The sequence below is a fragment of the Jaculus jaculus genome, chromosome 9 (assembly GCF_020740685.1).
Source record: "Jaculus jaculus isolate mJacJac1 chromosome 9, mJacJac1.mat.Y.cur, whole genome shotgun sequence".
NCBI classification, from domain to species: domain Eukaryota; kingdom Metazoa; phylum Chordata; class Mammalia; order Rodentia; family Dipodidae; genus Jaculus; species Jaculus jaculus.
This window is the reverse complement of record NC_059110.1, coordinates 33,704,230-33,848,408: the sequence shown is the minus strand read 5'-3', so window position 1 is coordinate 33,848,408 and position 144,179 is coordinate 33,704,230. Positions and strand designations below refer to the sequence as shown.

The 144,179-nt window shown below is 41.4% G+C and overlaps 1 protein-coding gene across 1 annotated transcript; it reads left to right on the top strand.

Moving 5' to 3' along the window:
• Positions 1 to 27,987: 27,987 nt before the first annotated feature.
• Positions 27,988 to 105,866, top strand: Enpp1 (ectonucleotide pyrophosphatase/phosphodiesterase 1). The gene is made up of 25 exons (XM_012951436.2): positions 27,988 to 28,185; positions 62,441 to 62,513; positions 65,054 to 65,170; positions 67,706 to 67,831; positions 69,289 to 69,349; positions 71,340 to 71,437; positions 73,846 to 73,925; positions 74,083 to 74,202; positions 76,113 to 76,222; positions 78,158 to 78,223; positions 78,506 to 78,578; positions 82,214 to 82,322; positions 83,972 to 84,103; positions 87,290 to 87,321; positions 88,763 to 88,890; positions 91,635 to 91,704; positions 92,381 to 92,468; positions 93,709 to 93,878; positions 94,670 to 94,721; positions 96,610 to 96,764; positions 98,263 to 98,392; positions 100,347 to 100,427; positions 101,168 to 101,300; positions 102,552 to 102,714; positions 105,332 to 105,866. The coding sequence occupies exons 1-25, from the start codon at positions 27,988 to 27,990 to the stop codon at positions 105,500 to 105,502; spliced, it is 2,736 nt and encodes a 911-aa protein (XP_012806890.2). The 3' UTR covers positions 105,503 to 105,866.
• The last annotated feature ends 38,313 nt before the right edge of the window (positions 105,867 to 144,179 follow it).

Genomic DNA, 144,179 nt, shown 5'->3' with positions numbered 1-144,179 from the left:
GACCACCTAAGACCTGGGGTTTAGGGTTGGGGGATGAGGTCTAGTGGATTCAGTTTGGTGCTCTGTGTTGGACTCACCTTTATTTAACACTCCTGGCATTTTGTTTCTATGAGGAGTGAGTGGAATGCCAGCCAAGAAAATGGATTTGGCAGTTACACCAGTGATTGGATTAAGAAAAACAACCAGCTGGAATAATTCAATTAGATGTGCATATTACCTTTCTTTCCTTCCAGTTTGGCTGCTGTTTGGAGCATGCAGCAGATGACTCTCACTCCTCAAACATGCACATAGAGTTTTAACAGTGGGTGAAGATGCAGAAGAGAAGGATGCTTTGACAGCATTGTGTTTATTTCTGTTTCATTATTTTACAATGCAAGCTTCTTATATGGCCAGGAGAATCATCTCACAGAGCTGTTTCCTTAGTGGGATGGTAATTTTCAAGGACTTTTTTCTACTATTAGCTAAAAAAAGCAGTTTAAAAATTACAAAATCTTTAGTTAGTCATAATAATAATGATAGTAATAATGTTGTATGTAGGCCTGGAGGTCACTGGAGGACAGACACCTTCCACTTCCTGTCTTCTTGGCAATGTTGATCATCACAGTCTTCCCTCCGCATGATTTAAAAGGCCACATGAGAGGAAGGTGGAAGTATCAGAGCTGCGATCCCTTCTCTTAAAAGTTAGTCCAGCAAGAGCCTGTCAGTCGCTCACTTGGTTAGGTGATTTCCCCTCGCTGAAAAACAAGAGGTGGGGGGACTGGCTAGTTACTCCCTTAATGAGAGCAAGTATTTCTACCCCTAGAAGTCCCTCCCTCAGTACAGTTGCTTAAAGGCCCTCGCTGTGAGCTTTAATTCAGAGAATGCAGTATTTCCTTTTATCCTCCCTTCTTTCCTTTTCTGAAGCACATTTTTCCTGACACTTTGAGGCTTTTTCACTTTTTCTCAATACATCTTGGCTTTACTCACTCCTCATTGCCAATGTACCTTTGTGTGTGTGTGTGTGTGTGTGTGTGTGTGTGTGTGTGTTTGTGTGTTCATGAGACAAAGGACTCAATATTAAGAAAATCAGCAAGAATAATAAATCTTTCCATCATATGTTTAGTCTACAATATATGTTACATAATAATATACTCTTTGGAATGAAAGAAACAGGAGTAGCAAAAGAGAGTCAAGGAACATCAGAACCTTCCTTAAGAAGGCTCCACCTCTCAAATTGCCACCGGCTGGTGACTAAGTATTCACAACACTTGGCTATGGAGGGGAATTTCACATTCAAACCCCACAGCTTCCAAGGCTTGGGGAATATTGAGGAAGACTGAGTTTTAAGAATGTAAGAGCTAGAGAATGGTCTCTGTGTGTGGGGGGGGGAGCGCTTAGGAATGCTATCTTCCATTGCACTTATGACCTCCAAGCAATTAATACTTATACTAGACCATCGACATTCCTTCATAGATGGCAGAGGAAAGCAAAAAACAAGATAAAATAAAATGAAATAAAAGACATGAAAGTAAAAGAAGAATTACTTGGAAAGAAAGGGGGGTCTGGAGCATTGGCTCAGCACCTAAGTACCATAGTTTGGTTCCCCAGATACACAAGGCAGCACATGCATCTGGAGTTTGTTTGCAGTAGCTAAGGGCCCTAGTGTGTCCATTCTCTCTCTCCCTCTCAAACAAATAAATCAAATTTAAAAAAGAAGAAGGGATTCAGTGGAAGGATGATGGTGGAAGAGGCAAGAGAAGGTAATGGTAAAAGATTATGATCAAAATACTTTATATACATATATGAAAGCTGTTGTCAATAAAAATGTTGAATAAAACACAAGGCAATTCAATGCAAAACAAACTAATTATGTCATTTTGGAACAACAGACCCAAATGAAGTGAGAATAAGCCAGGTTGGGGATCATTCCAAATAGTCAAGCAGCAAGTCAGCTTTATATGATTTCTTTAGGAATGAAGATAATTATAGGGGAAAGAATGCAGAAATTTCAGAAGAAAACACACTTATTTTTTATTTTTAAACAACATTTTTATTAAAATAAAGGATCATTTTCTTGCCTACAGTTCTGTATATTTAGAAATTTACTTTGGTTCCTCAGACATGTCAAATTTATTCAACTATCACCTCAGGGTAAAATGTGGTTTGGAGGAGTTTAGAAAAACCAGTTTGCTTCCTCTGTAGAGAAAGTGTAGACCTTATTACCCAGGCATGCATACCTGTAAGCCAAGCACTCAGAAAGGAGACAGAAATTCAGAAATCCAAAGTCACCCTCGGCTACATAGCAAGTTCAGTGTCTGAGTGGGCTACATGCGACCCTTCTCAAACAATACAAAGGAATGTGTAGTTATATTCACTGTGAGTGTGTGTGGGGGGTGTGGTGGTTTCAATCAGATGTCCCCCATAAACTTGTGTGTTCTGAATGCTAGGTACTCAGCTAATGGCAACTTGGGAGACGGAGCCTTGCTTGCGGAGGTGTGTTGTTGGGGCAGGTTTAGGAGTGTTTCAGCCAGCTTCCCCTTGCTGGGACTGGGCTCACTCTCCTGCTGCTGTTCACCTGCGGTGGTAGGGGTGATGCCCAGCCTCTGCTCTTGCACGCTTTCCTCTGCCATCATGGAGCTTCCCCTGGGGACCTAAAGACAAAATAAAAACTTTTCTCCCACTAGTTTCTTTTGGTTAGGTGTTATCTCAGCAGCCTGAAGGTAATGCTAACATGTAGTATATGTGGTGTGGTGTACACACATGTTGTGCACATGCATGTTCCATGCATGTGCAGGCCAAAGGACAACACTGGGTGCCTTCCCCTATTGCTCATCGGCATAATTCCTTGAGACTGAGTCTCTGTCTGAACCTGAAGATCCAGCAGTTCTTCCATCTCAGCCCCCTCCCAACCAGGGTCACGGGCGTGGTGGCCACTCCCAGATGCTTTGGTGGACACTGAGAACCCAGCAGAGATCGACTAGAGCTCTTTCAGCTCCTCATACTTGTGTAGCAAATACTTAAAAAAATTTTTTTGTTTATTTTTATTTATTTATTTATTTTAAATATTTTTTTTGTTCATTATTTATTTATTTATTTGAGAGCGACAGACACAGAGAGAAAGACAGATAGAGGGAGAGAGAGAGAATGGGCACGCCAGGGCTTCCAGCCTCTGCAAACGAACTCCAGACGCGTGCGCCCCCTTGTGCATCTGGCTAACGTGGGACCTGGGAACTGAGCCTTGAACCGGGGTCCTTAGGCTTCACAGGCAAGCGCTTAACTGCTAAGCCATCTCTCCAGCCCTATTTTTATTTATTTATTTGAGAGTGACAGACACACAGAGAGAAAGACACAGAGAGAGAAAGAGAGAGATTGGGCGCGTCAGGGCCTCCAGCCACTGCAAACGAACTCCAGACGTGTGCAACCCCTGTGCATCTGGCTAACGTGGGTCCTGGGGAATTGAGCCTTGAACAGGGGTTCTTAGGCTTCACAGGCAAGCACTTAACCACTAAGCCATCTCTCCAGCCCCTGTAGCAAGTACTTTTAACTGCTGAGCGATTTCCTCAGAATATGTAGATTTTTGTTGAGTACCAAATGTGGTTTTTTTTTTTTCATTTTCATGGTATGAAATGACTTAAAAGATACAATGTTTCTGTGTTACATTTGCCAATACTTATTTAGTTTGAAATATGAAAAAACAAAATCCTAGGACTTTTAGAGGAAATTAATTACTACTCCAGATGGCCAATTCTTCCTTTAGGAATTCTTTGCCTTTACTTTGAACTATTAATGAGGAATTGCAATAGAAATGCTATCTCTACCCAAAATGGCTCCTCAAGCTTTACAAAGAGTATTTGTGCTCAGAACCTTTGTTACTCCCTTGTAGTCCTGGAGCTCAAACTCAGGGCCTTGAACAGGCTGGGCAAGAGCTCTCTCAGTAGCTATGGCTCACCCTCAGAATCTTAAGTTAACATCTCAAAGAGATCTTTTTGAGTATGGTAGGGCAGGCTGTATCATTTTTAAAATGTGGGAACCAACCAGAACAGAAGGAAATAAGATTGTGTTAGGGTCATCCATCTGGCTGTGAAGTAGAGTGAGCAGGACTTAGACACAGTTACCCTGATCCCAAGCCCTTTTCTCATCACATCACTGTATTTTAGCGGGTTTTATTAAAAATTACTGGGAAGTCTCTAGCACCAGTTAGTGTAGGCCAGTGAGGATTTAGGAACATTGGACATAGGCTGACGGTACCTCTGTCCCTTCCTGTTGCCACCTTTGTTCTTCTCCCACTCCTCAAACAAAATCTCCTAACAAAATATCTATAACCAAAGGAAGAAGTTGTGTGAGTTAGTGTGCTTAAGAAGCAAACGTCATAGCCTTTTTCTAGCTTATGGGCCTCTGCTACTAATTTTAAGTCAATAAGGGAGGGAGGAGAGGGAAGGTCTTAAGGGGATGGTATTGTATATATGTAAGTAGAAGAACAGATTACAGGGAAGGGAAAGGTCTAAGTGAGGTCAGGGGAAAAGATTGTATAAAAGAAAGGAGGGGGAAGGGTCAATCAAAATTCAAGATATTCTGAATAAGACATGAAAATCTACTTTATTGAATAATGGCACATCCAGAAGTCAGAGATTGTTACTAAAAAATTTTCTGTGCCAGGGATGGGATACCTTCCAGTGAGTTTTTCGCCAGGGAGGTTCCTGTTGCCTCCAAAACATTATAGGCTATTGCCAAGACCCTTGGCTTCCCTTGAGAAAGAGATGGTAAGACCCTATTGCTGAGTACTTCACATGCCTGAGTGGCAAAGTCACTGAGAAATCAAGATGGTGCTGAGCAGAAAACCTTCTGACTATAGCCCAGCCAACTGAAAGCTGGAAAAAGCTGCACTGTATGCAGCCTTATGGAAGACAGAAGTCATCAGTGGTGAAAACAGTGGACACTGGAAGCCTCAAGTTTGGCCAGACAGGCCAAATGACTGAACGAGTGCAACAGTGGCATGTCTGCTCTGGGGGAAACCAGCTGCTCTTTAATTGGACTGATGGCTGCTCTATGTGAGGAAATACATGCCCAGTACTGAAAACCTAATCAAAAACCTATGGCAGGAGAGGTCATGAACCTTATGGGTATAAAGCCTGCTCTTGTCTGGCTAGATGCATATATTGTTGTCACCAAATTGCCCTGAGGGCACTACACTTAATGTTCATATTCATATACTAATGCTACTCTCACTTCTGGTTAGAGAAGCTTCTCTTTTCAGATGGTGATGACCACTGGGATGACCCAAAAAGCAACATAGTGCTGAGAAGAAGGGACAGAGGAGTGTCCAGCACAGAAACATCTCACACCCTCCAAGGCTCAGGGTTCATTGCAGAACAGGTTGCAGAAAGAATTTTAAGAGCCAAAGGAAGGGTACCACTTCTTACCTACAACTGTCCGGACAGAAATTGGCCTCAATATCCATGACCTCGCAGTGCCTAGCAATACCTATGCAAGATCCTCATAATAGGAGAAAAAGATGATGACATCAAATTAAAAGAGAGACTAATGGAGAGAGGGAAGGGATATGACAGAGAGTAGAGTTATGAAAGGGAAAATGGGGGAGGGGAGGGAAATACCATGTGTTGCAGTCGGGTTCGCATTGCTGGTAGAAATCACCCAACCAAGACCAGCTTCTGGGAAAAAGAGATTTATCTTGGCTTACAGGATTGAGGGGAAGCTCCATGATGGCAGGGGAAAACAATGGCATGAGCAGAGGGTGGACATCACCCCCTGGCCAACATAAGATGGACCATAGCAACAGGAGAGTGTGCCAAACACTGGCAATGGGAAACTGGCTATAACACCCATAAGCCCGCCTCCAGGAGGCATTAATTCCCAAATATCCATCAGCTGGGAACCTAGCATTCAAAACACCTAAGTTTATGGGGGACACCTGAATCAAACCACCACACCATGGTTGTTGTCTGTAAGTATAGAAGTTGTCAATCATATATATTTAAAAAGGAAGAAAACTTTGTATTCAAGTTAAAATATGAAAACAATTACTTTTTAATATTTCTTATGATCACTCAAGGATTCCACATAAACAAAGAATCATATATAAACAAACACTTGGGATACTTTTGGTCCATCATAGAAATAACAGTGAAAGCAATGAAACAGAACTTGATATATTAAAGTAGTAATACATGCAATGAATTTCCCTGTTGTTACTTCAAAAATACAGTTTTGTGCTCTTCCCAGCGATGACCAGAACACTTTTTAAACTAGCTCATCACATACCTGTGCTATGCCCTTGAGTCCATGTCCCATATGTCAGGAGAATTTAATCTCACTACCCTTTAGGAGTTACCTGTTTTTTGGTTTTTTTTTTTGTTTTTTTTTTTTTTTTTGCTGGAAAATAGGACTGCAAAACTCCAGAAAGGCTGTTCTTTCCTTTTCCAAGGCTAATACTCTCAACTTAATAATGACATATAAGCATTCCAAGAAAACATAAGCCCACCTCAGGACCTCAGGATGGAGTCCCTTACCACCTTCCTGTTAGAGCAGTAAAGAGGGTCTGGTCAGAACCTAGCCCAGGTAGGAATGCCAGGAAGGGGAAATGAGATGGCAAATCCAGTTCACATAAGCTGTGGGAGAGGAATCATGGGAGTGGATTCTAACTGGGCTGTACCCTAGGGAGAGAATATAATATTCCACACAATAAAGTAAGAGTTTATCAATATGGGATCCCCCATAAGCACTCCACCTGTAAAATGTACTGAAGATGATATTCTACTATTGCCAAGCTGGCTTTGGAAAACCTGAGGGAAAGGATGGTGCACACTCATTCAGGTAGAATCCCCAAAGTATATGGCAAATGGTTGAGCAATGAATGGAAGTACTCACAAGAGAGGGCATGGTAGAATGGATATACTATGTGATGCCAAACTTCCTGCTGGTAATCTACTTGGAGGATCCCAGAATGCCATTTACCAACCTGCAACAATGTTCTGATGAGGGAACACCTTTCAAGAAGTAGCACCCAATGTTGTCCTGTTCTGGAGGCCCAGGCTGAGGACAGAGGACCCTTTATCAAACTAGGCTCCCAGGAAGCTATAGTGACAATGGAAACCAGTTGGTGGCACTTGGCTTTCAAAGCATGTCTGGCACAATGAGTAGTCTGCAGGAATCACAGCTGGAAGAGCCAAAGCCACCGAGACTACGAAGATGGTAAGTGGAGTGTGGTGTTCCTGAGGCAAAGCAGCCATGAAAACAACAAAGGTATTGTTCCCTCTGAACTCTGGAAGAAGTCAAGGGTGGATCATCAGGAGGGTAAAGACAAACACACAGTACATGTCACAGTTTGATCCTTAGAAATTAAAGACGGACAATGCAGCAAACACAATCCCTGATGCAGGAGACGCAGCATGTGCAGTGGTGCTCATGATAACACTGTGGCCCCCGTATTAGAAATGACCTAATATTCAAGGCCATTCAAAGGGAGCTGGCTTTAAATGTGGTCCATCGTACGATGAGTTATTGTGACGCCACTGAGGACATTATAGTCTCTGCTTGAGTACATAATCTCTGCTTCATGCAGAGGGATGATAGAGGCATGGCTTGTAGCAGAAATAACTATCAGTGAAGTATTACCAAGCAGGGTCTAATGTCACAACTCAGTCCTAGCATATTGCAAATGACCAATAAGCTATAGCTAGGTCTATGTTATTATTTATCATCTTTCAACTCTGAATTCAGGCTGTATGTATAGCATTGCAAGGTGTCTGTTAGGCCAAGGTTTCCAATCCTTCCACATTCCTCTTGAAAATCAGCTCCAAAAGCCCAAAACACAATAGGTGTCTAGCAGCAATCCTACCCCTTGGTACCACTTTACTGTTGCAGTCAATTTTGCATTGCTGGTAGAAATCACCAAACCACAAGAGCAGCTTGTGGTAAAAAGAAGTTTATTTTGGCTTACAGGCTCGAGGGGAAGCTCCACGATGGCAGGGAAAACGATGGCATGAGTAGAGGGTGGACATCACCCCTTGGCCAACATAAGGTGGATAATAGCAACAGGAGAGTGTGCCAAGCACTGGCATGGGTAAACTGGCTATAACACCCATAAGCCCGCCCCCAACAATACACTCCCTCCAGGAAGTGTTAATTCCCAAATGTCCATCAGCTGGGAACCTAGCAACCATAACACCTAAGTTTATGGGGGACATCTGAATCAAACCACCACAGGGGCCAAAGAGGGTCAGGAGCAAAGAGAGGCCAAGAGGGCTCAGGTCTATTTACATGGATCAAGCATCCAGCCAGGGTGAGCCTTAGCATAAGACTCAGGTGTATAAGGGAGGGACCTGATGGGTTGGTGAACCCAAGAGGCTGGCTCAGGTATGCTAAGCTCAGAAAGGTTGAGCAAGAAGCAGGAAGTGCTGCCAAGGAGTATTGCTTGCAGCCATCTTGAATGAGACTGGATCAATTCCAGTCCTGCCAGAGCACGCAAGGTGGCCTCCATGTTTCTGTGGGCCAGTCCTTAACTACCTACCTACCTACCAGAAAAAAGTCTATCTTGCTCCTAACCTATATCAGTAACACTGGGCTAGCATGAGCTGTTTGGTAGGTTAGTGTTTTAAATGTGTTTTTTAACCTATAATATTTCCAGCTTACAATATAATTGTTTAGACATAACCCTCGGATAAGTCAAAGAACATATTTATTTGAAAATACATTCAAATCTACTTCTGTCTGTGTATTTCTTACATAATTCTCTGTTATGCCCTTATTTTCAAAATGCCTGTGGCTAGGTTACTTTTCTTTTTAAAATTATTTTTGTTTACTTTTTTTTGAAAGAAACACACAGAGCGAGGGGGGGGGGGATTGACACGCCAGGGCCTCAACCACACTCCAGACATTTGAGCCACTTAGTAGATTTATGTGACTTTGTGCTTGCTTCACCTTTGCACATCTGGATAATGTGTGATCTGGAGAGTCGAACATGGGTCCTTAGGCTTTGCAGGCAAGTGCCTTAACCACTAAACCATCTCTTCAGTCCTTTATTTACTTCTACTTATTTTCAAGGAGAGAGAGAGAGAAGAGGAATGCAAGGGCCTCTTGCCATTGCCAGAAAACCTCCAGAATCAGGTACCAATTTGTTCATCTGGCTTTACTGGGAATTGAACTGGGGCTGTCAGGCTTTGCAAGCAAGTGTTTTTAACCACTGAGCAATTTCTCTAGCCACTGAGTTACTTTTCAAAGACACATTATCATTACCTGACCTTTGAAACTTGTTTACTTATGAATTCAAACACTTTCCTCCCCTCTGATTTCCAATCCATTTCTGAAGATGCTTGGGAAGGATCCTGAATTTTTCTCATGTGTTAAACAGAATTGTTAAGTGTGGTGCCTCCAGACCTGATGTGTGAGTCGTCTCCATTTCATGGCTGATCTGGTTCTCATAAACGAAGAAATATTCCAAAATAACTGGTGTCTGTGTATTATTTCCACTTCCTGTAATCATTCAAGTTTTGGCCTCAGCATTACTCCCTCTGGCCACATTCCATCCCTGCACAAATCAGCTCAGAGACTCTTGTGTATTCTTTTGACCCATAGTTCTTTTTCACCATAGTGTTAAATACAATTAATTTTTTTTAAAAACAATTATTTGCAAGCAGAGGAAGTGGGGCTAGGAATGCCATGGCCTTGTGCCACTCCAAGTGAACTCCGCTCTGTGCATCTGGATTTTTATGCGTACAGAGAAATAGAACCCAGACCTGTAGGCTTTGCAAGCAAACACTTTTAACTACTGAGCCATCTCTTCAGCCTCCTGACTGTAGTTTTTTTTTTTTAATTTTTATTTATTTAGTTGAAAGTGACAGGGAGAAGGAGGGAGAGAGAGAGAGAGAGAAAGAGAGAGAATGGGTGCGCCAGGGCTTCCGGCCACTGCAAACAAACTCCATTTGCGTGTGCCCCCTTGTGCATCTGGCTAACATGGGTCCTGGGGAATCGATCCTCAAACCGAGGTTCTTAGGCTTCATAGGCAAGCGCTTAACCTAAGCCATCTCTCCAGTCCCTGACTGTAATTTTTAAAGTTATATTTTCTGTATCGAGTTTAATATCCCTCTTGCTTCACTATATTCTAAACTTGTGGAGGCTGATACTCTCTCATTAAACCTTTTCTTATTTTAAAATCTACTCGTTTATTTTTCTGTGTGTGATGTGGTGTGGTGTGCATGGTGGCATGTGTATGCACATATATATAACATATGCACACGTGTGCGGTTGTGTATGCCCTTTGCACACGAGTGCAGAGGCTAGAGTAGAATGTCGGATGTCTCCCTCTGTTGGTGTTGCGTGTTGTTTCCTTGAGATAAGGTCTCCCAATGAACCTAGAGCTACTGCTTTTTATCAGTCTGGCTGACCAGCAAGCCCCAGCAATTCTCCTGCCTCCACCCTCTCAGGACTGAGATTACAGGTGTGCGTGGCCATGTTTGACTTTTTACGTGCATGCTGGGGATTGAACTCAGGTCCTCGTGTTTGCACAGCAAGTGTTCTTACCCACTGAGCCAACTCCTCTGCTTTCTCAGTATTTAAGTCTAGGGCTGAAGAGACAGGTCAGTGGTTAAGAATGTTTGCTTAAAAGATTGCCAGCCCCTGTTCAAGTCACCAACACCCTGGCAAAGCTGGTGGCAAAGTGGTACATGCACCTGTAATTCCAATATACCTATGGCAATGGGGAGGCAAGGTCAGGAGACTTGAAAAGCTTGTGGTCAGCAGAACGAGAGACCCTTTGTCCATTACTTTCTTCTTACTGCATCAAAATACCCAAGCAGAAAAGCTTAGGGAATGAAACTCTTGATTTCCAGTTTACAGTTGTCCTTAGACCTCCACATGCCCTCCATGACACACACATGACCACACACACACACACACACACACACATTTCTTAAGCCTAAAGTATTTCTCAGCTCATTATAATAACTCAATAAATATTTGTGGAATAGATGAGTGCCTTTAATCCCAGCACTTGGGATGCTGAGGTTGAAGGATTGCCATGAGTTTTCAAAGGCATTCTGGGGCTACAGAGTAAGTACCCAGTTCACCAAGAAAACAGCACTCTTGCTTGTTTCACCAGTTGTTCTTAGTTTCAGCCAGGGCTCTTTTGAGGTATGATGGGGTGGCTCTCTCCTTAGGATCTATGTCTATCTGAAAAGGAGAAACAGATTCTTCAAAGGAGAGTAAGTTAGCACCAGACAAATGAGATAACCCTTACTTTTTAATAGAGAATTTAATATGTGTAGGCCCTCTCGTAGTCCACGATTGGTGGTAGCTTGATAATGGAGAGCAAGCTTATGTTTGGATATGGTTCTGGCTTGTTTCCCAGCTCCAGCTATGGGTCCCGTATCACTGAGGGGATCAGTTAGCCAAATATAGAGCAGTTGGTTTCCCATCATGGCTGTGTGCCACTATTGCACTTGTGTGGGCATCACGACAGGTTATTTGCTGCTAAGTAGGTTAGACCATGAGTTGTTTGAACAGATATTGGTCATTTTCCCCCAGTCGCCCATGTAGCACCTTCTGGCATGAGACGTGTTGACTGTCTGGGGACTGACTCTCTTCCAGCTTCCAGCCATGCCATTCCATTTTACGTGTTAACCGCATAAGGTGTCTTCAGCAGTAGGGTCTTACCACTAATCTTTGGTGGGTCATCAAGTACTCTGACAGAGGGCTGGAGAGATGGCTTAGTGGTTAAGCGCTTGCCTGTGAAGCCTAAGGACCCCGGTTCGAGGCTTGGTTCCCCAGGTCCCACATTAGCCAGATGCACAAGGGGGCGCACGTGTCTGGAGTTCGTTTGCAGAGGCTGGAAGCCCTGGCGCGCCCATTCTCTCTCTCTCCATCTGTCTTTCTCTCTGTGTCTGTCGCTCTCAAATAAATAAATAAAAATATTAAAAAAAAGTACTCTGACAGAAATCTGTCTTTCTTTTAGGAAACCTTGTACGTCTCTCTGATCAAAAGCTCATTGTGGATAATAGCCACATGCTGGTACTGGGAGTTACAGGTCAGTGCCCACTAAGAAAAGGGAGAAAAAGATAACTAATATAAAAGAGTTAGAGAGAATGGGGGGGCCGAGAAGCTGTAGAAGATTAAGGTCAGTCTTCATCATACACTCTCCAGTATCTTGTGGCTCAGGTGTTCCCTCTAAGGGTCTGGTGAAGGTTCAGCAATTTGGTCTGCCTTTTAGGAAGTAGAATTTTATGGTACCATTGCCGTTTGGGTCTAGATTTGTGTTTCCCACCCCATCCCTTACCTTCCCCTCCCTCCTCACCCATCATATTGTCTAGTCCACAAGATGCTTGCTGGGTATGTAAGGCATCTTGGGTAGATTCAGGTTAGGTGCTGTAGATGAGTGACACTATGTGGCAATTTTCTTTCTGTGATTGGGTAAATTCACCGAGAATGATCTGTTCCAGGTTCAACCATTTTTCCTCAAATTTCATTGTGTCATTATTTTCTTACTGCTATATAGAATTCAATTGCGTAGCTATACCACATCTTAGTTATCCATTCTTCTAGTGATGGACATCTGGGTTGATTCCAGCTCCTAGCTATTAAGAATTTATCCTTAAAATTTAAATGCAGGGCTGGGGAGATGGCTTAGCGGTTAAGTGCTTGCCTGTGAAGCCTAAGGACCCCGGTTCGAGGCTCAGTTCCCTAGGTCTCACGTTAGCCAGATGCACAAGGGGGCGCATGCGTCTGGAGTTCATTTGCAGAGGCTGGAAGCCCTGGCGCGCCCATTCTTTCTCTCTCCCTCTATCTGTCTTTCTCTCTGTGTCTGTCTCTCTCAAATAAATAAATAAATAAATAAAAATTTAAAAAGAAATTTAAATGCATTTCAGTTAACTTCAAATTGTGCTTCAATGAAGATTTTAAAGGTGTTCAATAATTTTCAAAATAAAATATTTACCCAGGACAACACACCTCTAAATCTTTCTCTTGGAGTTAGAGTATCATAACTCATCCTATCTTTTCATCAGCTGACCAAATTTTAAACCTTATTTGAGTTGCAGAAGGGGAGTGTGTCAGGTTACAGTTGCCTGTGCTGGGTTACCTTGCTTATTCAGTGCCAAGGTCCAGCTGCACTCTGGGCTCTTTCCAGATGCAATGGGCTTCAACAGGACTAGAGCATTGGCTCTACAGTTCCTCTCACACCCATGAGTCCATGCCTGTGGGCCCTTCATCCAGTAATACCATGTTCCCTCTCACTCTTTGCCTCACATCACTGCCTTCAGGAAGTCTTCCACCAAGTCTCAAGTCTCATCATCAAGACATGGTGTGGAATGAAAGAAGTCCACTAGACCATGACAAATTGAAAGGACATTGAAATAATAATAGTAATATGAAGACTAAAGACCTACTGATAGAGCGGGACTTCATAGGACCTGGACTGGAAGACTGAAAACCAAGTCACTTCCTCTTGGCTCCTATTTGTGCTTCTCACCAAGGGCCTGTCCAATGCTTCCTGCCATGTATATGAGACTCCTTTGCTGACTCAGCCTAATATGGTGTCCATCTGCCTTATTTTCTACACCTTAACTTTCCAGCTACTTTTGGGTAAGATTGTCAGGAGACGGGAAACCTCACAGCTCAAGCCAGAGTAAACTGTAGTCATAACTGAGTCAGTGGGTTGGCTTGATCTGTGGGGCATTGCTCACTGCTCAAATCAATCCCAGCTGTAGGCAGAGGACCATGGCCAAGATGTATCACTATCAGGGGAATAGTTTTCTAAAGTTACCAAGATATATAAGCAATGACAGTCATCAGAAGAATGGTGACCCTTATTTTGGGATTAGTAAATTTCTGTGGACTCCCAGCATCACCCTTACTTTCATGGCTCTTAACACAGTGTGTTGATCTTGACTAGTACTGCACATATCTGTTTGGCCCACTTGGCTAGAAAATACCTATGCAAAAGCTACACTGACATCCATTATGAACCTTTCATCCTTCTTACATATTGTTTTGGTAACTACATAATAATCAGTTAAGTATATTAATATGATCATTTCTCATCTCTCTGTTCTGGAGTCTTAGAGGCTGAAGGGTTTTACTCCTATATATTCTCCACAAAATAAATGCTTTGTTTTTGCTTATACAAACTGTGTGGAGTTAGGGGAAGAATTTGGCCTTCTTACCCCTCTTAGATAACTTTTACCAATCCCTCCATATTTCAGTCAGACCTTCTCTGACAGTAGTACTTGCTTCAGCCTGTTTTGCAAATAACTGGTTACATCCTGATTTTCTGTGCTTCTGATTTAAGGTTAAATCTTTCTTCAGTCTGTTAAAGCAATTACCAAGTGACCATCTATTTTTCCATTTGACACTGATTTGCTCAGCCTCTCCTCTCCAATTTTGTTTATCCTTGTGCATTTTATATCTTTGAAAAAAAAATCTTCCTTTTGTTTTAGTACAGAATTATTTATTTATTTATTTTTGAAATTGGGTCTTATGCAGCCTAGGCTGGCCTCTAACTCTTTATGTAGTGAAAGATGACTTTGAACTGCTTCTCCTGTCTGTACCTCCAGAGTGCTGGGATTAAAGGTGTGCGCCACCATGTCTAGTTTGTTTTAATAGAGTTTTGAAAAGCAAAGTAAATGTATATGCTGGATACATTTTTCCCATGGAAGTTCTTTTTTATTTATATCACTTTAACAAATTTAATGTAAACTTTAGTAAGGTATATTTTATACGTAAGTTTTTTTTACTTTAATTGTATTCAATGAATTCTGATATATGTGCAATCAATGTTGCCATTTCTGATAAGAGTCACTTATTTTTTCATTCCACCTTCATTCCTCACACTTCCATCCTTTTACATAATCATGACCCCTGCTCTTTTCTTCTTCAATTTATATTTCATCCATGAAGTCCAAACTTCATGATATATGTGGTAGTTGTGGGTTGAACTGAGTTCTTCAGGAGATACATCATTGTGCCAATTGGACGTATACTTGAAGGTGGCTTTATCTGGAAATTTCATCTCTGCACCAATGGGCAGTTAACGAGGTCATGCTGCATTATAGTAGGTTCTAATCCACTGGTCGCGCTGTCTCCAGGAAAGAAACTTGGCCATGGATACCTAGGCACAGAGCAGTCATACACAGAGGGAAGGCAATGTGAGGACACAGAAGAAGCCACTTGAGGATGGAAGTTGAGATTACATAGTGGCAAGCCAAAGAACAGCAGGGATTGCCTGGACCCATAAGATACAGAGCATTTCCAGCACTCCCATAAGTCCCTTTGTGACCGTTTATAGTTACTCTCTCACTCATCCCCTCCCTCTCATTGCTTCAGTAAACACTGAGATGGTTTAACTTTTCTGGAATTTCACATTAAATTGCTTATAATATTACCCTACCCTTTTAATGTTTGGAGAATGAGTAGTATTTCTGTTCCTTCTTTGCTCACAATATTTGCAATTTACAACTTCTCTCTTTGTCATCCAAGTCTGAGTAGAAGTTTATAATTTTTATTAAATTTCCAAAAATGCTATTTAATGGCATTGATTTTCTCCACATTTCAATTTTATTATGTTCTGTTCTTTTTGTTACTTTCTTCCCTATGCTTGTCTGAAGTTAGTTTATTTATCTCTGTGTAAATGGTTCACTTAAGACTTCTTTCTTTTCTACTGAAGTAGGAATACTGCCAATTTTCTTCTAAGTATTGGTTTAGATGCATATTATAAATTTGAATACTTCTTTTTTACTGTTATTATGTTACGGCATTTTCCATTTCTCCTTCTGATGACTTTTGGTTCAGAAGTTATTTAGAAATATATTGTTTAGTTTAATGCTAAATATCTGTCTTGTTTGTTCATTTTTAGTTTAACTGTTGGCAGAGAATATGTACATTTTCAGTCCTCTTGATGTTATAGATGTTTAGTCTCAGGGTGGCCTTGAAATCTCAGTGATCCTCCTACCTCTCCCTCCCGAGTGCTGGGATTATAGGTGTGCACCACCACTCCCAGCTTATTACTTCTTTTTTATAAACCATTTTATATATTGGAGAGAAAAAGAGAGAAAGAGAGAGAGAGAGAAAAAGAGGCAGACATAGAGAATGGGCATATCAGGGCCTCCAGCCACCACAAATGAACTCCAAAAGCATGCACCACCTTGTGCATCTGGCTTTTGTGGATACTGGGGAATTGAACCTGGGTCCTTGAGCTTTGTAGGCAAGTACCTTAACCACTAAGCAATCTCTCTCTGATATTACTTCTTACTCTCCTGAATTTTCATTTGTTCTATCAATTTCTGAAATTACTACAGTCATGCTTTGAGATTTCCATATTTCAATTTTATAAGGCTTTGCATGTGCTCTGATATTAGATGAATTCACATTTAGAGTTATATCTTATGTCTTCTGTATTTTAATGAAATATGTTTTAGCTTTGGTGACATGTCAGTTCTTAAAACTTTGTCTTGTTAGGCTTGGTGGCACATGCCTTTAATCCTAGCACTTGGGAAGCTGAGGTAGGAAGATCACTATGTGTTCCAGGCCATCCTAGAGCTGTGGAGTGAGTTCCAGGTTAACCTGGGCTAGAGTGATACCCTACCTACAAAACAACAACAACAATAAAAAAATTTTAAAAAATCGTTCTCTGATGTTGTTGTGGTCACAATAGTTTATTTTGATTAGTATATGGTATACCTTTTCCATCTTTGTAAAAATTTATTTTATTATTTATTTACTTGAGAGAGAGAGGGAGAGACAGAGAGAGAAGGAGAGAAAGAGAGGAAGAGAGAGAGAATGGGCATTCCAGGGCCTCCAGCTGCTGCAAACAAACTCCAGATGGGTGTGCCCCTTTGTGCAGCTGGCTTATGTGTGTTCTGGGAATTGAACCTAGGTCCTTTGGCTTTGTAGGCAAGTGCCTTAACCACAAAGCCATTTCTTCAGCCCCTTGTTATTTATTTTCTATCTCCACTTAATTTCTGTTTCTTTTCTCCTCTCTCCTTCATTTGGATCAATTTGGATAGTCTCCATGTATGGCATATTTGCTCCTCTTTGTTTTATTTTATCAACAGTTCACATAATATTTACATTATATTTCTTTGTATTTTTTATTATTTGCAATGATATATATATATATACATATATATATACATATATATATATATATATATATATATATATATATATATATATATGTAGATAGAGAGAGAGAGAGGAAAGAATAAATGAATATGGGCACTCCAGTGCTTCTTGCCACTGCAAACGAACTCCAAATCACATGCACCACTTTGTGCATCTGGCTTTATGTAGGTATTGGGGAATCGAACCTAGGCCATTAGACATTGCAGGCAAGCAAGCACCTTAACCGCTGACCTCTTTTAACATGTTGAAACTGTCTTCCAGTGACTCATAGCACTCACCATAATGAGGTATGAACTTGACAGTGCTATGTGTTTCATTCTCCCAAACTGTGGGTTACTGTCGTGTGTGTCTGTGTGTGTGTGTGTGTGTGTGTGTGTGTGTACGTGCACGTGCACCACAGAGTCTGTATGGATATAGACTTACTCCATATCTTTTCCTCACACAAAACATGCAACCAAAGCATTTTAACTGCCTATGAACTAATGGACGCATAAATGTGGTACACATACATAATGGGATACTATCCAACCCTGAACAGAATGAAGTCCTGTCATTTTGACAACATAGAAGAGGGAAACAGGGACAGGAAAAGTGTGATTAATGGGTACTGAGATAGAGTTAGCAACAAGCAGTTCTTATGTGTTATTGTTCAGTGGGGTCATCATCGATTATAGCAATGAACTATGTATTTCAAAGACATAGAAGGAAGGGTTTAAAAAATTTTCATCAGAAATGTTTGAAGCAATAGGTTTTTCTTATTTATATGTTACTCGATGTATATTTGTGCTAAGTTCATGTAGTACAGCATCACATTAATATGTACAAAGTTCGTGTTTTTATATATCAGCTAAGATAATTTTAGTAAACTTGGAAAAGATAATATTTAGTCTCTTATATTTATTTACTGTTCAAAAATATTTGTTTGGGGTTAGAGAGATGGCTTAGTGGTTAAGGCGCCTGTTAGCAAAGCCAAAGATTCGATTCCCCAGTACTCACATAAAGCTGGATGAACAAGGTGATGCATACATCTGGAGTTCATTTACTGTGGCTAGAGGCCCTGATGCACCCATTCATTCTCTTTCTCAAATAAATAAATACAAACTTTAAAAATATTTATTTGCATGTGTCAGGAACTACTAGGTAACATTTGATGATCACATATGTTTTATTAATATATATTTATAATTTTCTGTATTTATATTTTATATTTTAAAAGTTTATTTTGGAATAAATGTGAGGGATCTATTTTTTTTTACTTTATTTAATTTTATTTTTTAATTATTTATTTAATTTTATTTATTTATTTTGAGGTAGGGTCTCACTGTAGCCCAGGCTGACCTGGAATTCACTCTGTAGTCTCAGGGTAGCCTTGAATTCACAATGATTTTCTTGCCTCTTGCTGGGACTAAAGGGATGTGCCACCATGCCCAGCTGGCTCTATCCTTTGAAAAATTTTGGTTTGCTAGTGTTTGGTCTGATGGCTTAGTGCATAGAGATGTACAAAGCTGTCTGGTCTCTTCCTTTCTTAAGGAATCTGTGTCTCTGGGTCAAATGTCAGTGTTTGGGCTGGAGAGATGGCTTAGCAGTTAAGTGCTTGCCTGTGAAGCCTAAGAACCCCGGTTCAAGGCTTGATTCCCCAGAACCCACGTTAGCCAAATGCACAAAGGGGCGCACGTGTCTGGAATTCGTTTTCAAAATCTATGCTCTTATGTAAGGCTTTGCTCTCTTTGATTGCACTTAACTAGGAAGAAATGGAACTTTCCTGCTGCTAAATTTAAAATGTCAGGCTCCTAATAATATTTTTTGCATATGAACAGAGAACTGGATGACTTTTGAAAACAGTGATGAATTTTATCTTTCTTTTTATCAAGTAGAATTATCTTGCTGTCTGAGGAGGGAGCTGAGGATAGTATAGGGGTAGAGCGGCTTTGTCTGATAGTGAGGTAAAGCCCAGATTTCGAAGTGTTAAGCAAATTGAATACAAAACATGAGGAGAAGGTTGCTCTCATCGTGCTTCCTGACTGAGCCTTGTGGAGGAGTCTCTTGGCCCGTGTTCTTCTCTTCCATATGGAGGGGTCACTTACAAATAAAACAGAGATGCTCAGTGTGGCCTGGCAGTTTGAGGCAAGACCCTGAAGCGCCTGTGGCCTGCTTTGTAGGAAGAAACTAACCCAGACGTGCCCACATGCTTTGAGACACTGGAATAACACTGTGAATCTCAGGGTTCCAGACAAAATGACTCTAACACAGAGTCAAACATAATGAGCTCAGAGCAGGGTGGGATGGAGGATGTGGCTTCATTCCAAAATGTCTGTGGCTCTACCATAAACTGAGGGGGAGTTTAGTTAGCTATAAAGTCTTCATGAGCTTTGGTAGGACTAAGAAAATAAATCCTAAAGTTACCAGAAGCACTTCAGAAGACACAAGCGGTCACTGCTCAGAGACCACATCAGACCCAGGTCATGACTCCATGATCAATCAGCAAGTATCTGAGGAAAACCTCACAGAGCAACACGTCAATGAAAGGCCCACCTCACACCGTCTCACACCCCTCACGCTGCTGCGGGGGCTCTGTACCAAATGCTGCTAGGAAACAGCTGGACATTGTTTTGCACATATTAGAGGCAGGACAGCAAGCAGGAAGTTTGAGCACATTTATCCCCAAAGATGCTGAAAAGAATTGCGATAACATTGATGTAGCTCCCTTAACCTCTTGCCTCAACCCTTGTGATTCAGTAGGATAAAGGCTTTAAAAGGTCACAAGAGGGCAGGAGAGATGGCTTAGTGGTTAAGGTGCTTGCCTGCAAAGCTTGAGGAGCCATGTTCAACTCTCAAGGTGCCACGTAAGCTAGATGCACAAGGTGATGCAAGTGTGCAAGGTCACACTTGTGCACAAGATGGTGCACATGTCTGGAGTTCAATTGCACATGTGCCAATACTCTCTCTTTCTCTCTCATAAAAAATACAAAACATAGTTACAAGAGAAGAAAGCTGGCATATATACACACACACACATACATACCCATCTATGTATAAAATCTGAATAGCAATGAGTAGATGTGTATCTTTTGTTCCTATTCTTTCTAAAGTTTTAATGGATTTCAAAAGAGCAGTCACAATGCCCATCATAAACAGAAAGACTGATTTTTTTCTAGAAGTTTGTATCTCAGGTGAAGTTGCCCAAGAGACTTCCTAATACTTAGGGAATTCCAATAGCAAAAAAGGAGATGAGAGCTTGTAGGAGACATTATTATCTTTGTTATCCAGCAGGAAACCCTTGTTGTTTCCAGACAGCACACCAGTTACATAGTGGTCAGTCATCTCAGACCTTAACCCCACATTCATGCATTAGGCTCTTTATATTGTACCCAATCACCGAGTTACCCTAAAGAGAAGAAGAGGCAATGAAATAATGTGATTTAGTCTCTTTAGAGAAGATCTTGCCATAGACAGGGAATTCCCACCTAGACTTCAAGCAAAACCCAAGGGGACCTTTCATTGTTTTGTAGACATACCTCGTACATTCTAAGAATACTTTGCAAAATAAGAATGAAGATCACTCACATTCACAGGTACACTTTGTTGACCTCCATGATGTTTTTAATCACTAATGTTGCAGCCACTTTCTTGGTGGAACAAAGCATTCAACTGAAAGTAGCTGATGGGAGAAAGGATTTCATTTTGGTTTACAGTCTTGAGGGAAAGTTAGGCATAAGCAGAGGCTGGACAGGTAGAAAACAGTAGCTGGATAATGAGCTGATCTCTGGTACACTCCTAAGGTGACCCCAGCAACACACCTCTTCCAGTAAGCCTTCATCTCCCAGGTTACCATCAGCTGGGGACCAAGCATTCAGAACATATGAGTTTTGGGGGCAATCTGATTCAAACCACTGCAACTAAATTTCCAATATTAAAAAAGTGAAATAAAAATCCACATTATTAGACTGCGAATATTTAAAGATCTGTAGCCAGATGTGGTAGTGCACACCTTTAATCCCAGCACTTGGGAAGCAGATGTAAAAGGATAGCTCTAAGTTCCAGGTCAGCCTGGGTCAACAAAGTGATTTCAGGTGAGCCTGGGCTACAGTGAGACCCTACCTTGAAAAGAAAAAACACCCCCCCACCGAAAGAAACTGGACAATACTCTTAGTAGCAAATATTTGCTTTCTAATTTGTAACATGAAAATTGCATATAGAGACATATGTAACATATACGGATATGATATACATTATGTAATATATGTGGATACAGAAAGCATGCTACATTACACAAAAATTTATAAATGTTTACAGCAATTTATTAAACCAAATCAAATAAAACTATTAGAACTAAATAACTTTAGTAAGGTCAAAATAAATATACAAAAAAATGAATTGTACATTGGTGATAAATCCTTAACTCACTATATCTCACTAAATATGAAATAAGAGATAATTACACTTATAATACTATGAAAATATAAAGTATTTAGGGATAAAATAACAAAAGGAACCAAGACTAGTAGACAATAGTAATTCACTTCTGAGACACACTAAAAATCATCTGAATAAATGGTGAGGTATGCCACATTCATAGATTAGAACACTCAGTAGTAAGATGAAAATTCTCCTCAGTTTGATTGATTGTTAAACATAATCTTACTGAAATATGCCAGCTTCTTAAACATTGACATTAACAATGCACTCTTGTCCTTTGCTGCGGGACTATGCAATGCTACAGGAAGCACTTTGGTGAATAATTTCCAGTATGATGGTTCATCTTTTTTTCCATGTGATACTTATGGTATCTGTTTATGCATGTTCTTATATGTGTGGACACATGCATGTGTGCATGCATGTACATGTGCATCTGGAGGCCATAGGTTGACATCAGGTGTAGACCTCACTAACTTGACTAGTCTAGCTATACGGTTTGTTCCCATAGGTCCCCTATCTCTGCTTCCCAAGCAGGCAGATTAATGACAGACCCCTCTACCAACACATTTATGTGGGTTTTGGGTATCTAAACTCTGGTTCTCAAGCTTGCAAAGTAAGTGTTTATCCTCTGAGCTATCTTCCTAGTCTATGATGGTTGTGGTAGTTTGAATAGATGGCCCACAATATATTCAGTGTTTTATTAGTTTGTAGTTTGCATCTGCAGCCACCTGGCTGGAGGTGGTGTCACTGGGCCGATTTTAAGATATGGTGGTGGGTATGTGATTTCAATCTAAAGATATGCAAACTGTCCTTAGCTGGAGTTCCTGAAGTGTGAAGTGTGCTGTGCTGTGTGGTTTTGGCTTTTAGACTTGTGCCTCTCTCTCTCTCCCTCTCTCTCTCTCTGTATTTGGGCCTGTGAAAGCAGGCCAGCTTCTTTTGCCCTTATGGAACTTTCCCTGGATCTGTAAGCTTCAATAAATCCCTTCCTTCATAACTGTGCCTGGTCTGGAAGTTCATTTCAGTGGACCTGAAGCTGTCTGCTACAATGGTGAATCTGGATTGTCAACTTGATAGGATTTAGAATCACCTAGGAGACACATGTCTGGCTGAGTCTACTGTATTTCCAAAGAGATTTAACTGAAGAAGCAAGATCTCCTTTTTGAGTGTGGGTGGTGCCAACCCATGGTCTTGGGTCCCATACTGAGTAAAAGGAGGAATGTAGGTAGAGCAGCAACATTCATCTCTCTCTGCTTCCTGACTATGGACACAATGAGCCCTGCCGCCTCATGTTCCTACTGCCATGCCTTACCTGCAGCGAAGGACCACATCCCTCATACAGTGAGTCAAAATAAACACTGCCTTCAGAGTACTTTCGTCAGGTATTGTGAAATAGCAATGGGAAAAGTAACTGGTACACCCTGTTTCTCAAAAAGTTAGACATCGACATGTGACTCAGAAATTACAATTCCATTTGCATTTGAAATAAAAATATAGTCACAAAGATATGCTCTGAGTGTTCATTATTCATTATTCGAAATAACTCAAACTAGAAACCATACAAATATATTCATTAACTGGTGAAAACACGAAATATGAAAGAGCCATACAGTGAAATGTTACTCAGTTAAAAAAGAGAGAATTGGGCTGGAGAGATGGCTTAGCGGTTAAGCGCTTGCCTGTGACGCCTAAGGACCCCGGTTCGAGGCTCAATTCCCCAGGACCCATGTTAGCCAGATGCACAAGGGGGCGCACGCATCTGGAGTTCGTTTGCAGAGGCTTGAAAGCCCTGGCGCGCCCATTCTGTCTCTCTCCTGCTATCTGTCTTTCTCTCTGTGTCTATCGCTCTCAAATAAATAAATAAATAAATTTAAAAAAAATTTAAAAAAAAGAGAGAATTACTGTTACAGGGTGACAGTTCACTCTGTGAAGGGCGTGGCTTGTCAGCATGAGAACCTGCCTTGCCTACTAGGTGAGCTCCAGGCAAATGAGATATCTTATCTTAAATAAATAAATAAAGTGGACAGCATTTTTGAAGAATGACACCTGAGGTTGTCCTCTGGCCTCCACATGCACACATGTTCAGCCACACATGCATACACACCACACAATGTATCTTGCCCTCACACATTATAAAGAAAGAACTATAGCTATGTGCATAGGCTAAGTTCATGCTAAGTAAATGAAGCAAGACACAAAAGCCTCTATTGCAGATGAATTACTCAGAAAAGATGAGCCTGGGGCTGGGAGAAGGCTCGGTTTATCTTGCTCGCTGTGCAAGTGTGGGGAGCTGAGTTCTGATCCCCAGCATCCACATAAAAGATGGGTGGGCTTGGTGGCCTGCCTGCAATGCCAGCACTTGGGAGGCCAAGACAAGGGAGCCCCGGAGCATGCTGGCTGGCTAGATTCCGACAGCGCTGCACTCAGCCGAGAGACTCAGCCTCAGGGAATGCACTGGAGAGCACTGGAGAAGACACCCACAGTCAACCTCTGTCCTCCATGGGCATGTGCACATTCACATACGTGTTCACACAACATACCCACATGTGAGCATACTGTACACAAGCAAGTGAGAAAAAGAAGGAAAAGCAAATGTAGAATTTGGAGGAGGAAACTTCTGGAGACAATGGACATATTTCTAAATGGGACTGTGTTAATAGTTGCACAACTGCACCAGAAGTCATTGAACTGTATGTTTAAGTGGGTAATTTTATAATAGGCACACTAGTAAAACTGTCATTGACACTTATTATTAAATCAGTCATATTATAATAAACTTAACAAAGATATTAAATTCAAATTACCGGAAACCCTAGGTTTTGTTGGAAGTAGAGGTATGAGAAAGAATGGGGCGGGGGTGGCAAATGCTGTGTACAACACAAAAGTGAAAAATCAGAACACAGCTCCCTACAGCCAGGATGGGAATTTTCCATTTTCCAGTTTCTATTACTTTTCTTTTGCTAGCTCTTAAAATTCACACTTTTCTCATCTTGTTGGATGCCTTTCTTTTAAGCATCTCTGTTTGACCCAGGGAGCAAGTTGGCTGCTCTCTTCTGAGACGTCATATATAAAACATGCATAATGTGTAAACAAGAAATAGTTTTGCTCTCTCCTAAGGGTAATGATGGGTGATCTAACTATGGGAAGAATAGATTGGGGCTGGAGAGATTGTTCAGTGGTTAAAGGCACTTGTTTGCAAAGCCTGAAGTCCAGGGTGCAATTCCACAGCACCCACATAAACCCCCATGCACCAAGTGGCACATGCACCTGGAGTTCATCTGCAGTGGCAAGAGGCTCTGGTACACCCATTCTCTCTCTCTTTTTGAGTCTCTCTCTTTCTCTGTATGTGTGTCCCTGCTTTCAAATAATAAATAAAATATATTTTTAAAAATTGTAATTTTGATGCAAAGCTGGAGAAATATAAAACATTTTGTTGGCACTTAGAGATAACAGTATGACATTATTTTATTTGTAAGGTGGTTTTATAAATGAAACCAAGGCTTATAGACTTCTTGTAAACTTCTCAATGTCACACAGTTATCCAATCTTCTTGCTACAGAAGACCATGCTTACAAAGAAGAAAAGAAAAATCAGGAATGTTACACAGAATCTTAAAGATAAGTGAAAGCCATGGAATTTTTTTCTCTTTTTTTCTGGATCTCATACAGATCACACTGCTCTGTGGCTTTTCTCTATTTAGATTTGCTTGGAAGTTTTTGGTGTCAGACTAGTGAAGGGGGCGGGGGCAAAGCAGCCACTGCTAAAATAGTCACCGTATATCTCACTTTCGAGAAGCTCAGAGATGTTTCTCAGCTTTGAGAAGCCACAGCAGAAATATAGATAAATTTGTTGTGTTTGGTGTTTTGGTCTTATCGACATCTGTTATTTCAGGGACTACAAGATAAATGTTTAAATACGCATTATGGTAAAATGTAAGGACTCACAGACTTTGGAAATTGTCATCATATATGTCACAGTAAGTGTAAGGACTTGTATAGATGTTGAAGTTGTCATCTTTACTGCTATACTAAATTAGAGCTCTCAGCCTTTGAAGCAGTGTGACTTAGGCTTAAAAAAGAAACATGCATTTTTCACCTTTGCAATACCCAGAGAGTTTTGTGTTGCTGTTTTATGTCCCATGACCTGACTGGACTTTGGAATGAGAAGATTTGGCTCCGACTATTCAGAATAAACAAGACTGAGGCGAGACTTCATCAAAGGCAGTGTGAGGAGGTCTATGGCTAAACAATGATAGCGGCATACTGGGCCTGCTTTCATTCCCCTGATTTTGAATTTTGATTTTTTTTATAATTACCCATAAAAATCTCAACTAGGGCAGGCAGGGCACCATCATAAGGCAGAAGCCACATCCTGGTGGCCTGTCTCCTAGGTCCACCCTGCAGATGTCTTACATTTTGTTTGGCCTTTAGAGTGTTTAAAGAAATTGCCTTTCTGAATTTTTGTAGACAATATTTTGCAACGTGGAGACACCACAAAAACATCCAAATTTCCTGCTTCTTTTGACATCTCTGACCTTCTGCCCTGGGACACAGTCTTGAATACCTGTGGCTCCTTCATTCGCAGACCAGTGTGCTCACCTTCTGTTAGGCCAGGAACTGCCTGTCTAGTCCATTCATGGGCCCTGGAGTTCCCCACATGTTTGAGATATTGCGACCTTGCAGGTCCGGTCAACTTTTCCGGGGGAACAGCTTTCAAGTCACTAGTTGCTTTGTGTTGCAGACATGTCATTTATGCCGCTTGTTTTACAAGGTTCTAGTCTTGATGACACTTACTTGACCACTTGCAGAGGGGCAAGACTTTTGTCTTTCATTCCGTTTTTGGGAAACAGTCAAAGGAAAATTTGGAGCCACGTTTAGTTTTTTTTTTTTTTTTAAAGTATGTGTGACTGTGAAATAATGAAAACCTATTTATGGGTGGTTTGTAAGCTGACTCAAAGGTTGTAATAAAAATAATAAGCTAAAAAGGTCCTTGAGGGGCGACTTTTACTAGCAATTGTCCAATCTATTAATTTCTCCTAATATTCTACCTGTGGCATTACGATGCATAGGTGAGTTACATCTGAATTTCTTGCTTACATACAGATCCTACCACCCCCCTGGGCTTGACTTAGAGCACTTGAAGGAACATGTTTGTATTCATTTTTGAATTACAGAGTCCAAAAGATTGGAGGATTCATTATTGAATGAATATGAAGTCAGTAAAACTGGAAAGACTTCCTCATAGTGTTTTAAAGGGGACAACACCCACCTTATATCTATTAAACATCGACACTCATTTTAAAACACTTGTAAATATTGGTGCAAAGTGAATAGGACCTTGTTTGGGGGTAGCTTGGCTTTCCTTAGTCCTTGAAGTCAATGGGAAGATCACACTACAGACTCTGCATAGCATGGCGGTGCTACCTGACCAGCGAGGAAGCGTAAAAGTTGTAAAATTAAAGGGAGGGCTGGAGAGATGGTTTAGCGGTTAAGCGCTTGCCTGTGAAGCCTAAGGACCCTGGTTCAAGGCTCAATTCCCCATGTCCCACGTTAGCCAGATGCACAAGGGGGCGCACGCGTCTGGAGTTCGTTTGCAGAGGCTGGAAGCCCTGCCGTGCGCATTGTGTCTCTCTCTCTCTCTGCCTCTTTCTCTGTCTGTCACTTTCAAATAAATAAACAAACATAAAACAAAAAAAGTAAAACCAAAGGGAAACAAAACCCTCAAGAGGAATACCCTATTGCTGGCAATATATTTCAAAAAATCAAGCTTATGAGACGCTGTTAGAATTCTTAATGTTGCCAACAAGCAACAGTGTCCGCCTCAGGAAAGCGTACCACTGACGTTCCGAAACCTCCGGTGGGGAAAAGTGTCAAACAACTAAATACATTAACTTCTGCCAAGGAGACCGAGGCAGCGACAGGACCTCGGAAACCACACCTCTGCTGCGCGCACTAGGGGCAAAGCGTGTGTTGGAAGGTGGCGTTTCCTCTCAGCTAAGCAGAGGCTGGAATTCTGGTGTTTCCACGTGGGGGGAAAGCAGCTCCCCGGGGCGCATTTGCACCTCCAGCCCAGGACGCCCGCCTCGGTCCGCAGCAGCGCATCCCGGGGGTCCCGCAGCCCCCGCGACCTCACGCCCCCCGCCGTCTGGACGTCCCGGCCGGGGCAGTCTGGGTGTCCGGGGGCCTGGGAGGGCGGCGAGGCTCGGGGTGGAAGTTAAAGACACGCCCACGTCAGGGACCCAAAATAGCCCACACGCGGAGTGGCCGAAACGGGACAGGAAGCCAAATAATCCGGGGCGTAGAGCGGCGGCGGTGCCCGGGCCCGCGCGCGGCCGGCCGGCGGAGGCCCGAGCCCTGCCCGGGTCTGACCGCGAGGGGCGGCGCCGGGCGGCGGGGCCGGGGCGGGGCGCGCGGCGGCCGAGGCTATTAGAGGCGCGGCGGGGCGGCGGGGCCGGAGCGCGGGGCGGCGATGGAGCGCGACGGCGGCGCGGGGCGCGGGCGCCGGGACGGCCCGGCGGGGAACGGCCGCGAGCCGAGCCGCGGCGCGTCTGCGGAGCCCACGGCCGCCGCGTCCCTGCTGGCGCCCCTGGACCTGCGCGAGGAGCCCGAGAAGGCGGCGCGTGCTCGCGCGGCCAAGGACCCCAACACCTACAAAGTGCTGTCGCTGGTACGTGGCCGGGAGGGAGGAGGGCCCCCCCTACCCCTAGCTGCTGGCCACCCACCGGGCACCCGGAGGAGGCCAGGATCGCGCCCAGCCTCGCCCCCGCTCGCGCCGCTGTCCCTGCGCCGTGCCGCCCTCGCCCGTGCCCGGTCCACTCCGTGGAGGACTCGGGCTTGCAGAGCAGGCGGCGGGAGCTGTCACCTTCCCCCAGCGGAGAGCGCAGGCGTTGGGAAGACAGCTCCACGTGAAGCCGTGGTCTTGGCAAGGTGCAGCGATGTTTAACCTTTGGGTGACCCGGCCTAGGGCGCGGGTACAGATGTCGCTGGGGGAACTGGTTGAAAAGTTTCAGTCGTCTTTTGAGTATTAAGGAACCTGAGCAAACACTTCTTCCTTTGGCTCTGGGGGGGGGGGGGGCGGTCCACTGTGATGGAGCCGATGTTCTGTGCGCCCTTCTAACCACAGGCTGCGCGGCGTGGGGTGCTAGTATAACTGCCCATTATTCAGCTCCCCTAATTCGTGGCTGTAGTTGCAGGATCCCTCAGTCAACCTTTGGAAAGGGGGAAGAGTGTTTTGCAGTCTGCAATTGGTGGGCAGAGAGGCTGGGGTCCCACGCCATTCTAAGTTTTTGGGACATTGCATCGTTCTTCCCAGCCTCAATTTCTTTGTGTTAACAAAGAGACAATTAACTCTCTTGCACGCGTTATAGGATGATTGTGAGGCCCAAGGGGAGCAGTGCATGGGGGGGAGTCACTCCCAAACCAAATGTAATCAATGTGGAAATCACAGATCTTCGTAGAATGTAGTGTACCCGAAAGTGTATTGTCACACATGATGGCCGAGGAAGGCTTTGTTGACAAGTGCCCTTTCTAATGCTTGCAGTCTTACTTTTGTAATAATCACATCTTCACTATATTTTAGGTATCATGGAGACATCATAGTGCTTTCAGGTCAAAAATTCCTAGACTTCGATGGTGTCATATCCTCTCAGTTCTTAAAAATAGGCTTAAGGTTTAAGGAACAAGTGTCCCAAACCACATGCTGTTTGCATCTGAGGATATATTTTTACATCTTATGTCACTCTTACATGGTATTGATGGTAATGTGTTTACTTTGAGTGGAGTGCATCTTTTTGGCTGTTGTTTTTCTTAGTGAGAGGCCTTAGGTTTTACAACATGATTGCTTATATCCATCAGTATCAGAACCAGTAGGTGTGTAGCATACTTTGAGTTTTCAATAATGATCTGTTGAATCTGTATGCAATCACAATTTAAAGATTTACATATCTAGAAGTATTGAAGGATTTCCTGTTGCTAAAATCAGTTTCTTTGGTTTTTCATTAAAAATTTTTATTCGTTTATTAGAGAGAGAGGAACATAGAAAGAGAATGGGTGCACCAGGGCCTCCAGCCACTGCAAACGAATTGGAGAGCATGCGCCCCCTTGTGCATTTGACTTATGTGGGTCCTGGGGAATTGAACTGGGGTCCTTTGGCTTTGCAGGCAAATGCCTTAACCGCTAAGTCATCGCACTTGTTAGCAAAGTCTACCTACAGGACATACATTCTGGTCTTTGACGCTTTTCCTCAGCTGGTATTCCATCAGTAGAAATGGCTCTGATGAAGAGCCTCTGAGCATGGTCATAACAGTGTCCCAGGACTTCCTCAAGTAGATCTATCATGATCTTTTTTCTCCTCCCACCATCCCAGTAGGCTGGCATTTTTCTATAACACATACAGAATGATAAGAATGCCAGAATTCTTAGATCTTTTGATGGGATGTGGAGAACTTCAAAATATAATGAATCGGGCTGGAGAGATGGCTTAGCGGTTAAGCGCTTGCCTGTGAAGCCTAAGGACCCCGGTTCGAGGCTCGGTTCCCCAGGTCCCACGTTAGCCAGATGCACAAGGGGGCGCACGCATCTGGAGTTCGTTTGCAGAGGCTGGAAGCCCTGGCGCGCCCATTCTCTCTCTTTCCCTCTATCTGTCTTTCTCTCTCAAATAAATAAATAAAAAAAATATATAATGAATCACCACACTCCTTGCTTTATTGTTGAAACTCTTAGTTAAGGACTGAGCTGTAAGTGAAGCCTCTTATTTTTCTTCCCTTCTCTTCCCTTAATAACTCTCCTTCCTAAGTGACAGAGTTAAGTCCCCCAAAGGAATTTGACAGCTGTTCTCAAAGAGCTCTGGCCCAAAGCTGCCCCTAAGGCTTCTTTCTCTTCTGTTCCCAGGCTGAGCATTAGTGCCTGTAGTGAAGTGAAAAGTAGGTTGGACTAACTGCATCCTAGAGTTGGGCTTATTGGAATCTCCACCCCCCAGAGGGTTCTACAAGGTACTCTTAGGCGGGAGGTCCAAGCAGTGGTAATACGATTTTCACACTTTTCTAAAGTTTTCTCAGATGAACTATAAGGTCGTAGGAATGAATAAGGAGGTGAAGATCCTGCCTGAGCCTTGCTTTTCCCAGGGCCATGTTTGGTCCCGAGGAAGACCAGCCAGCACTGCTTTCCAGGTTTTGGCGCCAGGGCTTTAGAACTGCTCATGCCTAGGCACTGAGCTAGACTGAGGAGGATCAGCAACAGGGAGAGATGAGTGTTACTCACAGTGAGCTTCGTTAGACGTGTGTGTGTTAGCTTTCTCCTAAGTAATGAAAAGGTAGGCAGTTGAAATTACAAAGAGAAAATGTTGATTGAACTCGGGGTTCTGGAGGTTCTCCACCAAGTGTTCCTACTGTTTTCGGCCTTGGGTTAGAGTATGTGGGGAGCGTGTGATGGAGAAGACCACCCACACCCTTAGCCAGCAAACACAGATGAGACCAGGTATCCCGTAGTCTCCTTTGAGGGCACTTCAGTGACCTGAGAACCTCCTGCAAGGTTCTACCACCTCCAGTAATGCTGCTCTGTTCAACCAAGACAAACTCTTGGAGCTTTGGTGGGTGGGGTTGGTTTGAGGTTGAAACTATAGCAATATGTTAAACACTAAGGGCCTTTCCTTAGCTCCAAATCAAATTTTGAACTAAAGTAATGGAATTCCATTCAGGCGGAGCTTAGGATTTATTTGAAATATCCTTCTTGCTCCCTACTATAGTTTTAAAAGAACAGGTAACTTTCAAGTATATTGTGACACATTTCTCAGTTAGTTCTTCCAACGCATTAGTTTTGTGACCTTCACCTATGCTTGTGGGGATGACAGGGGTTTGGGTGGGGGTAGTGGTCACGGAGGACTTGCTTTTCTTTTTTTTTTTTTCCATCAGAGTTCTTTCTAAAAGGCCTAAATTGACCCTGATCTTCTGAGAATTGAGTGTGAAGGTTAATGCTCTTAGCTTCCTTCCCCTTCCCTGGTAACCAATTAGCTTATCACTAGAAAACAGTGTGAAGAGTACTTAGTTAGATTTGGAAAAGACATTACTATTACTACTACGACCTCGACGACCTCTTTTTTTTTTTTTGAGGTAGGGTCTCGCTCTAGCCCAGGCTGACCTGGAATTCATTATGTAGTCTCAGAGTGGCCTCAAACTCATGGTAATCCTCCTATCTCTGTCTCCCAAGTGCTGGGATTAAAGGCATGCACTACCATGCCCGGCTATTACTTCCTGATTTGCAAATTTAATAACTGCCTAGATAAATGGCCAGAGCATCCCTGAGGTCAGAGCAGTGGGGTATTTGCCCTTTATGGTAATTATTTCAAATGTTCTAATAAAATGTCTGGAGGATTTCTTTCTAGGAACCCAGTTAGATTGTTGTGTTTGCTGGCGAGCCTCCAATAAGGTCTAACACTCTGTTTCAGTATTAAGTTGTTATAATGAATGCTCTAGATATTTAGTTAGATGGAATCACACTTCAAGTTGGGAAAGGATGAAATGGGAAGTCTGTGTACTCAGCCACAGACTCATAGGGCCTGGGATAAGTCAGGAATCCAAATATACATAACACTGGGGTATAATATCAGGGGTAAGATCAAAACTGAGGTAAATTGTGTTTGGCCATAGGGAGATAGAAGAGATAGTGAATAAACATGGTTCCCAGTGAAGGCCAGCATGTCCAAGTAGAGACCACACTGAATCTGTGGTAATCTCGATCTAGAGAATCAGAAATGCTACCCTTGGACATTCTCTCTTCCATAGACAACCCATATAAGAAAGGCCATTAATCAGGTAAAAGAATCTTCCTTCCTTACGGTAAGACCTCTTTTGCTTTGGTGACTATATCTTTCAGGGTTCTCTACCGTGGCAGAAATAAGAGAATAAATGTGCATTATAAAGGAGCTATATTACATTGGCCTATGTTGTATGGGCTGGGCAGTCCACGGATGGCTGTCTACAGGTTGGAGAGTCTGAGAACCTGGCAGCTGCTCAGTCCACAAGGCTGGACGTCTCAGCAGTCCTAATCTGGCACTGAAGACGGGGACAACTTCTGGAGAGCTGCTGGCCTTCAGTCTGCATGGGAAGGCTGAAGAAGCTGGGTTCTCATGTCTGCAGATGCAAAGGATGGCAGCCACAGGGTAGATGCACTCACCAGCAAGTAGCAAGGCAGCCCGCTGGGGGAGGGGGAGGAAAGGGGCTGCTTCTTCCTGGAACCTTGCTATAGCTAGTCTGTCACAGGAAGGGCTGCCCCCTGGGGGGAGGGTCTTGTCTTCTCAGACCTGCCCTGGTGGTATGTAGCTTACTTGATTACTGATCTGATGATTTAGTTGTCACAGTGACTGTGTGCCAGTCTGAATTCAGTCTTGATGACTCTCACAGGTGTTTGCTCCACCATTGTTCTCTATTCTTTTTTCTGTTTTGAGCAATATTGGGTTACTTTTCTTATTTCATTTGTATCTCAGCTCCATGGCTCTTTCTTGGGGACACAGCCACCTTCTCAGTACACCTCTAATTTCTATTTCACTTTGCCAGTTAACTATCAACTTTGTCATCTACTGTTCCCATCACATTTTAATCATGATGATGAACAGAATCCCAGTGGTCATGTTGAGAAATATTAGGCACTCTGGGTAATGGAGAACTGGGGCCCTTGACCATTCTAGAATATTCATAGCTATTTTAATTTGTCAATTCCTCATTTTCTTCCAACTCTTTTTCAGGTTTCTTTATTAAACTTAAAAGGGTTTTATATTCAGTTTTGTTTTTGAGCTTAATGAATACTCTTGTAAAACATTTGTGTGAATTTTTTAAGACTAGCGGCTATATTTCATGTATATTATGGACTTTTTGGACAAGCCAGAGAACTTAGTCATGATTCATAACTATTTTGTTGTTTTGATAGAGGAAGAGGTATTTCAAGTTCCAGACAACTGAGAAACAAATAAGCTTTTAGAAGATAGCTTATAATTAGAGAGCTGCTTTTGGTTCAATTAACCTTGCCTACATGAATGATGAGATACCTAAGCGTTAACAAAGGTAAACATGAAATATTTTAATAAATGAGTTCAAGACAGAACATAGATTTCTCTTCTAAGCACAAGTTTTGTGCAACAAGAATGGGTATACAGATGCTGTTTCTGCAAGAAAATCCTTGGGTATAAAATCAAACTAAATTACATATTTACTATGAAAAGATCAATTATTACACTTAAGGTTTGTAAAATACTTACCATAATGGTCAGCTAAATATTAACAGGAACAATTTAATTTCCTTCGTATGTATTATAGTCATCCAAGACTTCATTACAATGGCTATCATAGTTGTCATTATTTTCTCTTTTAGCGTTTAGAATAAGAGTTATGGGGCTGGAGAGATAGCTTAGCGGTTAAGCATTTGCCTGTGAAGCCTAAGGACCCCAGTTCGAGGCTCGTTTCCCCAGGAACCACGTTAGCCAAATCCACAAGGGGGTGCACGCATCTGGAGTTTGTTTGCAGTGGCTGGAAGCCCTGGTGCGCCCATTCCTTCTCTGTCTCTCTATCTGCCTCTCTCTGTCTCTGTCACTCTCAAATAAATAAAGAAAAATGAACGACAACAAAAAAAATTTTAAAAAAGAATTATGGAAATGTGGGTAGTAAATGTCTTGAAAATTATAACTAATCCAGTAGCATTCTGCAGTTTTAAAAAGGCATTTCCCATATATTTTGTATTGACCCTTGACACATCAACAAGTCTGAACTAGGAAATTATAATAGCTCTGTTTTATAAAGAAACAGGCTCAGAGGGATTCAATCAAGGTTCTTGAACATTAGTATGTCTTGAAACCGTGGGAATGTCTTAAAGGTATAGATTCCTGAGGTCAATATACATCTGGGAGATTTGGAACACATGGAGTAGATTCATAAAATCTGAATCTTTTTTCTTTTCTTTGTTATTTTTTTTTTAAAGGAAAAAGTTTATTTTGGTTTGCAGTTTTTAAAATTTTTATTTTATTTGTTTGAGAGAGGGAGAGAAAGAGGCAGATAGAGAGAATGGGCATACCAGAGCCTTCAGCCACTGCAAATGAACTCCAGACACATGCACCACCTTGTGCATCTGGCTTACATGGATACTGGAAAATCGAACTTTGGCTTCTCAGGCAAGTACCTTAACCACTAAGTCATCTCTCTAGCCCTGGTTTGCAGTTTTGATGGGAAGTTTCATCATGGAGAAAGCTTAGGAGGAGTAGGAAGCAGGGTCACATTGTCACAGATCAGCAACAGGAAGGACACAGCACCAGTGAGCTAGTGAGCTAGCTACCACTGGAAAGCTGGGCTGACCTACAGACTCCCAAGACACCCCTCCCCCCAGTGACACACCTTTTACAGCAGGGCTCCACCTTGCAAAGGCTCCTCCAGCTGGAGACTAAATAGGAAGCTTAATCATGAACATCTGAGACTATGGGGTACGTTATACAAACTCAGAAAAAAAAACCATGAAAAATCTTATGACAAAATTAACATAAAATGGTTCTAGATCCTAAAGCTCAGAACAAGTGGCTTCACTTCTATAGTTTTACTTTAAGAATAAATCCCAAACTCTTTTCTGAATCTTTTATCAAGTGACTCAAATCACTGAGATGTCAGTGGTCCATTTACTCCACTTCTAGGAAATGGCACTCTGTTTCAGGGTAAAAGCCATGCCTCTAGTAGTCCACTGGGAGATTTTCAGCCCTGTATTTTAGTTTGGTGTTAATCTCATCTCATTCATTTGCCTTCTCCATGGCAGCCAGTGTCCCATCTTGATTTGGCACCCTTGGTCTGCCCCTTGATCTTTGTCTCTCCTTTGCTCACCTCAGTGTGAACATTAATTGGGAACAGGCCATCTCTAGTGTGGTGATGTGAAGATTGTTATATAGGGAGGTATGTTCCTTTGGGTCCTTTAGTGACTACGTTTTTCTGGGTGGAAACCAAAAGCAGTGAACTTTTAATTGCCATTTTAAGTCCATAGAGTATCTTTTGAGAACCAGTAATGTACACAAGCTTTGAGAAAATGGCTTTATTCCTAGTTTAAAATGCCTGTTTGATACATTTTTAAGAGTACTAGAAAAGGAAAAAGAGTTATGATAAGAAGAGATAAAGTTTCACAAGTATATCTCATTTGGTCATTTTCTTACCATGTCTTAGGGCTTTGTACTGACTTCCTTTGCAAACATCCTTTCTAGATGTTATTTGGGAGCCTTAAAGATCATTGCAGCTTGGCTTTCAACAGAACATTCTTGGCAAAAATTGCTTGCTTATCATGCTCGTTTCTTTCCCTCAGAAAGCTTTGTTGCCTCAGCACTCACGTGGGGGTCTTATGTTCATGTTAGGTTAGGTTCATCTGGAGTCTGTGGTCTCTTAAGGAGAAAACTGAAGAGATGTCTTTGTGTAACACAATAAATATAGCTGTCATTGTAAGAATTTTTCCAGATAGTGCTACACATTGCTGTAGACTGAATGTGATCTTGGATAAGCACGTTTACATTCAGAAGATAATTGGAGTAGAATTCCAGCCAGAAGAATTTAGATAGCAGTTCTCAAAGTGTGGGCAGTGGATCCATGGGGGTTCCCTGTGGGTCTTTCATGGGGAATTCCAAGTCAAAATTATTTAAAATTATTTACAACATAGTGTTTACCTATTGTCTGTGTTGGTTTTCACTGATAATACCTTAAAGCAGAGGAGTGAATAAACCTCATGATGCCTTGGCAAGACCATGGGACCAACTGTACAAGTTGTCATAGACTTGTAATAAAAAAAAAGTCCAGTTTTATTTAGAAGAATGTAACATTTTGCTGGAATGTAAAAAAAGGATATAAAAGTATTCTTTAGGACACAGATCTTATTAACTCTCAGACTTGGATTTTTCATCTTGGAATTCCATATGACAAAATTGGGAGTGTGCATATAGCTTATCTGCCTCTGGTTGAAGTGCTGTCATTTTCTCAAGAAAAGCACCAGTGCTATTGCAAGACTCTGCTGACAAACTGTTACTTCTACTTGGGTATTTGGCACATATTTTTCTCAAGAAAATAGGTGACATTATCTTGTCACTCTTAATCTGTTTTCACTGAACTTCAAAGATGCCAGTTGCTTGTGACAAAAGATCTCAGCTTTTGAGCAAAAATTTGAATTGAGAAGAACTTGTATGCATTATTGTGAACTTGACAATTCCTCAATTTTTTTAAACCCACTTGATGAAGCCTATTAAGATAATAAAGAACATGATTTTTTTTGTGTGTGTGTGTCTTGTTCAGTGACATGTCAACATTTGAAAGAATAGCATAGCTCAGTTAAAAAAAAAAAGCGGATGGTGTTCCAGAGTTAGGTGTTGAATCGAGTTTCATTAAAAGTGCAAGAAAGATCGATGCATTTTATGAAATCCATTATGAGCCAGTACACAAAGGTCATTAATATTATTTCAAGTTTAACATTGCAATATGCTTTTAAATTTTTTAAAAATTTATTTGGGGCTGGAGAGATGGCTTAGCGGTTAAGCGCTTGCCTGAGAAGCCTAAGGACCCTGGTTCGAGGCTTGGTTCCCCAGGTCCCACGTTAGCCAGATGCACAAGGGGGTGCACGCATCTGGAGTTCGTTTGCAGAGGCTGGAAGCCCTGGCGCGCCCATTCTCTCTCTCTCCCTCTATCTGTCTTTCTCTCTGTCACTCTCAAATAAATAAATAAATTAATTAATTAAAAAAATTATTTGTAAGAGCAAAAGGAGAGAGAGATTATGAGTGTGCCAAGGCCTTTTACAGCTGTAAATGAACTCCAAATACATGTCCCGCTTTATGCATCTGGCTTTATATGGGTACTGAGGAATTGAACCCAGGCCATAGGCTTTGCAAGCAAGTTCCTTGACTGCTGAGCCATCTCCCCCCCTCCATCCCCTGCAATTTACTTTTAAGAATTTACCTCTTGGGGCTGGAGAGGTGGCTTAGTGGTTAAATGCTTGCCTGTGAAGCCTGAGGACCCCAGTTTGAGGCTCGATTCCCCAGAACCCACGTTAGCCAGATGCACAAGGGGATGCACACATCTGGAGTTCATTTGCAGTGGCTGGAAGCCCTGGCACGCCCATTCTCTCTCTATCTGTCTCTTTCTCTCCCTCTCTCTCTCTCACTCTCTAATAAATTAATAAATAAAATGAACAAAAATATTTAAAAAAAAAGAAAAGAATTTACCTCTTGTAGAATTTTGGTGTCATTTGTTTTATTGACAATCTTCACACATGTTTATAATGATGTACTTTGATCATAGTTTCCTCCCATTACCTTTCCTCATCCCTGCCCTCTGAGTCCTGTCCTTCTTCCACTGAATGTCTCTTTTTTTCGTCTAGCTCCTCTTCTCTTTGATACCTTCCCCTCTTTGCTCTCCTCCATCTTCCATGATGCAACGTCTGTGGTCCCAACATTGCATAGGTACAGTTTCCATCTTTTAGGAAACTACTTGTGCTCTTACGCCTCACACTTTAACTGCCTTTTTCTTACTCTGCACTGGCTTGTCCCTTAATTGCTGTTTATTGCTCTGAGCTCAGCCAATTCTCTGTCTTTGCTGTCATTAGACAGCAGATGTTTTTCCGATTCAGCCCTCATCTATCAGAATAGCATGCCAATGTCTCTGACATCATCAATAGACCTCTTCAATTCAAGTTTCCACTGCAGTACCTTCTGGACAATAGTAAACATACTTGACACAAAACCAAAACAAAGGAATCTTTTACCAGTGCATTTCATTTGATGTTAAATCAGGATACATGGCCTTGGCACAGAGTTTTTTTCCATAATATTTCATTGTCCAAATACACTGGTTTCCTATAGAGTGCCACCCAGCATCAAATAGGTTAGAATCTACAGGAGTCTAGCAGAGAGAGGTGAATGAAGTGTACTCAGGTGGGAAGGGTGTGGAGCACTGTAAATAAACGTTAGGTTTCATCTACTTTTACGTTATCCAGGTGTGATGGTTAATGCTGCTTGCTAACTTAACAGAATCTAAAATCACTTAAGAGACAAATTTCTGGACCTATCTGTGAGGGAGTTTCTCGATTAGGTTAATTGAGGTAGGAAGACCCACCCTGACTGGGGGTGGCTGCGCTCCTTGGGCTGGACTCCTGCACTGAATGAAAAGGAGAACGTTCTTGCTCCCCAGCTGCTGCATGCTCCTGCGGCTAACCCTTCCCGACCATGCCAGACTCTGTCCCCTTGGACTGTGAGCTGAAATAAACCCTTCCTCCCTTCAGTTACTCCTTGTTGGGTATTTTATCACAACAAGGAAAGTAACTAATGTACTAGGGAAGTAAATACAAAACTACTTGAATATGATTTATTTAAATACCTTACCCATTCAATTTAAAATAAACTAATATGGACTAGGGAGATGGCTCAGGGGTCAAAGCCTGTGGGCCTTCATTTGATTCCCCAGTATCTGTGTAAAGCCAGATGTACAAAGTGGTGCATGCATCTGGAGTTCATCTCCAGCAGCTAGCATGCCCATACTGACACACACACATACTCTCTCTCTCTCTCTCTCACTCAAATAAACAAGTCTTTAAAAAGTAATGTAAAGTAATAAGAAGAAAATCAAAATATACAAGTATTTATACATGTTTCATTCCCTTAGAAACTGTGAAAGCAAAAGGCAATATTGATTTTTCTGGGCTGATTCTAGGAAAGGTCTTGAGGGATAGGGTTCCCTATAGGATATACACTGGGAGTCATGTGCTGTGTGACCTTTGAACAGTTGTTTTCCTTCCCTGTTGGTTTCAAAGGGCTTGGACTAGGAAGGTGTCTTTGTCAAGAATCTTTGTACTCTTGAGCTCAGCTCCTTGGCAGCAGGTCTTTTTCACCACTTGAGTCATAGGAAACCTGACCATTCAAGGGCCTGTCACGAGCAGTTTTGCCATTTGTAGCAGCAGTCCCGAAGGCCTCTGACCTCCGTGTGTAGCTGTTTACCAGTTAATATTTGCCAAGCACTTGGAACAGGTGTTTGCACACAGTACGTCCCATGTGCTCGTTGAGTACATACGTCCCTTTGTTGGCTTTGCCATTTGTCAGCTCCTGTACTAAAACCCTTCTGCCAGCCAGTGAGTCTGGTCTGGCATCAGCCCATCTCCTCTGAAGGGCTCTTTGTCAGTTTTGAGTCAAACAGGAGCTCAAGATGCATGGCTTTCTCAAACGTTCCAGCTCTGCTGAAACACACCTTCCACTATAGCCAACGAGGTGTTCTTTTCAACATGAAAAACAGCAAACAGGCGGTTTCTTTTTTAAAGTACTATTTTAGTTATTTGTTTGCAAGCAAAAAGAGAGAGAGATGGAAAGAGAGAGGAGACAGGCACACCAGGGCCTCCTGCCACTGCAGATGAACTCCAGGTGCATGTGCCATCCTGTGCATCTGGCTTTATGTGGGCACTTGGGAAATCAAACCTGGGTTTTCAGGCTCTGCAAGCAAGTGCCTTCAACCAGCAGGCCATCTTTTCAGCCCCTGCTCAGCTATTTCTTTTCTCTTCCAGGTTGTAAGCTTTATAGCTTCCTGCCTCATCCAACACTGGGCACCTCTGGGATTCACCTCAGTGAATCCTATCACATGAAGTAACGATTACCTAATCAATCACCCATTTTCCCTGTCTCTAAACCATGCGGGTTGTCTCTTAGTCATGAGGAGGCCGTGGGCACTTAATGGCTAAGGGACAAACTCTGGAAACAGACTTCTGGGGGTAGATCTCACCTTTGTCAATAACTGCTGTGTGTTCCTGATGTATCTCATAATTTTCCTGTCTGAGTTTCTTTATCTCTATAAGAGGGATAGCAGCCGCCTCAATGCCTGATTGATGGCAGGCAGTAACAAGCACTTATTTTGAGGGTTTGTGACTTTCTTGACAAATAGTTAGAGCTCCTATTGTGAGTGGTCCTCTGAAACAGTCCCGCAGTCACTGAAAGACTTCATTTTCAATGCCCACCCCCAGGGAGTCACATAGTTGTCAAAGAATTGCAGAAGTGGGTATCAGGTGGCAGCTCTGTGGTCAGGGCTACCTAAAGGCTGTAGGCAGGGCTATGATGGTGAATAGTAAGAGTGAATTGGCTGCATGTGGTGTCTGAGAAGCTTCCCTCAGGATGTGACAGACATTCAGACACAGATCCTGAGAGGAAGCCACAGAGACCCTGAGAGAGGAATGAACAGTGTCTGTCCCAGCTCTGCAGGGATCTGGCTGGCCTGGCATGCAGAACTCTGTCTGGTTTAAGTGTGTGATGGACAAGAGGCTGGAAATGCCAAGGAACAGCACCAGGCAGGGAGGGGTTTGGGTTTTTAGAGCGACTGGAAAGTCCTGAAGTCTTTTTCTGTTTGGTTATTTGCTTTTGTTTTCCTTTTTGCCCTTAGCAACAAGAAAAGTTCTAATTTATATTTTAGAAAGATCATTTAGTATTAGTAGTAGGAACACATGAAAGGGTGGGAGTAGAAAGAGCATACTGCCTTACTTTCTCTGTGCTTGGCTACTCTGTAAGTAGCTTCTCTTCCCCTGGGCTATTTACAGTAACATTCAATGAATTAATGTTAACTATTAGCCACATGTAAGTGCTCTTCGCTGTCTGTCGCTCACGGTCATATTGAACAACAGATACGTAAGCATTTGTGTCATCTTCAACAGCTCTATTGGATGGCAAGTGTAGATTGCAGTATCGTCGATGCACCCTTCAGTAGCTCAGCTGGTAGAGTGGAGGACTATAGAGTGAACGGATCATTGTATCATAGAGCACCACACTTCTGTTTGTTTTTGTAATGTGGGGATCAATTTGGGGACTTTGGGCATGCCAGGCAAGTGTTCTACCACTTGAGATACATCACCCAAGCAAAAATTTTAAAAATGTTTTGTAGTTCTTCTGTTCATAAAAATGGAGACGTACATAGCTCTGATCATTTTATTAAAAGAAAAATTAAGGGTTGGAGAGATGGTTTAGTGCTTACCTGTGAAGCCTAAAGACTCATGTTTGACTCTCTACGTCCCACATAAGCCAGACACACAGTGAGGCTGTGCATGTGCACCAGGGGGCACACATGTCTTGAGTTTGATTGCAGTGGCCAGAGGGCCTGGAGTGCCAATTCTCTTTCTCTCCCTTCCCCCCTCACATAAAAAAGGCCAGTCTGTTGGGTTGACCTCAAAAAAAATGTGGGTTAAGTGAGGCAGGGAGATAGCTCAGTAGCTAAAGACCAAGTGTGCCAACCCGGGGTCAGTTTCCCAGCCACCCACATAAAGCCGGATGGACATTTGTTTGTAGTGGCAAAAGACCCTGACAAGTGTACACACACAAATAAGTAAAATTGGGGTAAGTGAATGTTCCTATAATTTTAATATTCCATAAGTTGATGTAAGTTAGGATATACACACTAAAAGATATGCTTCAAAAGTGTGCTCTTTCCCTAATTACACCCATGAATCCATTACAAGATGTTACATTGTCTTTAAGATGCTCCTGCAATTGTGATTGAGTGTCCTCTGGGCCTTTACAGGTTAAAGGTTGCTTGTTATATATGTATGTATGTATGTATTTATGTATATGAATATATGTATGGGTGTGTTCGTGCCATGGCTCATGTGTGGAGGTCTGAGGACAACTTTAGGGTATTTGTCCTCTCCTTCCTGCTTTGAGACAGGGTCTCTTGTTGTATTGCTTCTGTGTGCACCAGACTAGCTGGCCTGTGAGCTTCTGGATGTTCCTGGCTCTGTCTTGCATTGTCATAAGTGTGTTGGGATGACAGATGCATGCGGCACTTCGTGTCCAGCTTTGTGTGCATGCTGGGGAATCAAAGCAAGCATCTTTAGCCACTGAGCCCCCTGCAGAATAAGAAAGATTTGCTCTGCTTTTCCCTCCTTCCTATCCTTCAGTCTTCTTGTCACTGTTTTCAGCCTGCGGCCTGACGTCTAAGAAGCCTGAGAAATGCAGGCAATCAAGGACAGGCAGGTCCCTGAGCTCGAGGGTCAGGAAGAAGCCAGTGTCACCATTTTGTGTGTCTTGAGAAAGAGACTTGGAGACAGACTTGGAGATAGACAAGTGTGTTTGTGTTTCATCCAAGTGTGCTCTTGGAAAGCAGGCAGCATAGAGGACTGCGCAGAGGGTGGAGGTGAGCTGTAGGCTTGGTGGACGCTCAGCCAGCGCCATGCTCAGTGGCCTGATCTTAATTTCAGGTGGCCCTTTGGAGTTGTCCAACAAGGAGAAGCCAGGAAATGGGTATGACCTCTGGCAATGTGGCTTTCTTGTAGGGGACCACTCCCAGCAGCTGGAAGAGCAATTCCTTCATGCCTGGAGGTTGTCTGGGCAGCCGACCAGCCCGGAGAGTCAGCATATGAAAGCAGTGTCCACACAATGGTGACTCTGAAAATCATACGTGACTGAGATGTCTGAAGTGAGCTTTCAACCTGCTTTCTTCACACAATATCATAGGTGGCTGGTTAGCTATTAGCACCTGCAGATTTACCTAAATTTAAAGTATATAGATATTTGAAAAGAGTTATTCATAAATAAGAAAATGTGAAGAAGACAGCATTACATGCAAAAAGATGAAACACAATTGCATGTAGAGTCCTTTCTCAATTAGGTACATTCAAGTGTAGATGTATTTAAGAAAATTAAAAGAAAACAGACAAAAAAAAAATTAAACAGACTGGAAATTTTGTGCTGTGATCATAGGAATTCAGGTCTATTTATATTTTCCCTCAGTCAATGTTTCGTTTTAGAACAGTTTTAGGTTGACAGAAGAAGTCCAGAGCTACTAAGTCCAGAGTTCTCAAAGTTCCACACTCCCTTTCTCTGCAGCTAAGAACTCACTAACGTGTGGTAAGGAGTGATAGAAATGTGTCCTTTTATTTATTTGTTTATTGTTATTATTTATTTATTTGAGAGAAAGAAGCAGACAGACCTACTGCCACTGCAGATGAATTTCAGACGCATGTGCCACTTTCTGCATCTGGCTTAACGTGGGTCCTGGGGAATTGAACTAGGGCCATCAGACTTTGCAAGCAGGTCCCTTTAACTTCTGAGCCTTCTCTCTGCTCCCCCCTTTTTTTTCTTGAGGAAGAGTCTCCCTCTAGCTCAGATTGACCTGAAACTCACTCGGTAGCCCAGGGTGGCCCTGAACGCATTGCAGTCTCCTACAACGGCTCCACTAGTGCTGGGATTAAAGGCGTGAGTCACCTTGCCCCATGCTCGAGGATGCATTCTTACTAAACGAAATGCTTGCTTCATTTGGGTTGCCTTGTTTTTTCCATTGGTTCTTCCAGTATTCCACCCAGGAATACCATTTTACCTTTAATCACCATGTCCTTTATAACTCCTCTTAAATTTCTCAGATTTTCCTTGTTTTTGATGACTTTGGCAGTTTTGAGAGTGGGAATTACATTTTGTGGAATGTCCCTCATGTCTGACATTTTACCCATGACTAGACTTGGGTGATGTAGTTTTGGGAGGCAGATCTTTTCTCAGTATGATATGAAGGGTACATGGCTGGGTAGGCATGTTGGCATTAGATGATTGATTTCCTTTTTGTCCAGTCACAATACAGCATAGCTGTGAATGCCTCAATCATGTGAATGATGGGTGGGGAATCTGCTGAAGGCTTGCTGGGCAGTTGAGGTTCATGGTCTCTCTTGCAGCAATCTGATTTTGACTAATGTTGGAATGGCCAGGCATAAGTGTCCAGGCCTTTCTGGACATCTCCTTCTCTCTTTTCATGTAGTGTCAGGGTCTCCCAGTGCATGGTCTCTGTATACCAGGTTGCTTGAGTTCCCTCACTGCATGGTGGGAACAGGACTGCATAACCTTTTACATGGAGGATGAAGGTTTTTACAACAAGTATTCCAGGAGTGGATCTATATAATTGTAAAATAATTGGGTAGGGTCTCATAGCATTTAGATTTACCATAATGTGTCTACATGTTGGGCCAAACCACTTGTCTATCTCTGTTCTCACACCACTACAATCAATGCAGAGGACTTCTGTGACTGCAGAGGTGTGAAGATGTCTCTCTTCCTACAAGTGGTTCAGGAGCTGCAAATACCAGCTGGCCATCCTGTCATTCAGTTCCATTCTGACTGTGTACCTGGAGGAGGCATCAGAATCCACAGGCTGGGGACTCAGTCTCTGTTCAGTTACTTTCTCATTGCTCTGAACCAATACCTGACCAGAAACTGCTGGAGGAAGGAAAAGACTTCAATTCAACTAATAGTTTTGAGGTTTGATGGTGAGATTGGAATGGTGGCAGGAGCAGGAAGCTCCTAATCACATCAGGATGCAGAGGGTGAACAGGAACGAGGATCAGACTACAAAAGCTGAAGGCCTGCTGCAGTGACCTGTTTGTTACAGCAAGGCTCCATCTCCTCAGGTTTCTCAATCTTCCCAAGTAACATCATTAGTTGGGGACCAAACATACAAGCCCCTGAACCTGTGGGGCACTTGTTACATTCAAACACATTACCCTCCAAGATTGTCCTCCCCTCCAATTTAGATTGGAGTTGCAAATCCCAGGTTGCTTTTAACTTGTGTTTTGATGGACTGGCTTTAGCTGGGATTCCACAACCTTCTTAGCTAACTAATTTGCTGATGGAACTTGAGGGAACACATTTGTAGTTGTTGTAAAGGATATTACAAAAGGACATGGATGAAGAGATGCATGGGACAAGTGTGGGAGAAGGGGAGTGGAGCTTTCATACCATCCTCTAGGAACCGCCACATGGTCAGCTGTCTGGAAGCTTTTTGGATAATATCCTCTCAGGCTTTTGTTTTTGTTTGTTTGCATGTGCATGTATGGTGTTTGTGTGGACATGTGTGCATGTGTATGTGTGTGCAGGCATGTGAAGAAGCCAGTGGATGACATCAGGTATCTTCTTTGAGTGCTGTTATTTACTGGGGCAGGGTCTCTCACTTGAACCCAGGGCTTGATGATTCAGCTAGTCTTGCTAGCCAGTTTGTCCCCGAGAACCCTTGTCTCCACCTCCTATATGCTGGGGTAACATGCAGAGCACCACTTCCTCCCAGCATTTGTGAACACTGGGGATCCAAGCTTAAGACCTAATGCTGGGTGACAAGTACTTTACCCATGGGACCATCCCGTCAGCGCCCACGTGGACTTTTTTTTTTTTAATATTTTTTGTTCATTTTTATTTATTTGAGAGTGACAGAGAGAGAGGGGGAGAGAGAGAGAGAGAGAGAGAGAGAGAGAGAGAGAGAGAGAGAGAGAGAGGGAGAGAATGGGCGCGCCTGGGCTTCCAGCCACTGCAAATGAACTCCAGACGCGTGCGCCCCCTTGTGCATCTGGCTAACGTGGGTCCTGGGGAATCAAGCCTCGAACTGGGGTCCTTAGGCTTCACAGGCAAGCGCTTAACTGCTAAGCCATCTCTCCAGCCCCCACGTGGACTTTTTATTGCATAGACATGAGTGAGGCCAGAACAACCATGTTAAACTGTGACTAGGCAAAAGCGAGGCAGCTTGTGCTAAAAGACTAGACTCAGTGTGGAACCCAGCAGGGCCAGTGTGCTCCAGCACTCCTAAGCTCTCCACAGCATGCCTCCCTCCAAGGTATAGCACAGGTCCTCTTTGGAATGAGAGTGCCTTATGATCTACTGTCAGATAAGGGCGGGTCAGAGAAATTCCTTACGGTTAGCTCCAGGGCAGAGAAAGGCATTCTAGAGTTTCTGGATTTGCCTCTGGGAAGAGAAATTCTGGTTTCTATGGACTGCCCTGGGGAGGGATTTATCAGTCAGAAACTATGGAAAAAGAGTGAAATATATATAATATCACATACATTGCATTCCATTGTCTGTTAATGGAAATTTAGGCTATTTGCAGCTTTTTATCATAAACAGTGTTGAAATAAGCATCTTTGTGTGCATAGTTTTGTATATTTATGTGAATGGTTCTCTGAGGTAAGTGAGTAAGATTGGAATCACAAGTGCAAAAGCTTTAGCTTCATGTAAATTCTCTTTTAGAAAGGAACTTCAACATGTATGAAGGCGGGTGCAGGTGCCTGTCCCTCATCGTTGCTGCCTCACCAGTAGTCACTTTTAACTCTGGTCACTTTCCCTCAACAGAAAGGGTCACTCTGATTTCTAACTTTGGATTTTGAATGAATGTGAATGTTTTATCTTCAGGTTGGCTATTTTTTTTTTAATTTCCTTAAATAGCAGGTGTTTTACTCTTGGCATTTAAAATTTTTGGATTATCTTTTTTAAATTTAAATTTAACCTTCACTATCCATCATAGAAATCAGCCTTCTATTGTATGTTGATAATTTCACCATAGTTCTCCTTACCCTAATTTTACTAGCTTTGGGTGTTCTTTAAAAAACAAAAAATCCTACATAGAAGGCATTAGTTATTCTGTATTCAAATCTATGAACGTTTCCAATTTAGTTTCTGGGGTTTGCTTCTATGTTCATAAAGCTATTTATTGCCCTGAAGTTATAAAAAAGATTTGTTGATCTCTTGAGCTAGTGATGTATTTAAGTAATTATTACTGTTTTATGATTTTCTTGTAAGACAGGAGATAGAAATTCCAATTCAGTGGAAATTTTTCTCACAATCTCTCTTTCTCTCTTTGTTTTCAATAGATCCCTTTTCTTAAGAAGGAAGGAAAAATAAGTTAAAAAAATGTAAAGGGATGGAGAGATGGCTTAGCTGTTAAGGTGCTTGCCTGCCAAAGCCTAAGGACCCAGGTTTGATTCTTCAGGACCCATGTAAAGCAGATGCACAAGGTGGTGCATGCATCTGGAGTTTGTTTGCAGTAGCTGGAGGCCCTGGCATGCCCATTCTCATTCTCTCTGTCTATCTCTCTTCTTTCTATCTCTCTGCTTTCAAATAAATAAATAAATAAAATATTTTTAAAAATATGTAAGGAAGGGCCACAATAAGCACAAGATGTTGCATTGAAGACAGAGGCAGATAAGTTATCAGAGTAGGAACAGAGTGCTGGTATTTGTGACCCCTCCAGAGCAGCCACCGCTTGGGGATATAAACTGAGGCTCTCCTGGTGGGAGGCTGTGTCTGAGGAGCTGCTCTGTTGCCTTTTGAAGAGTGAGCCTGCTTTTGCATTTGAGGGGGCTTCTGTCTCTGAACCTACTGCCCAGAATGCTTGTGACTCAAGCTTCAAGGGCGGACAGACCAGGGGGTGAGGCTGACTTCAAAGCTGAGCAAAACCATGACTGCGCTATCAGATGGACATTCTCTTCTTAGGCCTTCAACTTAGAGAGAAGTGTTTATGAGAACATGTGGTGAGATTTTGGAGGAGCTATTTGCTTACTGAGGCAGAAGTTATAGGCACTGTTTATTCTTTGAAAAAGCTTGGTACTTACACTTACTGAAGTACAAATAAATTGGCCAACAGAAGAGAGTAGCTACTCTAGATAAATCCCTTTGTTGGACGGTTCCTGAGAGATACTTCATGTGAAAGCTATGGTGCAGGTAAGTGCCTGACTCCTTTCCAGGAAAGTGCCCCAGGCTGGTGTCACAGGTACCTCTCATGACCCGCTTCATAATTTATTCCATTGGCTCATGTTCAACCAAACCTTATGTACATACAGTTTTGGGGTAGTAGCCCTCAATAGGGCAGGGTAGCTACAGGATATAGGGCTGGGAATGATCGAAATTAAAGTAGGATCAATTATCAGGGAGAAGTAGACTCGTGTGTATTAGTAGACCATAGAAAGCATGTAGTCAACCTCCTCACCCCTTTCATTTTTATTTATTTATTTGAGAGTGACAGAGAGAGAGAGAAAGAGGCAGATAGAGAGAGAAAGAATGGGCGTGCCAGGGCCTCCAGCCACTGCAGACGAACTCCAGACACATGCGCCCCCTTGTGCATCTAGCTAACTTGGGTCCTGAGGAATCCGAGCCTCGAACCAGGGTCCTTAGGCTTCACAGGCAAGCGCTTAACCACTAAGCCATCTCTCCAGTCCTCACCCCTTTTGTTAAACTGCAGAAGATGTGACTTTTGTCTGTATCACAAAACCCTAAATGTAATGCAGTTCTGCATGCAGTGAGGTGAAAAGCATGAGAGTTATAGGTACCTTTGTGATTGTGTTGACAATTTTACATATATTATTAACTGAAAATAGCTAGAATTTTAATAATTTCTCTACAGTGTAATTTGTATTGTGCCTGCTTTCAGAAGCCAGACACAATACAAATTTAAATGGATATTTTGTTTTCACCCTTCTTCCTATTTTTTTTTTTCCCCTGAGATAGGGCCTCACTCTAGGTCAGGCTAACCTGGAATTCACCACGAAATCTCAGGGTGGCCTCGAAATCACAGTGATCCTCCTACCTCTGCCTCTTGAGTGCTGAGATTACAGGCTTGCGCCACCATGCCGGCAAATTATTTTGTAAGTTACAATTTTTAGCTTCTGTGATTTACTGAAAGGGATTTTTTTTTCCATTCTTTAAATTCTTATTTATCATGACAATTCAGCAAAAGGCAGAAGTAAATTGGCTTAAATATCACAGGTGCCAAAAATATTTCTTGGTTTGATAATGTTGGTTTGTAGACTACTCTGATAGTATTACCTAAGAGTTCAGTTCAGCCAACTCCGCACTGTCTAGGCAGTCATTACTTTGCACGGTGTTTCTGTTATCAGTGAGTGCTAGGCGATTTGCATCTCTAGCTGATTTGCATTCTCCTGAGGGCTTTGTCTTCCTCTGGTGTCACCTGGAAGAGCTACAGATTCACCTGCTGCTATTTTTCTTCTTGCTTAGGACAAGGTTCAATAGTTCAGTGAGGAGGAAAGACATTCAAAAGTACCTTTGTTTAATAACAAGGATTTTTCTGTGTTTTAGTTACAAAAATTTTCCGCACATTTTTCTTTTCTTTTCCTTTCTTTCTTGGGTTTTCTTTTTTTGGGTTTTCATGGTAGGGCTTCACTCTAGCTCAAGCCAACCTAGAATTTACTATGTAATCCCAGGGTGGCCTCGAACTCACGGCCATCCTACTACCTCTTTTTAAAAAATTTTTTTGTTCATTATTTATTTATTTATTTGAGTGTGACAGAGACAGAAAGACACATACACACACACACACACACACACACACAGAGAGAGAGAGAGAGAGAGAGAGAGAGAGAGAGAGAATGGGCGCTCCAGGGCTTCCAGCCACTGCTAATGAACTCCAGATGCCCCCTTGTGCATCTGGCTAACGTGGGTCCTGGGGAATCGAGCCTCCAACCGAGGTCCTTAGGTTCACAGGCAAGCGCTTAACCACTACGCCCTCTCTCCAGCCCCGTCCTACTACCTCCTTCTCCCAAGTGCTGGGATTAAAGGGGTGCGCCATCATGCCCAGCAATTCTCCACATTTTAATCCACTGTGGTAAAGTCTGTTGAACTTGGACTGCTATTGATTCTTCCCACTTATAAAATATGTATTTATTATTTTTATTTACTCATTAGAGAGAGAGAGAGAGAGAGAGAGAGAGAGAGAGAGAGAGAGAGAGAGAGAATGGATGCACCAGGTCCTCCAGCTACTGCAAATGAACTCTGCATCTGACTTACATGGGTACTGGGGAATAGAATCTGGGTCCTTAGGCTTTGCTGGCAAGTGCACAAACCACTAAGCCATCTCTTCAGCCTACCCCTTATAAAATTTGAAAAGCATTTGGCATTTTCCAAAATGTACCAGGTCTTCAGCACTATTTATTTGTTTTTTAACTTTTTATCAACAACTTCTGTATATGTAGACAATATACCTTGATCATTATTCCCCTCTACCACCTTCCCTTTTTCCCTTTAAGCATCTCTTCTCCACTGAATCACTTCTTTCCAAGAAGTTTCTCTTCTCTTTTTTTTAAAAAAATCATTTATTTATTTATTTATTTGGAAGGAGAGAGGGAGAGAAAGAGAGAGAGAGAGAGAGAGAGAGAGAGAGAGAGAGAGAGAGAGAGAGAGAGAGGGGGAAATAGAGACAGGGAGAGAGGATGGACACACCGGGGCTTCTTGCCACTATAAATGAACTTCAGATACATGTGCCACATTGTGCATTTGGCTTTATGTGGGAGGCTGGGGAATTAAACCTGGGCTGTCATGATTTGCAAGAACGTTCCTTTAATCAGCTGAGCCATCTCTTTAGCCCTTATATTTTGATAGCATCATTTTTCCCCCTCTGATTATGCAGGTTTTGTATAGGTAGTGTCAGCCACTTCCAGGCCACAAGATAGCATTGTAAGTACTGCTCCCCTTCCTTTAGCTTTTATATTCTTTCTGCTACTTCTTCTGCAATGGTTCCAGGGTCTTGTAGGGTGAGCGAGAGATATTTCACTTAATTGCAGCACTATTTCATATGTAAGTTATAAGCAAGTACATTTGGAATGACATCATGCCTCCAGCAATTGCATTAATTATTATAAAAATAACAAAGTGTTGATTTTTTTTGGGTTTTTTTTTTTTTTGGCAGGGTTGGTTATTGAGACAGAGTTTTGCTGTATGCCCTAGAGGCTGGTCTCAAATTGGAAATCCTCCTACCTCAGTCTCTGAATGTTGGGATTCTAGGCATGTACCACTGTGCCTGACATGCCACAGTCCTCAAAGCATGTATTTATATGCTCTTGTCTTTAAACATGTCTCATTTGAAGCCAGCATTTCTCCTGTTGTATTTGTGGAAATGTGAACTCATGTGCACAGAACAGATTCTTTGTTTTTTTTTTTTTTTGTTTTTTCAAGGTAGGGTCTCACTCTAGCTCAGGCTGACCTGAAATTCACTATGTGGTCTCAGGGTAACCTCGAACTTACGGCAATCCTCCTACCTCTGCCTCTCAAGTGCTGAGATTAAAGGCTTGGCCACCACCCACGGCCTAGAACAGATTCTTTTTTATTCAGAAAGTAGCAGCCTCTGTAAGGAAACGTATTTGTGATCTTAGCTTGTGTGGAAATCACAGGGAGAGGTCCTGGAAGTGGCTTGTTGGCTGGGTTTGATCAGGGTGTGATCTCGTGGAGCTTCACAGAGCCAAAAGGACAGCACCCAGAGTTCCTTTTACCTATGTTGCCTCTGCGTCCTCATTGCTTCTTCTGGTCACTCTTACAAATAGTGGTTTGGTAAGGAATGGTCTTGTCCATTAAGAACAAGAGGGCATTTCTTGGGTTACTGTTATTAATGAAAACTTTATAAAATACCTAGTCCATGTATACTTTTTTTTTTTTTTTTTTGAGGTAAGCTCTTGCTCTAGCTCAGGCTGACCTGGAATTCACTATATATCTCAGGGTGGCCTCAAACTCTTGGCGATCTTCCTACCTCTGCCTCTCAAGTGCTGGAATTAAAGGTGTGCGCCATACGCCCAGCTCCGTGTACACTTTTACATCTAAATATTTGTACCAAATTTGTACCCGTAGGGTAAGCTCTCAGAAGAGTAATTTTTCAGCTAGAAAATCTGGCATTTGTGTTTTGAGTTTTCTGCTGGTTCTTATACTCAAAGTATTTGATTAGTCTAAGGCCATCCCTTTTTTTTTTTTTAAGTGAGCACATATGAATCAGGAAGCTTATACCAGTTATTGTTTCACCTGTTTTCAGTAGCAGTGGTTGACACTGTGCAGATGTAAATGTTCAGTAGCATCATTCCTGCAAAATAAAACCTTGTTTGTCTTTTCACTCTATTGCAACATGTGAGCAGATCTTCTTAACTATCTCATGGTCTTGAGCTACTACTGAAAACACCTTGTTGCAGAATTAAAACAGAAAAAAATCTTCACAAATAACAATAACAAAGGAAAAAATGAGCGAGAGAAGAAAGTGTCAGTGCGCTAGCCTGTGGCACATGAAAGCAGGAAATAGAAGGGGTATCCACTCTTCTTCTTTTTTTCCTTTTTTAAAAAATATATTTTATTTATTTATTTGAGAGAGAGACAGAGAAAGAAAGATGGAGAGAGAGGGAAAGAGAAAAAATGGGCATGCCAGGGCCTCTGGCCATTGCAAACAGACTCCAGATGCATGCACCACCTTGTGCATCTGGCTTACGTGGGTCTTGGGGAATCGAACCAGGGTCCTTAGCCTATGTAGGCAAATGCCTTAACTGCTAAGCCATTTCACCAGCCCTTATTATGTTTTTTTAGACATTGCTTGCACCAATGGTCAAAAGTTTGAGGTCTGATGGACAATGAAGTTAGCGAATTTATCTTCACAAAATATCAGTATTTTCTCATCCATCCTATTTGAATGCCAAATCTAACAGTCTACCTTTTCTAAAAGATATGTGTATGTGTGTCTGTGCGTACTCGTATGATAACCAGACAAAAGAAACACTCAACAAATGGGCTGACCTTGTCAAATCAGATGAGAAGTGGGGTAATTTATGCTTTTCTTTTTGCAAAATGATATTTAATTGAATCACATTTTGTCGATTTTTAGCTCAATGATTATTTGTTGAAGGTCTACTGTGTCTAAGGCACCATGGTAGATGTGGAAAATACAAGAGTGAATAAATACATCCATTGCTCCCTGGGGCTCGTGGTCCAGTTTGAGACAGACAAATAAACAAACGCATGCAGCTGCGATCTGAGCTGCTGCAGCCTGGGCCAGGAAATTGCCGTCTAGAGGCAGAGAGCACTCCTGGGAGGAGAGGGGAGGGGAGGGGAGGGGAGGAGAAGAGCGACAGGCCGGTTAAGCCAAGCCCTTTTTTACCATGTGGACTCATATCGCACCCTTCCATGGTATTGCCAAGAGATCTTTCTGGAACTTGTAAATTTAGCTGTCACTTCTACAGTTAAATGTTTTAATAGATTCTACCTCCCACCAACTAACTGCCCCTGTCAAGTTCAAGTCTCTTCTGTTATCCCGGTGTGCCTCACTCAGTGCTGAGATCCGGTCTTGTTACTTTTGCTTTCAACTCCATGATCTTTGGCAAATCATTAATCGCTCTAGTAACTGCTACGTCATCACAGTCAGTCTTACAGCATTCTTGTAAGGATTAACTGACAACGTAAAAGTCTTAGAAAACTGCCTACCATATAGGAGAGCCATGGAAGTGACAGCCACAGTTGTTACTGTCCATTTTTCAGAGTTGTGTTTACTTTCCACCCTTTCCCAGTGGTGCGCAGGGAGATATTATGGGGGTATATTATCATTACTGCACAGATTATTAGACGTGTCTCACTATTTCATAATTTTACCGTGGCTGTAGGGCAGAGTTGCCGTTGTCATTATTAGATCATAAAGTCTTCCACTGGAGATTTCACTGGTAACTTTGGTTTGCTTTGCTTTGTGCTTCCCACTGAACCTAATTTAGTCAAATATTGCAGACACGCATTTGTTGGTTGATATTTTTCTTCAGATTTTTTTTTGGAAAGCCTTTTGTAACCATTCCCTTTTGGTTCCTCATGCTTTGCTGTCAGCATGCTCGAATATTTTACACATTTCTGCTATAGCTCTTGTCCCATTCCATTCTTTTTTTTACTGTTTTAGTTAGAATATAGAGTTATGTGTTATTATAGAATTTTTCAGCAAAATTTGTCTTAGTTGATTCTCTTCACGAGCCCCAAGCCCCCACACCTTTTCAGTCCTCCCACCCCTACTGTCACGGAGGTCCTTTTGCTCTTCCCTCACACCTCTTCCGTGTCACCCCAACTTACTTCCTGCTCTTGGTCACTTTTCTACATAGCTAGGTTTTACCCATGTTTACTCCTCCTTTATATTCATGTAGGTAAAGATATCATAGCTCAGATACTACAGTTCAGATCTGCATACGAAGTTAGCATGTGGTTTAAAGCTGAGTGTGGGTCACCTCACTCAATATGATTCTTTTCAGATCCATACGTTTTCCTACAGATTTTATAATTTTATTTTTCCTTGCCAGTGAGTAAAATTTCATTGTGTGTATGGACCACATAATCATTAACCACTCATCTATTGATGGACATGCAGGCTGGTTCTAATTCCATGTTCTTGTGAAAACGGCAGCAAAAAAAAAAAAAAAAAAAAAAAAATCATGGATGTGCAAGCATCTCTGTGGTAAGATATGGAGTCCTCACCACTTTTTTGTTTTAAAAAAAAATAAGGCTCAGAGCTGCTTTTATTGTATTTCTGGCCATTAGTACAGGGAATCATGCAATAGGTATTCACATTTCAATGAATACTTGATAAAGAAAAAAATAGGGCTGAAGGGCTAGAGAGATAGCTTAGTGGTTAAGCACTTGCCTGTGAAGCCTAAGGATCCCAGTTTGAGGCTCAATGCCCCAGTACCCACGTAAGCCAGATGCAAAAGATAGCACATGTGTCTGGAGCTCGTTTGTAGTGGCTGGAGGCCCTGGTGCATCCATTCTCTTTCTCTGCCTCTTTCTCTGTTGCTCTCAAATAAATAAAATAAAAATAAACCTTTAAAGAAAATGGCGCTGAAGATAGAGCTTAGTGGTTAAGGCACTTGCCTGTGAAGCCTGAGGACCCAAGTTTGATTCCCTAGTACCCCTGTAAGCCAGATGGCATATGTCTCATGTCTCTCTATCTGCCCCCCCTCAAATAAATAAATAAATGCATAAAATATTAAAATTGAGAAATAAAAAAGAAAAGAAAAGCAATGTGTTAAATTGATGCCACTGTGTTTGAAGGTTTCCATGAGTAAAGTGGGCTTGTCACCGTATCCTCTCTTGGCTCACTGAATGCTGAAGGAAGACCTGCTCGCTAACTAAACAAGCAGCGAACTCCAAATACATATTTTTTTTTTAGCAAAGAGGCAAAACTTTTCCACAAATCTGCTTCTACTTCATGCCTCATCACTCCATGTTTTGTAGGATGAGATGTTTTCTCTATAATTTTAAGGAAAATACTAAGGTACAAAATACCTGAATTGTTACGGAGATGAAAATGCATGGTGGACTTTGATACTGAATTAAACTAATTTGGGAAGAAAATTCAAACTGATTTAAATGTTCACAGCTCAGAAAATTGTTTCAGAGAAATTTTAACTCAAGTTAGTGTGTTGCAGTAGACATTCCTAATTTCATCTTTGATCAGTGTGGCTGGACATGAGGAATGGCCGTTGCTGTTGCTATATTTTGTGTCTGTTCCATACTACACATTATTTTATAAAAGGTAAATACGAGTAATTTCTTTTCAACCATGAAGAGGTGACTGAGGAAATGTAGCCCATGATATCTGCTACTTAACAAGATGCCAGTGAGCTATATACACGCTGCCTAACTTACAGAGTTAGATGTTTGCTTACCATCAACTCTCCACAGCTGTCCTTGCCTTCCCCTCTAAATACCCGTGTCCACCCGGTCAGGTTTAGCCATTCCACCCACACCTTGACTCCCATGACTCCTTTTGACTTTGTTGATCCTGCCTTCCCAGTTCCCAGGCCACACCCTTTTGTTTTTACAACTTCAATTTTGTCTAATCCCATTCCTAGAAATTCATTAGGTTCATTACAATCCATAATTTCAGGTTAAGCAGGGCAGGCCTCCCAGAGCTGAGAGCTGAGAGTCATGTACTTTCCTGTTGACTTCGATTTCATTGTTCCCTTTATTTACTGCCATCATTCCTATGGGATGGCCCATGTCACTTCCATTACATCAGAGCTCCACTTTGACATCCTCACTCTCAGTGGCCAAGGACATAGTACTTGACTAAGAATATTGAGAAGGTTCGCCAGCCACTGCTGCCACCTTCCAATAGCTCAGGGTTTTATATATTTGTGGGGGATTTTGGTTTTGATTTGTATCTTCTCTCAGACTTATAGCAAACCTATTTCCTTTTTTAACTTTTTTCTTTTTTTTAATATTTTTATTTATTTATTTGAGAGTGACAGAGAGAGAAAGAGGCAGATAGAGAGAGAGAGAGAGAGAGAATGGGCGCGCCAGGGCTTCCAGCCACTGCAAATGAACTCCAGACGCGTGCACCCCCTTGTGCATCTGGCTAACGTGGGTCCTGGGGAATTGAGCCTTGAACCGGGGTCCTTAGGCTTCTCAGGCAAGCGCTTAACTGCTAAGCTATCTCTCCAGCCCTCCTTTTTTAACTTTTATTGACACCTCCATATATGTATACAATGTATTCTGATCATAATCCCCTCCCACAACCCTCTATTGTCTCCCTTTTCATATCCCCCTCTACTGAACCCCATTTTCTTTCCAACTACTCCCTGTTCCGTTTTGATGTCATCATTTTTTTTTTTTGCCCTCATGTTTTATAGGTTTTGTGTAGATAGTGTCGGGCACTGTGAGGTTATGGATGCAGTGGCCACTTTGTGTCTAGAAGACAGCTTCCACAGCACTCCTCCTCATCCGTTGACTCTTGTATTCTTTCCACCGCCTCTTCCACAATGGCCCCTGAGCCTTGGAGGGTATGACAGAGGTGTCTTTCAGTGCTGAACATGGTCACTTCTCAATAATTTGATGACTTTTCAATCGCTCCAGTAGTCATAGCCATGTGAAAAGAGAATCTATTCTAACCAAAAGTGAGAGTAGCGTTAATATATTGGCATAATCATAAATATTTAGAGAGTATGGACAAAACACATTCATTTAGCCAAACAATAGCAGTAGCTTGCTCCAGAGCTGATGATCTTGCTAGTCATAGGCTTAAAAAAAAAACAAACAAAAAACAAAACCAACAACAAAACAAAAAAAAATTTATTTATTTTACTTTGAGAGAGAGAGAATGGCATGCCAGGGCCTTCAGCCACTACAAACAAACTCCAGATGCTGCAAACGAACTCCAGACATTGCAAACAAGCTCCAGATGTATGTGCCACCTTATGCATCTGTTTTATGTGGGTCCTGGGGAATTGAACCTGGGTCCTTTGACTTTGCTGGCAAGTGCCTTAACCACTAAGCCAACTCTCCAGCTCAGCTATAGGCTTTTGACTAGGTTTTCAGAGCCAGGCATGAGGTCTATCCCATGGAGTGGGCCTCAGATCCAGTCAGAGAGTAGTTGGTCTCCCCCAAAGCAGACATGTCACCATTGCACCAGTTGGCTATTTTGCTTGTGTGTTAACATGACTATTCCTGAGGCAAATTCTACTGTATAGAAAATAACATGACTTATTATACTGGTTTCCTTAAAATTAGTTAAGTTGCTTCCCCCTTTTTTTTCATGAGTAGAGGCAATTTTGAAGTAAATATGCTTGGATAATGTTGTTTACATGTAAAAGTACAGACAGTGCTAGCTTTCCTACTTCTCTGAGATGTACAATTTCAATTGTCACAGTTTAATTAAATAGCACCATCACCCCAACAATGGGATTCAAATGTCAGTACCTGACATGTTAACTGTAATTGTATAAAGTAGACACTTTGCTACTAACTTAGTGGTCCACAAGTTACAGTGCAAATAACTGTTGCATATGGTAGTCAGTGACCAATGACTTCTTCCAAAGCGTCTCTTTTTGGCCAACATACATGTCTTAGCCTGTTCGTACACAGATAGCAAAGTACTTGGTTACATTGCTGCTTTGCCTCCCAGTGATTGGCCCAGGCAATGTTTTATAAATGCTAGATCATTGAAAAGGGAATTGACTAATAAAGTGTGAAAATGTAGTAAATAACAGCAGCGTGGTAATGCTGGAAGTGAGGTTCAGGTGAAATGTTCATGGAAGGAGCAGCTAACAGTGGGAATGTTTACACTGTCGTGATTCAGAAGACAAAGGTATGAAGCCAGCGACAGTAGGAAGGGCAGTTTTGTGGACATACATGAGGAGGGAGGTGGTGGCAGTCAGGATGGAGATGTCCCAGGGGTAGTGACACTGTTGTAGAACTTCATATTAAAGAAACTTGGAGATATTTTTGTGATACTACAAGTACAGAGGTTAAAATACTGGAAACTGATTTAGACCCAGAAAGGAATGTGATAGGTCCGTAGAGCGCAGGAAAGACCCTCACTCCACGCTGTGAGTTACAGGACAGATGAGAAGGAGGCAAGGAAGCTGTCTGACCTATTCTAGATAAATGTACAAAGTAATAAAACTTTTTTTAATGTTTGAAATTACAGTGCACTAAACGCAGATTAATTTGACTAGCTTTTTTCTCTTTTCCTATATATTGATGATTCACAGTAAAAGAGTTTTTAATGTTTAGATAGATAGTTGATTTTATAATTACCCTGCCATACCATTGTGTTTGTCTACTACCATCACAGTTTCCAGAGAATTCCATTTGTACTATCTTCTGATACCTTTTTATACACAGTTGGACTATTTACTTATAATTTTCTATTTTCATATTATTTGAGAGAGATAGAGGCCGACAGAAAGAGAGAGAGAGAATGAGCATGCTAGAGCCTCCAGCCACTGCGAATGAAGCCCAGATGCATGTGTCACCTTGTGCATCTGGCTTACGTGGGTCCTGGGGAATCAAACCTGGTCCTTTGTCTTTGCAGGGAAGCGCTTTATAAAGTTTTTTTTTTTTTTTGTGTGTGTGTGTGTGTTTTGTTTTAATATGTATTGATTTATTTATGGGGGGGGGGATGGGTGAGCCAGTATCTCCCATCACCGCAAACACAGATCATACTCATGTTCTACCTCGTGCATCTGGCTTTATGTAGATATTGGAGAATCGAGCCTGGGCCTTTAGGCTTTGTAGGCAAGTGCTTTAACCACTGACCCTTCTCTCCAGCCCATAATTTTCTATTTTTATATCGGTAGTTCCCCCTTTTCACAGAGGATATCATCAAAAACGGATGCGTTGAAACTGATGACAGTGCCGACTCATGTACATACTGTGTTTTTTCACATCCATCCATACAATAAGGTCTAATTTAAAAATCATTAGCAAATAATAATGAACCAATTTTAACAATATAATGCAATGAAAGTTATATGAATGTGGTCTTTCTCAAAACATCTAATTGTACTATACTCACCTTTTTACGATGCTGTAACGTGGTACGGTGCTTTCGTGATGAGAAGAAGTGAGGTGAATAGTGTAAGCATTGTGACAGAGCGTTAGACCGCAGCGTGGCCAGGAATACTTGAATGGAAGCACTACAGTATTGTGCCAGGACATCTTATAACCAAGACTGCTCCAGTGCAGTGAATGGACAGGTAGCAGATAGAGCTACAATGCACAAAGAAATAATTGGTGGCCTGGGTGGGACTGAACACAAAGGCACAAAATTTCACTACTCCACACAGAATAACATATAATTTAATACTTATTGGGAGTAATTATTTCTGAAATTTTCCATCTTATATATTCTCACAGTGGTTGACTAAAACTGGAAAGTAAAACCATAGATCAGAGAAGAGTAACCCATGTATACATGGATTTTTTATCCTAGACACCTGTCCAGTCCCCTGCTGCATTTGAGACTGCACCCTTGCCCATTTGCTGCTGGAAGGCAAACCACTGCCTCACTTGACTCACCGCTCATTTCTTCTTTAGTCTTTGCTGTCGGTAGGAGGCACCCTAACAGCAGAGTCCATGCTGCTTTATTGGTGCATGCCCAGGATCAGGTCTAGAGATGGGTACCTGGTCAGTACTCAGAATGTTTTATTTGAAGGAATGAGTTCATAAAAGCCTACACCCAGCACCCACCCTGCCTCACTCACCCATTCCTCCTATTACCTCTTTCTTTCTAGAACCCCCCGCCATTGTCTTTGCATACCTCCACCCTTTGCACTGGTATTTGTTGTGGTCAATTTGGTTCTTGCCAAAAGAAGCTGCATGTAACACATGTACCACTTTTTTTTTTAATTTGAGAAAATAAATTATTTTGAGAACTACAGACAGACAGAGAAAGAGGCAGATAGATAGAGAGAATGGGCATGCCAGAGCCTCCAGCCTCTGGAGACGCATAGTGCCACCTAGATGCATCTGGCTTACGAGAGTCCTGGAGACGTGAGCCTCGAACCAGGGTCCTTAGGCTTCACAAGCAAATAATTAATCACTAAGCCATCTCTCCAGCCCCATGTATGACTTTTCATGGGCTCTTGCTCTCTGGAGGTGTTTCGTAAGCTGGCCTTCCACCTGACATTGTTCATGCTCCTCCTTCAGCACTGCTCAGTGGGATTCCAGCACTTCCCCCACTCACAGCCTTGCCAAAGGCTTTCTCTGTGCAGCTCTTCCTGATCTCCCCCTTGCTGTCCAACTGCCCCAACCCTTCTACCTTTACATAACAATTACAGCACTTTGCATCTGGCTCACAGAACCTACTAAAGATTTGCTCTGCTGTCTTTATCTTCTCCCCATCACCCAAGCTCCCTACTTATTACTATTTCTTCAGTACATAACATAGTGCTTGCACTTGGCCCATGCCCTGTGAGTGTTTTGCTTGAGTTGACCTGGAAGCTAGCGCGCCAGGGGGCTCGTAAGTAACGTCAACCCCTGAAAACGTGTAAGTTGTTGTGTGCGTTGTTTTGTTTCTCTGCCGCCTAACTTGCAGAAGTTCTGTTACTGTTCTTAGATCTTGTAAGGTGAGTCCATTTCCAAATGTGAAAGGTCAGAACTGGGAATGAGGAAGTGGGAAAATGGTAGCATATCAGGGATTTTTAGAGACTGATGTAGTGAAATCCAACCCTTTACTTTTATAGATAAAGTAAGCTGATACCTAGAAAGCTCATGTGAGCACTGCACATGGTGCAAATTGTATGGGGCAGTGTTCGAGCCCAGAAAACAGTCAGCATCTCCTCCGCTCCTGCTCGTGATTGCCGGTGCCTGTGAGGAGGCAATGGCATATTATATTAGGTGTGCAGCTAACCAAAAAGGGCCTTTCTTGGATTAGCAAATAAGAAGTGAAGTTTCTACATAGATTTTCCCTATCTCTTTTTTTTTTTTTTTCTGGCTAATTTACTTATACTGATGACTTTCTTGATGCATTGACTTAAGTTGATCTACAATTGTGTGCTGACATTATAAAAAGATTGTTATTGGGGCTGGAGAAATGGCTTAGCGGTTAAGGCATTTGCCTGCAAAGCCAAAGGACCCAGATTTAATTCCCCAGGACCCACATAAGCCAGATGCACAAGGTGGCACATGCATCTGGAGTTCGTTTGCAGTGGCTGGAGTCCCTGGCATGCCCATTCTCTTTCTCTCCTTCTGCCTCTTTCTCACTCTCAAATAAATAAATAAAATATATATTCTTTAATAAAAGCTTGTTATTGACATTTAGCCTCCCCCTAGAAGAGTACATAAATCACAAGTATACAGTTTGAAATTTTCAACAAGTAAACTTTCCTGACCAGCAGCCCAGCGGGGAAACAGAGCAGCACCAGCATGGTTAAAACCATGGGAAGAAATGGAGCATACGAGCTTGAGAGATGGCTTAGCGGTTAAGGGACCTGCTTGGAAAACCGAAGGAGCTGGATTCGAATCCCCAGGACCCACGTAAACCACATAAGGTGGCATGTTGTGTCCAGTTCTCGGCGCCCCCAGTGACCACCAAGAAGAACCAAACACACATGCAAGGGCAAGGAGCTTTATTTCAGGCTGAAGCTCGGTCTCTTGACTTCATCGATGCAGTGGATCCGTACAAGAGCCCCGAGTAGTGGGAGGGTAGGGATTTTATAGGGATTTGAACCTAGAAGAAGGGGATGGGCACATGACTGGTTGATTTAAACAGTAACTGCACTTGTACTCTTCTGATTGGCTTAGGATACTGGCGGGCAAAGTTGGCGGGCTGGTGCTAGGGGAATTGAACTTATCTATGACTACAGGAATGTATGGCGTAATCAGTTTCCAGTAACTTAAACCCACCCTTACCGGAAAATAAAAACTTAGACCTTGCCGGGAAACAGAAACTTAGGCCTACAGAGGACTCTGAAGCCTGTCATGGCGTCCATCTGGTTCCTGTCACATGTGTCTGAGTTCCTTTGAAGCAGCTGGAGGCCCTGCCACGCCCATTCTCTCCCTCTCAAATAAATAAATAAATAAAAATATTTTAAAAAAGGAAATGGAACATAAGGAAACACAGAAGGATTTTGAAACTAATTTCCTTTTCCTGTCTTTACAGGTTTTGTCAGTATGTGTGTTAACAACAATCCTTGGTTGTATATTTGGGTTGAAACCAAGCTGTGCCAAAGAAGGTAATTAGTACTATGTGAACTAATGTAACATTCTTGTATATGTGCATGCATGTGTGTGTGCCTGTGTGTGTGTGTATGTGCACACATGGGTGTCGGTGTGTCTGCATGTGAATGTATCTTTGTGTATTTCTGCATGTATGTGTGCATGTCTGTGACTATGTCATGTGTTCAAGTGTGTGTCTTTGTGCATATTTAGCTTTAATTGCAATATATTAGAGATAAATGCAATCTCATAATCCTTTGTATGTTATACAAATATTATAAATTTGCTGGTGGTTCGAGCCTTCTTCTTGAAGCTGTTGTTGTGGCCATTCAAAACTTAGTTTACTTTCAAAATTTTATCTGAAGCCATGGAAGGGACTCTGCCAATAAAACAAACTCTGAACCCCAAAACAATACAAACATAACAGAAAAAAAAAAAAACCCACAGAAACACGAAGACATGGCTAGTTCATGTGTGGTATCCCTGGAGCTCCTTTTCCCTGACTTCTCCAGGGAGTTGGGACACTTTTCCCCAAGGCTGCCAGGACGTGGTTGCTAGAGCAGTCCTGGAGGTTACTAGGTGACCAGTTAGCATCCCCAGGTGACCTGAAATAGATGAGTTCCTGCTTTGAGAGTTTCAAACATTGCAGCCATGGATAATTATAAATAATGGTTATGTTGTTATGCCTCTAATTATGCTTTTTTATATCAAGAGCAGAAATGTACAGGGCATTGGCAAGATTACAGTGAATTGTAGAGGTCATGCTTGTGATTCTGTGGTATCTTTGTCTCCATGTGATGACTTTCTTTGGGAATTCAGTTTTGAAAGTTGAGCATTTTTTCTCTTGTTTAGCTATCCTATTGTAATTGACTCAATTAGAAATGTTTAGGGATTATTAAGTTATCACATATTTTAAAATGAGTGCAACATAGTTTTATTTATCTTGTAAGGGTGCTTCAGAAAGAATATATCCAAGTTCAACAAAATTAAAAGGAAGACTTTAGTAGCCTATGTAGATGTCATCCTATGAAGTAATTCACCTTGAGTTCAATTTGGCACCTCATAATAAAGGACTGAAAGTAGCAATTTTAATCTAAGCTCAACAAAGTATCTTTCATGTTTTAAAAATGTTAGATGCATATTAATGAGCTCTGAATAATAGCTGTTATTGTAATGGTCTTTCTCTCTCTCTCTCTCTCTCTCTCTCTCTCTCTCTCTCTCTTTCTCTCCTGAGACAGGAAAGTTAGTATGCCTGACTCCAGATATTATTGCTATTATTTTTTCTGTAAAATAGCCTGGTTTTAAGTAACAAATTAGAAACAAATTACATGGCAATGTCTTGGGTCAGGAGACCATTAAGATCAAGAAGTAAGATGATCACTTTTTTATGATAACTGTATTTTACATGTTTTTTTTTCTTTCTTTTTAAAATATTTTTATTTTTATTTATTTATTTGAGAGAGGCAGAGTCAGACAGAGTGAGAAAGAGGGAGAGAGAGAGAGAATGGGCACATCAGGGTATCTAGCCACTGCAACCAAACTCCAGACACATGTGCCATTTTGTGCATCTGGCTTATGTGGGTCCTGGAGAATCGAACCTAGGTCCTTTGGTTTTGCAGGCTTAACCACTAAGCCATCTCTTCAGCCCTTCTTTCTTTTACTTACTATCCTTATTTATTTATTTCTTGTAGTAATCTGATAAGAAACAAGCTTATTCAGGGGAAGCTAGTAGTGAATATAGTAAAGAGAATGAAGAGTGTTGCCCACAAATTCTGTCATCTATATGTGTAGCAAAGATGTGTTAGTACCAGCTCCACGTACGGCATCTTGCTGGGTTCTGGGGGTCCAGTTTGCTGGGCAAGATACAAATGAGGTAGATTTCTGTTGGCAGTTTGTGGTCTAGTGTGAGACTCAGATACTAACATGGTAAGCCAGTTACCGCTGGAGTTATGTGACTGAGGGAAGGGCAGGATTTTATGAGAAGTTATAAAGGAAGTTGGATTTAGGCTGGGGAGTTTAAAGACAACTTTTTGAAAAGAGCTAGGCTGACCTTGAGACCTTGAAGGTGAAATGGGTGGGAGCAACAGAGCTGGGAACATGATCTGCACGTATTCTATTCCTTACAATAAGATTCACAGTGACATAAATGAAGCATTCTTTCCCATTGTCCTATGTCACTTTTCAAGTTTTTTACATTTTGAAGGTTTAGGAACCCTAGAGCCACTTATTAGCCAACTTTCCATTGCTTAAAAATACTTCTTTTTTTTTTTTTCCTTTTCCTTATGCTACCACAGGTATTTAAGTTTATTTGAAACAGGATCTGCAACAAATATTTTAAGTAGTTTTCTTTTATCTATTCAAGAGATAAAATTGCAAAGGCTCCTACATACGGTTACCTTCTGTTTGTGGCCCTTTCTGTGTGTATCTGTGAGATGAATTGGGTTACTGGACCCCATCTGCATTTTCTAGAGCAGTATCTGAGCCAGTTCTACAATCGCCTCATGTGATCTCTTTGTCATTTTATGGTTGGAAGCATCTAACTTACTCACTTTTACAGTAAAAAGTTGCAAAGGTCGCTGCTTTGAGAGGACATTCGGGAACTGTCGCTGTGACGCTGCGTGCGTGACCCTTGGCAATTGCTGTCTGGACTTCCAGGAGGCCTGCATCGAGCCAGGTAAGCGTGAGCAGGGAGAGCCGGAGCGGGTGTCAGGGTCACTTAGGAAAGTGCTGCGCAGGGAGGGGCCTTGCCTAGCTCATTTCAGCGTTGTTCTTTTAAATTTAGCATGCATATGTTTTGACATTAGCTTTTATATTTTAATAATTCCTTAGAGAAAACTCTTCACATAATTTGCCTTTGTAAAAATATTTTATGGATAACAAAATTGCCTACTTTTAATGTATGCTAAAAGCCTGCATTAGTCTAATTTTCAGTCAAATTAGGTTGTAAGAAGATGCTTAATTATGAGCTTATTAAAGAGAAAGGTTTTAAATATTCTTTTGTAATTCATAATAAAACTATCAGAAGTAGAAAAAAAATCAGTTTAATTTGAATATGACATGAATGATACTGAAATAAGGAACAGGTCAAATTTAGCTTTTTTTCTGCAAATTTTTTTATTAACTTTCATGATTATAAAAATATCCCAGTATTAAAAATCCCAGTTCTTTCATCAAAGCTAAATTATGACAGATGTCCACTGCTATTTGAAACCTGAAAATTTACATCTTCAACATGAAGTTAAAAAAAAAAAAAACTAAACTAAACCCTGTCTAAATAAACACACAAGAATAGGCCAATTAATATATTTTCAACAAAAACTTATTTTATACATAAGTCCATGGAAAGTCATCACGTTGATGAAATATTTATTTTTATGCAAGCTTGTAAAATGAGTATTTGTGATATCTTTTCATATGATAAAACAGAATAGTAGAATTTTGTGAAGTAAATTGTAAAAAAAATCACACAAAATGGCTCACTGCATTACCTTATGCACAATTCTTTTTCCTGTGAAATTGATCTTAAATACCAAATATCCAGGTGTGGTGGCAGATGCCTTTAATCCAAGCACTTGGGAGGCAGAGTTAGGAGGATCGCTGTGAATTTGAGGCCAGTCATAAACTACATAATGAATTCCTGGTCAGGCCAGACTAGCATGAGACCCTACCTCACCAAAAATAAAAAATAAATTCAAGTAATTTAAAATTCAGTAACAATTACCTAAAGGAAAAGCTCAGAAACAGTGTGCAAGGTGATTATGAAGAAAAGTTAATGTATGCCAAGCATCATTGTGGAATCAGTAGCTCACGGGATGTCTGACAGCTAACAAGTGTTTGCTGAACATGTCAAGAGTAATAGATACTGGGCTGGAGAGATGGCTTAGCGCTTAGTTTGCCTGTGAAGCCTAAGGACCCCAATTCGAGGCTCGATTCCCCAGGACCCACGTTAACCAGATGCACAAGGAGGCACATGATTCTGTAGTTTGTTTGCAGTGGCTGGAAGCCCTGGCCTGCACATTCTCATTCTCTCTCTCTTTCTCTCTCTCTCTGCCTCTTTCTCTGTCTGTCTGTCGCTCTCAAATAAATAAATAAAAATAAGCAAAAAAAAATTTTTTTTAAAGAGTAATAGATACGACTTGCAAATAAATAGTATCAAATGACTTTTTTATTATGAGGTATGACTATGAACCAGTTTCCTTAGATTCCCTACCAGGTTATAGGTTTGAATTTTGAGAAAAGAAAACTCATCTGCCAGATATAGAAACAGAATAGAAGCTCTTCACTAGGTCTTATATTCTGAGAGGGAACGTCATCTTTGAAGCAAACTTCGTGAAACATGTTTGAAAACTTAGATTTTTTTTTAAATGTATTTATTTATTTATTTGAAAGAGAGACAGAGAGGAAGAGGCCAACAGAAAGAGAGTGAGCATAGCTGCAACAAGCCCGCCTTCCACTGCAAATGAACTCCAGACTTATGTGCCACTTTGTGCATCCAGCTTTATGTGGGTACTGAGGAATTGAACCCTGGTCATTGGGCTTTGCAAGCAAGCAACCAACTTTGATACCTGAGCCATTGCTCCAGCCCAAAAATTTAGTTATTAAGAAAAAAAATCTTTGGAGGGCTGGGGAGATGGCTTAGCGGTTAAGGCACTTGCCTCAAAGTCAAAGGACCGAGGCTTAATTACCCAGAACCCATGTCGGCCAGATGTATTAGGTAGCACATGCATCTGGGATTTGTTTGCAGTGGCTGGAGGCCCTGGAGCACCCATTCTCTGTCTCTCTGCCTCTCTCTCTCTCTGAAATAAAAAAAATTAAAAATTAAGAAAAATGAACTAATACAAATCTTTGAAGACAAACCCTGCTGTATATCCTAGGCTAGCCTTACAGTATCCTTCTGTATGCTGGGATTACAGTTATTTACTACCATGCCAGTCTTTAGGTTAAAGTTTGAGAATTCTAAAAATGGCTATTAGAGGAATCAAGATTTCCATATGAATTGTATTATAATTATGTCCCTAATGTTTAAAATAACAAAGCACTGCATTTGTAGTGAAATGACAAATGCCCACATATTCCTGTCCAGTCAGAGTGGCCACAGTGGTAGTAGAGTCTATGAGTCACCAAGTTATGAAAGATTCCATTGTTTCTCCTGGCTCCTGTTTGTGTAGATTTTGAACCATTAACATATTTTGTTGACATTTGTTTCTAGGACATATATGGACTTGTAACAAATTCAGGTGTGGTGAGAAAAGGCTGGCCAGGAACCTCTGCTCCTGTTCTGATGACTGCAAGTCCCAGGGCGACTGCTGCATCAACTACAGCTCTGTGTGCCAAGGTCAGGCTTCCCAGCTCCCCGGCTGACCCTGCAAGAGCCTGGAATTTCCAGGGTCTGCCAACATTTTGGCATAAATGTCTTTTATATTAGCCGTTATATGTGTTGCTCAACTATATTTGTTGTGAAAATATTTCTAAAACATTTTATTACAGAGGATTTTAAATATATATATTTATTCATATATAAATATATATTTATTCATATATATATATATATATATATATACATATATATATGGAGAGAGAGAGAGAGAGAGAGAGAGAGAGAGAGAGAGAGAGAGAGTAGATAGAGCAAATAACATAACATTCCTCTCCTAGGTACATGGTTGATTTTATTTTACCTATAACCACTATCTTTCCCTCCACCCTTCCCATGTCATTTTGATATCATTTTACACTTAATGCTCTACTGGCAGAAGGACCATCTTCCAGTTTTAGCTGACATTTATGTCCCAAATTTTCTTATACTAGGTGAGGCCAGGGTCAGCCATGCAGTGCCAGAGACATGTGAAATTGCTTTGAAAGATGATTTTGTCACTTGGCAGTGCTATCATGCCTTGTTCAAGAGTTACAGGGTTCCTGAAATTTCTTGACAGAACATGATTCTAAAATGAGAAAGAATGAAGACATCAAAATGCCAATTTTGTCTGGTGACTGGGAGAGATGGCTATACATTCTTGCTGAAAATGTTAAGATTTTGAAACTCAGAAAAATATTCAAGTTGTCACAAGCACAGTAGTTATCCCCTGTATTCATGGAAGATTAGTTCTAGAATCTCTGCAGATACCTAAATCCAAGTCCTTTATGTAAAACAGTGTCATATTTGCTATAGCCTGTGTTTATCTTGACATATACTCTTACCTATAATAATGATACAATGTAAGTGCTGGGCAAACAGCTTTTGTGCTATATTGTTTAAGAAGTAATGAAAAGAATCATCTGAACATCTTCAGTACAGATGTCATTTGAAAACTTATATACGCATACATGGTTTTTTTTTTATTTTTTAAGGTAGAGTCTCATTCTAGCTCAGGCTGACCTGGAATTCATCATATTGTCTCAGGGTGGCCTCAAATGCACAATGGTCTTCCTGCCTCTGCCTCCCAAATGCTGGGATTAAAGGTGTGCGCCACCATGCCTGGAAAAAAAAAAAAAAAAAAAATTATATTTTTGATCCACAGTTGGTCAGTTGGTTGAATCCATGGGCATAGGGCATTTGGATAGAGGGGGCTGACTGCTGTATATTTTAGCCTTGCAATTCTGCATCAGGTTTTGATCCCTCCTGATGTGATTTATTATTTTGAAACATAATTATTCTTTTATTTATTATATTTCTCAGGTGTCATGCCTCATGTTTTCTGTATATTTTGTTTACTGAGTGTATCTTCATGTACACAAGAATCATGATTACCATTATTAAATGTTCCCGTTTCATTTTATTTCTTGACAATATTTTAGGTGAGAAAAGTTGGGTAGAAGAAACATGTGAGAGCATTGATACCCCACAATGTCCAGAAGGGTAAGATTCTATTGTGAGACATACATGTCTGTTATCTCTTTTCAAAAGGACCATTTATTTTTCTTTCTAAAATATGGTTTAAAATAATAATAAATCTTGGGTTCATTAAATTTTATTTTTAGCCAGATTTTTTTGTTTGGAACTACAATATAGAGAATATGGTACAAACCACTACTCTGGAAGCTACTTTTAAAAGATGCCATGAATATTTAACGTTTATTATTGATGACTGAAAGATGAAAGTGTCAGGATTCTTCTTTAAAAAGGAAGGAAATGCTGGGCATGGTGGCGCACACCTTTAATCCCAGCACACGGGAGGCAGAGGTAGGAGGATCACCGTGAGTTCGAGGCCACCCTGAAACTACATAGTGAATTCCAGGTCAACCTGGGCTAAAGTGAGACCCTACCTTTAAAAACCAATAAATAAATAAATAAAAATAAAAAGGAAGGAAACATCTCTACTTTTAGAGTTTTGAGAGTAGAATTTGTAGCTAATTTATATTATAATTTCCTTTTACTTTTTGGATTTTATGTTTTTCTGGATTAAGTAATATGTTTATGAGGGGATGTTGTATATTTTTATAATGCATACTTATTTGTAAAATATTTTGTACCCCAACACACGCACGCGCGCGCGTGCGCGCACACACACACACACACACACACACACACATTCTTTGGCTTGCCCAGGCAAAGAATGCGTAAGAAGGGGCTCATTTGTAAAGAGATGGCTCACAGGGTAAGCACTTGCAATTCAAGCATAAGGACCTGATTTCAGACCCTCAGAACAGATGTAAAAGCCAGGCCTGGAGTATCATCCCTGTAATCCTTGGGCTGGGGAGGTGGAGCCAGAGGATCCCTGAAGCTCTCTCACAAGCTGGTCTACTGTATTGATGAGTCCCAGGTTCACTGACAGACCCTGTCTCAAAACAATTACGTGATGAGGGAAGACATCTGGCATCAACCTCTGGCTTCTATACATACGAGGACATGTGTCCATGTGCACACACATACCCAGGTGCCCAAATACCTATAAACATGTATACACACACATTCATGAACACCAGAGACATACCTGTATAAAATAAAGTAATAAAAAATAAAAAATTTGTAAGGCAATTGAAAGGTAGATATTTACTTAAAATTTTAGGAAGGCTTATCTTTATTGTATTTGAGATCTATGATTTCATATATATTCAGAAGCACATTTAAAAAATTTATTTATTCATTTGATACAGAGAGAGAGAATTGGCACGCCAGGGCCTCTAGCCACTGTAAATGAACTCCAGATGCTTGTGCCCCCTTGTGCATCTGGCTTACCTGGGTTCTGGAGAATCGAACTGGGATCCTTTGGCTTTGTAGGCAAACGCCTTAACTGCTAAGCCATCTCTCCAGCCCCAAATATTTACACCTTTAAAATATATTAAACTAAATATAAGTTTAGAGATGTATCTTATAGGGAGAACACTTATTTAGCATGTGCAGGGACCTGGGCCTGATCACCCGCATGCTAACAATCCCCACCCTAAATATAATACATAGTTTCTGTTGCATGAGCCACCATCTATTGAAGTAGAGATAGTAGTTGTTCAGAATAAAAGGAGAAACTGTAATTCAGGTAATGCTATTTGTCAACATTTTTTTCCTTACAAATTATAGAAATACTGTTATACATTTAATACCATTTGAATAAACTTGGAATGGCAGAATCTATGAGTGATGTTTTCTTCATGGTGGCTCAAGTCAGTATGGATACTTAGTAAATACTATTTGATTGTAGATAATCTGTGTATCATGTAGTCACATATGTGTATGAATATGAATACATGCAAATTATCTTATGAGTGTACTTGGTGTCTCATCAGTTGACGGCAGATTGCACCCCAATCTCAGTGAGGTTTGGCTGGGGCTAAGGGAGGGAAGGAGAATGTCTGTCTTCATAGGATGTCTTCTTTTTGCCTCCTTATCCATTTTTTTCTCTCATTACCAGGTTTGACTCACCTCCTATGCTCTTATTTTCTCTGGATGGATTCAGGGCAGAATATTTACACACTTGGGGTGGACTTCTTCCTGTTATTAGCAAACTAAGTGAGTAACTTCAGAGTTGACTATGGAGTGTCACGACTTTGGTGATAGAGGAGGAAGGCAGTCCTGTTTGGAAAAGTACTGGCCAAACCCGACTTCTCCTCCAGATTCCTCCATTGCCACATGTTGAGCCTGGAGCCAGGGCTCTAGTGTTAATAGTGTGGCCACTCGGACGCTGCCCTGTAGATACCTCTAAAATAATGCACTTAAGGTTTTAACACTTCACCATTTTTACACATACTTGTTCTTTCTTATAATTTTGCGTTATTGTGTGTAAAACTATCTTATATAATTCTTTCTGATTACTCATGTTAGAAATAGGATTTGAGGTCTGGGGAGATGACTTAGGAGTTAAGTTGCTTGTCTGCAAAGCCCAAAGACTCAGGTTTGAGTCAGGACCCATGTAAGACAGATGCATGTGATGACACATGCGTCTGGAGTCCATTTGCAGTGGCTGAAGGCCCTGGTACACCCATTCTCTCTCTCTCTCTCTCTCTCTCTCTCTCTCTCTCTCTCTCTCTCTCCCCCTCTTTCTCTCTCAAATAAATAAAACTTAAAATATATTTTAATTAAAATGCAATTTGAAAAGCTGAAGGTTTTGAAAGCAATAAACTACTTGCATAGACTACTAGTACTGTTCTTATCATTTAGGTAAAATTGAATTCTTGTTTTAAAATACATTTTTATTTATTTATTTGAGAGAGAGAGGGAGAGGGAGAGAATGGGCACACCAGGGCCTCTAGCTGCTGCAGATAAAGTCTGGACATGTCCACCACCTTGTGCATCTGGCTTAATGTGTCCTGGGGAATCGAACTTGGGACCTTTGGCTTGGCAGGCAAACATTATAACCAATAAGCAATCTCTCCAGCCTGAATTCTTTTTTAATTTCATGGGTTTTTTGTGTGTTGTATTTTTGAGTCAAGGTCTCCGGTAACCCAGGCTGGCCTTGAATTAACCCGTTATTTAGTGGAGGATGTTCTTGAACTCATGACCTTTCTACCTCCATCTCCTCAGCACTAGAATTACAAGCATGTGCCATCATACCTACCTTCAATTTATTTTGCATAATCAGAGATTTCATTGAATGGCTGTTTTTCAATTTACTGATGGAACAGTGGGATAATTTTTATATTGAAGCCAAAATGTTAAATCACATTAATAACCCAGCAGGGTGGATGTCAGTTGGCTCGTTACTATGGAAAGGGAGCAGATCCTGTACTGATGTCAAGACTCTGGACCTCTGCTGTCACTGTTCAATATTGAAGTAGTTACTACTGGACCGGTGGAAATAGTTAAATACAGTTATTTTAATGTTTTCTGGAATTCTAAAGTGTTTCCAAGACTTGAGTATATGAGGTTGTTTTTAACATTAAAATTACTCCCAATAAATGTATGTATGTATGCGTGCATGTATGTATGTGTGTGTGTGTCTTCATTTAAAACTTTGAGTTTTTCATTTCTATCAGGAGGAAAATAGATTTTTGCAAAGTAGTCATTTGGCATAAAAACAGCTTTGCATGGAGAAAGCTCTGCCATTCCTAGCAAGTCGTAGGCTTTGAGGGTTTTACCAGCCCTTTGTTACTGTCCTAAGGAGACTCTCCATGGTACCATACATGGCATCCTGAGTTCAAAGTTAAGGAGCTTCAGGTACGCACATGCAAAGCTTAAGGAAAAAAATCAAAGTAGAGATAGCTTTAGTATATCACTGGATACCTGGAGGACGGTTTCTGGTACCGAGCCTTTAGGAAGGCCGTGAAGAATGGAGACTCATGCGGCACTGTGGAGAATTGAAATCCTGAAAACTTAGCTATACCATCCAGGCCCAGAAGTAGAGGCTGTGGGAGAGGAGAAAGACACCAGGTTGCACCAGAACCTCGTCTGCCAAGCATATTTGACCTCCACACTTGGCCTGACTTGAAACCAAATGATGCGTCCTGGGTTGGCTGGTTCTGGCTGTGTGGCCTGGGACGTGGCCATCCAGCTGCTTCTGGGTGTTAGCTATTGAACACTGACGGCAGAGGTCCACTAACTTCTCTCAGCTGGTTGCAATTTACATATTTACCTGCCATTGCAGACTGTTCCTCTTACTCGCTCTTGTGATTTAGATCTTTAAGCACTAAGATCTTATAAGCGTCAAGTGTTACTACAACTTGTCCATGTAGAGCTTAATGTTTTAGATCAACATAGAAGTACTTGGCTTAATTATTTTAATTTTTCAGTAAGAAAAAGTCACTTTAACACTACATGTGTAGTCATAGTGTTGCTCTATAATTCATTCTGAATTCTTTGGCATTACATCTCCTCTGGAATAATGAGTTTATATTTTTAAGTTAGATTGCTTTAGAACTAAAGCTAAATGAGGAAGATGTGCTTGACAACAATGTTAATCTTTTTTTTTTTTTTCTGTTTAGAAAACTGTGGGACATATACTAAGAACATGAGACCAGTGTATCCTACCAAAACCTTCCCCAACCACTACAGCATCGTGACAGTAAGCACTTCATCTCCACTAGTGTGTGTTCACAAGAGGGTGTGTTAGGAGGAGGGTGTAATCAACATGTGTGTCAAGAGAATAATTCAATTCCAGATCAAAACAAAAGAGCTCATTCTATAATATGAGACAAAAGTCTGCATTTCTTCTGTTTTAGGGGCTTTATCCAGAATCCCATGGCATCATTGACAACAAAATGTATGATCCAAAAATGAATGCTTCTTTTTCACTGAAAAGTAAAGAGAAATTTAATCCTGAATGGTACAAAGGAGTGCCAGTAAGTTCCCTGTTTGTTCTAGCTACTGAAAAAGTTTATTATTCTTATTTTTATCTGAGTGGGAAAAAAAAAACATTTAGTGGAGCTTTTAATAACTTATTTTATACCCTGTGCCTTGGATGTTATTTTGTAAATGTAGGTGAATGTTGACATTAACAATATCGGCTTGTATGACTATAAAATAGCAATTTATTTGGGAGATGGGTTTTGGTTGTGGCATTTTTTCTTCCTTAATCTTCTTTATTGTCATAAAAGCATGTAGTAATATTTTAGGGTGATTGTTTTCATAAAAAATCATTTCTTTTTTTTGTTTGTTTGTTTTGGTTTTCCTAGGTAGGGTCTCACTGTAGCTCAGGGCTGACCCGGAATTCATTATGTTGTCTCAGAGTGGCCTTAAATTCACAGTGATCCCTCTACCTCTGCCTCCTGAGTGTTGGGATTGAAGGCGGGCATCACCATGTCTGACTTAAAATATTTTTATTTATTTATTTATGAGCAGAGAGAAAGAGTAGGGGATTCCAGGTGAACTTCAGATGCATACACCATTTTATGCAGCTGGCTTTAGAAGGGTACTGGACAATTAAACCCAGAATAGCAGGAATTGCAGGGAAGTGCCTTTAACCACTGAACTATCTCCTCAGCTCATGTTTTTATTAAATATTATTTTAATTGTATATATTTATGGGGTACAATGATAATTTGACATATATATCCATGCATATATATATATATATATATATATATATATATATACACATCTAATATTATGATAAAATCCAAGTAGATAATATTTTTAACTCCTTAAATGTTAAAAATTTAAATAACACAAAGTAATGATAGAGAGATAGAAATACTAACTGCCTTGATTTGGTCAGTACATTTCATATACATGTATTGAAATATTACACTGTATCTCATAAATATATGCAGCTCTTATTAGTAAAGAATTTGGGTTTGTACAAACCTACTTTGTTTATGAACCTTGATTTCATTTACATGCATGGGTATTTGTAAGGTGGCTCTAACAAATATGTTATTTATTTATTTATTAGAGCAAGAGAGGCAGCTACAGAGAGAGGATGGGTGTGTCAGGACCTGTAGCCACTGCAAACAAATTCCAGACTCATGTGCCACTTTGTACATCTGGCTTTAGGTGGGCACTGGGGAATCAAACACTGCACCTTAGGCTTTGCAGACAAGCATCTTAACTGCCGAGCCATCTCTCCAGTCCCATAGAATGCTATGTTTTGATTATAATTCAGATGTGTTCTCCTTTTTACTTTTTGGTAAATTTCCAGAATAATTATACAAAGTCTATTTCAATAACCTTGCTATTACTCTTAGAAGGAAAAAGTACATCATGTTTAACTTGTAGGGTATGAATTAAGGTTTTATTGCTGACATTTACAGCTGTGTGACTTTCAAGTCTTTCTTTGTCCGTTTCTTTCAGGTCTGCACTGTAGAGAATATTGTGTCTCTTGGTGTTGTTCTGAAGATTAAGTTGCTACCTAGCTCAGGATGCTTTTAGGAATACTATTTAGAACTGTGATGGGCAGTAAAGACTGCTTATTCAATGTGAATTACATAAGCAAAACTGTGAATAAAGACATAAAGATTTGAAAATTTTTCTTTCAAGAAAAACCTTTTTTTTTTTTTTAAAAGAGCTACAACTCTAGAAGTTTTAGGAATTGACAGCTGGCTCATGTCTATCTCTTTTAGTTTCACTTGGTTTAGTTTATTTAAATGTGTTTCCTCCAGAAACATGATTGTTGTGGTCTAGTTGCTGGAGCATATTGGCCTTTAAAACACTAGCACCTGTGAGGAATGAATTGTGGTTGCTTGAGTGCACACCTTTCCTATGAGGTGAAAGTTGGTATCATTACCTAATGTTTCTTCATTCCCTTCCCTAGATTTGGGTCACAGCTAAATATCAGCAGCTCAGGTCTGCCACCTTTTTCTGGCCTGGATCAGATGTGGAAATTGATGGAATTCTCCCAGACATTTACAAAGTGTATAATGGGTAGGTACAGGTGAACTTTTCCAGTGGTTGTACTGTGAAAGAGCTCATTTTTCTCTTGACTATTTTTTTTTTGTTGTTGGTTTTTCGAGGTAGGGTCTCACTCTAGCCCAGGCTGACCTGGAATTCACTATGGAGTCTCAGGGAGGCCTCGGACTCACGGCAATCCCCCTACCTCTGCCTCCTGAGTTCTGGGATTAAAGGTGTGCGCCACCATGCCCAGCTTTCTTTCTTTCTTTCTTTCTTTCTTTCTTTCTTTCTTTCTTTCTTTCTTTCTTTCTTTCTTTCTTTCTTTCTTTCTTTCTTTCTCTTTTTTTTTGATTGAAATAGGATCTTATTAGCCTAGCCTGGTCTTGACTTACTGTATAACTGAGGATGACTTGAGCTGCTTATCCCCCTGCTGCCAGCTCCTGACTGCTGTCATTACAGATGTGTGCTACCACACTTGGTTTATGAAGTGCAGGGGATTGAACCCAGGGCCTCACACATGCTAGGCAGGTACTGTACCAACTGAGTTACATCTCCAGCCCATAGGAAGAGTTTATTTAGTTGATTTTAGCAAGAGCTCCAAAATAATCTTATACTTTTGAAATCTGTTTTGGAAAATCAGTATAATATATCTGAGGACAACAGACAGAAAATAAAAATCACAAACCCAAGGCAAGAAAAGGGCAGCCGTTTCTTTGACAAGCATACACCGCATGTGTCAAGTATGGTTTTCCCATCCTGCTCCTAGTCATTTGCAGTGGCTTTCATCCCACAGATGGGATTGAGGAGGTCAAGCACTACGTTAGTGTGGGAGACATTCAGTGGCTGGTGAGGAAGGGCTCTGGCTTGTCAAGGTCTAGTAGGAACAACATTACTTGTCCCTGGGGCTGGGCAGCTGTGTAAACAAAATCCATGCCCCAAGGAAGCCAGAACGGGCTCTATTGCAGAAATGTCACCTAGAGAGCTGTCATTTGTGCTTCTGGTGTCCACTTCCCAAGTGCATTGAGTCATCAGCGAGTGTACCTTTGGGAGGTACCCGTCATCAAGGACGTGAACACACCGGCTCTTCATGTGATGGGCAACAACAGTGGCCAGATGCAAGGATGACAGCCTCAAAAATAAGTAAATAAATAAATAAACAAGCACTTTTTAAAACTCAGTCACAACATTTACTTGTTCAAAAGTTTGTTTTATTGCAAGTGAAACTCTTTTTTGGAGGTGAGTTGGGGCAGATTCTTGCTATATAGGCCAGCTTGGACTGAGACTGTAATTCTTCTGCCTCAGCTTTCTAAGTACTAGGATTGCAAGCATTTGCCATCCAGCCCAGGTCAAACAAAACTCTCATAAACATAGAAAACAGCAGATGCATTGACTTTCTTCTGTATCGTTTAATACTATTTCCAATCAGAAACATATACCTATCTTTGAATACAGACAATTAGGGTTGGAGAGATGGCATAGTGGTTCAGGTGCTTGTCTGCAGAGCCTAAGGACCCAGGTTTGATTCCCCAGAACCCATGTAAGCCAGATGCACAAGATGGCACATGTGTCTGGGGTTGGTTTGTAGTGGCTTCAGGCCCTGACGTTCTCTCTCTGTATCTCTTTTTCTTTTTTCTTTTTTTTTAGAAACTTTTATTTTTATCTATTTGAGAGAGAGAGAAAGAAACAGAGAGAGGGAAAGAGAGAATGGGTGCTCCAGGGACTCCTGCCACTGCAAACCAACTCCAGATGCATGAGCTCCCTTATGCATCTGGTTTACGTGGGTTCGGGCAATCAAACCGAGGTCCTTTGGCTTTACAGGCAAACACCTGAACCACTAAGCCATCTCTCCAGCCCCTGTATCTTTCTTTCTAATAAACAAATAAATAAAAATTTAAAAAACAAAAACAAATTATCATTAAAAATACAATGATCACAAATTTGTTTCATTTTTCTTAATTTTAATTATAGTTCGGTACCATTTGAAGAAAGGATTTTAGCTGTTCTTAAGTGGCTGCAGCTCCCTAGTGATGAAAGGTATGTAGTCAATCAGTTTCTCCTTTGTTTTATCAAAATCATATACTTCTTAAACATAGGCTACGATGAAACTTCACTGTCCATTAATGATGTCCTGTATCCAAATAGAGGCAGCTTTGTTTTGAAGAGTACTATACATGTAAATTATTTCTCAGCAAGTTCAATGATGTTACCGTAGTGCTATAGAGTTTTTTTTTTTCACTAGCTACTGTTGAATTATTCTTTCCATTCTGTTTTTCAATGTGTTCGTAAAATATTACATTTTGATACTGTTTGATTTAGACCACACTTTTACACTCTGTATTTAGAAGAACCAGATTCTTCAGGTCATTCATATGGACCCGTCAGCAGTGAAGTAAGTACATTTTCGTCAGTGATTACTTTGTCTTAAACCTGGTAACTAACTGAACCTCGCTTTTAAGGTGGCTTCTAGACCATTCTATAAGACACTATGAGTTCTTGAAAGAGTGAGTAGTAGACACAATTATACTAGAGTTGGGAGTTGTCTTCAGTGCTCCATTGAACTGTTGATTTTAATTCTGTATTTTCTTTTTTATTTTGACCAGGATCTCACATTGTAGCTCAGGCTGGTTTGTCTCACTCTGTAGTATAGGCTGATCTTAATCTCCTGGCAATTCTCCTACCTCAGGCTCCCAAGTGCTGTGATTATATGCATGAGCCACTGTACTTGGCAAAATTCTGTGTTTTCATTGCTAAATTCTTTATCCACTTTAGATACTTGAGTGCTTTATGAGAATAAATGGGAAAGACTTTAATTCTCTATAAAATTATAGGATAATGATCCACATACCAGAACCAGTCCCTCCTAATGCTTCTCTTCAAAAACATGTCTCTAACTCATTACCTGAATTCATACTATCATCTCTTGGACTCTGAAGCATGGGAGACTTTTGTCGTAAGTCAAGAAATAGGCAAATAATCATTCCTTCTTGAGTGAGTGCTAGGAAATTAGAGATAGGAAACTTGCTCACAGATTAAAGATGATAATTTTGATATCTTGTTTGACCTGCCATTCTTTCAGGAACTTAGCCAGGTGCAGACCATAGTTATAGTCCATGTACCGCTTTCAAACAACACAACTGCTTTCAGAGTTCATGCGATCTTGTCATTTATTTAACTTGGCACACAGGAAGCATTTATGCCCCAAATGACTTGAGCTTCTTTCTTTGTACTTCCAAGTTGGCTTTTCTCCTGATATTTGTTTTATCTGTGACCAAAGATATGAATAGAAATGAAAACTCAGGATGTGGGAATGAATACTGTTGGCCATGATAAAAGGGAGAAGAATTATTTCCAGGATGCTTGGTCTCGCTGTCTTTTGCATCCTGTGATTCTAAAGCATACGAGACTAGAAAACAGACTCTTTCATAGCAGCCAGGGCTTTACACACAAATTCATGTCAGTTCCTTGGCTCAGGTGGCCCAGGCTAGATAGTTGGTGAGTATTGAGGACTCTTCATCACAGGGTTCAAATGAAAGCCTTTTCTTATGAGCCCTGCTTTTGAGTAGCTCTGTTTGTGCTGTTTTGTCTAAGCACAGAATATTGCTAAATGCAATGTAAGAAGAAGGAAGGAGGACTGGGAAATGACCCAGTGGTTAAAGACCCTCCTTTGTAAAGCCTGCCACCCTGGGTTCAACTCCCAACCCCCAAGTAAAGCCAGATGTAAAGTGGGTCATTTATCTGCCATCCCAGTGCACTCAAGACAGTGGGAGGCAGAGCCAGGAGAAAGTGAAGCTCATGGGACCCACTCTTTTGCTGCTCCAAGAGACCCAGTCTCAGAGAAGTTGAAGAATACACAGCTCCTCTGGTTTCCAAATGTACTCTGTGACACTTGTGCGTGTATGTGTGCATGCTATATACACACACACATGCACGCATGTGTGTGCATGTGCGCTCACACACACACACACAAAGAAGGAATGGAGAGAGGGAAGAAAAAAATGGAGAATATGGAGAATGTAGGAAAGAATGAAGGGAGAGAAGAGCATACTCCTTTTGTTTTTTCATTCAACTTTAGATTGCCTAAACCACCTTCCCTTGATTTTCTGGACCCTGTATGTACCCTAGACTTGTCCCTCAAAGAAAGTAAATAGTGTTTTGTGTTGCTTTCACGTCAGACACAAGAAGGGAAAGGTCTGAGGAAACAGCTCCATTGGCAAACCTGAGGAACTGAGTTCAATCCTCAAAACCCAAGTGAAAAACAAAAAACTGGACGTGGTGGTGTCCACTTGTAGACTAATGCTGGGGACACGGAAACAGGGATATACCTGGGGTTCACTGGCCAGCCAGCTTAGCCTGTTTGGTAAGTTTCAGGCCAAGTGAAAGACCCTGTCTCAAAAGTGTGGGCAACACCTAGAAAACAATGCCTGAGGTTGACCTTCGGCCTGCATGTGTGTGCACACATAACTGCACTCTTATATAAACTTGCACACGCATGCACAGACACATGCCCACCTGCAAAAGAGAAGGGGAAAGGGAGAGAAACTGGCCCATCATGAATGCTGGTGTGCGATTGCACCCAGCAGGATGCAGAGCTGCAATGAACAATACTCAACACAGACCTCATACTATTGAAAACGATGTGTTCCTCATGATGCCTGTTCTCAGTGCTGAAGTCCCCACTCACTCTCCATTGACATCCTACTGATAATTCTACCTGAAAACCTCATTGTTACACATAATTTTGCACAGAGCAAAAGTTCTTGCTCTTCATATTCTTTTCACCAAAATCCACCTCCAATGGCCCACTGCGGCTGGCAGCCCCACCATGCCCTGCTTTGATTCTTTCCTTCAGTGAAGCCTCCTAGAGATGGCATTGTGAAGATGACTGCCCAACAATGCAGCCACGTCACGCTGGGTCCAACAGCCGTGCTCGTGACGACTGTCATGATTCAAACAGACAGACCGTGGGACTTTTCCTCCTTTCCCTCTGAGCACTGTCCGCTAAGCCACATGACTTTGGGTACAAGAAACATCTCTAATGGTCATTTTGTAATTGTTTGATTACCACATCTCATAAGTAAGTTTTAAGATCCGTGTCAGCTTTTCTGATTCATTAATGATTTTCCATAGTGCCTGCTTTTCTGCCACAAGCCCCAGTGTTTCAGATCACATTCATCAACTTATAAAGTCTTCACATTACTAACACCTCACAACCCACCTTATCTTAATATTTTAAAATGTCAATTCATGATGTCTGGCTGTCTTTCAGTGAATAAAAGACCACACTGAAGGAGCTTGTCTCATGTTAAAGTGAAATATACTGACTGCAAATGAAGATGAAACTGAGTTGATATATTACACGAAGCACTTGCAAAACTGCTCAAGAACTCCCCCCAGGTGGCTTTACAAGGAGAGAGGAAAAGAAATATGCCAAAAAGTAACTTACTCAAATCAGTAGAGTCTATGCCCTTGCAATTACATGCACATATCATATAGTTGGTATGGAAGTAAGTCTTCCATTCCTTAGAGTTCTTAATTAAACAAATATAACCATGAGGAAAATCACTTGAATAACTTCAACACTCTTGACAGTTAGGAAATATCACACACAGCCACCCATCTAAGGGATCAGAAAATTCAAGAAGAAATTGATGGTAAAAAATAAAATGGTAATTAAGAACGCATTGGTCACTGGACAGCCACTATAGCCTTGAGCTAGTATAATTTTGGCTGAAATTGTGTCTAGTCTGAGTATCAGCATTTGAATTTAGGAGAAGAGAAGATCATTGGATAAACTAATATCACCCTTATATGTATGGTGGAACAAATACAGAATTTGGATCCTTCCATTGTTAATAGCAGTGTTGGCCCAGTGTGAACTAGTTTATCATAGTTGCGCACATCAGACCTTTATCTTCCTCTCTCCTTTTCTCCCTTCCTCTTCCCTATGCTTTTAAGTAGAGATAGCTTCATGCAGAAATAGCCTTCCTTATGAATGCATCACACGAGGTTGTTTCCCATCTGCAGGTCATCAGAGCTCTGCAGAGGGTCGACAGCATGGTGGGCATGCTGATGGATGGTCTGAAAGAGCTGAACTTACATAAATGTCTGAACCTCATCCTCATTTCAGATCATGGTAATCTGAATACATCATCTACCCTTGGGCTGAATGGTCTCTTAAAAAGTTTACTTAATGATTTTTGTTTTCTTATATATATTTTATTAAGTAGAAACTTTGTATGGACACATCATGTGTTGGTACCATTCTCTTCCCTGTCTCCATTCCACTGAGGATCATCCTGACTTGATGATTTTTTTAAAAATTTCTTCTGAATGGTATAGGTAATACATTTTTTTAAAAAAAGTTTCTTGTGGAAATATTTTTTACCTTAAATATAAAGTATGAGTAAAACAGAGAATTCAAATAAACGTATGAATCTATCAACCATAATACATCTATCAACCATAATACATGTAACTTGTGATTTGGGAAAATTGTACACAAGGATTTAAATAGCTAATTTTTAAAATATAAAAATAGAGAGAGAGAGGGAGAGAAGAGAGAGAATGGGCACACCAGGGCCTCCAGCCACACAGATGAACTCCAGACGCATGCGCCACCATGTGCATCTGGGTTACATGGGACCTGGAGAATTGAACCTGGGTCCTTAAGCTTCACAGGCATATACCTTAAACACCAGGCCCCTAAATAGTTAAATTTTAAATTTTTATCTTATTTTAATTTGAAAGAGAAAGAGGCAGAGAGAGAAAGAGAGAATGGGCACATCAGGGCCTACAGCACTACAAACTAACTACAGATGTATGTGCCATCTTGTGTAGCTGGCTTACATGGGCCCTGGGGAATTGAACCTGGGTCCTTAGGCTTCACAGGCATGCAACTTAAACACTAGGCAATCTCTCCAGCCCTAAATAGTTAAATTTTTAAATTTTATTTTATTTTTATTTGAGAGAGAGAGAGAGAGAGAGAGAATGGGTACATCAGGGCCTCTAGCCCCTGCAAAAAACTCCAGACGTATGTGCCATCTTCTGTAGCTGGCTTACATGAGCGCTGAGGAATTGAACTTGGGTCCCTTAACTTTGTAGGCAAGTGTCTTAAGCCATTGCTCTAGCCCTAAATAGTTACAAACAATTTTCCAATGTTAAATTTTGTTAATAATTTTATTTTAAATTGAAACAGATTCTTCCACAACTTCTCAGTGCACTTTAGCATGACTTTGGAGTGAGTGAAATATTATTAGTGATAATACTTCATTTTCTCACAATGCCGTTTTAATGACATGTATTTACATTCAGCCTTGAGACTAGAGAAGTGCCAACTAATCAAGGAAGTAGAAAGTAGGCTCTTTCTGTTTGTTTTTGTTCTTATTGCTGGCTTTTGCTTCAGAAATAATTATTAAATCCTGTTTTTAGGAATAGTCCTAAGGTGTTACATGCTAAAAAGGACCCAGTTGTATAGGGACAATGGCACATATGCTACCAGTGCAATTACCCCTTCAACTGTAATAAGGCCTCCCTCTAGACAAGCACATGAGAAGGAACAACATATTAAACACTAAACTTTTGGGTGAGGGAAAGGGGAAAATGTATTGAAAAACATGATGTGGTGGCTATAGGGGAAATTTTATGTCTCCTCTGATATCCAGCTAATATAAGACTGAATTATACATATGTAATTAGTTAAATTTAGAAGTGAAAGAAGTTCTGATTTGTATATTAAATGCTTTAGCAAAGTTGCAATGTGGTCTGCAATTTCTTTTGTCCTAGGCATGGAGCAAGGCAGCTGTAAGAAGTATGTGTATCTGAATAAATACCTGGGGGATGTTAAAAATATTAAAGTTGTCTATGGACCTGCTGCTCGACTGAGACCCTCTGATGTTCCAGATAAATACTATTCATGTGAGTGTATATCTGTAACAACCGAAGATACGATTTTGTTAAGAATACTTTCACTGGGGCTGGGGAGATGGCTTAGTGGTTGTAGCGTAAGCTTGGGAATGTGTGTTCAGATTCCTACCAACCATGTAAGCACCTGGTGGGTATGGTGACCCACCTGTGATCCCAGCATTTGGGAGACGGGGAATTCCCATGGCAAGATGACTAGCTAGTCAGGCCAAAATGAGGAGTTTTGGGTTCAAGTGAGAGACCCTATCTCAAAAATAATAATAATGATAATAATTAGATGGAGAGTGGTAAAGGAAGACGACTATCACCAACCTCCACACACGCACACACACATGCTTGCATACAAACACACACACACACATACCACGTACCCAGGTAGGAAAGGAATGTATCCTTGTAAGTCACTGTATGTCTAAACTAAAGGAAATCAAAGTGCCATGATGGAATTGAGGTATTTTGTACCTCAGGGAATTTTATGGGACTGGATGTGAGGATAATGTCTACTCACTTATCCATTTGATATTTATGAACTAAGCGTGTTATCGGCAGCCTTGATGTCATGTCACAATGTGTGCTTGATTTACATAAGATTTCATAGGAAGTTCGTGGGAAAAATTCAATTGTATTTCTCAAGACTTGATTATTAATGAATTTCCATGAAAGTACCTTATATTATGTTAGAATATTCTGTTTAAATGAATAGTGTTGTTAGAGATTATTAATTCAATAAGCAATTGATTCCTGTACTCAGAATGACTTTCTTAAACCATTTCATAAAACAGTCAGAAGTTATATTTTAATACAGAGGAGAGGAAATTTCACATTTCCTTTTGACCACATTGGAACACAAATTGCCAAGAAATTTAAGCCATTTCTTATTTTATTTTAAGACTTTCATAACTCTTTGCAACCTCTGCTGCCCCTTTTAGATATTTTTGATTTTGTTTATCTTTTTGATATAATTGATTTTGAAATGGAAGATGAAACTTTTCTGAGCTATCAGAATTGGGTTAGGTTTGGGCTCTGCAGTGAAATAGGTTTCAATAGAGGCCGCTGAATGTTAATGAAGAGAAGTAGATTTCACTGCAGAAAAAAAATGGTTATATAAGGATTTACAAAGTAGTATGCACAATGGCAGTTTCTTTGCTTCAATTTGGGAAAGTAGTACAGTCAGTCTACCATATCCAAAGGATCCATGGAAGTCTGTTGATTCAACCAACTGTAGATCACAATATTTGGAAAAAAAGAACCTGTTTCTTCTAAGCATGTGCAGATATTTTTCTTGGCATTCTTCTCTAAACAATGCAGTGTAATTACTTATAATGTATTTTGCTGTATAAGGCACTGTAAGTTACATAGAGATAGCTTAAAATATACTAAAGGTCATCTATATGTTATGTGTAAGTACTGCATCATTTCTCATGGCACTTGGGCATCTGATCATGCTGACTGTTTGTGGGAGGTCACTCTCCTATGGATACTGGATTTGATTATTATAAAGTCTGTTATAGAAGCCATATAGAATATGACATCCTCAAGAGATGTTTGGGATAAGATAGCTAAGCCTTAACCACACCATTCTAGCTAGGCCTCTCAATATCCCAAGTTAAAGCAAGAGTTATATATCCAGTTCTTTCTATACACACAATATATATTCTTTTATCTAGATAATTTTATCAAATTTATATGGAGATAAAATGAAATATAAAGGAATTTTTACAACTAGATAGTTATTGGTATGTAGCACAAAGGACATTAAATCCAATATTTAAATGTACCTTTTAAACTAATCTAGTTGCCTTTTGATTGTTCGCACCTCATTCAAAAATCCTAGAATTACCATTGAATATTAAAATAGACAAAGTAAAATCATAGATCCCCTGCTTTACAACTAAGTTCTCCTTTCTAGAGAAAACCATTACATTTGGAATATGTCTATGTATTTGCAGTATGTATATAAGCATATATTCTAAATGTTTTTATTTATTTATTTATAAGCAGGGGGTGGAGAATGGACACATCAGAGCCTCTTGTCACTGCAAATAAACACAGAATGGATGTGCCACTTTGTGCATCTGGATTTTCGTAGGCACTGGGAAATTGAACCCGTAGAGTCAGGCTTTGCAAGCAAGCACCTTTTAACTGCTGAGCCATCACTCCAGTTCAACACATATATATATATATATATTTATTTATTTATTGTTTTTTTCGAGGTAGGGTCTCGCTCTAGCCCAGGCTGACCTGGAATTCACTATGGAGTCTCTCAGGGTGGCCTCGAACTCACGGCAATCCTCCTACTTCTGCCTCCCGAGTGCTGGGATTAAAGGCGTGCGCCATCACACCCGGCTTATTTATTTTATTTAAAAATTTTTTATTTTATTTTTTGTTGGTATGCAGATATTTTTAGTTGGTACACACAGATTTAGGTATAATTCATTCTGGCAACTTGTTTTTGTTGATTCCTATCCCTTTCTATCCCCAACTGCCCCTCAGCACCTACCAATTTTAGAATCTCCCTCCTCAGATTCTTTATGTTTGATTTTGTTATTAGTTTTACCTTTTATATTTATTTGAGGGAGAGATACAGAAATAGGCAGAGAGAGAGAGAGAGAGAGAGAGACAGAGAGACAGAGAGACAGAGAGACAGAGACAGAGAATGGGCATGCCAGGCCCTCCAGCCACTGCAAACAAACTGCAGATGTGTGTGCCCCCTTGTGCATATGGCTTACAATCAACACATATATTTTTTTAAATTCATTTTTATTTATTTATTTGAGAATGACAGAGAGAGAGAGAGAGAGGCAGATAGAGAGAGAGAGAGAGAATAGGCGCACCAGGGCCTCCAGCCACTGCAAATGAACTCCAGATGCGTGCGCCCCTTGTGCATCTGGCTAATGTGGGTCCTGGTGAATCAAGCCTTGAACCGGGGTCCTTAGGCTTCGCAGGCAAGCACTTAACCGCTAAGCCATCTCTCCAGCCCCAACATATATATTTTTAAACAATAAAATGGTAATGGATCTAGATGGATGTATGGGTAGATATTTAGATGATGAATGAATTTTTTGAAATCTGCTTTGACATTTGATTAAAGGGTTTGAATATAATATACATTTTTGTATTATTTTTGCTATTATTTGTAGCATGTCACCAGCCATTAATTCTTATGTTTGTCTTCTGCAGTTAATTATGAAGGAATTGCCAGAAATCTTTCTGTGAGTATACTTTTTCATTACTTAGTTTTTTTTTTCTCAGTGTATATATGTGGGTGATCAGGCACATTGAGAGTGTTATGGCCATAGATTATAATTTACTAATTAATTTTTGTGTAGTACTGTGCATTGAACTTGGGGTTTTTTGCATGACAAAGGAACACTCTACCACTGAGCTGCATCCCCAGACTTTGTAATACACATTTTGACAAAAGGTTGAGTATCTGTTCTTGGAATTATGTGATCACATCTTCTGAGTATATGGGCCCATATATAAAAGCTTGCAAGTTTTTGAAGATTCTTGGAAGCCATGTTTCAATAATCTAGGTTTTCTAGTTTTTCAGAATTTATTTCTTTGAAATGCAAAATGTAAGTGATAGTACCACAAACAACTGAAATATGAGGAAAACCTATAGTTGTGCCTCCATGAATGCTGTTAGCATTCTGTTTTCTTCCAGCCTGTCCTCCAGTGAGCCCAGAGCATAGAGATGCCAGGCTATGGCAAGCCATTCAGGTGCACTTACAGCCCCATTTTGTTGTTTTGTTTTAAAATACCTATTTTTAAAGTAAGTTTTGTCATCGTGCTGAGGTATACATACCATATTTTATATTTTCTCTATGTTAACTATTGAAGAAAACGTTTACTATTGCATTTAACAAGGTGTTTTGAAAAGGATGTGACACGGTCCAGAGTGTTGGGGTTTTACTGCAGTAAGAATGTACTGTGGGCTGGAGAGATGGCTTAGCGGTTGAGCGCTTGCCTGTAAAGCCTAAGGACCCCAGTTCGAGGCTTGGTTCCCCAGGTCCCACGTTAGCCAGATGCACAAAGGGGCGCACGCGTCTGGAGTTCGTTTGCAGAGGCTGGAAGCCCTGGCGCGCCCATTCTCTCTTTCTCCCTCTATCTGTCTTTCTCTCTGTGTCTGTCGCTCTCAAATAAATAAATAAATAATTTTAAAAAAAAAAGAATGTACTGTTGTGTCTGAAGAGATGGCTTAGCATTTAAGGCGTTTGCCTGCAAAGCCAAAGGATCCCAGTTTGATTCACTAGAACCCACATAAGCCAGGTGCACAAGGTGGCAACTGCATCTGGAGTTTGTTTGCAATGGCTGGAGGCCCTGGCAAGCCCATTCTCTGTCTCTCTCTCTACCCCCTCTCCTCTTTCTCTCTCTCAAATAAATAAATAAAATATATTAAAAGAAAAAGAATTATACTGTCCAATAAGTTTCAGCTAGCTGGGATTATTATATTTTTGCAAATTATGTAAATTACAAGACCCATTATTTTCCTGTCTTATTTGTCTAAGTTATTGCATAGGCTGGTAAAACATTTGTGAAACAAAGTACACCTGAATTTAATATTGTGAAGAGACATTTACATTTGAGATAATGTGTAAATAACAGATAGTTTTGTTGTTTTCTTTGACTTTGTGTCTTTTGCAACTTCAGTGCCGGGAACCAAACCAGCACTTCAAGCCTTACCTGAAACATTTCTTACCCAAGCGTTTGCACTTTGCTAAAAATGACAGAATTGAGCAGTTGACATTCTATCTGGACCCTCAGTGGCAGCTGGCATTGTAAGTTATGATAATCCCAGGCAAACTCAGTCTGATCTCTTAGTAATTCAAGGTAACCATTGTGTTCCCTTTCCTTTCCTTTCCTTTCCTTTCCTTTCCTTTCCTTTCCTTTCCTTTCCTTTCCTTTCCTTTCCTTTCCTTTCCTTTCCTTTCCTTTCCTTTCCTTTCCTTTCCTTTCCTTCCCTTCCCTTCCCTTCCCTTCCCTTCCCTTCCCTTCCCTTCCCTTCCCTTCCCTTCCCTTCCCTTCCCTTCCCTTCCCTTCCCTTCCCTTCCCTTCCCTTCCCTTCCCTTCCCTTCCCTTCCTTCCCCTTCCCTTCCTCTTCCTTCCCCTTCCCTTCCCCTTCCTTTCCTCTTCCTTCCCCTTCCCCTTCCCTTCCCCTTCCCTTCCTCTTCCTTCCCCTTCCCTTCCCCTTCCTCTCCTCTTCCTTCCCCTTCCCTTCCTCTTCCTTCCCCTTCCCTTCTTCTTCCTATCCCTTCCCTTCCTCTTCCCTTCCCTTCCTTCCCCTTCCCTTTCCCCTTCCTTCCCCTTTCCTTCCCCTTCCCTTCCTCTTCCTTCCCCCTTCCTTCCCCTTTCCTTCCCCTTCCCTTCCTCTTCCTTCCCCTTCTCTTCCCCTTCCCTTCCTCTTCCTTCCCCTTCCCTTCCTCTTCCTTCCCCTTCCCTTCCTCTTCCTTCCCCTTCCCTTCCTCTTCCTTCCCCTTCCCTTCCTCTTCCTTCCTCTTCCCTCCTCTCCCCTCCTCTTCCTTCCCCGCCCCTCTTCTCCCCTTCCTTCCATCCTCCCTTCCACCCTCCCTCCCCTCTCCTCCCCTTCTTTTCTCTTCTGTTATTTTCTCTTCTTTTCTCCTACCTTTTTTTTTTTTTTTGATGTGTATATGGTACGTAGCATGTGTCTGAGTATGCTGTGGTATATGTGTGCAGATGAAAATGCCCTATGTAGATGCAGGTGGAGGCCAGAGGAAGATTCGGGGTGTACTCCTCTATAACTCGTTGGCCTTATTTCTTTGTGACAGAGTCTCTCACAGGCCGCGGAGCCAGTTTTCACTTAGACTAACTGATCAGTGAGCCCAGCGGTCCTCTGTCTACACCCTCAGTGCGAAGGCCACAGGTCTGCATATACACATCTGGCTTTTTATGTGGGTGCTGGGGATTGAGCTCAGGTCCTTAGGTTGGTACCTAAGAGCTCTTCCCCATGGAGCCATCTCCCCAAATAGAATTTGCTTCACTCTAACCCAGGGTTTCTCAACTTTATAAACATTTTGATTTGAATAAAACTTTGTTATGGTGTGTTGCCCTGTGTACTGTGGGGTATTTGTCAAGATCCCTAACTTGTACCTGCTTTAGTCATAATTGAATCTTTTCTCTAGTTATGATAGTCCAACATGTGTGCAGTCATTGCCAAAGGTCTCCTGGGGAGAGGGGTTCACTACAACCCAAGAACTGTTATTCTGGCCTTTTGTATCCATATTGATTAAATCTTATGACACAACTGTCTTTATTATATATAGTTGTTATTTTTTTAAAAAAATAGATTTTTATTTTTTTTTAACTTATTTAAAAGCAGAGAGAGATAGAAAGAAGAGAGACAGACAGAGAGAATGGGCATGCCAGGGCTTCTAGCTCCTGTAAACAAACTCCAGATACACGCATCTGGCTTTACGTGAGTACTGGGGAATCAAACTTAGGTTGTTAGTTAGCCTTTGCAGGCAAGGGCTTCAACTGCTAAGCCATCTCTCCAGCCCTGCAGTTGTTTTCTGAATGCTAAGTACTGTATCCACAGAGCTATCTCCCGAGCCCCACAGTTATGGTTTGCTTGTAAACCAGGCCATCAACAAACCTCCATGTGATAGTGTATTCAGCAATTTGTTTGGATGATTAATGTTTTTAATATCTCAAAACTTGTCCATTAATTCTTTTGATAGTTATCATAAGGCCAGTCATGATAAGTGTCCCTGTCAGACCATATTTAAGCAGGGAACCACAATGACTTCAATGCAGTTTCCACCTTCTCCTTTCTATTTGGAGATCTGGTTTTAGGGTAGAAGATAAAAGATGGGATAATCCTCACCTCAGGGAGGAATGTGATATTTAGTGACTATCTAAAAATTATGTCTGGAGTATTTCATCAAGCCAAATTTATTTATTATAAATTATTATAATATTATAAATATTATTTGTAATTTTTATAAATGACTTACAGTTGAAGTTAAAACAAAATGAATATAATTAAATTGTTTAAGGTCATGGAAGATTCAACCCAGATTCAAAACCTTTTCTATCCTTATCTCAAGGTTAATCACACCTGTCTTTTATTTCATAAACAAACCAACTGTGAGAGTGTAAAAGGCAAAAGCTAGATATTGCAAAGCCACATGCTTTTATTTATTTCTCGTTGGTTTAAAAAAAAAGTAGCAACTAATTTTTTAATTAATAAAAATAGAGGGGCTGGAGAGATGACTTAGCAGTTAAGACACTTGCCTATGAAGCCTAAGGACTCATGTTCAACTCTCCAGGTCCCACGAAAGCCAGATGCACAGTGATGCAAGCATGCAATGTCACTTATGCACACAAAGGGGCACACACGTCTAGAGTTCTATTACAGTGGCTGGAGGTCCTGGCATGCCAATTCTCTCCCTCTTCTCTCTTTCTCTCTTGTGCATGTTAGGTTTGCCTCAAAAAAATAGTGACATGAGAATCAAATTATGTTCAGTAAATAATTCATTTTATTAATTCATATATGTCAAATTAGGAGTCCTTCCGAAAGAAAATACTGTGGAAGTGGATTTCATGGGTCAGACAATCTGTTTTCCAACATGCAAGTAGGTAAAACTTTTATACTTAGAAAAAGGCTCATTTGAAGAAGCCTGTTATGTCAAGTTTGGGGCAAAAACATGGGCTATAACTATGTCGGGAAAGAAAATTATTAGGACTGTTGTTTTGAACATTAGAGGATTTTGTTAATATTTTATATTCATGCTACATGATCATGGAACATAATTACAAATCTTTACTAAATTTCTAATAATTGTTTTGCATACTTTTGTATTTTATGAAATGTATTGCCCCATGGTTAAAGATTTGATAGATGAGAGGTTATCATATTCATGCTCTTAAAGAAAATAATATTTTACATTTAATTAGCACTTTAAACTTTTCCAAATATATTTACAGTAATTACCTAATTTGCTCCTTGTAGCACTGTATGAGGTGGGCAGAGTGAAGCATATATCCCATTTCATAAATTAAAAACACTTCATCGTTTATTCTGTTCTGATTGTCAAACCAAGGGTTACAGTAAAACTAAGAGACACATCTTAGTTGTTTGGGGTTACATGTGCAATGACAGTGAAAGCAATACCCAGAAAGCCTACTGTGCATGGCAGTTCCCCTTTATCATAGTGTAACCACAGCATACACACAATGCAGGTAATATGAATTTTTACTAGTTCCACATGTAACTGCACTGATAAACATTTGCTTTTCTGGACAATTTAGGCTCTCTTTATTGGCTATGGACCTGGATTTAAGCATGGGCTTGAGGTTGATACCTTTGAAAATATTGAAGTCTATAACTTAATGTGTGGTAAGTGTGAGTTCTGAAAACAGTGGGGGAGTGGGGTCATCAGTGGAGCAGGTCATGTAGTGGGCATCTTTGTGGGGATGATGGAGAGGCAAGATAAACCTTCATCTTTTCCCATTCGTCTTCTTTCTGGCTCAGAGACACTGAAACAATGTACAGACATGCCCCATTGTGTCTTACCTGAGCTGTCCACTCGTAGCACAGAGTGAAAGTCCAGTTCCCTCCTTAGGGTGGTCTGTGCATTGGGAGGCCCTGGCCTTAATTACCTGCCTTTGACTCAGAGCAGGTAGAAGCAGTGAGAGGGCTTGGGGCAATTAAAGGTGGCCAACATAGGTGGTAACTCTGATAAGTACGATTGTTGTGTGTGGCTGTGTCAAGATTTAAAAAACAAATTGTGTTCATTTTCATTTATTTGAGAGTGACAGAGAGAGAGAAAGAGGCAGAGAGAGAGAGAGAGAGAGAGAGAGAGGGAGAGGGAGAGAATGGGTGTTCCAGGGCTTCCAGCCACTGCAAATGAACTCCAGATGCGTAAGCCCCCTTGTGCATCTGGCTAACGTGAGTCCTGGGGAATCCAGCCTCGAACCTGGGTCCTTAGGCTTCACAAGCAAGCGCTTAACCACTAAGTCATCTCTCCAGCCCTGTGTCAAGATTTTAGAAACAAAGATCTATTAAGTCTATTTTTTTGTTTAGTCTGTATCTTCTAAATTGGCATTTTGAGGGGGTAGGGATTGGCAAGCCCAACAGACTGGCCTTTAATTTTTTTTTTTAATGTGAGAGAACAAGAAAGATAATTGGTGTGCTAAAGCCTCCAGCCACTGCAATCAAACTCCAGATGCATGGGCCCCCTTGTGTGCATGTGCGACCTTACAAACGTGCATCAATGTGCATCTGGCTTATGTGGGACCTAGAGAGTAGAACATGAGTCTTTAGGGTTTGCAGGCAAGCCTTAACCACTAAGCTATCTCTCCAGCCCTAACTTGATTTTCTTATGTTGGGTATTGTGTTTTAAATATTACTTCCTTTTTCTGATAGTGATGTTATTAAACAATGTAAAGAAATTTTTAAGTCACATTAAGAACAACACAGTCATAAATAGTCCAAAAAGCAAGCATTTACTATTTTTACTCTAGTTAAAAAGTAAAAGACTCAGATATACTGGGTTCAAAAAAATATAGTACAAATCTATTATTTATCTTGTCTTGATATTTCTAAGTAACTCTTTACCATTTTTGGAATCACGCAGATTTATTGAATTTAACCTCCGCTCCAAACAATGGAACTCACGGCAGTCTTAACCACCTTCTAAAGAAGCCTGTTTACACCCCAGAACATCCCAAAGAAGCGCGCTCTCTCGCACAGTGCCCCGTCAGAGTAACCCCGGGAGATAACTTGGGCTGCTCTTGCGACCCCTTGGTAAGTCTCACTGCAAAACCCAAGTGCATTTTTCCTGGTTATAGTATGTACCATACTAACACATGAAATATGTGAGTGGGGCATACACCTGTTTATTTATTAAACATCAGTATACTTATTTTTAGTTACATGGACACATGAAAACATTTGTTGTATATTTTCCCACGTCCAACATTTCTTCTGTTTTCATTGGTGGGCGCTGGTATTGATGGCAGGCATGCTGAATCTTGGGGCCTGCACTGTCATCCCATCACAGTGTTTCCTCTCAAAATATACCCTGACTTATTTTAAATTTAGGGGAGCAAAATGCATTTTTGGTACAAAGGGCTGTATGGCACAGCTCCATTTGATTCTTATTTTCACTGGAGTTGCCACTCCCTTCATTATTGCTATCTTGTGATTGTCTTACTTGTAATAAATAAAAATACCTGATATGCTATGAACCACATTGATCACACCCATAAAGTTAGCAATTTCAGGAGAAGTCTATTTTATGTCTTTTCTTTGGTTTGAGGTTTGATGTAAGCTCATAGACTGAGTACTAATCAAAATTCTAAAGCAGAATATTTACAGTATATTTTTCAGTCACTGCTGGTAATTTTGTCTCATTGCAACTATTATATCTTATCTTTTAATCTTCCTTGTCAAAGAAGGAAAATCTCACACTTCTATAATACTGTTGTAAATTCAACTTTGTTCTATGTTGGATTGACTAAGCTACCAATGTTATATGAAACAAAATTAGAACATACTTCTTAATCCTTAAAACTAATTCAATAAACTCTTTCCAGATTGTGCCAATTGTGGACTTTGAGACACAGTTTAATTTTACAAAGGCAGAAGGTAAGGGGTGTTCCATACACGCATGCCTGGAGTGTGGAGTGCATTTGCTTGGGGAGGTTCCTTAGGAATAATCAATAAAGTAAGGAAATGGAGGGCCACCCAGTGAAACAGAGTTTTCTTGGCTGGACAGTCTAATTTGTTAGTCATAAGGCAAGAACGGCTATGGCAAGTATCTGTCATTGTGGAAGCTGACTCATTCCTTATGAACATCATGGAAGTATTTTTTGAGATTTTTGAAGATTTTGGTGGGGGAGTGTTTTCTCCAGGTAGAATCTCACTCTAGCCAAGGCTGACCTGGGAATCACCCTGTAGTTACAGGCTGACCTTGAACTCACAATGAGCCTCCGACCTCTGGCTCTCAAGTGCTGGGGTTAAACATGTGTGCCACCATGCCCAGCCAAGATTTTGAAGATTTTTAAAGGTTGATTCAATCCTAAAACTTCCATTTAAAATACCTGGGAAGTTTCTATCTTAATTATCAGAGGTCACACATTGATTTATTTACCTAAAATTATTTATTCAAATTTTGAATGAAGGTTGAAAATATGGAGTCAATTGATGAACTTTTCCAGGTGTGACTTGGATGTTCCGAGTTGCTTTGATACAATTGATACCTTTAAGTGACTTGGCTCATGTTTTTTCTCCTTGCTTGAATAAGAGGTCAATTCTACATTAATTCCGACTTACTTTACTAAAATTCCTTATGTAATCTTTGGGATTAAAGAAATCTTTTTATCCCTAAATTGGCAAAGTACAATGGTGAAGGCTCATATTTTCAGAACTGATTAGGTCTGAGTTTGATTCAGAGCTCAGAAATCGAACTAAGGAGATAGCTTAGCCAGTAAGACCTAAACTTACTGAGCAAGTTTGAGAAAACTTGTATTTGATCCTTACATCCATATAAAAAGCTGAATGTGGCTGTATATGCCTGCAACCTCAGTGCTGTGGGGGCAAAGCCAGGAGGATTGCTGGGGCTTGTTGGTAAGCCAGTCTAATCACTGACTCAGGGAAATGAGGCTAAAGAGTGATAGAGAAGGACACTTGATATCTGTCTCTAACCTCTGTATGCTTGTACACACATGTGCATATGCCATCCACACATGTATCTCTCTCTCTCTCTCACACACACACGTACACAAACTAAAAGAGCTCAATAACTACATGGGAAAAATTCCTGCCATTTCCTTATCTTGTAAGTGGAAAATTAATTTATGGGAGAAGAAAGAATTGGATGATGGAATATGAAGGGTTGGAGAAATGGCTCAACAGTTAAGGCCCTTGCCTGAAAAGTCTGACGACCTGGTTTCAATTTCCTTGTACCCACATAAAGCTGGATGCACAAAAGTGACACAGGCATCTGGAGTTGGCAGTGGCTGGACACCCAGCAAGCACATTCTCTCTCTCTCTCTTTGCTTGCAAATAAATAAAATAATTTTAAAATAAGAAAGCATATCCAATTGGAAGAAAGCCAATAAGTAATTTCTGTAATGGTATTTTTTCAGGCACTTTTGTCTCAGTTCCAAAACTTCACTTTCTAAGTTTCCATGTAGGGCTTTTCCAGTATTTCTGAAAGAATAAATAATTAAAATAATAGTAAAGAATTTTTGGTAGCACAAGTCCTAATTAACTAGAATTTCTAGGAATTTGAGGCAGCATGTCCCTATAATACTTCAATAGCTCGTTAACCTTTCAGTAAAAAAGCAGATGTTTTAGGAAGGCACAGTTGTGTTGTTTATAATTCTACTCTTTTTATTGTTTTTATAGTTAAAATAATTTTCCCATATGCCTAACTGGAAGAGCTGGATTAATGTATCATGATGTAGTGTTATCAAGTAATGCACACTAATTGTCCTTAAAGCATGGTTTTATTTTCCTTTTATGTCCCAAGTAAGGAATATTGCCTCTGATACTATGCCCTACGGAAGACCCAGAGTTTTGCAGAAGAAACACAGCGTCTGTCTTCTTTACCAGCTCCAATTTGTGAGTGCTTACAGCCAGGACCTCCTCATGCCCCTCTGGACATCCTACACCATCCTCAAAAATGCAAGTATCTGTCACATTTTGTATTATGTGTGGCAATTCCAGATCAGCATTCAGAATCATGTTAGAAACACAGCTTCTTGCTGTTACTCTGCTGTCAGTTCCTGAATGAGAGGAACACTGAACAGAAAGTCAGAAACATTAAGGCCAAATTTTATATCTGCTACTCTTTAGCTGTGTGGTATTGAATCTCAGAGCAAACTTGTAGCCCACTATTTATGTGATTCAAAGTTATAATGTCATGAAATTAGTTTTACAGGGTCAGCCATAATAATTCATTTCAATACTTTATTCAACACTTGTGAACACTAACATTTTCCTCAACTGACCAAACCTAAGTATGTCCTCAACTGTGCTGGGGAACTCCCAGGAACTCAGTTCTGTCATGGCCTGTTCTCTGTAGGAGAACCCTGGCCTAAACTGGAGGCATTCCCATCCTCTCCCCATGCCCACTAACATCATTAAGCACAGGTAGGTCTTGAAAGGGTCACAGGGAACTATCCAGGAATAAGGCCCCCATTCTCTTAAGTCCTGCTGCTGGTGCTGTGGAGGGAAGAGAAGAGTGAAGAAAAGAGTCCTGGACAGAGAGAGAGGAGAGGAGAGGAGAGGAGAGGAGAGGAGAGGAGAGGAGAGGAGAGGAGAGGAGAGGAGAGGAGAGGAGAGGAGAGGAGAGGAGAGGAGAGGAGAGAGCTTACACATTGAACTACACTGACCTGATCTTCAGAAACAGAGGGTGACTGGCAAGCTATGAAGATGCCCTTGAGGGGTACAAAGGAGATTTGAGAATCTCATTGAGGATAGCAGCTGGATATAATAACTAATGTTTCTGTTAATCCTCACTGAGGACCGTATGTAAGAGGACAGGAATATGTTCACAATTTCTCTGTTGGAATTGTAAAATGTATATATTTTCCCATATTTATGCTATGTTTCTTGAGCCTTCCGTCACTTCTTTGTTAAACCTGACTCTGTAGCATGTAGCATTCCCCATGGTTTCTAGGCATCCCTTCTTCTTTATTGTTTAATGCTTTCGTTTGTTGATTTCGCTTGACTTTTCAGTTTTCACACCAACTCATACTGCAGGGATTCAGGTATCACTACCTGAGGATTTTACATTGCTTGTCAGTGGCTGTCCTCCCTCTCCAAGAAAGCTGAGGCTGTGTTTTTGGATATAAAAGATGTACTTAGATTTCCAAAAATCATTGTTTTATTATATACCTTGTTTAAAACTATGTAGAATAGGCATAAATTATCATAACATAATAAGAAGACATTGGGCACAAGTATGAATTAAAAGCCTTAACATTGTAAAGGATCTCTAACCTTTCATGAGAAAAAGATAAAAATGTTAGTAGAAGAAAAAGGGGGCACTGGAGAAGGATATGAGCCCTGGCAGTTAGCACTCTGTCTGCAGATAGTGCAGTTCACCGTTAGTGACGTGTGTGGCTCCCTTCTCTGCTCTGGGTTTCATACTTGACACATCGTTTCCTCTTCTCTTCAGGACAGTTTCTCTACAGACGACTTTTCCAACTGTTTCTACCAGGACCTTCGGATTTCTCTTAGTCCTGTCCATAAATGTTCCTTTTATAAAAGCAATGCTAAACTGAGTTATGGGTTCCTTGCTCCTCCTCGTAAGTATTTTTCCGCCACCACTTCCTCCCTGACCTTCCCTTTCTTTACTTCCTTTCTGTCTTTTTTTTTCTTAATTGTGAATATTTTATATAGAGCTGGGGCTTGGCTCACTGCTAGAGCACTCACCTGTGAGGCATGAGACATCAAAGTAATACTAATACTAATAATAATATAATCGGGCTGGAAAGGTGTCTTAGCGATTAAGGTGCTTGCCTGCAAAAGCCAAAGGACCCAGGTTTGATTTCTCAGGACCCACGTAAGCCACATGCACAAGATGACACATACATCTGGGTTTCGTTTGCAGCAGCTACAGGCCTTGGCATGGCCATTCTCTCTCTTGCTATCTTTCCCTCTGCCTCTTTCTCTCTCAAATAAATAAATAAAATTAAAAATTAAAAAAAGGAATATAATAATGATGGCAGTAAAATAAATTAATGAAAAATCTTTCATATATTATGGGCTACTGTGCATAGCCTTTCATTTTTCATGTGTATTTCCTGATGAATGTTGTACATCAGAAACAACTTTTTTATTTGTTTGTTTGTTTTTTGTTTTTTGAGGTAGAGTCTCACTCTAGCCCAGGCTGACCTGGAATTCACTATGTCATCTCAGGGTGGCCTTGAACTCCCAGTGATCCTCCTATCCCTGCCTCCCAAGTGCTGGGGTTAAAGGCATGCGCCACCACGCCTGGCAGAAACAACTTTTCATGGTGGTTTAAAGGGTAATTGATGGGGAGCAGATACTATGGACAGAACACTACACTTTTCTGCATTGCCTTGGAAAGGAATTTGAGAAGGCTTAGTGAGCAGCTGCACCCAGATTCAAAGGAAGGAAGTATAGTTTCCTGGCTTACGTGGAAGTGACATGCGGAAGGTGTAGGTTGAGGTGGCGCTTTCAGCTTGCTGGCTTCTTGATTGAGACAGAGCTTCTAAGGGAATGGTCCTTTACAAGGTGGCCCCTACAAACAGATGTGCTTTATTTTTTGAAGTGACAAACTTGTGTGCTAATAAGAAGACATGTTAAGGTCAACCTTAAAAAAGGAAAAATCAGAAGGCTCCAGGTGCCCAAGTGCCCCCTGCTTCCAGTGTGGTCTCCTGAGTAAGTGTCTGCAGAGAGAAGCTGGACATGAGTCTACATAAAGGGCCAGTCCAAGCCTCAGGTTCACACAAAGGAGCCTGTGTGGCACGCAGAGGCGGACTCCTGGGGTGTTTTTTCTGCCTAATAGGTAGTATGTGGAAGCCAGGACTTTTAAACTTTTTTCCTTTGACTGAAAATGTTTAAGAAGGGGCTGAAGAGATGGACAGGTGGGTAAGGCTGTTTGCCATGAAAGCATGAGAGCCTCGGAGCCTGAGATCACCCGAATTTGATTCCTAGGACCCACATAAACATCAGGGTGTGGCCACACATGTCTGTAACTCCAGTGACGTGAGGAGTGGAGACTAGAAAGTCACTGGGTCTCGAGAAAATGGCAAACTCCAGAATTAATGAGAGACTCGGGGTCAAGGAACCATGGGGATTAGTATGTTATCCTTTGACCTCTGCATGCACACCTATACACACGTGTGCATACACCACACACCACACCACACATACTACACATTCTGCAAACACAAATTCTTAAGAAAAGATGACTGTAACCACAATGCACTTCACTTAAAATAAACCAAATAAGGTGTGAATGTCTAATTCAGTCCCTTATTAAAGTTTTTGTTTCTTTGATAAATTTACTGCCAAAAAGGAAAGAGTTTAAATATTTTGTTTTTCTAGAAAGAGTTTAAACATTTTAATTTTCTAAGAGACTTACATTTTCCCTTATCCTGGTACCTGGGAAAGTTTTACAGATTTAAAATGATACACAGCTAATTTTTTGAAATGTCCTCATCACCATGAGAAACTATTAATTTAAAATGTCATGTGTGCACAATGAAAACGTTTTTCTTTTTTTCTTTATAGAAATAAATAGAGATTCAAATCAAATATATTCTGAAGCTTTGATTACTACTAACATAGTGCCAATGTACCAGAGTTTTCAAGGTAAACATTTTAACTATGATTTCAATATATATATGTATGTGTATATATGTGTGTAAAAATGAATATCAACTATATTCTTCAAGGGTGTTTGATTTTCTGAATACAGAAAGTTCTATAAATATTAGAATTCTGATATATTTCATTGTCTGTTCTGTTTTATATTTAAGTCTCTTTAAACATTTTTTACAAAAATGCATATAGCATTCTCCCCAAAGTTATCTAATGCATATGGTGAATTAATATTAGCTTTCAGTATATTTGGTTTTTGTAAGCATCGGGTAATTTCTGTCTTTTTTAAATTAATAGAGTTTATAGCCTCATTAACAATTTGACTCTTTTAGGAATAATATCCTTACTTAAACTGATATATAAAATATCAAAATGTAGTCTATGTCTGTAGATTTTTACTCTAATTTGTACCTATAATGCATGACTACTTCAAAGGGAGAATTCAGACCAGTAGTAAGCGTGAATCATTCTCATGTTTGTGTTTGTGATGCTGGAATGCTTACTGGTGATATGTAATCATCGCTATATTCTGATGCAAATATTCAGGAATCCAAAATGGAGTTGAATTCCACATTTGGCATTTCGTCCATTCAAAAGCCAAGGCTGATCAATGGATTTTTGGACTTCACACTAAGACTGAAGCTAAACTTGCCTTACTCTCTAATTATTACAAGTACTAGTTTTGAGTCATGTTGGTAACTGAAACTGCACTGTCTTCCCTTTTGTTTCAGTTATATGGCGTCACTTGCACGAAATTCTACTGCAAAGGTATGCTAAAGAAAGGAATGGCGTCAACGTTGTCAGCGGTCCTGTGTTTGACTTTGACTATGACGGATGGTACGATTCCTCAGAGATCCTGAAACAGTAAGAGCATATTTCATCACCCTGTGAAAGGGCAGACCCTCTTGTGGCCAGTACAACCTCACTGGACTCACAAGCATCGGGAAGTACATCTGCCTGTAAAATGAGCAGAGTCTGTTGAGGCATACACATTCCCTGTAGCTGTCCCAAATGTCACAACAGTAGAGTGAGTAAGACCGAGACCATCATATGCTTCCACCCACAACTTTAGCAGGAGCCCTGCATGTTTGCTAAGTGAAACGTCCTTAATAATGGGCTGCAATGAAAAAAGTAATTTTTTTGTTTATTTTTATTTATTTATTTGAAAGTGACACAGAAAGAGGCAGAGAGACAGAGAGAATAATATATATACAATAAACACACACACACACATATATATGTGTATATATATACACACACACAGCATATATACAATATATGCTATAAAATAGTCTGTTACTACTGATCTAGAATTAGAGTCATACTGTAAGTGCTTAAAAACATTCTTTTCTTGACCATCTCAATTGTGGCATCTTTAGGTAGAATTACATTTTTTAAAAAAATTTTTGTTTATTTTTATTTATTTATTTATTTATTTGAAAGTGACAAAGAAAGAGGTAGAGAGAGAGAGAGAATGGGCTCACCAGGGCCTCCAGCCCCTGCAAATGAACACCAGACGCGTGCGCCCCCTTGTGCATCTGGCTAACATGGGTTCTGGGGAATTGAGCCTTGAACCTGGGTCCTTATACTTCACAGGCAAGTGCTTAACCACTAAGCCATCTCTCCACCCTAGAATTACATTTTCTCAAATTTCAATAGAAAATAAAAATTGAATCTCCTAATTATTAGGATCAATCTGTCCAAAATGTTGAGGCATTATGAGAACTTGACGTCTTATAATGTAGTTGCTTGTTGAACTAAATCTGAATTTAAAATTTTTTGTTTAATTTTTTTTAGTTATATGATAGTGACACAGACAGAAAGAGGCAGATAGGGAGAGAAGAGAGAGAATGGGCGTGCCAGGGCTTCCAGCCACTGAAAACGAACTCCAGACGCGTGCACCCCCTTGTGCATCTGGCTAACGTGGGTCCTGGGGAATCGAGCCTCGAACCAGGGTCCTTAGGTTTCACAGGCAAGCGCTTAACTGCTAAGCCATCTCTCCAGCCCTAAATCTGAATTTTAGATCTGTTACAGAAATAGCTGGCCCCACTGAAAGGCTTGTTGAATGGAAGATGGTCATTTCTTGCTAAAAGTGTGTATTGGTATATTTTACAGAAACAGCAGAGTCATCCGTAATCAAGAAATTCTGATTCCTACTCACTTCTTCATTGTGCTGACCAGTTGCAAAAACACATCTCAGGTTCCCTCACAATGTACTGACTTAGATCCTTCCGCTTTCATCGTGCCTCACAGGCCTGATAACAGCGAGAGCTGTGTGGTAAGTAGCCTTCCTTAATCTGCCTCCCATGCAGAACTTATAAACACATGAAAAAGTATATTACACACACACACACACACACACACACACACACACACTACATCAGACATTCCTGTGTGAGAAATGACAACTCTTGAGTACATGCAGACTTTAAAATTACTTGATGGTGTTAGTGATCCTTCAAGATTACATATCTTTGTAGATCATCTTCACTTTTAAAGGCATTAAAAATCATGTCAGAATCAAAGTTCACGTGGCTTGGCTGCTAAATTATGTTTTGATTTGGGGTATGAATTTTCTCTGATTTCATAACTGGACTTCTAATTTCAAAATTGCCAGCATTATAGTAAATTAGTAGTGAGATGACACTTAACATATATTTCTTGGGCTGTAGAGATAGCTCAGCACTTAATGCACTTCCCTGCAAAGCCTAATGGCCCAAGCTCCATTCCCCAGGACCCGTGTAGAGCCAGATGCACAAGATGGTCCGTGTATCTGCAGCCCATTTGAAGTGGCTATGATAAATTTTCAGAAATACTTGCCCAGTCTTGTAGAACATATCTTATTACATTATTGCATCTCATCTTTCCAAGTGAAGTACAAAATAACAGAGCTTTTTTTTTTTTTGAGTTTAACTAGTTAGATACTAATAGGTGTGTAACACTACAAAATGTCAGCTTTATGGGCACTGCTGGATACAAACCAAGTTCCCTTCATCACTTGCCTTGGCTTGAGATGTTCATTTGCCATGAAATGTCATTAAATTGGTCAAAGTTTTGCTGATTTCTGGAGCTATAGTGACTGAAATGCCACCATAGTGATTTAAGTAGTTAAGGCATCACAGTGGTACACAGTCTTGGGACAGTGCCTTGTGCCAGCAGCCCTGAGAGGGATCCGGACCATTCCCCATCCTGCTGCACCGCTCTAAGCACGTGGCTTTGGTGCACATGTGCTAACAATGGCTTTCTGGACTTCATGCCTCAGCTCTTGCTACCAAAAAAAAAAAAAAAAAAAAAGAGAAAGGTAGCCTCACATTCATCACCAAAATGGTGTTGAATACTGTAGGTTAGGCCCCAAGTTCCTTTTGCAATTCCATCATTCCAAAAGTTATACTAATATTCTCTTTCTCTCTCTCTCTCTCTCTCTCTCTCTTTTTTTTTTTTTTAGGTAAGATTTCACTCTAGTCCAGGCTGACCTGAAATTCACTATGTAGTCTCAGGGTGACCTCGAACTCATGATGATCCTCCTACCTCTGCCTCCCAAGTGCTGTGACCAAAGGCGAGCACCACAATGCCTGGCTTATACTAATAGTCTTGACGAAACATTTATCAAATCCTATAAAGGTAGTATGCCTAGAAGATGCTACATACTGAACTTGAACCAGAGGAGGGTTATTTTAAGGAATACCGTACATCTGGATTCCCTCTGTTTTGTCTCTGTAGTGACTACTGGTTAATTAGATATTAGCCTGCGGGAATAGTTGGCTTCTATGCACTTTTATTTTTTTTGTTTGTTTTTTGAGATAGGTTCTCACCCTATCCCAGGCTGACCTAGAATTCACTATGTAATCTCAGGGTAGCCTTGAACTTACTGCGATACTCCTACCTCTGCCTCCCTAGTGCTGGGATTAAAGGTGTGTGCCACCATGCCCGGCTTCTATGCATGTTTTATGTTCCTATAAGGTGCTGCCCTTAGGGGCACAGTGAGCATTGTGGCAGAGTGGGAGACTGAGTATGAGTAAGAGATAGTGAGTCACTGGAGGCTAATTAGAAAATGGAAGTTGTTGGTCTGTTTTGTATTTGAAAAGTTTGCTTATCCTTTTCAACTAATAATGTTCCAAGAAAGCATGTATGTCTTCAAGCATAGTCATAACCCACCAACCAGTGAATACTTGGTCTACCTGACCTGCTTCCTTGACCATGGCAAGCAGAGAAAGCTTATCCCTGACCTGCAGATATATGATTTCCATCTTGTATCTGACTCAACTGCCATTTAGGTGTGTTTCCTAGACAATCTGCCTTCAATTCCTTTCATATTTGATATTATCTCTTACCAGAACTGGAATTTCATTTTACCACACTTCCCAACTCCATTTTTTATGAAGCCATATGCAGTACACATTCATACAGCACTAATATTTACATAATTCCGTTATATATACCCTTATAGTTGATCCATAAAATCACCCTAAAAGGAGAATATAAGTAAGAGAATCAGAATTCAGATGTTAAGTGATTTGCCTGATAAAATAGTCACAGAATCAGGATGTGAATCCACTTTTCTTCACATTAATTCCCATTTCCTTTCTACCACACCATGCAGTTTTAGTTTTAAAATGTTTTGATAAACCACACAGTTATGCCTTCCTGCACCTCTGCCATATGTGCCAACTGTTCCAAGTATATTTTTCTTCTCTCAAATTTGACGCATCTAATTAAACATGGGTTTATATATTAGAGATTAAGCTAAGGTGGATTATGCCTAACAAATCTTGTGACATCTACCATGTCAGAGCCAAAAGTTGTCCTAAGTGATTAGACTGGCAAGGTCGAGACCTGGTTGGGAAAGTGGACTGGGAACTCTCTGGTGACTTCTGTTCTCTGTTTTCCATCTTCAGCATGGGAAGCGAGACTCCTCATGGATTGAAGACTTGCTGATGCTGCACAGAGCACGGGTCACAGATGTTGAACACATCACTGGCCTTAGCTTCTATCAAGAAAGACAAGAGTCAGTTTCAGACATTTTAAAGTTGAAAACACATTTGCCAACCTTTAGCCAAGAAGACTGATTTTATTTTAAATTAAGAAAACCCACACCATGAGTCTTTTCTAGAGAATCTTATGTTTTATACAATCTTCTCTCCACCTATCTCATTTGGAAACTGCCAAGCAGAGTTCAAACTGAGAACCACCTGTGATACAGATGTTTCAGGGAAACTGTGGACTCGGCGCACTGGAGGGCGTTCCTGCAATGACTCGGATAGGTTTAATGTGTTCGACTCATGTGCATCATTTTCATTCTGGGAATAAAGACCCATCACACCCAAATATGCTCTTCAGTCTCTCTTAAAGGAGAGGTAGCTTGTGGACACGGTCAGGAGACCAGAAGTTGGAATCCTATCTTTGGTAATAAACCTTCCTGACATTGGTAAACACTGCTTTAAATAATATGATTGGAACACTCTATGTTACATTAGTATCTTGGAAAGGATGTAAGGGGCCAGGGAGATGGTTCAGTGGGTAATAAGTACATGAATGGATTCCTGGAACCCTTGTTAGATGCTGGATGAAGAGGCATGCTCCTGTAATCCCAGTGCTGAGATATGGACAGGAAATTCTTGGGGTTCACTGGCTAAGTAGTAGAGAATCACTAAGAGACCCTGTCTCAAAGAATAAGGTGGACAATGACCAGGGAAGACCCCCCTAACATTGACTTTTGAACCCTGTGCACATACATGCACCCACACCCATGTGAACATGCATGCATATCCACATGTACTCCACATGCATACGTACAGAAACAAAAGTAATTTAAAAGTGATTCTAGATTCCTTTTGACGTGGAGTTTCAATTTTTTTAATCTTAGTAAAACCTCTACACTACAGTTGTACAAGAAAAACAATTCCCAAGGCTGGGGAGATAGCTCAGTTGGTAAAGGGCAAGCCTGTGGCTCTGAGTTGATGTGAAAATGCCAAGTGTGATGGCATCTGCAGTCCCAGTGTGGGAGAGGCGAGAGCAGTGTCCCTGGGGCTCAGTAGCTAGCCAGTCTAGCAGAGCTGGGAACCTCCAAGCCAATGAGAGACCATGTCTCTAAAAAAAGGGGGGGGGGAGGAAGCATTTCTAAGGATGACACCTGAGGTTGTCCTCTGAGTTCTACGTGCACAAACACATGTGTATACACACAGTCATGAGTACGTGCATGTGCATACACTTACCACATGCTTCGGAAGAGAAACCAAAAATTTCTGTCTTGTTCAATGGCGATGAACAGAGGTTGAAAATATCCCCAAATGTGGTCTTACCTGGGTGAAACTTCAGGGAACTTGTCAGCATTTGCAAAGTGGCATTTTTTTTTTTTTTCATAGAGGTAATGCTTCCAACGAGAGGAATGTTTTCTTCTGTGAGCCAAAGAGACCCCAGCACAGCAGAAAATCTGTCCTGTGTCCAGCTGTTCATTTTGAACCTCCATAGATCTGAAAGGAACATATAAGTCACTCAGCATTGTCACTAAGGATGTGACAAATGACATAATGAACTTGAGTTCCCCACTGCATTAACTGAATTGCTCCAACCTGTGAACTTTCAAAGGCTATGCTACTTTAAGATCAACTGGGTTCACTTTAGGTATAATGTTAGTGCACCAAAGATTTTTATATGTCTTTCGTATGATAATCATTCCTTCTGCCTTCCACAGTCATCTGGATAATAAAATTTGTAGCAAAAAAAATATTTAATAAGAAAGTTTCACTGCTCTTTCCATTTTACAGCAAAAAATATTATTATATATTAATCATGCATAACAATGAGCTTAATTATGAAATTTTCATCCACATGTATAATATATTTTGTTTAGATTCATTGGTATTTGTTTCAACCTATAGTTTGACATACAAAGCCTCAGGACTTTGTGTTTATGTTTGTTGAGTCCATTTTTTCTCTCCATGTTCTGATAAAGTAATTTCTGTTGTTCTGTCTTAAAGTTCACTAATTTGTTTGTCACTGTCTAATCCCTTCTGTTATTCAGTCCACCTAATCGGTTATTGTATTTTTTTTTCCATTTCTAAAATAACCATTTGCGTTTTTCTCATCTTCTATTTGCTAAGAATTTTTATCTCTTTGCAGAGAGGTTTTAATTTTTTTTTTTAATTTTATGAGAGAGAGAGAGAGAGAGAGAGAAAAGGCACACCAGGGCCTCCAGCCACTGTGATCAAACTTCAGATGTGTGCGCCACCTTGTGCACATGTGCAGCCTTGTGTGCTTATGTCACCTTCTGTGGCTGGCTTACTTGGGACCTGGAGGTTCAAACATGGGTCCTTAGGTTTCATAGGCAACTGACTTAACTGTTAAGCCATCTCTCCAGCCCAGGGGAGTTTTACTTTTTCACTTGTTTCAATTGTGTTTGCAATTGCTTGTTGAGGCCTCTTTATGTTGGCTGCTATAGAATTCTCATCAGATAATTCCAACATCTGTGTCATCATAGTGTTTGATTGTGGGGTTTGTTTTTGGGCCAACATATTTTTCTGGTTTTTTGTATGTTTTTTATTGAAAACTGGATATTACAGATACTGTGCTCTAAGACTATGTGTCTTACTCAAACCTTCTGCTTTTGTTGATTTGTCTCTGATGTCATCCTAGCAGGGATGTGTAAGGCATATGGGCTCCACTAATACTGGAGTCCTCGGGGGGAAGGTTAATTAGCACCAGACAGGGATGAAATTCTCTATTCTATATTCCTTGATCCTAGCTGGCCAGGCAGCTAGACATTTCTTTACAGCCTGGCAAAGTCAGAGAACTGGGTTCCCCCTAGCCCTTGCTGATGAGGAGAAGGACCACAATTATTCTTGAGGTGCTTCCTTGGAGACTAATGCTTTTACTTGTGCCTTTTTATCTCCTTTCTGGCCTTTGGTTTGGGGTAGATCAGGCCTGTCTTCCGGGCCTTGGTTTGGATGTGCTTATTGCTGTCAGTGATTTGCTGTTGCTGCCCTGGCCAGCTCCACAGTTAAGAAGAGAGCGCAGGGAACAGAACCCAGCATTGTTCCTCGGGTCCTGAGGTTTCCCCTCTGCCTGCCTTCTTCCAATCATTCAGTCCTTCTGAGTTGATTTTTTTTTTTTTTGGTTTTTTATTAAATAGAAATTTATTATGGATACATCATATGTTGGTACCTTCATTTCCCTCTTCCCTGTCCCCACTCTACTGAGGGCCCTCTTTGGTGGAATTACAGGTATTCACCATGGAGTTGTAGGCTTTTGAGTTGAGAGAACAGCAGTCTGCCATGGTGGGGAAGGCAATGTCTCTGGATATTCCTTCCCACCATATGGTTCTTACATTCTTTTTGGCCCCTCTTCCACACACTTCCCTGAGCCTTGGTGGATGTGCGTTAATTCTACTTCAGTATCGAGTTCTTAGTAGCTTCTGAAGTCTGCTTTGGTACATTTTGAGTATCCTCAGTGTCTGTCTGCATCATCCTGGCCCAGGTTATCAGATTTGCCATGGAAGCAGAACCCTTGCTCATCTCGACATTTCCTCTGTGGCTTCACCTGGGCCCTGGCTGCTGTGTGAAGAGGGGTTCATCTCCTGTCAGGGAGTCAACTATATATTCTTGTCTTGTTGGTAGATTATGTTGTCCTCATCTGTTCAAAAATCTGTTTTTGTTTTTCAGAAAGCAGTAAGAACTGAGTTGGTTTTATACTCAATATCCACGCTGTATCTGCACTTAGCAGAAGGATGTATCTTTCGTCTTTTTAGAAACATCTTATTGGTTTTTGTATCCTCAAGATTCATGATCCACTCAGCCTAAAGCATCCTTGTAGAGCTTAATTAAGTGGATGGGTGCCCATTCCCTAGGCTAGTCCCCAAAGCTGCAAGAAGGAACAGGTTACAATCCTATGGAAGGAGGGACATCAGAAGTGGGTGGAAAATATTAGGTGATTCAGGGCAATATCAGCAGGGGCTCCCAGCCTTTGGGCTCAGACCTGAAGAGTGACCTGCAGCTCTCCAGAGGAGCAAGGCGAAGGAGAACTTTTCTGATATTCCTTGGATGGACACGCTCTGGCAACTTTTCATCTCCCACTGTGAGCAGCGTGTAGTATATATCTCTTTCTTTTTCCTTTCTTTCCTCTTTCCTTCTCCCTTTCTTTCTTTCTTTCTTTCTTTCTTTCTTTCTTTCTTTCTTTCTTTCTTTCTTTCTCTCTCTCTCTCTCTTTCTCTCTTTCTTTCTTTCTTTCTTTCTTTCTTTCTTTCTTTCTTTCTTTCTTTCTTTCTTTCTTTCTTTCTTTCTTTCTCTCTTTCTCCCTCCCTTACTTTCTTTTGCTTTGTTTAATAATCTATTCTTTGGAGGTAATAGACTGGCATTTGCTAGGCTGACTCTTTAAAGGAAAGACCAGGGTTTCTACTTCCACTTCATTTTTTTTCCCCTGTTGCTTTTGCATAGTATTTCTTCTTACCTTTTCATTTTGTGAAAGAGACCTCTCCTTTTATTACTTCATCAGTTTAAAGCATATTGCCAGTCTCTCAATGTGAATGGTAAACTCACACAACCACACAGGACCCCACAGACACCCCTCTGTATTCGTGAGGACTTGGTTCCACCCCTCCCACCAATTTTGGTATCAGAATCTACAGATGCTCAACCCTTACAAAGCGGGGTAGTGTTTGCATACACACCCTCCTGTATGTTTTAATCTCTAGATTACTTACATCTAATGCACTGTAAACACTGGGTTGTTAAACTGGATTATCTAGAGAATAATGACAAGAAAAGTGTACTATACAGTGTGGATGCATTCTTTTCCAAATACTTTTGATCTGTAGTGGGTTGAATCAATGTAGAATCTACAGATATAGAGGGATGGCTGGGCTGCCTATGGAGAAGTCTTTACCCTTCTCTTTCTAACAAAGGTTATTCTTTGCTATTAAGTACAAAATCTCCCTCCCCTGTTTTTGTTTGTTTTGAGGTAGGGTCTTGCTGTAGCCTAGGCTGACCTGAGTCCACTATGTGGTCTCAAGCTGGCCTCAAACTCCTGCTACCTCAGCCTTCCTCGCGCTGCAGTTAGAGGCAAGCACCCCTGTGCCCAGCTGAGCTGCCCCTTTAATCTTCAATTTCCCTTTATGTCTCCATGCTGTGGCTCAGCACTTCTTAAGTGAAGAAAGTAAATTCCAAGGAAGGTTTCCAGGTAGTCAGTTCATTCATGAATTGAGCTGAGAAAACAATGAGACAACATTTTAGAATTATTTCAAGAGCCAGAGAAAAGAGGACAAATCTCAGCGGGAGGCAACTGAATGCTCACAGCCCAGCAAGGCGGACATGCCGAGTTCAAAGATTGTCTAGACTGCCTGCGTGGGAGTGGAAGGGGCGGGTCAGGAAGACAAGACGGGATACGATAGAGACCACCCTGCCGCCCAGAGAGGTCTTGTCCCCTCGACTTGTTCCTGTTACCAACCACGGTGACTGTTCTATCCTTTGCCGGGGATGTGTGCTTATCCGTCACAGGAACTGGCACTTGAGCTTTGAAAAGGTCTACTGGTGACGCTTCAGGTTGAACCTGATGACAGGAGTACTTTGAAGGGAGCGTGACTGCACGAAGTAAAATTTTACCATAGCCACAGAACACAGAGCACTTTCCCAGGGTTTTTTGCCTAGTCTAAATATTGTAAGAGAGAAAAGAAATTTTCTACAAAATACAGGTGTTTCTAAGCTAAGAAATTCGGATTTCCAAATAAAACTCAAACGTATTGTATCTTGGCTGCTTTCCTGCGTGGCTGTGTGCAGAGCGCAAGTCGGGAGTGGAGATGGTGCGTCTCCCGGGACGGGACCCTCAGCCCAAGGCTTGTTGCCATGGCTGTATTGCTAGAAAGTGGAAGACAGTCCAAAGTTCATTTGGGCTCATTCAGCAAACATTGCAGATCTCTAACCTATGTTGTTCTTGGCAGGAACAACAGGACCCCTGAAAGTAAAAATTAGAAATGTCCCTGAGGCTGGGTGTGGTGACACACATTTTTAATCCCAGCACTCGAGAGACAGAAGTAGGGGGATCACGGTGAGGTCCAGGCAGGTCAGCCTGGGCTATAGTGAGACCCCACCTTGAAAAATAAATTGAATTATTGTTATGAAATAGCCAAACTAACACCACCTTGTTCTGATCTGGCCCTGACTCCATTATGTGACCAAATGGGCACTTTTCAGCCACTAACACCCTCAGAGCCATGTCCACATGGGCAGCCCGTTCATGACTTCCCATGACCCTGACCACAGCCCAGGAGCGCAAGATAACTCCAGGATGAAAATAACCAAAATGACTACACATGGATGATCAAAATCGCTGTTGTTCCAGGGTTATCCTAACCTTCATCAGACATTGATGTCATTATGGGTTTTCTTGGTTTTGTGGTTTTTCTTTCTTTTTAAATCCATTTATTTATTTGAGAGGGAGAGAGAGAGGGGGAGGCAGACAGATAAATGAGACAGAGAGAAAATGGGCATGCCAGGGCCTCCAGCCACTGCAAATGAACTCCAGATGCATGTGCTCCCTTGTACATCTGGCTTATGTGGGTTCTGGGGAATCGAACTTGGGTCCTTAGGCTTCACAGGCAAGTGCCTTAACTAGTAAGCCATTTATCTAGCCCTGTCTTTTGGTTTTTCGAAGTGTAGTATTTAGAATGGTCTGAAACCATTCTAAATGGGGGAAGCTTTCAGTTTGTAGTGTCTACAGAATCCTTCAGTGAGAAAACATTACGTTTATCCTTTCTATTGTAGGTAATGATTGAAGGAAAAAATATGGATGTTTACTAGAAAACATGTCCATTACCAGAATGCTCAATGCATGGAATATTTGTAGTTTGCTAGAAATGCAAGAATCAGTGTGGATGCCAAAAAATGAAACATAAAATTTAGCTAACCTTTCCTTTTGTAACATTTAATTAATTTATTTATTGAATATTTTATTTAGTCATTTGAGAGAGAGAGAAGGGGGAGAGAGAGAAAGAGAGAATGGGTGTGCCAGGGTCTCCAGCCACTGCAAATAAACTCCAGACCCATGTGCCACCTTATGCATCTGACTTTTATGTGGGTACTAAGGAATCAAACTAGGGGCCCTTGGCTTTGCAGGCAAGAGCCTTAGCCACTCTGCCATCTCTTCAGCCCTAATATATATATATATATATATATTTTTTTTTTTTTTAAAATTTATTTAGTGAGATAGAAAGTATGGGAGTGCCAGGGCCTGCTACCACGGGAAACAAATTCCAGACTTTGCACATTTGGTTTTAAATGGGTACTAGGGAATTGAATCCAGGCTGTCAGTCTTTATAAGCAAGCACCTTTAATCACTGTTAACCATTGAGCAATCTCTCCAGCCCGTGGGCTTTTCTCAGGTTGCTTCATGGAGCCTTTCTTTTCCTTTTTCTGAAAAAAAAAAAAAAAATTCAAGGGAGGAGGGGCAAACTCTCTCCAGGAGGCAGGATCATCTCTGCTCCATTCCATCTTATCTCCTTGCCCACACCTGTCCTCCACAGCCCCAGTGAACTGCCTAATAGTCCCTATTTCAACTTAGTCATCTACTTAAAGATAAAGATCTCAAACTTAGTGGTTCAGGCACTTGCCTACAAATACAAAGCGCACAGGTTCAATTCCCCAGGACCCATGTAAGCCAGATGCACAAGGTAGTATATGTGTCTGGAGCTCCTTTGCAGTGGCTAAAGGCCCTGGCACACCTATTCTTTCTCTCTCTCCCACTCTCAAATAAATAAATAAAAATACAAAAAAAAATTAAGAAAAGATCTCTGATTTATCCCCCCATGCTTTTAAGTTGAACTTCATATTTGAATATAAATTATCAATTTAGGGGTTTATGGTTTAAATTTTTTTATTTATTTAAGAAAGAGAAAGATTTTTTTTTTTCTATTTCCATGAAGAATGTCTTTGGAATTTTGATAGGGATTGCATTAAATGTGTAGATTGCTTTTGATAAAATTTCCATTTTCACAATATTGATTCTTCCAATCCAGGAGCAAGGGATGTTTTTCCACTTTCTTGTGTCTTCTGCAATTTCTCACTTGAGAGTTTTAAAGTTCTCATTGTAGTGATTATTTACTTCCTTGGCTAGGTTTATTCCAAGGTACCTTATTTTTTTGGATGCAATTGTGTATTTCTTCATGGAAATAGAAAAAACAATACAAAAATTAATTTGGAATCCCCAAAATCCTCGAATATCTAGAAAACTACTGAGCAGCAAAAATAAGGCTGGTGGTATCACCATACCTAATTTTAACCTATACTACAGAACCATAGTAACAAAAACAACATGGTACTGGCACAAAACCAGACATATGTATCAATGGAACAGAATAGAGGACCCAGATGTAAGTCCAGGTAGCTATAGCCACCTGATATTCAATAAAAATGCCAAAAATACTCATTGGAGAAAAGACAGCCTCTTCAGCAAATGGTGTTAGGAAAACTGTATATATATCTGTAGAAGGATGAAAATAGATTCTTCTCTCTCTCCGTGTGCAAGAATTAAGTCCAAATGGATTAAAGACCTAAACATCAGACCTGAAACTCTGAAACTGCTAGAGGAAAAAGTAGGGGAAACCCTTCAACATATTTGTCTTGGCAAAGACTTTCTGAATACAACCCCAATTGCTCAGGCAATAAAATCACAGATTAATCACTGGGACCTTATGATGTTACAAAGATTTTTGCACTGCAAAGGACACAGTGAAAAAAGCAAAGAGGCAACCTACAGAATGGGAAAAAAAAATCTTCACCAGCTATACATCTGATAGAGGATTAATATCTAGGATATACAAAGAACTCAAAAAGTTAAATAATAAGGAATCAAATAAGCCAATCAAAAAATGGGCTATGGAGCTAAATAGAGCATTCTCAAAGGAAGAAATACGAATGGCATATAAGCATCTAAAAAAATGTTCTACGTCACTAGTCATCAGGGAAATGCAGATTAAAACTACATTGAGATTCCATCTCACTCCTGCCAGATTGGCCACCATCATGAAAACAAATGATCATCAATGTTGGCGGGGATGTGGAGAAAGAGGAACCCTTCTACACTGCTGGTGGGAATGCAATCTGGTCCAGCCATTGTGGAAAACAGTGTGGAGGTTCCTAAAACAGCTAAAGGTTGATCTACCATATGACCCAGCTATAGCACTCCTAGGCATATATCCTAAGGACTCATCTCATTTCCTTAGAAGTATGTGCTCAACCATGTTTATTGCTGCTCAATTTATAATAGCTGGGAAATGGAACCAGCCTAGATGTTCCTCAACTGATGAGTGGGTAATGAAGATGTGGCACATTTATACAATGGAGTTCTACTCAGCAGCAAAGAAAAATGAAGTTATGAAATTTGCAGAAAAATGGATGGATCTGGAAAGGATTATACTAAGTGAGGTAACCCAGGCCCAGAAAGCCAAGTGCCACATGTTCTCCTTCATATGTGGATCCTAGCTACAGATGATTGGGCTTCTGTGTGAGAAGGAAAATACTTAGTAGCAGAGGCCAGTAAGTTAAAAAGGAGACATAAAGGGAAGAGAAAGGAAGGGAGGAGGGTACTTAATAGGTTGGTATTGTATATTTGTAAGTAGAATGATTGAGATGGGGAGGTAATATGATGGAGAATGGAATTTCAAGGGGGAAAGTGGGGGGGGGGGTAGGGTATTACCATGGGATATTTTTTATAATCATGGAAAATGTTAATAAAAATTGTGAAAAAATAAAAAAAAAGAGAGAAAGAAAGAGAGAGAGAGGGACAGAGAAAAAGAGATAGAGTGAGTATGGGTGTGCCACAGCTTCCTGCCACTGCAAACAAACTCCAGACACATGTGCCACTGTGTGCATCTGACTTTATGTGTGTACTGGGGAATCAAACCCAGGCCATTAGGCTTTGCAAGCAAGCACTTTTAATCACTGAGACATCTCTTCAGCCCTGGGTTTAGGTTGACTTAAAATACATTTCTAATTTAATTATAATTACAAATTCAGAACTCAGTCTACTTCAGCTTTCACATAGTAAATATTTAGTGAATTTCAAGTGCCAAACAATTTAGTGAATAATATAAGAAATAAGTTTTTAGTGACATTGTAACTTTACTCCATGTTGTCCAGATATTTTTCACTATAAAATATATTTATAGAGCTGGGTGTGGTTGTACACATCTATAATCCCAGCACTAGAGGGGCTGAGGATAAGGGATTGCAAGCTTGAGGCCAGCCTGGGCTATGTAGACAGATGCTGTTTGAAACAAAATTGGTTTTGGACATGGGTATGTAACAATGTACTGTGTGTGGCAGGATAACCTATGAACTGAAAGTTTGTCACTGAGCTCTGGAGAGATTGCTCAGTGGTTAGTGTGCATCCTGCATAAGCATGAGGGCCTTAGGACCTGAACCTTCCTCAGTTCAAATCTACAGAACCAAGGTACATAGTTGAGTATGGCCTCATGCCTTTGTAATGCCATCTCACATAGCGGAACAGAGCCCAGGCTTCACAAAAAGGAGCAAGCTCTGGTGTCGGTAAGAGAGTATGGCTCAAATAAGAACCAGGGGAAGAGCGATGGAATAGAGCACCTGACACTGGCTTTGGCCACCATAGGCAAGCACTACTTCTCATGGCCCCTGCAGGCAGGTGAGTGTATGGAGGGCCTCAAGGGCATATCACATGCCTATGCCATGTACACTACACACACACACCACATTACAAGCACCAAAAAAAGAAATAAAAATTAAATAAGTAAAAAGTTTGTCACTGGAAAGGATTGTAAATGAGACTGAAAAGTCTCAGTTTAATAAGTGAGTGTTTTTAGATTTTCACAGGTTTTACACTTTTCTGAACACACCTGTAATTTTGGAGTCATCATAGAAGGGAGTATCATGTACCTGGATGTGACCTCACTGTTTTGAAGAGCTGCTCTTGTGTGCTAAGGTGCAAAGAGAAACAAGGTAGTAAATCCATGGAGGTCCGTGAACTTGTTCTTAAGCTAGCGCTTTCATTTACTCTGTAGGCCACTGTAAGACATGATCCAGGTTAGATTTAACCAAGCCACTTTGGTGGGTTCCAAAGCTGTGCTCATTTCACGTCCCATGTTAGGCATTAAGGGTGAGCTGTGGTAGTGGCCAAGGTAGATGGAATTTCTGCCACTTTAGGGCTGACATATCAACAGTTTACTTTTAGGTCAAGGTCCCTCAGACCCTTTTAGACATGGGAGGGCAGACAACATGTGCCTTAAGGTGAATGCTTATTGCCAGGTTACAACACAGTTGCAGTTGCATAATGCAATTTAGTTGTGTCCCCATAGCTTGTTCAGTATTGATAGATGGCACTGTGTACTAGGAAATTGTATGCAGAACCTAGACACTAGATCCACATACATGTTTGCTAATGGCACTGTTTGCAACCATCAAAAGAAATAAAGTAATTTCCAGGTGATGTGATTATAAATACAAAAGCATCACCAGCTTCTCCGGGGGTGGGGGTTGGCTTCAAGGGATCTGGCATGATCTTTTCTAAAGAGAATGCCATCACCACAGACTTCATAAGGCAACTGGGAACTCCCACTAGAGACAGTTCCCAGCCTGGGGCCCTCTTCTGAGTGCAGAGACTGGATGCTCTGAGCTTATTCCCCATGACCAGAACTGGTAAGACTGTGGCTTGGGAATGTGAGGTTTTGTCCCACAGTAGTTGTGACTTTTGTATGTCACTTAGCTTATGTTTCTCCTATTGATGATGACTTTTCATATACTTACTATGATGTTGTCAAGGCCATCTGTTTAAGAACTGACATTCAATGTCCTTGGTTTCTAGCATTAGCCCTGGCATATAGGATTGTTCTATGCAAATATGGCAGGTGAATGAAAACCAGACATCCTACCAAAACATCCACTTGCAATAGCAGTAGTATTGCCTTGAAGGGTACAGAAATATAGCCATAATTACAAATGACAGATGGTAACTTAATGGAATATTGGTTGTTTTATGAGACACAGTCTTTTGTAGTCGAGGCTAACCACAAAGCTCCCTATGTAGCCAAGAATGACCTTGTATGCATAATCTTCCTTACATTTCATTGCTGAGGTGTCAGGTGTTTACCACTATGCCCAGCTTCAATGAGCTATTTTGAAAGCCATTCGTGTATAGGTAGCTTCCTGGTGTACAAGGCAGAATTTTGAAAAACAAAATGAGCATAAGAGGGCGTTGGAGGGCTATTCCCAATTGCTCAATGACTCCATCCTATGGAAAGTCTCAGTTTTGTAAACTGAAGAAAAAAGGAATATATTTTTCAGAGCTTTGACATCTCAAAGGGAAGCTGTCCACAGAGCTCCCGTGTTTCTCCAGCAAGATGCTGCTGTGAGAAACACTTGGTGCGGATGAACATGTGGGGACGTGTTTCTGTTTTTACATACTCTACAATTCCAGGCCCCATCTTCTGAGAGAAAAAGCAGATTAGGAAATAAACATATAGATGGCAATACCACACAGCATCTTCTGGAACAAAGAGACCCTCAGACAACTTGTAAATCTTTTACTAAAGAAAGATATTTTTCTGGGCTGGAGAGATGGCTTAGTGGTTAAGCGCTTGCCTATGAAGCCTAAGGACCCCGGTTCGAGGCTCGGTTCCCCAGGTCCCACGTTGGCCAGATGCACAAGGGGGCGCACACGTCTGGAGTTCACTTGCAGAGGATGGAAGCCCTGGCGTGCCCATTCTCATTCTCTCTCTCTCTCCCTCTCTCTCTCTCTGCCTCTTTGTCTGTCTGTCGCTCTCAAATAAATAAATAAAAATAAACCAAGAAAGATATTTTTCCACTACTTCCAGTCTTTGAAATTCAGGACAATAAAATAGACCATTGGCTAAAATTGCAGTGAACAAAAAAGTATTACAAGTCAGGAAAATCATCTCATCTACTAGGTATCTAATGGAAGAGTGAGGAAAATGAAACATGAATTTTCATATGTCCAATGGGTCATTAATATTGTGATACCAAAGACATTTCTGGAAGCAGATCAAATAGTGCTAATGATAATATTGCCTGCTATGCGTATCGCTGGGTGCCTATTTTGTTCAAAATGTTGACACTACATGGTTTACATATTTTCTCAACAGTTCTGTAATGTAAAATGTTGCTAATCACCCTGGCTAGGAATCAAGCAAAGATTTGAGCCTGGGTCCTGGGAAAGCTGAAATACTTAAATAGGATGACTTAATGCCTCTTTTAAAAATATTAATTTAATTGATTTACTTATTTGACAGAGAAAGAGGGAAAAAGAGTAAGAGAATGACCATGCTAGGGCCTCCAGCCACTGCAAATGAACTCCAGATGCCTGCACCCCCTGGTACATCTGGCTAACCTGAGTCCTGGGGAATCCAACCTGAGTCCTTTGGCTTTGCAGGCAAATTCCTTAACCGCTAAGCCATCCCTCCAGACCTTAATTCCTCTTTTTAATATTTTATTTTTATTTATGAGAGTGAAAGGGAGAGAGGGAGAGAATGAGAATGGGCATGTCAGGGCCTCCAGCCACTGCAAACAAACTTCAGATGCATGTGCCACCTTGTGCATCTGGTTTATGTGGTTTCTGGGGAATGGAGCCTGTGTCCTTAGGCTTTGCAGGCAAGCACATTAACTACTAAGACATCTCTCCACCCCTTAATGCCTCTTTTAAAAACACATCGAGGGCCTAGAGCAATGGCTCAGTCAGTAAAGTGCTTGCCACAAAAGCATGAGGACCTGAGTTCAGATCCCCCGCACACACGTAAATGCAAATGAACTCCAAATGCATGTGTCACCTTGTGCATCTGGCTTATGTGGGTAATGGAGCATCAAACCTGGGTCCTTAGGCTTTGCAGGCAAGCACCTTAACTGCTAAGTCATCTTTCCAGCCCCCCCAAACATATTTTGAAATCCTATTAACTAAACCATAAATGCAAATAGACTTTTTGTTTTTACCACACAAGGAAAGGTTAAAAGATGCAAATTCCCAGTGGTGTGAAGGAGGAAGATAGACTCCTGTCTTTGGTATTATGACACAAAATTGTCACATATCTGATAATAATTGAATAATTATATTCCAGAACTCTAAGAATTATTTATCAACTACATTTCAAATTTCAGTTATTTTGAGGAAAGCATTGTACAGTTTTACAAAATTACAATATAGTTATATAACAGTATACTCTCTTAACATTTGATGGTCATAGGGGCTGGGAAATGACTCAATGGGTTAGAGTGCTTAACTCTTAGAGAGCAAAACTTTGGGCTAAAAAAAGAAGCCATTTGCCTCAATGGTCTTCTAAATTCTAAATGATAAGGTTTCATTTGCCCTGAATTCAGTTCCTCAGCATCCATGTAAACAGCTAGGCATGGCCATGCATGCATGTAATTCTAGTCCTGTAGAAGGTAAGGACAGGAGAACCAGAGGCTTGCTGGTTAGCCAGTCTGACTAGAAAAGGCATCTGCAGGTTCAGTGAGACTTCATAGTGAGTTCAAGGCCAGCACAGACAATGTCCACATGGTAGAAGGTATTTAAGAACCCTCAACAGAGAGGAAGAAGAGAGTCAATCTACATTAGGAAAGAGATATCATTGCAGGCGTAGATGAGAAAAAGAAGAGGCAGGAAACAATCCGTCACTTCCAACAGAGCAAACCAGAAAATAGCTAACCTGAATAGGAAAGGAAAGAAATACCAAATCCAACCAACCAGATAAACAACCAACAAACCAGCAGGAACTAATAAACCTCTCTCAAGATTTATGAATAAGCATATGAAAACCTACTTCTTCCTTAGTGAGTAACATATCTCTTAAAAGAGAGAGTTTGAGCAGAAGTATCTTGTAGAGATGAATAATGTTGGGCCAAGAAATAATAGACTTTACTAGAAAAAATTTAGTGTGATGGGTGGAATACTTTGCAGAGAATTGCTCGCTAAAGTGGTTCCTGATGGCCCCAAAACGTTTCAGGTTATTGCCAAAGTTCTTGGTTTTCCACCAGGTCACAGAGAAATCGAGCTGGAGCTGAGCTGGAAGCCTCCTCCCTATTAACTAGCTGTCAGAGTGCTGCAAAGACCTATGCAACATACAGCCTTTGGGAGGAGAAAAGTCATCAATGGTCTAAACCAACAGTGGACCCTGCAAGCTTTATAGCTATCCAGGCAGGCCAAATGTACCAAGTGGTGCAATGGTGGCATGTCTTTTTCTGGGGAAAACCAGTTGCTCTCTCATTAGATTTGAGGCCTACTCCATGGGAAGGAATTCCTGCTTAGTACTACAAACCTACTAAAAGGCCTGTGGCGAAGGAGGTCATAGGCCCCAGCGGGGAAAGAACTATGGTTGTCTGGTTAAATGGTTATCTTTATGACCACCAAATGTACTGTAAACACTGATGTTTTTCCCATATATTAATGCTATGTTCTCACTTTTGGTTAGGGAAGCTTTTCTTTTCAGATGGTGGTGACCACTGGGGTGATCAGAACTCACCAAATATCTGGAGAGATGGCTTAACAGTTAAGGGGCTTACCTGTAAAGCCTAAGAACCTATGTTTGACTCTCCAGGTCCCGTGTAAGCCAGATGCACAACGTGACACAAGCGTGCAAGGTTGCACATGTGCACAAGGTGGTACATAACTCTGGAGTTCGACTACAGTGGCTGGAGGCCCCAAAATGGTAATTTTTCCTCTTTCTCTCTCTCTTACTCTTGTTCTCATTCTCTTGCATAATAAAAGAGGCCAGTCTGTTGGGCTTGCCTCACAAACAAACAAACCAAAAAACTCACCAGAGTGGTGAGAAGAAGTGATAGTGGAGTGTTCAGCATTAAGTGAGACATCATTATCACACTCTCTATTGCTCAGGGACCACTGGGGAAGGAGTGGCAGAAATAACATAAGAGCCAAAGGACAGAGAGGACTGCAAAATACCTGCACTGCAGGAGGGGAATGATGGCATCAAAATATAAGAAAGTATAGTTAGAAAGAAGAAGGGATTCAGTGGAGGGAGAGTTTGGAGGAGGGAAATGGGAATGTTAGGAGGAGATCATGATATTTATGTATTTCCTATATTTATAGATGTCAGAAAAAAGGTTAAAAAAATTAGCAACATTTCAAATAAACAACTGAGTGATATAACTGAAGGTCTTAGAAAGAATGAGCTAAACCAAAAAGTAGTCAATAAAAAGAAATAATAAAGATCATGACAGAGACTAAAGAAATAAAACATAGAAGAACAATGAAAACAATTAATGAGTTGAGGGCTGGAGAGATGGCTTGGGGGTTAAGGTGCTTGCTTGCCTGGAAGCTGTATGGATCCAGGTTCGATTCCCCAGTGCCCATGTAAGCTAAAAGCACACGGTGGTGCATGTGTCTGGTATTCATTTGCAGTGGCTGGAGGACCTGATGTGCCTATTCTTTCTCTCTCTACCTCTTTCTAATAAATAAATAAAAATTTAAAAAACATATTTTAAAAGTTTGTTCTCTGAAAAAAATGAACAAGATTGACACACTTTGTTTTGAGACAAGTCCAATATACTGACCTTTTTATGTGAGAGCAATAGTGACAGAGAAAGAGAGGGAGAAAGAGAGAGAGAGAATTGGTGCTCCAGGGCCTCAAGCCACTGCAATTAAGCTCCAGACACATGCAGCACCTCATACGCATGTGCCACCTTGCACGTTTGTATCACTGTGGATCTGGCTTTCATGGGACCTGGATAGTCAAACATTAGTCCTTAGGCTTTGCAAGCAAGCACCTTAAATGCTACACCATCTTTCCAGCCCCGCTTTTTTTTTTTTTTTTTTTTTTGAGGTAGGCTCTCACTCTAGCCCAGACTGATTTGGAATTCACCATGTAGTCTCAGGATAGCCTTACACTCAACTCCATCATCCTATCTTTGCTTCTTGAGTGCTGAGATTAAAGGCATGTGTCAACACACCTAGCCAATATCGACACCCTTTTAACAGAGCTGATAAAAAGAGACAGAAAATAAAAATTAATGAGTAGATAAAAAAGGGAAAATGGGTGCCAATGAAATGCGGAAGGTCATTAGGCAATTTTTAAAAATTATTTATTTATTTAGTTGAGAGCAACAGAAAGAAAGACAGATAGAGGGAGAGAGAAAGAGAATGGGCACGCCAGGGCTTCCAGCCTTTACAAACGAACTCCAGATGCGTGTGCCCCCTTGTGCATCTGGCTAACGTGGGACCTGGGGAACCGAACCTCGAACCGGGGTCCTTAGGCTTCACAGGCAAGTGCTTAACCACTAAGCCATCTCTCCAGCCTTAGGCAATTGTTTTGAAAACACATGAGATAAAAGAGTTAAATGAAAAACTTGAAAATGTATATAAATTAAACACCAAAAAAACCTGCCAATGACCAAACAGAATAATAAACAATAATATGGTTCACAGAAGAAGGCTCACAAATGGCCAGTAAGTACTCTAAAATATGTCCAACATGTTTAGCCACAGGAAATGAAGGAAATGAAAATAAAATCTACTTTAAGAAGTTCTTTGCCCACTCATATGGTTATCATCAAGAAAACTGACAACAAATGCAGGAAAGAGTTCAGGAAAGAGGACATGTTATTCACTGATGGTGAAAATGCAATGTAGGAAAGCAATTATGGAATAAGTATGGAGAAAACGTGAAAGACTAGAAATGGCAGCTGGAGAGATAGCTCAGCACTTGTTTGCAAAGCTTGCCAGCCTGAGTTCAATTGTTTAGCCACACACAAAAAGCTGGATGGACATTCATGTGAAACAGTAAGAGGTTTTGTCACCTGCATAAGCACACACACACACACACACACACACACACACACACACACAGAGAGAGAGAGAGAGAGAAAGAAAGAGGGAAAGAGAGAGGGGGGAGAGAGAATTTTTAATTAGTAATAGCATTCCCATTTAACCCTGCCCTATGCCACTCCTGCCAAACACCCTAAGGACTCCACACTCCACTTCAGAGCTACTTGCACGTGCATGTTTATTGCTGCTCTGTTTACAATAGCTTTGAATTGGAATGAGGCTAGATGCCCATCCACAGAATGCATAATGAAAATGTGGAATTCCATCCAGCAGTACTGAAAAAATAATATTTGTAGGAGAAAAGGTTGGAAATGAAAGGAATTATTTTAGTTGAAGTGTTCCAAACTCAGAAAGACCAAAGCCACAAGTTCTTTCTGACATGTGGGTCACAGTGTGTAATATTTGTAAGCATGTGTATATGGGGGGGCAAGTGTAAATTATGAGGGTAGAATTGTAAGAGTGGCAGACAGGCTCATGTTGCTGGGATGAACCTCCACACCAAACACAGTATATGGGAGGAAGAAGGGATTTTTTTGAAGCTTGCTAATGCAGGAGAAGTTCCATAATGGCAGAAGAAGTTGCCTTCTTTCACAGGACCAAGCAGACAGAGAGAAAAAGCCAAAGGCCAAAGCAACCACACCAGCACAGGCGAGCACACTTCAGGAACTCCAGGCAGAGCTCAAGCACTTTGAATATCATTAGACTGGAATTCCAAATCCACCCCCACACCTTAAGGCTGGACCCTAGGATCCTCCCAGTGACTCCTCCTCCAGCCAGGTGGCTGGAGATCTAAATATTTTAATAAAGCTTTAATACTAAAAAAAAACTGCAATAAACTCGTGTATCTATTGGGGGCATCCATTCAAAACTACCACATTCTGCCCCTGGCTCCCAATAGATTCATAACTACCTCACCTTGTAAATTGTATTCAGTCCAAATTCAAAGGTCTTGGCAGTCTTTACCAACTTAAGATAGTTCTAAAGTCCCAAGTGTCATCTGAGATTTAAAATAGTCTTGTAGTTGTGAGTCCTGTAAAATCAAAACAAGTTATATGCTTTCAACATTGGGGAATTGAACCTAGGGTGTTAGGATTTACAGGCCAGCACCTTAACCACTGAGCAATATTTCCAGCCCTCTTCCTCAATTTCTTTCTCCTGGGTTTTGGGCTTTTCTTATTAGAGGTCATTCATTTCCTTGGTTAGGGATATTCTGAGGTATTTAATTTTTTTCTGGCTACTGAGAAAAGGATTCTTCCCTGAGTTATTTCACTTCTCCATGTTTGTCATTGGCATATGAGAAGGCTGTATATGGTGTGTTTCTTTTCTACCATACACTTTGTTGAAAATGTTTGTCAGTTCCTGCAGTTTTCTGATAGAGGATTTTAGTCTCTTAAATACAGATTCGTATCATCTGCAAACAAGGATCTTCTCAGTAAAACACTTGCTACCAAATTCAAGAACATTATCAAAACTACCATCCAGCTCATATAGTCTTTATTTCAGAGATGCCAGGATGACCAAAATATGTAAATCAATAAATGCAATGCATCATTTGAATACACTCAAGAATCACATGATCATGTCAACAGATGCATCAAAGGCCACCAACAAACTATAACATTCCTTTGCAATAAACACATTGGAGAGACATGGGATGGAGAGAACATTTCTCAACATAATAAAGCCTGTGCATAACTCACTAATGCAGCTGATGTTTTTTCTGGAACTCCAGGTGTCCACATAGTATTGTTCTACTGAAACCACAATCTCAGCCATATATATATATTTTTAATGGAACCTATTGACCTGTAGAGGCCAAGAAGCAGGCTCCTCACAGCCTAATCTGAACATTTCCTGTCTCTGACCTACTCCAACTTTTGTCCCAGACTGGAGCATTTCATGACCTCTAGTATATGCAAAGATCACTTTTCCTAATGTTTATTTTCAGAATTTAGGACTGTGATAATATGCTTCCTGTTCTGTGGCTGGGGATGCACAATGCCCTAGGTTGTATTTAATTTGAAAGTGTCCTGTCATGGCCTTTGCCACCCAAACTGCTCAAATCTGGCTGATTTTAGAGCTCTCTGAATTTCCAAAAGAAATTCATTTCATAGACATTTACAGGAAGGAGCTCTTGAACCTTCCCCGTGTTGCCAAACTGTTAGCCACTTTTTCTCCTCCTGCTGATGAACAGAATGTCACTGCTGTAGAGGGACAGTGTGATGTGCAGGTCACTGTCCTTAATATTCATGTCTCCTTGGACTCTATTGTTACATGCAGCTGTAGTTAACCTACATCTGAGGTAAAACTGTGATTGTGCTTTGTTGAAACTTCTATGTAAATGCAACCATTTCCTTTCTTTCTTTCTTTTAGGATAGAAAGGCACCATCACACACACACACACACACACACACACACACACACTCATTCATCCAATGTCACACAACTCATCACTATCTATAGTAAGTACCTTTTCAAAAATATTTCTTTTAGGCTGGAGAGATGGCTTAGTGGTTAAGCGCTTGCCTGTGAAGCCTACGGACTCCAGTTCGAGGCTCGATTCTCCAGGACCCACACTAGCCAGATGCACAAGGTTCATGTGTCTGGAGTTCGTTTGCAGTGGCTGGAAGCCCTGAAGCGCCCATTCTCTCTCTCTCTCTCTCTCTCTCTCTCTCTCTCTCTCTGCCTCTTTCTGTCTCTGTCACTCTCAATTAAATAAATAAAAATGAACAAAAATTTAAAAAAATATTTAAGTAGATTGATTTGAATGTTTGTATGTAATCTGGAACAACCACCTCTTTCTGTACCTTACTTCCCAAATTACATTTTGTCTGAGATTTCTGTCTAACCTCCACGTGGGGTTGCTGGCTTCCTTCTTGTCTTCTGGGTGTTGTCCTGCACTATAGCTCTTCCGCCCAGGCTGGCGCAAGGACTTCCCCTCTCAAGAACATTCAGCTCGGGCAGACAGAGTGCTGGTGACCACCCAGCATACAATCAACCCATGGTTATTAAGCATCTAAAGTGGAAATTCACTCTCTGCCCCCATCACCGCTATTAGATTGGCAAGTCCACTGCATTTTTTTCTTCTGGGCGGGGGCGGGGCGGGGGCGGGGGCGGGGGGGGGGCGGGAGGGGGACATGTGTGTATAAGACACAAAAAGACAACAGTAATCGCAACTTCACAAACCGGAACAATGTAGATTTGCTGAACTTTACAAAATAATTGTTATGGTATTGAATCCATGGAAGTCATCTCCTTCCCCTTCTCCCTGCTTTCAAAAGGAGTTCTTGTTGGTCTTTATATTACTAATGATCCGTAAGTTCTTAGAGACTTTTTGTATCGCTCACGTGTGGAGTTATTATTAGGGTGCATCAGTTCACTCAGTTATGTTATTTGATGTAGATTTGATGTTATTTTTGTACAGCCCACTGCCTACATCGTTGACACAACCTTGCTGGCCATCAGGCCGTGGAAGGCAGTGGTTAAACCGTTTTGCAGGGCTCTAGTGCGTACTGGCATGCCTTTGTGGGACATGCCGGTGTAAGGGTGCCACCTCACCCTCCTCTTTTTTTTTTTTTTAATTTTTATTTATTTATTTATTTGAGAGTGACAGACACAGAGAGAAGGACAGATTGAGGGAGAGAGAGAGAATGGGCGCGCCAGGGCTTCCAGCCTCTGCAAACGAACTCCAGACGCGTGCGCCCCCTTGTGCATCTGGCTAACGTGGGACCTGGGGAACCGAGCCTCGAACCGGGGTCCTTAGGCTTCACAGGCAAGCGTTTAACCGCTAAGCCATCTCTCCAGCCCGCCCTCCTCTTTCTATGGTTTCTTTGGGAAGAGGCCAGAGGAGAGATGGGAAAGGGAACAGGGGGAGCAGGATCTACTTGCATCGGGCTGGGGCATTGCTGATGGTTGGGGGGGTTCAGGAGCAAAGGGTAAGGTTGAGGGGGGGTGGGGAGGTGGGAAATGGGAGGCGGCACAGAACTGGCACCATGGTTAGGAACAGACAGGATGGGGGGCACAGCAAGGAGAACTGGGGTGGGCAGCGTGGAAATGGAGAAGGACAGAAAAGGAGCAGGAGAGAGGACAGGCCCGGCAGATCGAGGGGCAATGAACGCTGCCTTGTACCACACCCTCTTCTTTTTCCTCATTGCCCTTAATTTCACCCTCCTCATCTCCCTAGGGCGGGCTTGATTGTGCTTCCCAGGCAAGGTCAGCAGGTACCGCCTGAGGTCCAAACAGGGCAGCTTGGGCCGCACCGGCAGCGCCCCTCGGCCCCAGAGCAGCTGCAGCGGCAGCGGGGGAGGCAGCGCTGTTGCGGGGGGACTGGCCTTTCTCTTGAGGGTTCTCCGAAGAGCGTCTCTGGGCTCAGCACACCTCGCTCGAGCTCCTCCACGACGCTCTGGACTTTCCGTGTCCTTCCCCGGCCCACGAGAAACTGCACAGCCTGCCTGTGGAGCCGGCTGAGGCGCCGCCCTGGCCACTGCCTCGTGGACTGCAGGGCGGGCTGGCGCTGGGTCAGGACGTTGCAGGGCATGAGCAGCAGAATGCCCAGGAGTCTGGCAACTCCAGTGGGGCTGTGCCCAGCGCACCCTCTAACAGAAGCAGGTTCTTCCTTGGCCATCTGTGGTTTGCATGTCACCAAGGCCAGATGAGCCACTTTTCTTCCCATCTGGGACACCTGATTCTTGTACCTTCTCCTCCTCCACTTTCCCTGCCTCCTTTAGTTCAGTTTTATCCTCATCTTCCTCATCCTTTTCTTCTGCCCGCACTACTTCTTCTTCCCGTCCCCCTCCACCTCTCTTCTCCCTTCCTTTTCTGTATCCCCCCTGGCCCTTGCCTCTGTGTTCTTTTGACGAGGGCTTGGGCAATGTCCCGCTGTCATGGGCTCCTCAGCCCTTTGTCCCAGGCACACTGTCAGGGAAGGTGGCCCAGTGTCCTTTCGCCCAGGAGGAGGGATGCTCACTGTTCTGTGGAGCGAGGACGTGTCAGAGCTGCTAGTGGTTTACTCAGGCTTTGACCCTGGGTTCCCTGCCTCTTAGGGGCCTTGTCCAGGATGGTGTGCGGAAGTGTAGGATGGAAATCAGGCCTGGTCCCTGGCATCTTGACCCTGGCAGGAGTACCTGGGCTATGTTTGCCAAGCAGGGTGGGCTCACGAGCTTAGAGGGGAATGATCTAGCTTGTCCCTGGCAGGACTACCTGGGCTATGTTTGCAAGGCAGAGCCGGCCGACCATCCAGGGGCCTTAGAGGGGGTCAATCCAGCGAGGGCTGGTGGCAGGGTGGATGGCCACGCCACCTCAGAAAGCCAGCCATACTAAATAATCTTGCAGTTACGTAAAGATCCGCAGGAGTGAGTCTCAGGAGAGCTCACGCCAGGCCTCTGTAGCTTGTGGCTCCAGAGAAGCAATGAGGCTCATGAGGGTCTCTTGGAATTTATGACAGGTTGGCCTTTGTGATGTCCTGTTGGAACTTTTGATGAATAGAGCGCTCCTGGGGTAAGGGATAGAGCAGAAAGTGGGTGATGAGCACACAGGAGGTGGGGGAGGGGTAAAACAGGAAGTGGGTGATGAGCACCCAGGAGGTGGGGCAAAAGATAAGGGGGTAACCACCCCTGAGCAAGGGAGAAAGAAGCCCATTGTACTTTAGAGCTCCTTGACTTTCAGATGTTCCTGGGCATGTTGGAAATAGAAGGTCAACTGTGTAGAGGGTGGGGATCCCAATCATGCCCAATAGAGCTCCTGGTCCTGGCCAGGGCACAGCATGCTGAAAGCCCAGGGCCCAGGCAACTCGGCCCTCCAAGTCTGTGCAGTCTTTGCAGCAGGCCACCTTCTCAGTGACCACCCTAACGGCACTGGCTACCCTGTATTTTCCGGTGTCCAAGAGAAGTCATGGGTCCTTGTGGGGGACCAGATGCTGCTGTCCAACATCTCTTCCTGACAGACTTGTTCTGTTCACGTCTTTTTAGATGTTTGGTAAAAGTATTACTTTGAAGGTTTGGGGATGTAGGTGAGGTGGTACAGTGCTTGCCGAGCATGCATAATCAAACGAGAAAACTGGGTAGCTCAAATTCATAATCCAGCACTCACATGATTGGTGCGAAAGGATCTGAAGTTCAAGTCATCCACTGCTACACAGCTCATTCAAGGCAGCTTTACTTTTCAAAGAACCATGACAACCAATTGAAGACACAGGTCTTGAGAGACTGTAGCCTTTCCCTGGAGACTGAACACTACCTATATTGCTCATTTTTATCTCTGTGGAATTAAAAGTGAATTGTAATAATTATATACTTTTATAATCCCGATGTATAAGATCTTTAAATTCATACTCTGTGATTTGTCACCTTTCTTCTTCAGTTCTGGTCTAGCGTGCCTAGGACATAATTTTAGAATAATTCAAGTTCATAATTGGTGATTTGTATATTGCATGAAGGGATTGGGTGAGAGCAAGCCTTAATTTCAATCACCACCAAAACAATAAAAACAAAAAAAAAATGAATAATGGAGGCCGGGCCCTGTCCCAAAGTCCACCACATAGATCTAGGACAAACAAGGTCTTCAGTAATCAGAGGGGAGCTTCATGGAAATTCCAGGGGAAACAGAAATGGATGAGGGACAAGAGTAGGCCAAGTCCAAAGCACAGTTTGACTTGGGGAAGTGATGGGAATAACTGTAAGGCAACAATATTTTAAGGTTTCCTCCTGCTCCTCTATGTTATTAATTTGAAACCATTCTTACAGGATCCAGAGGTTCAGTGTCCCTGAGAATCATGCAAGGTCTGTTTAAAAATTTTTCCCAAATGAGGTATTGTGCTAGTCAATTTTCCACCATTACAAAAAATACCCCAAATATCCAAGTTAGCAGAATTAGTTATGTGGACTTAGATTCAGAGATTTCAGACACTGGTTTCTTGGCCCTGTTACCTTTGTCTTGAGACATGGTGCATGTGGAGAAGACCAATTGCTTACCTCCTGGGAACTTGGAAGAAAAGCAGAGAAAGAGGAGGGGTGAGTCTCAGGGTCCCTTAAAGTGTGACCTAACTTCCAATAGGCTCCACCTCCCTGGGGTTTTACCACTTCCCCACAGGACCACAGCCCAGCAACCAAGCCTTTACAATAAGGGTATTTGAGTTCCACATCATTAATTAAAACAGTCACCCCATGATCCTCTGGTGTCTATCCCTGTGACTACGATTACAGGTGTGTGAGGTCATGCCCAGACATTTCTTTTTTCACTTAGGTTCTGGATCATTGAGTTTATGTTAGATCAGCAACCGTCAGGCCCTTAATGCTTAAGTGGTATGTCTCTTAACCCTTGGGCCATCTCTCTAGGTCCTTATCATGGGGTTTTCTTGAACTGAATTGAGTTAGTACCCAAATTAGAACAAGGAGAAGTAAGGAACTGTTAGTTCCAGTTAGAGACTGAAGAACAAATGACTGATGAGCAAAATAAACTTCCAAACAACATAAGAATACAGAAAGAAAAATAGGAAGCAGTCAACTACCTCTAGTCTGAGATTGAGTGTCAAGGAAGAGTTAAGGCTGAAGTAACCTTGTGAGTCAGAGCTTGCTGAGGAAAGAGAAGACAGTGGACAAGTTCTGCTGGACATATTTCTGCCCAAAGTATCCACTGTCTTCTGTTTTCTTGGTAAGCCCTGAAGGACAGGCTTCTGCCTGAAGTGTCCACTTTCTTTTCTGTCCTCTTTGGGCTCTAGAGGTCACACTTCTGCCTAAAGTATCCGATGTCTTTTCTCCTCAGTGGATCTGTAGGACGACACACTTCTGTCTGAAGCTTCCATTGTCTTCTGTCCTCAGTGAGCTCTTGGCAAAGAGTGGTACTTCAGGCCTTGACTTTTCCTCAATGCTCAGTCTTAAGATTAGGGGTAGTGGCTGCTTCAAGGTTTGAGATTCAAGGGCTAAATGTCATGTCCCTTAAGAAATGAACGCCTCAGAATCACTGAGACCACAGATGCTGTCGAAGAGCCATCAAGAGAAAAGCTTGTCCACCACTGCTGCCCCTCCCTCCACTACTGCTGAGCTGTTGTGAATTCCAGGGGAGCTGCACCCCACCTCCCAAGCTTCCTTACTTTGACCTCAATGAAAAACTTGGTCAACAAGCAACATCAAGGCAGCAGTAGTAACACGAGGATGGTTAAAATCCTTGAATAAGAAGAAGGAATGGCTGGTAGCAACCTGTTCTGCACCTTGGTCTGCCTGGCATGTCCTCTCTGCTGATCCCATTCTGTCCTTCTCCATGCTAACTCCTCCTGTCTCCACTGCCTTGGTAGATCCTGTTTCTGGCTCCCCCCCCCCCACACACACACTGTCTCTCTACCTTCCCTCACCCCCAAAATGCCCACAATCTCCCTTTCCTCTTCCTTCACTCTGTCCTCTGCACACCCTAGAGGCAGCTCAGCTGGTCACAGTCTGGAGCACACATCACCACTTGCAGGCAGCTCAATCAAGAGTCTCATTTCCAGGCAGTTGTTTTCCTTTTAAGGTAGGGTCTCGCAACACGTTCCCAGACTTGTTGACTTCCTGAGTCTCTGGAACTTTCCTTCTTCCTGCCCTGATCCAGGAAGGAACATTTCTTTTTCTAATTAACATAAACGTGGGTAGTGGTCGTGTGACAGTTCAGTTTCAGGTCTTCCAGACTTGATTTCCTGAACCAGAGCCTCTTTCCTCTCCAGGAGAGAATATTTCAGTTCAGAGATACTTGCTACACAACAGGGGAATGCATGTTTTTAAAGTATTACTGAATTATCTTCTGGATTTCATTGGAGTTTTCAATCTCTACATTTGATTTTAGTCTTTCTTTTTGTTAATTTACTTTGTAAACCTGACTCTTTATTTAACTTTTATTTATTTATTTTGGTTTTTAGAGGTAGGGTTTCACTCTAGCCCAGGCTGACCTGGAATTCACTATGGAGTGTCAGGGTGGCCTCGAACTCACAGCAATCCTATCTCTACCTCCCGAGTGTTGGGATTAAAGGCGTGTGCCACCACGCCTGGCTTAACTTTTATTTTTTATAAACAACTTGTATACTTATAGACAATAAACCATGATTTTCCCTCCCCTCCCCCACTTTCCTCTTCACAACTCTGCTCTCCATCATACCCCTTCCCCTCTCCATTAGTCTCTTTTAATTTGTTAACGTCATCATTTTCTCCTTTTATGAGGGTCTTGTAGGTATTGCTAGGTATTGCGAGGCCATGGATATTGAGGCCAATTTCTGTGTGGACAGTTGCATTGTAAGTAGTGGTACCTTTCCTCTGGCTCTTACATTCTTTCTGCCACCTCTTCTATAATGGACCCAGGGCCTTGGAGGGGTGTGATAGAGATGTTTCAGTGCTGAACATGCCTCTGTACCTTCTTCTCATCGCTGTGTTACCTTTTGGGTCATCCCAGTGGTCATCACCATCTGAAAAGAGAATGAATATGAACATTACATGTAGTGCTTTCAGCGCAGTTTGGTGATAATAATATATACATTTGTCCAGACAAGAGCAGGCTTTACACACCTAAAGCTCATAACCTCTCCTGCCATAGGCTTTTGATTAGGTTTTCAGTACCAGGCCTTCAGTCCAATTCAAGAGAAGTTGTTTTCCCCCAGAGCAGGCATTTCACTATTGCACCCATTTGGTCATTTGACCTGTCTGACCAAACTGGAGGCAGTGTCCACTGTTTTCACTGCTGATGACTTCTGTCTCCCATAGGGCTGAATACAGTTTACAGCTTTTTCCAGCTTTCAGTTGCCTGGTCTATAGCAAGGTTTTCTGCTCAGCATCAGCTTGATTTCTCAGAGACTTTGCTACTCAGGCATGTGAAGGTTTCAGCAATAGGGTGTTACTATCTGTTACTTGTGGGAAACCAAGGGCCTTGGCAATAGCCTGTAATGTTTTGGAGGCAATAGGGACCTCCCTGGCCAACAACTCACTGGAAGGTATCTCAACCCTGGCCCTGAAAATTTTCTAGTAACAACCTATGGCTTTTGGATGTGCCATTATTCAAAAAGTAGGTTTTCATATGCCTTTTCTTGAAATTTGATTGATCTTTCCCCCTTCTTTTACACAATCTTTTCCCCTGGTCTCACTTAGGCCTTTCCCCTCCCTGTAATCTGTTCTTCTCCTTACAAATATATGATACCATCCCCTTACTGACTCTGACATTTTTAAAATTATTTTTATTTTATTTATCTGAAAGTTACAAATAGATATAGATAGATAGATAGATAGATAGATAGATAGATAGATAGACAGACTCACTACTCTTCTCTTTCTCTCTCTCATGGAAGAAAAAAATGCAATTGACTTACTAATCTAGTAGCATCAGGGGTGGGGGCAGAGAGTGAATTCCAGCTTTAGACCCAAATAACAAGAACTATGTATTGACTGTTGCAAGGGAGCAGTAGGCTGGGCAAGTCACTAGTGTTCTGCCTGCCCAAAATGAACAGTCTTGGAAAAAAGAGTAGTCCTTGTGGGCAAGAGCTAATCATAAAGGGCCACACCAGGAAAGATTAAAAAAAAAAAAAAGAAAGAAACTTCACACACCTGCCAAGTCATCCTCAAGTGGACGTTAGATAGATAGGTAGATGGGTAGGTAGATAGATAGATAGATAGATAGAGAGAGAGAGAGAGAGAGAGAGAGAGAATGGGCATGTCTGGGCCTCCAGCCACTGCAATTGAACTCTGGATGTAGGTACTCCTTGTTTATCTGGCTTAAGTATATCTGGGGAATCGAACAGAGGTCCTTTGGCTTTCCAGGAAAGCTCTTTAACCGCTAAGCCATCTCTCCAGCCCCTCCACCTTACTTTTTGATACAGGGTCTCTCACTGAACCTGAAGCTCACCAATTTGGCTAGGCTTCTTGGTTAGCAAGCCCCAGAGAACCTACTGTCTCTGTCTCCCCAGTCCTGGGATTACAGGTAAAAACTACCATGTGGCCTTTAGGTGGGTTCTAGGGACCTAAACTGAGATTCTCATGCTTGTAAGGCAAGACTATTGCTAACTTAGTCATCTCTCCAGCCTCAACGTTTTTTAAAAAATTATTCTATAAACAGTCAATATGAGATCTATCTATTTGTAAAGTTTTTATCATCATTAGCGTATTATTAACTACAGGCACAATACTATAAGCAGACCTCTAGGACTTATGTTACATAGTCAAGGTTGCATAAGGGACATTGTGTGCCTCCTGTGCGTCCCCTGCAGTCATGTAAGGAACACAGTCTGGCTTCCTAGATGGAGAAACAGACCACTGTGACAGCCAAGCTTCCTCACAGAGGAAAGGCGACCGTTGACGTTCTAGTCTATTTGAGCTGCTGAATGACCAGGAAAGACCCGAAAAGGTCCACCTAGCTGAGCACAGACAATATGAAGCCAGTGAACTGTGGTTCGTTAAGGAGCATGAGCTAAGTAAGACAGCCAATTTGCATAACAAAGTGGTCAGAAAATTAACAGGGAATAATACACAGCCAATTTGCTCCTCTTCTTACTTGAGAAAATTGGTAAGAAAAATCAGGGTTTACGGTTGGGGGGGAGGCAGGGGCAGTAGTCATGTCTGCCTCTGTGTCCCTCATCCAGTCTTTCCTGTATTTCAGATTTTAATTCTGTTTCTCCATTACTCTTTTTCTATGCACATTTTTATAAAACAATTTGTCACGTTTAACTCATTCTGGCCTCTATTCCTTGGATTGTGTGGCTTGTAACTAATTATAGTCTCCTCAGGGAAACTTGGTCTAGGGTTGTAGTTTTGGAACCTTAGTGTCTTCAGGCTCAGTGCACACTGTTGGGATGTAGGAGTCCGGTCCTCACTTCCGGATTCTGCCTGCACAGATCTGCATTGTAGGCAGACACTTGATGGTTCTGAGGCTAAGGGTCTGGGCCTTGAGGGACACTATTGAAATTGATACACATATTCAGCAAATAAGAGACTTGATTTAGCCTCTTTTGGTCCAGATTTTTTTTTATCTCTTAAAGAGTAGAGTTAAAAATCAAGGCACGGGACATTTGTGTATGGCTTCCATATTTACAAGGTCATGCAGATGCATACCCATGACACAGAAGAGTCAAGAGATTCACAAGAGTCTAGGGGAGGGAACACGTGTTCACTGATGTATGAGTGTGTAAACAAATGAGGCGAATGCATAATGGGATGTTGTTTAGTTACATGCTGCAACCCGAACAGAGCTTCAACATGAGACTGAGTGAGGTAAGACAAATCCTGTCTTATTGCGTTTATATGAGATGTCTAAGTAAGTCAAGTTCATAGAAACAGAAGGTCGATAGCGTGCTGGTTACCTGGAGTGGGGGAAGGGAAGTGGGAAGTTGTTTTATGGGTATAAAGCTTTTGTTCTATGGGATGAAAATTTTGGACCTCTGTTGCACAACACAGGGTATATTTAAGGCCATAGAACTGTTAACTTCAAATCAGCATGGTAGTTTTGCGTTTTGTTTCTTAACCACCATTGATAAAACCATGATGCGAGTTGAGCAGGGATAGATGGTTAAGTCCTGGTTGTAGAAGAAATATACACATTTATTATTGACTTGAAATAGCAAATACGAGAGCATTCTCAATTTAGAAACATTTTAAAACTGAACATGGAAAACTATCCAGAGCAGTGGATTCCAACTGTAAACTAAGGAGTTGTCTCCCCCTACTGGCTAGTCTTGGAATTGCTCTGTTTAAAGAAGTAGAGCGGGATAGGTGGGATGAGAACGTTCTCAGTTAGAGGTTCCTGTGTGTTTTTTTTTTTTTCCCACGTTAAAATATTTCCTATGGAGATATCAAAGTCTAATAGCTGTTAGATGACATTACTGACTTAAATGTTCTTCTGTTTACTAAAATTAGCGCCCTCAGCCTCCCATCCTTGTTTAACCCCAGGTGTTTTACTGAGCATTGTGGCTCAAAAAGATGGCATTACTGTGAGCCAGAGTTTGATATTGTGAAGGCTACTCTTGATTTTCACCTTGACAGGATTTAAAATCACCATGAGAACAAACCTCTGTGCATGTCTGTGAGGGAATTTCTAGATTAGACTAACTGATGTGGGAGGACCAACTGTGGCAGCATCATTCCATGGGATAGGGTCTCCATTGCATAAAAAGGAGAACATGGGCTGGTGGTATGGCTTAGCGGTTAAGGTGTTTGACTGCAGAACCAAAGGACTCAGGTCTGATTCCCCAGGACCCATGTAAGGCAGATTCACAAGGAGGCACATGCGTCTGGAATTGGTTGGCTGGATGCCCTGGCACACCCGTTCTCTATCTCTTGCTCCCTCTCTTTCTCACCCTCTCTCTGACTCTCTTTCTCTCAAAAAAAATAATTTAACATATTTTTTTAAAGGAGAAAGTGAGGGTTCTGGAGATAGCTCAGTGGATAAAATATTTTCCATGAATGTATGAATAACTGAGTTTAGATTTCCAGAATCCCCCCCCCACACACACACACACAAAAAGCCAAATACTGCATTGCTAGCATCTGAAATCCCATTGTGCCTGGGCAAGAAGGAAGGCAGAGACAGGAGCATCACCCACAAGGTAGCCTGGCATCCACAGCCAGTGGATAATGAGAGAGACCCTGCCTCAAACCAGATGGAAGGCAAGAGGGCAGTCTCCCCAAGCTGTCCTCTGACCACCACGCAGGTACACTCTCACTCCCCATGTATGTATGTGTACACACACACACACACACACACACACACACACGCACGCACGCACGCACACACATGCACCCTCCTACATGAAAACGGTGGGGGCCAGTGCTCTGAGCAGCAACCCTCATTGCTCTTGGCTTTCTGGCTGTGGCTTGAACGTGGCAGCTGCTTTGTACTCCTGGCTGCTATGCCTTCCTTGCCATAGAGGACTTCCTCCCTTCTTCCCTTAGGTTGCTTCTATCAGGGAGTCAGGCACAGCAAAAAGGAAAGCAATACAGAATCAAGCCAAGTCATGTTTGCTGCTTGATATTTATTGCTTATTGCTAGGTAGTGTGTGTGGTGTGTGTGTACACTGTTCAATCACTTACTAATTACAAACCTTTAAGGTTATTTCTAGTTTTTATCTATTACATTCTGAGCCATTATGAAGTTTTCCTATTTGGTGTGGACATAATGTTTTCATTTCTGTGATTTAAGTGACTAGGACAATGATTGATTCGTTGTTTAATGAATGGTAAGCTTAATTTCTTTAGGAAAACACCAAGCTGTTTTCCATAGTTGCCATAACATTTTTACATAGTTCCGGCATTTTATATTTTTTTAATTTTTGCTTTCTATAGGTTTTTAGCAACTCTTCTCATAAAGATTATAATCTGCATAATTTGTTAATGATGTTGAATACATTTATTTATATTTAAGAGAGAAAGAGGGAGTGAGAGAAAGAAAGAGGGAGAAAATGGGTATGCCAGGGCCTTCAGCCTCTGTAAATCAAGTCTAGAGGCATACACCACCTTGTGCATCTGGCTAACGTGGGTCCTGAGGAGTCAAATCTGGGTCCCTTAGCTTTGCAGGCTCACACCTTAATACTATGCCATTCCTCCAGCCTGATGCTGAGGTTATTTTTATGTGCTTAATGCTGATCTAAAAAATTTCCTCATGTCTTTTTGTTAAAAAAAAAAACTGAAGTCTTTTCCATATTTTCTGTGAGTGAATTAAATTTTGTATTGTTGCATTTATAAATATATATTTTAATTAATTAATTTATTTATTTGAGACAGAGAAGCAGATGGAGGGATTGCAGACACATGCCACCTGTGTGTCTGGCTTACGTGGGTCCTGGGAAATCAAACCTGGGTCCTTTGGCTCTGCAGGCAAGTGACTTAAACTCTGTTACATTGTGTGTGCGTGTGCGTGTGAGTGTGCAAGAGAAAGAGAGAGAGAGAGAGAGAGGTGTTTTCATAGTTTATGCGGATGCATGCACTCCTTGAACATGCACTGGGAGGCCAGAGTAGAACGTCACATGTTCTCCTCCATTGCTCTTCCACTTAGAATCGCCAAGGCAGATTCCCTTACTAAACCTGTAGCTGCCATTTTCTGTCACATAGGCTGACCAGGGAGCTCCAGTTTTTTTCCTGTCTCCACCCACCTCAGGGCTGGGATTACAGCCATGGGTACCATGTCCAGCTTTTTATATGGGTGTTGGGAATTGAACTCACACTTACTCAGCAGAGAAAGATTTTTACCCATTGAGCCAATGTAGCCAACTCCCCAGCCCCACTGTGGCATTCTGAGTTATCAACTCTAGCTGCGCGTCTGTCACCAATTTGCAAATATGTTCTCATACTCTGTACCTTGTCTTTGCAACCTCTCAGTAGAATCTTTTTTTAGATCCACAAGCTGCTCTTGGCTAGGTGTTTTCTGCCAACAGCTCGAAGTTGGCTGCAACAGGGACATTCGAAAGTAGTATGATCATAAGCTGTACTCACTAATGACGTGTGAATTCCTTGGGAAACAAGATCTAGGCATGCCAATCTGAATATCCACTGAGGTCTGTCATCCACCAGAGGTGTATCATATGAGGAGAAGTTAGTTTCTTTCTGTCTCAGGGGTCAGTCAAGGTTGGGCTGACCAATGGAACTGTTATCACACACATGAAAGCTCTCGGGCAATGGATTCAGCTGTCTGTGGGGACGTTCTGTGCTCTGTCTAGACTTCTGTTAGCAGTGACTCCAGAGGACAAGGAAATGGAAGCTAGGGATGCTTGGGCCTCGCTGTTGGTTCTTGAGACAAAGTTGTCCTTTAGTGCTACATCTTTCCACCAGCAGGTGGCGGTAAAGGAATGTGGGAAATACTGTCACATGCATCAGTGAAAAGGACCTTGGTAGTTAAAGGGCTACCTGGAAAGGTAACTTCCAAGAGTGCATGCATAGTGTGTGGGTCTGAGGTTACCGTTTAATTTTATATTGAATGAACTGATTTTTATTTTGATACTCTCAAGTTCTTGAAGTGGCATATACCATTTAAGCATAAACAAATTTACATCAAGAGTGCATGCATAGTGTGTGGATCTGAGGTTACTTTTTAATTTTATATTGAATGAACTGATTTTTTCGTTGATACTCTCAAGTTCGCGAAGCGGCATATACCATTTAAACATAAACAAATTTACATCAAAAGACACTTCAGTTAATAGGAGCTTGATATCTGGACCCTGATTTATTTATTTATTTTAATCATTTTGTTGGACTGGAAAGATGTCTTAGTGGATAAGTGGTGTGCTTCATGCACAAGCACAAGGGCCCGAGGGGGCTGGAAATGCCCAGGTTTGCATCTTTAAGAAGCTGGCTGTGGCCCACGTGCAATGCACCTGTAACCCCAGTTCCACAAAGGGGACAGAGACCAGGGAATCACCCCTCTTTTGAAAAGCAACAAACTCTAGTATCAGTAAAAGACTCTGGCTCAAGCTAGAACTGCCAGGAAGAAGGGTGACAGAGCTGGGCAAGTATGGTTCCACTCTGGCCACCTCAGGTGAGCGTCTTCCCCACATGGTAGGTAAGCACATGGGGTACTACAAGGGCACGTAGGTGTGCATACATCATGCACACCCCACATTACACACACACACACACACACCACATTACACACACACATACCACATTACACACACACACACCACATTACACATACACACAACACATCACACACACACACATCACACACACACACATACCACATTACACACACACACCCCACATCACACACACACACATTACACACACACACCCCACATTACACACACACACACATTACACACACACACACCATATAACACACACACACCACATTACACACACACACCACATTACACACACACCCCACATTGCACACACACACCACATTACACATACACACAACACATCACACATCACACACCCCACATTACACACACACACACTACATTACACATACACACACCACATTACACACACACACCACATTACACACACACAACACATCACACACATACCCCACATTACACACACACACACCACATTACACACACACAACACATCACACACACACCACATTACACATACACACATCACACACACACATTACACACACACACACACACCACATTACACATACACACAACACATCACACACATTACACACACACACATCACACACACACCACATTACACATACACACAACACATCACACACACTCATACACATACAAGCAAAACTAACAACTTTTTACTGACAGTTGTTATATATGTACATGGTGTCTTTTGATCATAATCCCCTCCTATTACCTTCTTTCCCCCACCCCCCATACTCTTTCCACTAAAGCCCCTTCTTTTTTCTCCAACTAGTCCCTCTTCTATTTTGATGTCTTTTCTCCTCCTCCTCTATTCAGTATGACTGACGATTACGGGTCCAGTAGTGTGCAGGTCGTCTGCAAGGAACTGCTGCTGCTATGAGGTCATGAATGCAACAGCCACTTCCCGTCGGGAAGACAGTGTTTCAAAGCACTCTGCTCCATCTTCAGACTCTTACATTCTTCGAACAATGCTTCCTGAACCTTGTGGGTGGGGAGATAGGCATGCCTCACTCAGCAATGTGTACTCAGCACTTACTTATTCTCAGGATTTTAGTGAGTTTTGAGTCTCCCCAACAGTCACTCGTATCTGCAAACAAAAGCTACTCTGACCAAAAGGTTAGAGCAGCGCTGAGCTTTGGGCATAAGCATAACTATGTGGGAGGGCAATTTGATGGCTACAACATACTTGTTTATCCAAAACAGCAATAGTTACCCCTAGGGCTATGACCTTCTTAGCCACAGACTTTTTTTTTTGACTAGGTTTTCAGTAAAAGACATTAAGTTTTCTCCTGTGGATCAGGCTTTAAATCCAATCCGAGTGCAGTTGGTTACACCCTCAACAGTCATGCCACTATTGCAGTGGGCACATCTTGTCTTGGACCCTGATTTCTTAGTGTCATCTTCTCTTAATAGTCACATTTAGTGAGGTTAAAGACCATGTCTTCTTTGTGTTACCTTCTCCATGGAAGAACAAGACTGCCATTTTTGCTACTTTCCTGTACTTAGATGCCTGGCAGGTGCCTCGGATGAACAAATACAAACCAAGCAATATTGTGCTAGGGCCAACAGCCTCTCCTGATAAATTGATCCAACTGATAAACTGTCAGAGATGTTGTGAACTGGTTGACTTAAAATTGCTAGTTTGAAAATGGCCACAATGGAAAAATTTATAAGAGATATGTTCTAATGTTACAACCAATACCTTCCCTCTATTCTGATCATGAAATATCTACCAATATTTCACTGATCCAAACGTATTTGCTTAGGCCCACTAAAAATAACCCTTTTCCTTAAGACAGTATCCCATCAATGGACAAACCTCTTGTCATCTGACTCTACATAGCCCAGCCCAAACCCACCTACACCTGCAGAGACACAGACTTTATCTACCTTGCCACAGTCACCTCCTAGCCGCTTACCTCTGGTTTCCCCAAGCCCTTTGCAAGTGATACAGGATTGAATATTCTTTTATGGTATATGTTTCTCAATAATTTAGTGACTAGACACTTTCTAAGTATCCCAATGGGAGCTTTGAGGCCTATGTCTGAAATATCCTGGTGACTCTAGTGGCAATAGTAGACCTTGGGACTTATTAAATACTAACTCAATGGTTGTTGTAGCTTTGACTGCTGCTACAGAGCAACTTCTCTGTCCCTTCTGTTCTGTTTCTCCATCCCTCCCACCAGCCCTATCAATGCTCTTTTTCCTTTCCCTTCTTCATCTTGTTAGAGCTGAGGCCTTTCATTCCACCCAGGACCCTTGCTGAGCCCATGTCCCCCTCCCCGCTGCTCCATCTTTCCCTGTGCTCTTCCTTTCCCACAGAGCCATCTTCATGTTCGTCAAGATCCTGCTGTGTGGACACTTTCTCTGTGGAGCTATTTGCTCCTTAACCTTTCATTCGGCCACTCTAAGTCATCTGATCTCTCCAAAATGTGAGCCTTTCAACAGGCCCACTAACTTCTAGAATTCCATGAAGAGGGAAACTGAACGAGTCCACTGTGGTTGACAAGCCCGCAAGGAGGAATGCTGGAGTTCATGGGGACTATTCTGAGAGTCTTGCCAATGGTCCGCCCTGCTCCAGACCAAACAGGAGTGTGAATGATGGATAGAGATTTCGGATGTGGGGCATGGTGAGGGGGAGCAGGCGGGCTGCACAGGCTGAGTTCTGTCTATTTAAAGTGGTTGTCTGTTTGGCAGCGCTCCCTGAGGCCAATGGGCTGTTTGTGCTCTGGTCCATATCAAAGGTGCCCTTAACATCCTCAAGTCCAGGTCTGTTAGCTCTCCTCATAAAACCATGTTTGAGGAGATATCTCTTGGGAGGGAACTTTGGTTTGAAATTGGAAGAAAGGAAGCTGAAAAGTTAATTGGGAAGTAATATATATGTCAAGCGAGGAGAAGGAGAAGCAATAATTTTGAAAGGGAAAAATGTCTTGTGAGAGTAAAAATAGTGACTACTAGGTGGCATCTGAGGCATTCAGCTGCTTACCCTTTCATTAGCCCACTTCCTGCGCCCCACTGGGACAGTCTTCTGAGGGTTGATTGCCCCTTTGATGTCTTTGATGCTTCTCAGCAGCTGGAGTCACTTCTCAGGCCAGCCATGGATTCCAGGGAGACAGGTAGTTTAGCACAGAATGAAGGAAGGAAGGGTTGTCTCTGGAGAAAGCTGACCTACCATTCACTTATTAAGAATTTGATGGAGGGCTGGAGAGATGGCTTAGTGGTTAAGCACTTGCCTGTGAAGCCTAAGGACATGGGTTCGAGGCTTGATTCCCCAGGACCCACGTTAGCCAGGTGCACAAGGGGCCGCACGTGTCTGGAATTCATTTGCAGTGGCTGGAGGCCCTGGTGCACCCATCCTCTATATATCTCTATCTGCCTCTCTCTCTGTCACTCTCAAATAAATAAAACAATTTTTAAAAAAACCAAAAAAATATCTATTTATTAAAAAGAAAAAGAATTTGATGGGGCAGGGCAGGCTGGAGAGATGGCTTAGTGGTTAAGACATCTGTCTGCAAAGTCAAAGGACCCTGGTTCAATTTCCTAGGAACCATGTAAGCTAGATGCACAAGGGGGCACATGCATTTGGAGTTCGTTTGCAGTAGCTGGAGGCCTTGGCGCCCCCCTATTCTCTCTCTCTCTCTCTCTCTTTCTCAAATAATAAGTAAATAAATAAAATAAAATAAAATTTGTTGAGGGACTGGGGAGATGGCTGAGCAGTCAGTAAAATACTTGCTGAGCAATTGTGAGGACCAGAACCCATGTAAGAAAAGCTGGACAGGTGGCTGGGAATATGGCTTAGTGGATAAAGTAATCGCCACTCAAGTGTGAGTAACTGAGTTTTCATCCCCAGACCCATGATGGAATTTGTGGCAGGTTTCTGTAATCTCAGCATGCCTATGGTAAGATGGAAGGCAGAGACAGGAGAATTTCCCAGAAGCTCCTGGACCAGCTAGCTTGGCAAACAAAGTGGTGATAATGAGACATTCTGTCTCAAACAAGGTTGGAGGTGTGGACCAACACCCAAGAGTTGTGCTTTGACCTGCACATGCATGATATGGCTTATGTATGCTGGCATGCACACACACAAACATGTACATCATACACACACACATGCCACAAGCAATAACTGGGCATGGTGGCATACACTTGTAATCCTGTGTTGGAAGAGGTGGACACGTGGATCTGTGCAGCCGCTGGGAAGTTATTCAGATTTGGTGGGTTCCAGGTCAGCAAGAAATCCTGCCTCCTAAAAGGCAAATGAGGGCTGGAAAGATGGCTCAGCCATTAAAGGCACTTGTTTACAAAGCCTGAAGGCCTGGTTTCAATTCCCTAGTACCCACGTAAAGCCGGATTCACAAAGCGGCACATGTGCCATGAGTTCATTTGTAGTGGCACGAGGC

Coding starts and splice junctions, on each gene's coding strand:
- Enpp1 (XM_012951436.2), top strand. CDS start 27,988: ATGGAGCGCGACGGCGGCGCGGGGCGCGGGCGCCGGGACGGCCCGGCG. Junction 92,469..93,708: donor AGTCTATAACTTAATGTGTG/GTAAGTGTGAGT, acceptor GGAATCACGCAG/ATTTATTGAATTTAACCTCC. Junction 101,301..102,551: donor TCCTCAGAGATCCTGAAACA/GTAAGAGCATAT, acceptor TATATTTTACAG/AAACAGCAGAGTCATCCGTA.